General features: G+C 39.8%; 3 protein-coding genes across 5 annotated transcripts; 1 reads left to right on the forward strand and 2 right to left on the reverse strand.

Moving 5' to 3' along the window:
• The first annotated feature begins 393 nt into the window (after positions 1-393).
• On the forward strand, positions 394-18,419 carry THOC1 (THO complex subunit 1). 2 transcript variants are annotated; one of them, XM_083622424.1, is made up of 21 exons: positions 394-554; positions 2,520-2,593; positions 2,692-2,752; positions 4,283-4,349; positions 4,877-4,995; positions 6,170-6,218; positions 7,144-7,239; positions 7,575-7,657; positions 8,042-8,115; positions 8,964-9,072; positions 9,390-9,521; positions 9,825-9,925; positions 10,250-10,316; positions 10,547-10,597; positions 11,176-11,246; positions 11,890-11,988; positions 13,175-13,240; positions 14,209-14,292; positions 14,458-14,605; positions 15,246-15,324; positions 16,754-18,419. In XM_083622424.1, the coding sequence occupies exons 1-21, from the start codon at positions 450-452 to the stop codon at positions 17,047-17,049; spliced, it is 2,031 nt and encodes a 676-aa protein (XP_083478550.1). In that variant the 5' UTR covers positions 394-449; the 3' UTR covers positions 17,050-18,419. The 2 variants fall into 2 exon arrangements, with proteins under 2 accessions (XP_083478550.1, XP_083478551.1); XM_083622425.1 differs by lacking the exon at positions 15,246-15,324.
• A 1,390-nt stretch (positions 18,420-19,809) lies between these two features.
• USP14 (ubiquitin specific peptidase 14) lies at positions 19,810-35,602 on the reverse strand. The gene is made up of 16 exons (XM_083622426.1): positions 35,362-35,602; positions 34,075-34,220; positions 31,857-31,889; positions 31,119-31,223; positions 30,410-30,513; positions 28,810-28,868; positions 27,546-27,676; positions 27,141-27,221; positions 25,779-25,867; positions 24,951-25,065; positions 24,085-24,150; positions 23,246-23,338; positions 22,628-22,756; positions 22,018-22,078; positions 20,689-20,796; positions 19,810-20,548 (listed from the first exon to the last, which is right to left on the reverse strand). The coding sequence occupies exons 1-16, from the start codon at positions 35,375-35,377 to the stop codon at positions 20,385-20,387; spliced, it is 1,500 nt and encodes a 499-aa protein (XP_083478552.1). The 5' UTR covers positions 35,378-35,602; the 3' UTR covers positions 19,810-20,384.
• Positions 35,603-37,937: 2,335 nt separating this feature from the next.
• Positions 37,938-97,401, reverse strand: ROCK1 (Rho associated coiled-coil containing protein kinase 1). 2 transcript variants are annotated; one of them, XM_083622416.1, is made up of 34 exons: positions 96,069-97,401; positions 83,839-83,920; positions 81,199-81,299; positions 80,330-80,467; positions 78,572-78,747; positions 77,495-77,579; positions 76,947-77,091; positions 75,685-75,823; positions 74,774-74,865; positions 73,891-74,050; positions 72,605-72,671; positions 71,513-71,601; positions 70,551-70,599; positions 69,550-69,685; positions 69,210-69,301; positions 68,827-69,073; positions 67,963-68,069; positions 66,635-66,785; positions 64,931-65,091; positions 64,044-64,228; positions 63,241-63,310; positions 61,825-61,919; positions 60,952-61,117; positions 59,365-59,458; positions 57,947-58,035; positions 56,972-57,160; positions 56,387-56,552; positions 52,925-52,995; positions 52,281-52,369; positions 51,707-51,785; positions 51,335-51,596; positions 50,165-50,369; positions 43,948-44,004; positions 37,938-41,008 (listed from the first exon to the last, which is right to left on the reverse strand). In XM_083622416.1, exons 1-34 carry the CDS (start codon positions 96,159-96,161, stop codon positions 41,005-41,007), a joined length of 4,131 nt encoding a protein of 1,376 aa, XP_083478542.1. In that variant the 5' UTR covers positions 96,162-97,401; the 3' UTR covers positions 37,938-41,004. The 2 variants fall into 2 exon arrangements, with proteins under 2 accessions (XP_083478542.1, XP_083478543.1); XM_083622417.1 differs by lacking the exon at positions 43,948-44,004.
• Between the last annotated feature and the right edge of the window lie 19,330 nt (positions 97,402-116,731).

Genomic DNA, 116,731 nt, shown 5'->3' on the forward strand with positions numbered 1-116,731 from the left:
CATTTGGGGCCTGATATTGTACACCTGTGTGTGATATTGCACACATAAAAACATGCTTTTAAACCTAAATAAAAGGTCCGACTTCAGCAGAAGCTGAACTGAATATAGAATCCCTGTTGGAGGAGCACACTTCACCCCTGGGTACAATCATGCTGGGACTCTGGGTTTAGGAAAGTAAGACAGCTAATGCTTCTTAGAAGGAACTAATAGGAAAGATCAAACTAAGGTGGAGAGGCAGCGAGCCACACTTCCATCACCACAAAACGAACTGAGAATAAAACGAGGCGGGACGACGCGAGAGTTTTAAGGGCAGAGAGCAGTCACGTGGTTCAGAATCCTCGAAGCTCCTCCTCCTCTTCCGAGTCGCCCTTTTCTCGGCGCTAAAAAGACTCCTCCCGGGCAGGAGGGGGCGCTGGCGGCTGCCTTCGGACTTCCGCAGTCGCAAAGGGATGGCGTCACCAGAGCGGGCCGCCGGTTGTTCGCCGACTCTTCCAGGAGGTGCTATGTCGCCGCCGCCGCTCTTCAGCTTGCCTGAGGCGCGGCTGCGTTTCACGGTGAGGAGGGGAGGCGGCTGGGACGCGAATGCCGCCGCTGGGGACTCCGGAGAGCTGGGGCTTCCCGAGCGCCTGTCCTTTTCGCTTGAGCTCCCTTTTCATCCTCGCTTGTATCCGGAATGGATGGGGACGAACTGGGTTGGCGGCGGGGGGAGAGAAGCCCACGCTACTTTCTGCATGCCCCCCCCCCGAAAAAAACGACGCACTCGCACCCGGTCCTATTCCGTGGCGTTTACTGCACAATAAATGTGTTTAGAAATGTAGCATTTTCGGTGGACGTGGCTTCCCTCGGGGAGGGCGGGGTATAAATAAAATGTATTATTATTATTATTATTACGGAGCTCCCTCTCTACCTGACCGTTTCCCACCCCCAAAGCCATAGGCTTCGGACCTGTTTGTTCTAAGAGGTCGTTGAGTATTAATAAGAGGGACATCACTTGCATTTGTATTGACCACATTTCAACGCTGATATCTTCTGCACTTTGGAATTGTGTTTTAAAGCTTCATTTTCAATGCCCGTACCTTTATTGTGGAAATGAATGGTGGGATATAAGCAATAACAGCTGTTTGGTGATAACCCACCACAGGGCGACATTGTCCTCCTTGAGAAGATGTCGAAATTTTGCTTCCAGTAGGGTGGCCAGATGCCCAAAGGGAAAGGGTTTCTGCACCTTTAATTGGCGTGTGGAGAAAGGAGTGTAAATAGAAGTAGCTTGCTGGACCTGTGGTGATGTTCATTCATACAAATCACTGTTTTGTGCTACAGACAACTAGTGAGGGACGTGTATAACAGTTGAATGTAATATATGTTTAACAAGTTTAACATTCGGTTTAATCACTGTAATTCATTATCTCATCTCTAATTCTAAAATGGAACTCGGCCCTGCTTTCAGGTGGTTTGCTTAGATTGAGTTATACACTGGTAAAGTGTAGTCACATGAGTATTTCATTGCAGCCTGATTTTGTTTGGACTTATTCAGTCTGTATTCCAAACATTCCAGTTTAATCATGTGAATTGGCCCTAATTCAACCAAGAACACATTTGTTTGTTATTTGCAGAGGTGAATGGATGCCCTCCTAAGTCTACTTAGTTGAGAGTAAATAATACTTAAATATGTAGTGCTTTCTTCTGAGAAACTATGGTTTGGATTGTGCTTATGGGAGTACCGCATCCCATAGTCGCCTTTGACTGGACTTAACTGTCCAGGGGTCTTTTATCTTTACCTTTACGCATCATGTTACATTTCCATATCTGTTTTCAAAACTGCATGGCTGAGGGCATGCATTTTTGCAGTGTTTAAAAGCCTTAAGTACATAATACACAAACCTTGAGGCACATTTTATGCTTACATTTATTATTTCTGATTGTCTCAAAAACAGGATAGGATAAACAGTTTAAATTTAAGATGTAAATATAGTTTTGATTGTTCAACAAGTGTACAAAATGTTAAGAAAATGACACGAGGTAAAAAACCCCAAACTATTGAAAGTTTGATCACTTGATTTGGAATGACCCAAGAAGATTTTATGGTCTGAGTGTACATAAGTCATGAATCCTTTCCTTGTACTGAAGATATTCAATTATAATTTGAACTTGTATTCTAATCATATAAAGTCAGTCTGGTTAGACAAGTCTAGTTTTGGTTTAGGCTGTGCTATGAGGTATAGCGTGTTTTCATATGACTAAAGTCTTGGACTTAAAGTACTAGAGCAATTAAATTATAAGTAATTATGGAACTTTAAAATCCCTATTATCCATGGTTGTGGTGAGAAGGCCCCAATGCATAAACTTTGCTAAAGTGAAGCAGTTCTGATTTGTGCCTGGGAACCATATGTTACCCATCTTAAATACCATCATGCAAGAAAGGTGGGTTATAAATTAATTTTGATATAGATTTACAAATAGTATTGAATAGAAATACTACTTTAAAAATCTAATCTTTCCCACTTGCCTTTTCTTCTCAGAACTCAACTCGAGATGCACTTAAGAACAAAACTATTAAACCTTTATTGAGTGCCTTCAGCCAGATACCTGGAAGGTAACCTTTAGTTTGCTTTTTGTTTCCTAACATGTATTTAATTATGTTGATATGGAAGGCTTGGGCAAAATAGTCTTAACGCTTTTCTCCTCTGGTAGTGAAAATGAAAAAAAGTTTACCCTGGATCAAGCTTTCAGAGTTGCCTTGGAAGAAGAAATTGTGAGTACTAGTTGTTGTAACTCTACATATTGCTGTCAGTAGAAAGTGTATGGTTCCTTTCAAAGTAAAAAATGTATAATACCTATTACTTCTGATACGTCAGGAAAAATATGACCACCAAGGGAAGTCACCAAATCAGTTGAACCTTCAATGCTTTGATTCATCTTTTTGAAGAACAAAAACTATAATTTCTTGGTGTTGTGTTGGAGGAAACCTGGACTGCGGTCCTGGACAACTGCAGCATCCATGTTGAGGTTGCTTCAGGGCTAACTCAAGATCACATGATTTCCATGGCAACCACAGAACTGTCCCAGATAGTCACCAACCCAACACACAGAGCAGGGCATACCCTTGATTTGGTCCTTGTCCCTAGTGGGGAGAGGGGTGGTCATAACCCCATTTTGAGGGTTGGAACACTTCCTGGTGAAGTTTGAAGTTCTGGTAGCAGCCCCACTCTGAGGGAGTGAGGAAACCATTCATTTGGTCTGCACCAAGAGACAATGGAACCAGATAGGTTCCTGACTGCTCTGGGGGATTTCACATGGGATGGAGCTGGGGACCCTGTTGAGGCCCTGGTCTTGTTGTGGGATGGGCAGATGAAGACAGCTATTGATACAGTCATTCCTGGGGGCCCTCTTCAATGTTGCAGGGCCCACAAGACTTGATTATTGCAATGCAGCCTATATGCAGCTGCTCTTGTGTCTAGTCTAGAAGCTTCAGCTGGTGCAATGTGCTGCAGCTATACTAGTGACAGGGAAAGACTACTGCCAGTACATAACAGTGGTGCTTAAAAGCTTGCTCAGGTTACTCATATGTTACCAGGAAGGGTTCAAGGTTCTTGAATTCATTTACAAGGCCCTTTACAATATGGGTCCGGGATATCTTAAGGAATGCTTGATTCCCTCTATCCTGGCCCAGTCATTGAGATTTGGGGAGGGGGTCTCTGTTGGTGGTTCCTCATGGGTCAGATGCATGGCTTGTAACTACTAGAAGTTGTACATTCAGTGTAATGGACCAAGCCTGTGGAATTTTCTCCTTGCTGAACATCAGGCACAAGACTAAGGAGGCATTTTAAAGTAGTGTTCGGTTTTATGATTTTTTAAATTGTTTTATGTATGCCACTTAGAAATGAAAATAATTAAGCAGACCATAAATGTCTTAGAGAAACCTGCATTGTTACTAGTTAGCTTTAAGTCCTGCTTCACTTGCTTTTGTCTAAATCAGCCTTCCCAAATGTGTTACCGTTCAGATCTTCTGGACATCAGCTTGCATCATCCTTTACCATTGGCCATGCTGGCTGGGACCAATGGCAGTTGTGCTCCAAAGCATCTAGAGGGTAACACGTTTGGAAAGACTGCTCTAAGCCATTGTAGCAGTTTAATCTTGTTTCTTGACAATGTGCTGGTGTGGCTGTTGGTGAACCTCAAACAAAGTATAGTGTACAAGTTGTATTTTTTAGTGGATTTTCACCTGTAAAGTAATGTTTCAATGGTGTACACTTAATAATAACCTTGTACTATATTTGTTCAGATAAACCAAGCTTCCTGTGAAAATGTCCTGGCTATCATATCGCTTGTTATTAATGGGGTCACAGAAGGTGAGTGTGGAAGAGTTTTTCTGCTTGTTTATAAAATTTACAGGTGGCTTACAATAAATAAAATAATTAAAACCCCTGCTTTAAATACTCCTTAAATAATATTTTGTAATGTTCTGGCATCGTGCAGCCAATTGGGTTTTTTTTCTGTGAGGAGGGGACACTGAGTGGCTTGATATCAAGTTTTTCTATTAGTAATTACTACTAGCTTTTCATTCTTATTTGACAACAACTGAACTGAAATTCCTTTTAAAAGTCTACTGTTTTCTAAGGCTGCAGTGCTAAATATGCAAGGAAGTAAGCATTACTGAAGACAGTGGGACTTACTTTTGGGTAAATATATATATAGAGAGAGAGAGAGAGATAGAATTGGGCTGTAAGACTAGATTTAAAGAATTGCACCTGTAAATCGAGTAAAACATATTTTGATTAGATTGTACATTGAATTGAAAAGTCTTTCAACATAAACAAATTGCAAGTATCTTAAAAATTCTTGAAGCTAATGTATACATGTATTCTGACCCATGAAGGTATCTGCACTGCATCAACCCCTTTTGTCCTTTTGGGAGATGTTTTGGATTGCCTTCCTTTGGATCAATGTGATAAAATTTTCACCTTTGTGGAAAAGAATGTAACTACATGGAAATCTGTAAGTATTATTGTTCCAGGATAGATTTGAGGTCCAGCACCGAGGGCCTTCTGGCGGTTCCCTCACTGCGAGAGGCCAAGTTACAGGGAACCAGGCAGAGGGCCTTCTTGGTAGTGGCGCCCTCCCTGTGGAATGCCCTCCCACCAGATGTCAAAGAGAACAACAATGGACCAAGGGAGGCTTGGTCCATTGTTTAGGGAGGCTTTTAATGTTTGATGTAGTACAGTATTTTAATATTATTTTTTTTGGAAGCCGTCCAGAGTGGCTGGGGAAGCCCAGCCAGATGGGCAGGGTATAAATAATAAATTATTATTATTATTGTTGTTGTTTATTAGAAGACTTTGCGGTTTCTGTATTGCTTTCCAATATATACCTGTGATATATAGCTTTGTTAAGCCATTAGTTGCAAGAAAGAAAAGAAAGAAGCAATAACTCTTCCTTTCTGGAAGGATGATCCTAGAAGGTGGTGCTGGGCACTACTGTTGCACCCCGTGTGGGATTTGACCCAGTGGCGTAGCGTGGGTTGTCAGCACCCGGGGCAAGGCAAGTAATTTGCGCCCCCTAACCCGTGGATTTGCCCTAACCCCCAGATGTTGCGCCCGGTGCGGCTGGCCCCCCCTGCACCCCCCATGCTACGCCACTGATTTGACCTGCGAGGTGCTGTTTAAAGTCTGCTGTTTTGAAATTGTATGTTTGGTATAATTTTGGGTTAAAACACTTTAAATTAATTTTGTTTTGCTGCATTGTGTTTTTTCTTGAAGAACGTTTCTGACTGCTTGGAAATAATTGATATATTAATTAATATATAATATGAATTCACAGGGCTTCTCCTCTCCTCTCCTCTCCCCATATACCACCAAAATCTGGTCTGGAGAGTTGAGGAACCCTCTGTAGCAGACTCTGGGAGCACACAAAGAGCTGGAGACGTGTTTAAGAGAAACAGGATATCCTGTGACCCAAGTGGATTTTTTGTTGCGCAAGTGGATGTACATAATTGATTGTCACCCATAATCTTGCTGTGGGCAAGTTGTCCACAAGCATTCCCTGGGCTAGACCTGATATAAAGTGATTGTTGTTCTTCTACGGTTAAGTGAATTTATTTACAGTATCAAGGTAACCTCCAACCTTACTTAAAATGTTAACTGATTACATCCTTTTGGTACTTTATTTTTAGAACACGTTTTATTCAGCAGGAAAGAATTACTTGCTGAGAATGTGCAACGGTGAGTAGTCTTGTTTCTCCACTTCATCCCCAGTTTGCACAACTTTCAGTGCAGTTCATCGAAACTTCACTCGTCTCCAAGCCAACTACATTTGAACAGTCCAGATACTGAGGTCCACCTCCGAGGGCCTTCTGGCAGGTCCCTCACTGCAAGAAGCGAGGTTACAGGGAACTAGGCAGAGGGCCTTCCTGTTAGTGGCACCTGCCCTGTGGAATGCCCTGCTATCAGATGTCAAGGAAATAAACAACTATCTGACTTTTAGAAGACATCTGAAGGCAGCCCTGTATCGGGAAATTTTTAATGTCTGATGTACTACAATTTTTTAGATATGCTGCAATCTGCCCAGAGTGGCTGGGGAAATCCTGGCCAGATGGGTGGGATATAAATATTATTATTATTATTATTATTATTATTATTATTATTATTATTATTATTATTATTATTATTTTATTATTTTATTACACAATTAAAGATAAAAAGCTATTACATGTTGCAGCCAGACATGTGATTCAGTTTGAACTCTTTGAAACAGGGTATTAGTATTGTGTGTGTATTCGAAGTTCAGAGAATTCCTGCATGATTACTCAGAAGTAGTTCCTAGTGAGTTTGTTTGGGCCTGCTTCTCACTGCAGTTAGGACTGCAGTCTCGGCCAGTGGCGTAGTGGGGCCCCTCCCCTGCTGCATCCTCCTCACATTGCGCTCCCAAGCCCTGCCCCTGGACATGGCTGGATGCTCCTGCCCTGGCTGGGAAGCTACGCTCCACTGTTAGTCTTAGTTAGCCATGCGAGGGAAGTGAAGAAGTTGGTTGCCTGTAGGAAGTTTATCAGCTCCTTAACATACCACAGTCCGCCAGTGACAAATTATCAAAATTCTGGAGCCATAATAAGATAAAAAATATATTCTCCTTATTTATGTCTTTGTTTAGACCTCCTGAGACGATTGTCTAAATCCCAAAATACAGTATTCTGTGGAAGAATCCAGCTATTCCTGGCTAGATTATTCCCACTTTCAGAAAAATCAGGTGAGATTTGTTAGTGTATAATGACATAAGCATACTCAAATGGAAAAATGGAAGTCTGCTGCATATCTTAAGTTCTTTTCTAATTTTATTGTGCTTGTAATCTTTTTAGTTATGTAGCCTGCCTTAGCCAGGGAACTCTCTGAAGGTGGTAACGGTAGACATTTCCTGTCTTGTTTAATTGTAGCTAAAGTACAATGATTGTTTTTTATACTGTTGATGAGAAACATCATATCTTATATTCTGTAAATTGACATATGCAAGTTACAAATGTCTTATTGGGTTTTGGGTATAATTCTGCTGTTCTTGGCTTTTAATGTGCATCCTTTTTTCTACAGGGCTGAATTTGCAAAGTCAATTTAATTTGGAAAATATCACAGTTTATAATACCAGTGAGCAAGATAGCACACTTGGACAGAAGGTGGGTCATCTTTTTGTTTTCTATTGTATTATATTATCCATTCTGTGGGAAACCTGTAGAACAAGGCATAAAATAGCACTCTACTTTCTATGTACTGAACACATGCAACTCTCAAAAGAGGGCAAACGATTAAAAAAATTCTTCAGTTACTTACTAATATACATGTGAAGTTAATTTATTTTAGTGCTTTTCTAAACTGGAGTCTTAAGGAGAGATGGCACAAGGTGGAGGAAATTGCTGTATCCTATCTGAGTTCTTTGCGTAGTTTACTAATTACTTCGATTTCCAGTGATAAAGAATATTTTAATCTTTAATCGGCATCTAATTTTCTGGTGCAAAGCTTTTTTCAGCATTATTAATTCTAAATGCCTTCTTTCTCTTCAGCATGTTGAGGAGAGAGATGAAGGGATGGATGTAGAGGAAGGTGAAATGGGAGATGATGAAGCTCCTACAAGCTGGTAAGCTCTTAGACCAATTTAAGCCATTGGTTTGTTCTAAAATGGGGCAGGGGGGAAATGCATGAAATATCTTCTGTGACTAGAGCAGGGGTGGGGAGCCCCTAGTCCTCCAGTTATTGAGGAACTATAGCTCCCATAAGTCCCAGTTGTAGTCCGGAAACATCTGGAGGGCCACAGATTCCGTGTCCTCATATCCATGATGAGATATTCAGGATAATGTTTATAAACAATTTCATCCAATTAACTTGTATTGGAGTGGAAAATATTTCTGGGTGGCTAGTGATACACATAATGCAGTTAATTTGATTAGCTAGCTTTGACTTAAATGGTTGCAAGAGTGTCCTCTGCCACTGTTTTGTGACAATTGAAAATTGGAGCTGTATTGGTGGATTATCAGGTCTTTGCTGGCATGTCTAAGGAACCAAATGAGAAGTGTGGATAGAACTAGTAAGCATAGCAGAGGCAAATAATGCTTTCCTTCAGGTGTGCAAGATTTTTTAAAAATAGAGAATTCATAACATTGTAGCATCTTAATTAAAAATGCCATCGTTCACTAGAGACATTCCACAGCCTTTATTTATTTCTTTATTATTTAGTTATATACAGCATTTTCTAAAAGGGGATGCTTGACAGAGGGGCATTTACCATTTACCATTAACGGCTTTCACACTAATTCTATTGAGTTGAAGAGGGAAATTGGGCACGAACTTGGGCAAGTATCCTGCCTGCATTCATGTGTTCATTTTAATTGAGCACCTCATGTGAGGTATAAATTTAAATGATAAATGAATGTATCTTCAGGAATAAGCAGAAGTGTGTGAGAGTTTATATGTTAAATATTTTGTTAGTTCCATTCCAATAGATTACAACCTGTATAGAAAGTTCTGGTCACTTCAAGATTACTTTCGGAATCCAGTGCAGTGTTACGAAAAGGTTTCGTGGAAAACGTTTCTGAAGGTAATGCTTTGTGACTCTATTTCTTCTCTAAGGTCTGTTTTGTGCGCACTTTTTTTGCTGTGTAATTGCCCTGTTTGACCTGTGTAAACAATGGTATTGACAGATGGTGGCATATATCGTTGGAGGACGTGTAGGTCCTTGATAAATGAACTGACGCCAGGCTATGTAATAGTGTTTGACAGAGTAGATAAATGTTAAAGTTGGACTCTGCAAAGGAGCATCAGTAGATCAGCATTTTGCATATCAAATTTCAGGTCTGCTTTGTGGCTGTGATTGTCCTTAAATATTCCTTTTTATTTTTTTTCAATTTTAACAAGTACTCTGAAGAAGTATTGGCTGTCTTTAAGAGCTACAAGTTAGATGACACCCAAGCATCAAGAAAGAAATTGGAAGAGCTGAAAGCTGGCGGGGAGCATGTTTACTTTGCTAAATTCCTCACAAGTGAGAAGGTATTGTCTTTGTTGTTCTTAACTTACATGAAAACACTCCTTTGCCCATAAAAGCTAGTTATCTTACCAATGGGAAATAATTAGATGGAATATTGGGTGGTCTTTGACTAAGATCTGTTCATGGTAGACCTGTTGAAATTATCATTAATTTCAGTGGGCCTGCTTTGAGTAGAACTGATACAGGATACAACCCATCCTGCATTGTTGGGTCTATGGTTAACTTTTCCTGCTCTGTATTTCTGCTCTACGTTGTAAAATACATTGCAGGAGGCTTTCTATCCATCTGTGCATCTTTTCTTTCAGTTAATGGATTTACAGCTGAGTGACAGCAACTTCCGCCGACACATCCTATTACAGTATTTAATATTATTTCAGTATCTAAAGGGACAGGTGAAATTTAAAAGGTAGGTTAGTATTATTAAATTTGAACTAATTTGATTTTTAAATGCTTTATTTTTACCCGTATAAAATCCCTGAAGAAACTTTTTTTATTGTTCCCCATTATGGAAGAGGGAACTGTGATCTAGGAGGTGGGCATTTTCACCGATACTTCCTTTCCCTTGCAGCCGCCAGCAGTCCCTCACATCCATTTCTGGTGGGTCCATGAACCTTCCAGAACCTTCCAGCTCTTCAGGACCATGGGGGGTGGGAATCATTAATACTCAAATTATTAACTTAAATATGCAGAACTTCAGTCTTCTTGATATATGTGATGGCTTGCTTTCTAGTTCAAACTACATTTTGACAGATGAGCAGTCTCTGTGGATTGAAGATACTACAAAATTAGTTTACCAGGTCAGTGATATAGACTGCGGGCAATATATGTACAAGTTGGTCTGTTTTTGGTTTGGTTTTGTTTTGTTACAGTTGAAAAATCAAGTTTGGTTAAGCTATCTAGATTGTGAAGCACATTTTTGATAATTAGAAACCAAAATCAATTACTTTGTATTTATGATATTTCTGAAGCTGCAGTCCTAACTTTGGATGCTGCAACCTTTGGCTAACTCTTTGACATCTGGTAACAGCTTCTTTCAGAAAATCCTCCCGATGGAGAGAGATTCTCAAAAATGGTAGAGGTGAGTGACCTCTTCATAAATAGAACTGAATAAAATTTTAGATGAGTACCATCCACTTAAATGGATGGTCACCTGATGCTTGCTTACTGATAACGTCTGCTGGCACTTTCCCCTCTAACTACAAGATATTCTCCATGGAACTGTGACAAAGTTGCACGAATATGTGTGGGGTTGGATACAGAGATGCCCTTCTATGAATGGAAGGGTCTTTCCATTTATGAAATGCAGTGTGATCAAGTGAAGGCTGGCAGTCCCTGTGCCACCAGCAACACTCTTCCAGCAGGTCCCTTAACTAGAGCAGATTTTTGCTGAACTAAGGAGCCCAAAGGGGGAATTGGCAAGTTTTTTCTTCCCCCACTCTTCCTCTAGCAAGAGTGTCCTGTGAATAGAACAGAATTCTGAATCCAACCCATATTAAAGATTACCTTTTCCCACTGTCAGAAGTAAACACGGAGATGGTATTTCTCCTCTGACCTCTACCCTGGATACCTGATACATTCATAGTGCAGATTTCTTTAAAAAATGCTAAATCTGAAGGTGACAGTAACTGACACATTCATATGTTTTTGCTTTCATAGCACATATTAAACACTGAAGAGAACTGGAATGCATGGAAAAATGAAGGTTGCCCAAGTTTTGTGAAGGAAAGGTAAGTTCAAAGACATTGTTTAGTGATTGTATTATATCGGATCAACATTCAGGTTCAAGGCTTCATCTTCTTGTTATACCTGTGTTTATATATAACATTTTCAAGCTAATAAGCAGGTTGTGCTGTATTATATTAAACTATTTAGAAACAAATTCATATCAGGGAGCTTCCCACCCCCCTTGGATACATAACAGGAGCCAGCAAACATTTTCAGCAGGAGGCCGGTCCACTGATCCTTAGACCTTGTGGGGGGCCGGGCTATATTTTTTTAAAAAATAATGAATGAATTCCTATGCCCCACAAATAACCCAGAGATGCATTTTAAATAAAAGGACACATTCTACTCATGTAAAAACATGCTGATTCCCGGACCGTCCGTGGGCCAGATTTAGAAGGCGACTGGACCGGATCCGGCCCCGGGCCTTAGTTTGCCTACCCATGATACATAACCTTGGTAGGTTCTTGTCATTTTATGGACCTCTACTTTGAGATTTTCAGGAACAGCTAAGGAAAATGTCTAAGGAGTTTGGGATGGCATTTTAACATAAAAAAGAAACACACTTATTTCCCCAAGGTAGAACAGGTAATAGCTGTACATCTTTGCACCATTCTGCTTGTTAACCTTAGCATATCTGTTCTGTAGACCAAGTGATCCCAAGCCAATAAGACTCTTTGTGCGAAAGAGACCCGTTCCTGAAGATTTCCTGGGGAAAGGACCTAACAGAAAAATTCTGATGGGGAAGTATGTTAAACCTTTATAGTTCATCATCTATATATCTGCAATCTTTTATAGATAACTTAATGATATGAAAACAGTTATTTTGAGGTTTGGTTAAATTATGAATGTCAATAAATAAATTCATTTCTGACATTTTTAGGCTGCCGTTCATCACATTAAAAAGATCCCAGCAAAACAGAAAACACAATGATTAAACAAACCAAGTAATTCAACTGTTAATGAGTGCAGCAGTATGAGAATGCCCGGGGTGGGGGCCAGTCTTACTCATTTAATTTGAATGCTTGTAGAAATGAAATCATAGAATCATGGAATTGTAGAGTTGGGTTGAGTCTAACCCCTGCAATGCAGGAATCCTGCTCACAGCTGCACCTGGGCGGGCTCGAACTACTAACCTTCTGGTTAACAGCCATTGACCCATTGCACCACACATTTTTACATGCTAGTGGAACCCCATCAAAATCTCTGCCATCTGTATTTCCAGGGAAGGGCATTCCACAGCTATAGCCCGAAATAATAAAGAAGACTCTCTAGTGCAGGCATAGGCAAACTTGGCCTCCTGAAATTTTGGGACTACAACTCCCATCATCCCTGACCACTGGTCCTGTTAGCTAGGGATGATGGGAGTTGTAGTCCCAAAACATCTGGAGGGCCCAGTTTTCCTATGCCTGCTCTAGTGTCACCGTATAGTGCTGGTGTGGGAAACCTTTGGCCTTCCAGATGTTGCTGAACTGCAACTCTCATCGTCCTCAGCCATTGGCCGTTCTTGCTGGGGTTGATGGGAGATGTAGTTGAGCAATATCTGGAGGGCCAAAGGGCCACAGCTTTTATAGCAGACCAAGACTAGTGACAGAACAAGGCCCAGCTGCAAGGCCCATGCATAATTGTTGGCAGTATCTCCTGTTCATTTTATCTCTATTTTAGTTTTTCTTAAGACTTGGGCCTCTTTCTTGCTGAGCCTGTGTTCATTTCAGAAACAGCAGAACAGTGTGTATTGAAGTTCCCTACATAGGAATTTAAAGGTGTTAGATCTGATCTTTTACATGAGAAGTTTGGTACAGTAGTGTGTGTGTGTTTTAGACAATTAATGCAATTTTTTTTACTTTGAAGAAGCCCCTCTTTGCAAAATATCTGGCTCATCAAAACACACTTCATAACAATGCAGTGACCTGCTTTTTCATTCTCATTTTAGTGAAGAGTTGACTCGACTCTGGAATTTATGCCCTGATAATATGGAAGCTTGTAAATCTGAGACCCGGTAAGTCATACGAAAAGAATATGGCAGGGTGGTCTATAATAAAACAAGTTGGAACTCTTGTGGCCAGTGGTACATCCTAAAGTAATATGAGTTTTTATAATAGTGTTTATTATTTTATTACATTTATATCCTGTTTTGTTCACCATGGAACCCAAGGTAGTTTCTACGTCACCCATCCAGGCACTGATCAGACCTGACCCAGACCTGCTTAGCTTCAGTCAGATGGTGGCCTTATGTGCCTTCAGATTATAACCTGGGACTGTTAATGTATATATATTGTAAAAGGGGTATTGCTTCTTTAAAATTTTTTTTTTTTGTCAAGTCCTAGTCATGTCATTGACTTTATTTACTGAATTTATTTACTTTCAGTTTTTCAAGGTGGCTTGCCCATATGGGAGCTGCTTCTTGGAGAAAGCTGTATTATTTCTTTGTTTCATATTTTATTTCATAGAATGTATATACCACTTAATTGTAAAACAAACGAAAACTCAAAACAGTTTTAAAAAGCTGAAAGCCAGAAGACCCATGAAGTGATTTGAATGAATTAATGTAGAGAGGGTGAGCAGATAATCAAGAGACTTGCAGTAAGTTTCTTACCGGTATTAGGGCATGAGGTATCACAAAGGACATCTGCTAGATATTTCACCTATAATGTTTGTTCCTATATTGCTAACATGGATTTAATCCACTTAGTAGTATTTCTTGATGCTTTGATATGGATGGAATACTTTTTGCATGTTACACAGATTCTGATATGCTATATCACAGTAAAAGGAACAGTCTTCAATTCACTGAGCTGTTCAACCACAATAGAACCTACATCAAAAATGCAGATGACAGTAGAAAAAATAGTATTTTTTTCTCATTTCATTGTTGGCCACTCTTATATTGAAGGAATTGCAACTAAGACGTGGAAACATGAAGGCAGTCTAGAAAGTTAAACACTAAATCTGACTTTTATTTTCTAGAGAATATATGCCAACCTTGGAAGAGTTCTTTGAAGAGGCTATTGAACAGGCAGATCCCGAAAACATGGTTGATAAAGAGTTTAAGTATGTACTGCAGATCATTTTTCATTGCCGTTTACATTTCTCATCCATGTTGCACTGATTTGTTCATCTGCTTCAAACATAGTTTGGCTTGCACAACAAAGCTGAGAAAACAAGCTCCTTTTTCCTAGATGCCAAATGGCAGACTAATTCTGACTTTGATGGCAGGGTTGTGAATAATTCTAACTACGGCTGGAGAGCACTACGGCTATTGGCACGTAGAAGCCCCCACTTCTTCCAGCCAACCAATCAGCAATTCAAGAGTTTACCAGAATACCTCGAAAACATGGTCATCAAATTAGCTAAAGAACTACCTGTAAGTAGTAAAATACCTTTGATTATTTATTTAAATGCCTATAACACTCTGCCCTTAAACTGCAAGCAGATGATTTTGTTTGTGTGTTTTGTCTTTGTAACATTTAGCATTTGTGAAAAGAACTCTCATCAGGAGGGAGACATGAATTTTGGGTTTAAAGGATCCTTTTTGCTTTGTACATCTACTTTTATTTTGGCTCATGATCTTCCTTGGAAGGATTCAGCCTTGTGGGCTGGACATTCCCTTGGCCTTTTAATATACAGGAAAAAATAAGAGAACAGGAATTTGTCTTGACAATGAAGCTTTTAGTTAGTTCTGGGAAGTCAATTTGAGCGAGTGATTATTTTTTGGAACCAGTTACTAAGAATTCATTTTCATTGCAATGGGATGTAATTTCTGTCTTCTTAGCAGTTTTGCATGGGAATTCATAGAAACATTGATTTACAGTATCTTAAAAGAATATTAAGATTAGTAGTAGTTTTAGAATAGACGTCTGTATAAAAGCAAGGTATGGTTTCTTTATAAATTCCAAATGTCTCTTTCTAAACTCTGTTCTGCTACATGTAGGTCAGGAATCACCATGTAGCAAGTTCTTTTTACATACAAATCCATTCGGTGATATTCAGTTCTCTCATTATAGCCTCCTTCCGAAGAAATTAAAACAGGCGAGGATGAAGATGAGGAAGATAATGATGCTTTGTTAAAGGAAAACAATGAAAGTAAGACTGTGTTCTTGGGGTTTTCCCATTTTCCTCAACACGTGTTGTAAAAGGAGTATGTGAGCAGACCCACATTCCCCCCAAGTTCATCCTGTCTACTGCTTCTGAGTAGCAGTAATAATGCTTAAGTCCCATGTTCAGAAAGAGGAGCCACACAAAGGCACAAAACCAGGGCCTCCTAATCCTCCATACTTTATTGCACCCTGGCCTTCTTGATGGATAGTCTGTGCTTGTTAAATGAGTAGACCTTGAGAGTACTGTCTCTTGAGGTTTTTTCCTGCATCTATCATAGCTCCTTTGTGCAAACTCTGTTCTTCCAAAACAGCATCACCTTGTCAACAGTTGCACTCGCTCATCGGCTATGTTCTATGAAAACTATTGGTATATATTTCCACCTGAAGCAAGTCAGTTTGAGAATTTGTCCTCTTCTTCTAAAGCTAGTTTTCAAAGACCATCCTTCCAGTTCCATCTCCTGCCTCACAATTTGTGAATCAGTGTCTGTCCCTAAACTTGGCATGTCCTTGATCGTTCCTTTCCATACCTTTTGGTCTGCTTATTTTTTGTGTTTCTTATTAAATTCATTTGCATGATGTCTTCCTTCCTCATGTGATCACTTCATATCCAGTTTGCTCTCTGATTCATGCTATAATTTCATGCAAGTCTTCTATGCTTATTCATCAGTGCATCCCCACCCTCCACAATAGTACTGAAAAGTCAGCCTTGCTTTAGTTCCCTCAATGGAATCCTGCTTATGCTACTTACCTGCTCTATTGCATTCTCTCATTTTAGTAGCTTTTGTTCTTTTGTTTACTAATTTTACTTCCCATCCTCTGTACTTCAGCAGAAATCTGCCTTTCCCTTTGCTGTATCTCACTCCTACTTGTTTTTAAAAGTTCAAATACCCCCTTCCTGACAATGTCTCTTTACCAGCTACATGTGAACCTTTTCCCGCTCCTTGGCCATCCAGTTTTCATTTCATTGAGGGCTGTTTCTGAAATATATTGTAAATGAACGTGACCAGTAAACAATAGTCATTAACACTGGGGAACAGGCAGCTTTCTTTTGGAGCAGTTAGGGATTCCTTTCGAACTTGCAAAACAAATGCAAATCAGCTGGGCAATTTCAATGTTTAGTAAATGAAGATAACTGTCTAAAATCACGGATTGACTTAAAAGTAATGGTTGAGGTTTGCACTTTCAGGGAGTATAAAAGTAGCCTAACAAGTGATCTGTCTATAGTCACAAATGCATCTTCTGTAATATGATTTTAAGATAGTAGAATTTAAATAAAACTTGGATGAATGTAAAAGGATAATTCTTTACTGAAACTGGACAATCCTAACAAGCTGTTAGTTTTCAGAAAAAGGTTTGTTGAGTGCTGCATTATACAATGCTATTCTCTAAATATTCTTTTTTATGTTTGATTTTAGGTCCAGATGCTCAACGGGATAAACTTGTAACAGGAGAACAAATAGAGTTGCTTGCTAACAAGCTTGGGGAATACTGGAATGTTCTGGCCCCATATTTGGAAATGAAAGACTCTGATATAAGGCAAATTGAATCAGATAGTGAAGATGTGAAGATGAGAGCTAAGCAGCTGCTTGTTACTTGGCAAGACCAAGAAGGGATCCACGCTACAATGGAAAATCTGATTACTGCATTGAACAAAGCTGGATTAAATGACCTTGCAGAAAGCCTAACAAACGATAGCGAAAACAATAGCTAAAATAGGTGTTAAACAAGGAAAAATAAGCTGTTGTTGCTAAGTAACAACCCAACATTTGATAGATCAGTTTAATTTGGTAAACAATAAAACATTTTAAAGTAACCTTCTGTCTAGAAATTCCAGGAATAAATGAATTGTTAGAGCTGTTCAAAAGCAGATAGGAAGGTTACTGACTTTTTCCATGGAATGTGGTGAAGGGACATAGTACACAAATAGTCCTTACATAATTTGAGATGCCTTAAGTGCTCAAATTCTATGAAGATTGGAGAACTATTGCTCTTGGTTAGGGATTCCTCCCCAATTTACATGTGGCTAAAAATGTTGTAAAGTCCTTTAGTGAAAATTAGGTGCCTGTTCAGTAAACTTGTGTTAGTATTATAGCAAATGGGAAACCACTGAACAGAACTGTACTGCTGTTACAAAGTGGTCCCAATATAATACTGATAGAATGGTATCTTCCTTGCCCTTGCCCCTAGTTCTGTATGGAAATGATGCACAAGAGAAAGCTGCCTCTAGATCATTCTTTGCAAACCTGGTGCCCTTCAGATGTGTAGACTAAAATTCTCACTACCTCTTGAGAACTTTGTTGGCTGGGCTTGATAAGTGTAAGCCAAAACAGTAGGAGAGCAGCATGCTGAATTACTCTGGTTACTTATTAAGGGCATGGAAAGACCTTTTTAATAATCTTAATGAATGATCATTCTATGCTTGTAGTGTTTTATGCATGAAATTATGACCGTTTGAAGACCTATTTTATGTACAGCAAGTGTCTAAGGTACTTCATTGTAGTGGAAGTCTCTCCTGTTGATAGCAGTGTTATAACTAGATGTTCAGTTTTGGCTTGGGCTTTTGTAGTGCTGTTTTAGAGTGCTAGGTCCTACAAAGTCTCTGTGGGATATAGGATACAGTATAGATGTACAGTGAAGGGCAATACATATATTTATGGGTCTGGCTCATTAAGGTTTGTCAATTCCTGGTAACTGGCATTTTGTTAGTTTCTGTTCCAGCTGTAGATATTCTGACTTCAGAGCTACTAGGCCTTGTCACTGCAACAAAAATTAAAATATGCCCAGAAAGGATCACAATATGAAGAGGCTGATTAGGATTCCCCTTTAAGCTTACCAAATTAGTGCTTTAGCAGATCATTTTGTCCTGCCTTTTGTGATGCAGTGTGAAAAGATGAGCTGAGCTATGGAAGAACCCCTGGGATTTAAGCATGAAATGTTCTTATGGGTAGTCGATGCACTTTCCCAGAAAATGCTTGCTCTTGCCCTGCTGAAGTTGTGAAATACCACACTTAATATGTTCATATTACTCTAAGTATCATAGCGCCTATCTGTGCATAAATTATAAAGTGTGCTTTCTTATAAGGAATGTATTTGCTTTCACATCATTCCCTAGGTATGCTTATACAGTGGTGCCTCGCAAGACGAAATTAATTCGTTCCGTAAGTTTTTTCTTCTTGCGAGTTTTTCGTCTTGCGAAGCACGGTTCCCCATAGGAATGCATTGAAAATCAATTAATGCGTTCCTATGGAGACCGCTTTCCAGGCTGGCGGTGCGGAGAAGGGCTTTTCTCCCCACCGCAAGCCTTCAGGACAGGTACGGGAACAGAGGGGAAGGCGCGCAGCGCTTCTCCTCTGTTCCCGGGGCTTGCGGTGGGAGGAGGGTTTTTCCTCCCCACCGCCAACATTCAGAACAGCATTCTGAATGTTGGCGGTGGGAAGGAAAACCCTCCTCCCACCGCAAGTCTTCAGGACAGCCATCCGAAGGCTGGCGCGGAGAGAAGGTCTCTCCGCCCCACCGCCAGCCTTTGGAGGAGGTCCGATGACAGTGGGGAAGACGCGCTGCGCTTCCCCGCTGTCCTGGAGATTTCCCTATGGGCTTTCGTCTTGCGAAGGAAGCCCATAGGGAAATTTGTCTTGCGAAGCGCATCGAAAAACGGAAAACCCTTTCGTCTAGCGGGTTTTTCGTCTTGCGAGGCGTTCATCTTGCGGGGCACCACTGTATACCTGACCAATACGGTGCCATTGCTGTAGCTAATCAAGTTTGGGCCTGACCATGATCAAACAAGAAGCCAGCTACACACAGACCAATACTGCCTACTTTAAATTGGTGGCTTCTTGTAGATCCCTTACTGTTCACCAAACACATTGAATCGATTCAAATCCTAGAAAGTTGTCAGACCTAGGTTTGCTGGGCACCGTTGGTTTCTGTTGCCAGAAACTCCACTACACCATTTTTCATGCTTATAATGTACTGCTATTACTAGGTACTTAACTAATTACTACTGAAGACTTTGTAGCAGGAAAACTGGCCTTCTGTGGCAGGTCCAACAAAATATACGTTCCATGGAGATAAGAGTGGACTAGGGAAGTGTACCAACTATTAAGCCTGTAAGATTTCTAGGAGGAACAGGATGAAAGAATATGGTGGAAGAGAAGTGACTGTTTACACATTGACTTCTATACGGAGCACCAACTTACAGAAACCCATCATAGTATTTAAACCCATTTAAAAGCATATAACATCAACATGCAGTATAAGAAGGTAGATTGCTCCTCTTCAAGTAAGTTTTTAATAAGAACTATTTCCCAAAACTGTCCCCTTTACCTCAATTTAAACCACTCTATCACAGTTCTGCTAAACTGTATTCTTTGGTTTCCTGTCGAAGCTGGATGGGATACTTACTTAGCCCGGCACTGGATACAAGCCAAGAGGTATACGATTAAGCTCTAGCAAGAAGACAAAACACCAAACATTTATGTAAGAAGCACCATCATTACTGATCACCATTTATTCAAAGTCATGGAATGCCAGCAACAAAACAGACCAGGTTGGCACATCAGGCTGGACAAATACGTGATTGTAGCCATATTTCCATAGGCTATGGGCAGCAGCACTGTGTTACATGTTGAGGCAACAATTGATATTCCACTTGACAAAGCTGTCAAGACACAATAGAAAGGATCGACAGCTACTGAACTGGTAGAAACCATGCAAGAATTAACAACAAAATGATCCATGAATAGGTGTGTAATAAATATCTTGCTGATAACATTAGAGGAAAGGGCAGGAGGCCTGCTTAATTTTGTTAAAATTTAGTTGTTTTAAAATGGTCTTTTTTGCAACCCGAAAACTAAAATCAATTTCAAATATAACAACTATTGAGTGACTGTAGTAGTGACTTTAGTGCAGAGGTCAGTTTCAAAACCTGATTTGCTTCCTTGCCGCTCCAAATGACAGTAGACTGAAGGAACCAATTTTGCAGCCTCTGTGAAGCTCTGGAGTTAAGAAATTTATTTCACACCTAGGCAGAAATGGTAAAAATGAAGTCTATTGATCAGCTTCCGCTTCCGCTTCCGCTTCCACTACTTCGATTCTGCGTGGCCCATAAAGTAGAACGTAAGCTATATGCCAGTCTCCACCCCCTGATAGCCTCAAAATATCTTCAGGTGTAACAATGCTGACTTTGTCGTCATCAAATTTAATCCACTCATCTGTGAAGAAAAAGAAATAGTAAATTAATACCACATATTACATGAACTATTCAGAGCTAGGATTTCCAATTTATCATTCAATAAAAGCAGCCAGCCCTCATGTACTATTATTTTGCTAGTGTCTAAAATTGCCTCAGTACCTTGTTTTCTTTTAACCCAAGATACGTAATGTCCAGAAGAACTAGATCTTCCCTGATGTGTTAGCACTGCCTGTAGGTCATAATATCCACAGTTGTTGGAGCCAATATCTGGGGGAGAAAGATCATAATGTAACACTACAGTAAACAATCCGCACACTTACCCATGTCTCTTTGTGATTGCCACAGGAATCTTTACAGCAGGCATGGGGAACTTCCATCCCACAAATTTGGCCCACAAGCCTACTTTCCCCAAACCTTGTCCATGTGGTGTCAAGTGCCAGGCAGATACTGAAGCAGCTAAATCAGCTGTGCAGCTCGAGTTTCTCATGGGTACTTGATTGCACAGTGGATTCCTGCAGAAAGCAGCTTTACCACCCAGTGCTGCAAAAATACTTGACACCCAGCACGGACAAGAGGTCTAGACCCGCCAAAGTTGACCCATGAGAATTGGAACTGATAAGTGGCTTGCCCACTGGGTCGAAAAGGCTCCCAACCCCTGCTTTAGAGCTTTAGGGTGGGGATGGGGAACATATAGCCCTCCAGATGCTGCTAGATTACAATTCCTATGATCCTTAATCCATTTGAAGAACCACGGATTCCCCATCCCTGCTATGGGGAAATGCAACTAAGCCATTTAATACAAAATATATTTTAAACCATTTGGATTAAAGTTGGGTTCAGGTAAGTTTTATTCATGAATGCATTCTCTCCACATAAGCACACACCCAAGGACACCACATTAAGCATGTGAAGGAAGAGACTGCCTGCAAAATTAAGCAGTGTCTGGGGTTAAGGAGATTTGTAGACACATAGAGCGAATAGCAGAACTACATGTAACAGGCTTGGGAAGAAATCAGCTTTGCAACCTGTGTTATTTTTGTCCAGACTTGTTACCTGCGGCAGACTGCAAACAACAAGCGTAGAAAAACCACGCAGTTCCATTTTAACAAGTGCAAGCCAAAATAAAATTTAAAAATCATCTACTTTAACAACAAAAAAGAGCGTAGAAGATCAAATGCTTGTCTGGTGCAAAGACATGATCTCACCTGATTTCTTGTTATATTTCTGTAGCAGTTGTGAGCTTTAGTTTTTGTACCATAGATACTGCAATCAAGTGCCATTCAAATATTAAGCTGTGCAATTTATCAGACACCTCTTACACCCTTCACTCGCTTGGTTAAATATATCTTCAGATATTCAGACAAGGAAATAATAAAAATGCTTATGTGTTTTGTCCATTTTCAATACCTAAATGCCTTATGGTAATCTAAGATGAAAAAAATCAGTAGAGTTTTAAATGTATCCAAAGTCCTTTCAATTTCCACTTACCATCAGCAAAGGAAAATGGCTCGTATTTAACTTCCTTCTGTGCACCATCACCTTTACTAGACTTAAAAAATAAACATGTTTATGGTTTACATGAGTTATGTTCATATAAGGCAAAAGAGAAATACATTTAAAAAATAAAATAACTTATATCATCTTAATAAATGATCACTGATTACCTTTATCAATGAGAAACGATTTCTAAATAAAAGTTAAAAGTTTTGGAGCAAATTCCATGGTGTGTCAAAGCGTTACAGAAGCTCCAAAAGTATCACAGCCAGAGTAAGAAGCACAACCAGTGAAGAACTGGCCAGTCTGCTTTCCCCATTAATAAAATTAAAGGAAAGTCTTTATCAGCAAGAGGGAAATGGCAGCTGCATACTTATTTTAAAAAATTGTGGCTAATACAATTACTAGGTCTAGAAATTAATGAAATTCAACAGCAAATGTTGATACTCAAACCTTAAATTTTTGAAAATACAGCATTATTATAAAGCATCTAAATGATGTTTGGGTCATAATGGTTCACTTGCCCAATGCTGGCTCTTATTTAAGGCCTGCGCATAAAATAAAATTAGGTACACTGCTAAACCAATCTTAATAGGTCACCTACGTTCTTTGGCTGCTGATTCGCTTTTTTGTCTTCTAGTTCCTTGAATTTTGATCGATACGGGGTCATCTTTTCTTGCAGTTCTGATGTACATAGCTCAAATACATCCAACATAAGAGGGAATTTAACATCCTAGGAGCAGTTAGAAGAGAGGCTTGCTTAACATCTCTGTAGAGCATCATATGAAGCTAACTGACCACCACAGACACCATTTCCCAGGACTGCTTTAAATGCAGTTAATTTAACACATTTAAAGTTGCCTTTTCACTTAAAACTCAGGATTTACTTAAAAAACAAAAAACACTTACGAACATAGCAAGCTGCCATCTAGCTCAGAACTGTCTCCTGACTGGCAGCAACTCCCAAGTTTCTACCTGGAGATTCTAGTTACTGAATCTGGAACTTTTTGCACAGAAAGTATATGCTGGAGCTAATAGCCCTTTCTATAGCCTAGCCTTAACATTTGACATGGAAGCACCCAAATTCACTTAGCAGCTTGTTGACCACCAGGTGGATCAAAAAGCAGAACTGTAGTGGTGTTTTGAACCGCCCTGGGATCTTCTGGATGAAGAACTATATGCAAATTTAAATAATTATAATAATAATGTATGAAACACCTACCTTGAGAACTTTGGCATTCACAGATTCTTTCTCTTTGTAAAAGAAACGAACCATCTGAATAGTCAGGTAGGCAGGCAAGCGACTTATCTTGGACTAAAACAAGCAAAATATTCACAGCAGTAACTACTTAGCTGCAAGTGGAAGCAAATGAAGTATGCATTCATTTTAAACTTTATATCCTGTACGACCCTGGATTACAAGAAGAAATTTCACTGAAAATAAGAACACTGAATTCCATATACAGTGGTACCTTGGGTTAAGAACTTAATTCGTTCTGGAGGTCCATTCTTAACCTGAAACTGTTCTTAACCTGAAGCACCACTTTAGCTAATGGGGCCTCCCGCTGCTACTGCGCTGCAATTTCTGTTCTCATCCTGAAGCAAAGTTCATAACCCGAGGTACTATTTCTGGGTTAGCGGAGTCTGTAACCTGAAGCGTCTGTAACCTGAAGCGTCTGTAACCTGAAGTGTCTGTAACCTGAGGTACCACTGTAACTGGATTATGTGCAAAATCCACAAACAAAATACACACCTTTTGGTACAAGTAGTATCAGGTTCCCATATTTGGCTTGCACTATTTACCCAGCCCCACACTACCCCCACTCCCAGCAAGGTACATGCACATTGTGCAGGTGATACAAATTACTCCCATAAACTACTTGTTACAGTATTGGAATGGGGTATCAGATTACAATACTTAGACTTATACTGCGTACTTCTCCAATTTATGCAGCACACCAAAATCCAATCTATTGATATTGTAGGGTCTTTGAACTTTATTACTCTCTACACCTCTAAAATGTCAACATAAACGGTTTTATGGCTACAAATTTTACTCACAGATTTTATGTAGAGTGCATTTCTTTGCAATGTTGGAGACAGCTTGGTAATTTCTTCTTGAAGACGCTGAAACAGAAACATAATACTACATCACATCATACAAAATCATTCCAAAACCCCTGCTTTGGTGTCTTAACTTGCCCTCTCCCTGCTTTTATTTTGGTTTCTGCCAAAATAAGATATAGCCTATACCAATGGATGGGTCTTAAATGCAGTAATCTCTGGAGCACTTTCAAGCAATCACCAAGAATAGGGAGATATGGAACAGTCGGAGATGTCTTTGAAATGCCTATCAGCTGGTGACATTTTGAGTTTGCATTTTAAAGTCTGAACTAAAAAGCAAAGGGTGACATTCCACACTGTACAATCAGACATCTGCTCATACAACCCAATCTAGTCTGGACAGTCTCCCCATCTGTTCTGCGTTCTTAATCCTGTGGTCACACTTAGGATACTAGTCTACATTTCATGCTCAGCCTTCTACCTTAACACCATATCAGTTTTGAAGGAGACCAAGAAGGAGGAGAGTCCTCTTGAATTCTCTGCTTTATTAGCATAGAAAAAATTAAGCTACTAAAGAAATGGTATATACATAGCAATCGGACGGGATAGAGAAGGCAAAATGCAAAACATAACTTGCAATGCAATTCTGCTTTACAGATTAAGACACCTAAAAGTTGGGAGTGCATGTTCAGGACACAAATCTGCATTTTGTGTCCAAACAACCCACACAACAATTTTTTCTCCCTATCCCCACCATCTTTTTGTGGCTTGTTTTCAAGCCAGCCAAAAGTAAGCAAGGTCTTTCAAGCACTGTGCTACAGAAAGAAAGCAACTTCCAGAGACAATGAAGTGAAGTTGCTCACCAGTTTAAGACCCGTGAAAAGATATTTTACTTCTTGATTGATAAAACAACTAAGCTGGAGTTGATTCTCTCTTCCTTTTGTGACATCCTCCTCTTCTGCTTCTGTGCATTTCATGCTTTGCGTAATGTTAAGGACAAATATATATTTATGCAAAGACTTGAAGTGCTGCTCTATTTCAACACTGCTGAGCTTAATGAAACAGTTAAAACGAGTGCCAGTCAATACTTACTCTTCATTTCAGCATGTTTTAATTTGCTGTGAAACAATGGTGCTTATTTCAAGGAAAGCTGTTTTGATAGCAGTGACCAATTCTTTTGCTAACAAACAGTACAGGACACATTTGCACATCCTGGCATGAACTTCACCTGCCACTTGCCCCTTGCAACTTTGGAACTGTTTAACAAAAACAGCTGGCTGTGTTTTTATTTGATTTGAAACCTTGCTACATCACATCAAGGATGAGGAACCTGTGAGCATTCAGAGACTGCTGGACTATAACTCCCATTGCCTGTGACCACTGGCCATGCTGCCTGGGGTGGATGAGTCTTGAAGTCCAACATCTGGAAGGCCCCAGATTCCTCACCCCTGCCCCAGATTCACTAACAAACAAACAAAGTTTGTGTAGCTCCCACTTTGGGAGATTTCCCAAACTTAGATTTTCATTTCCCTCTATCCACTTGCCATTCCTTATTTCTATTCTATATTAATAAAAATCACCCATCCAATAAAAAAAATGTTTCCTCTTGTGTCAGTAAAATCCCAACCCTGCCCGTGTTGCTATTACCATGAACATCATCCCCCATGTATTGCCAGTAACGTTTAGGATACATAGTTTCAAACTCAATACTGAAAAACTGGTCAATTAAGCTCTTCTTTTTAGGAGGTGCTGCTGCTGCTCCTGAAGCTCCAGAGTCAGTCTGTAAAAACAAAGAAGTAATATAATAATACAATTTATTATTTATATGTCGCCCATTTGCTTCTGGCAAAATGTAAAACCACAGTAACACATCACACATTAAAAACTTCCCTATACAGGGCTGTCTTCAGATGTCTTCTAAAAGTCATACAGTTGTTCATTTCATTGACATCTGATGGGAGGGCATTCCACAGGGCGGGTGCCACTACCGAGAAGGCCCTCTGCCTGGTTCCCTATAACTTCACTTCTCGCAGTGAGAGAACCGTCAGAAGACCCTCGGAGCTGGATCTGTGTCCAAGCTGAACAATGGAAGTGGAGACGCTCCTGCAGGTATACAGGGCCGAAGCTATTTAGGGCTTTAAAGGTCAATACCAACAACTTTGAACTGTGCTCTGAAACAGACTTCTCATTCTGAGCTTCTTTAAGCCACATTACATCTTCCCAGTTCCTTTACTCTTACAATGTTATGCCTGACCTTCAGTATTACTGCGCTTATTAAGACTGGGTACAGACCTGAGCTTTGACAGCTGTTGAAAAGTGGAACACTTCCTCTCCCTATGTGAAATTGCTTAAAGCAGCTGCAGGACACGGAAGGAGGAAGGCAGGGAGTGGAAGTGAGACCAGGTTGAGTGGGTACTCCACATGTGGAAGCCACTGACTGACAGCTTCCAGCACATTCAGAATCTACATTAGCTCGGTCAGGAGCTCTTAGTGAACAGGAGAGCTCTAATGATCCCCCATCCTCTTCAATATGAAGGAGAGCTCTGCATGGACAAACCCATTGTGTGAGCTTAAAGCTGTTCCTTAACACTGGATAAATGAGGACAGTTGCCCTCTCTGAAATCTCTAGGTATATGTACCTCAGATATACTCCATCAAAGCAATTTTTTATTGATGGTGGCGTATTCAACAGCTTGAGTCTCTTATTTCTGTAGTTGCTACTCAAGGTTTTTTCTACACAGTGCTAATATTTGAGACTTCAATTCTAAGTTAAAAATGTGGACAGGTTTCTGTTGCCACTACAGTCAGTTGTTCAAGTATTGGGGGGAAAAGACACATTTGGCAAGCCTCTGGAAACGAAGCTATGCAGTAGTATAATAAACATATTAAAATATTATGTACTGAAGGTGACAGTCCTTTAGGTTTACCCCAAAACTTGCACACAGTCAGCACATGGTTTTTTGTGTGTGTCAAAATCAAAAGTTGCTGCTGTTTTTGGCTGAGCATAGAGTTAATGCCATTTTCTCCAGGACTGTAAGACTAAGACCACTTACTTCCATAACTGTGTCATCTTCGATTCCTTCTAACTTCTGCTGCAGGACCCGCATCATTTGAACCCAGCATTCATTGGCATCCTATGAAAGAAGCAGAGAAAAGCAAATGTTTGGCGCAGTGATAACTCGAGTTTGACGAAAGAAGTTGCAATGAATATACTAATTTGAGTTTACTGCAAACATCATAAATCTGAAGTATTAACATTACTTCAAAAGTGCTTTTCTTCATAGTTGCTACAGAATCATATAAATACAATTATTAAATTCAAGTTTACACAAACTGTATGTAGGTTTGTACTTAATTATTGCCTCACAACTGAAACATATGAGATTCATTGGACAATAAATGTAATTTGGGGAGACTTATGCTGCCTGAATATTAGAAGGTAAAATAAAAGCATTTACCTGTTGAAGATATTGGCCTTGATCCCCTTTCTCCGCAAACTGGGGAAAGGCCATATGTAAAAACTGGAGGAGAATGATGGGAGGGATACTAGAGGAGGTTTTATCCATGGAATCAAATAAATCTCTAAGAGCTTAAAAATAAAACAGAGTTGTTTTTAAAAGTGAATAAACATTAAACTGTTAAGTACTAAAGGACAGATACAATAAACACAATATAGTTCAAATAAATATTTCCCTTTTTATTGTATACCGTAGTATTGCTTTTAGTGCAGGGCTACTTAATTCTTTACATCATATGCCCCAACAATCTTCCTGCAAAACAGGACTAAACACATCACACCCTTGTAACAGACTAAACTGCTGCATGTGGAGATTCAGTGTATGAGAATCCTGAATGGCACATGTCAGGGGACTGCCATCGGAACAGGGGAGGGAGGCAGAGGGGCCATTGGGATACAGAGAGCCTACAAAAATCCTGAGGAGCAGTTCCTCTTCCAGTGGTGGAGGAAGCCACACCTTCAGTGGAGTAGAGAGGGAAGGGGCCAGCCAAGCGAGGAAAGGGCTTGAGGATGCTGCAGAGAGCTCCAGCGCCTCACCTAGCCAGGAGGGAAGCACGCCACTTCCGTCGCCCACCTTGCGCAGAGGGGTGAAAAGCAAGGAGGGGAGGCGGAGCCTTGGGGTGCCGAAGTTCTTATGTTGGGGGAGAAGCCGGAAGGGGCCACTCCCGGATTCTGCAAGTGACTAAGTCGGACATGAACTTTATGGCTCTGCGCTGTAAATAGTTTGCACAAGAAAACCTGTAAAAGACAGGTCGGAGTCCTGCCTGGTTACTCACAAGCAACCACCACACCATCTGACAGCACCCAAAGCCAATTGTTACTACGAAATTTATCAGAAGCTCCTCAAGAGCACCTCTGAATAAGGATATTTTTGCTCTTTAAACACAATTATAAAACTTCACACTTGGAAATCATGAGTTACATTTCAGATTCTTTGAAAACTCAAGAAACATTATTAACTGTTGATAGAATTATAGAACTGGAGATTTGTAAGGGTCTTCAACAAAACGACAGTAGTTGATTTGGGGTGCGGACAACCCTAGACATTTCAGAAGTACAAAAAATAAGACAGTGAGATGTGTTTCTTTGCCTGTTGGTTTCCACTCAGTTATAATCTAGTGAATAGAATCCTTAAAATTCTGTTACAAAGAGAAGAGGGTTTTTTTAAGCAGCAGAAAGCTCTACATTGATGATCAAATACAAACCTGCTGTGATGTACTGAGCAGAGGCCATTTCTCCTGAAGCTCTTAAGGCACCAGCATATCTAAAGAGATGTTTAAAACATGTTATTTAATTTGGCCTTGGAATCAATGCAGCCCCCACAAAAATAATGCTGAGGTGGACTTTTATCAGGACTGTGTTACTTGGAGCAAAACTTATCTAATGAAAGTGTAGAAATTGAGAGTCAGCTTCCATTTAAAATAATAATGAAAACGTGTCCTCTAGTGTCTGCAGAACAGTGAGCACACATGTGCAGAGGAAAGCACAAGGTTTCCAGGATCCTTCTGTCCTCAAGTCTGGATTACTCATTATTTGTTCCTCCATCCCACCCCAGAAATTCTACTCCCACTGACATTGGGACAGCGTTAGGCTCCTTGTCTTGCTCCTTTCACTGTACACAGAAATGAACTGAGGCCACAAATTTACTCCAAAGCAGAATCTCCCCAACAACACAAGATAAAACCAGTTCTCTATTCTGCAGAGTTCCAGATTCTGCCTTCCAATAACCGCATTTCTATACACATTGAGTTCACTGAGTTATGGCACAACCATCACCTACCATGGCTTCCATATTTATCATTACCATCTCAGGATATACTAAAAATGAAGTTACTGTTTAAAAGCCAATCGCTTGGGCCCAAACAAGAGCAATCAGAACTTCACTTGTGCAATATGGCTTTCCGATCCCTTCCTCTCCCTACCAGTCTCCTATGCCCACTGACAAGCTACACCCAAGGGTTAAGGAACCCTCTGGGAGAACATGGGAGTGTGGCACAGGGGACTGCAGCGAAAGAGCAGAAAAGAAAGAAAGTACAGAAAGCCACCTTGCATAAGCAAAGCTGCCTTTCAATTGCACAAGAGCACCTCTAGATCCAAATCAAGGCCTTAAAAGGGCAACGAGTCCATAAAGAGTTGCTTAGCCGAACTGTTCACCCATCTGGAATGCTTCAGAATGTTATGACTTCTATTAATCTCTGTTTTATATGCAAGTTATACAAGTCATTCATTTGATTCCTACCTCCCAAAGTGCTAACAAGACTAACCTTTGCCTATTCTGCTTCTTGATGAATTCACAAAGAGTGGGAGCAAAGTGGCAGTAAAGAACACACAGAAGTAACATTAAGCATGAAAACACTATTTTAAAGGCATGGTAAATTAATTTTGCACCAACTACTTAATATGAAAGCATTAATATATCAGTCTTAATCGCATCTCAAATTACAGTACTCTAGGATTTGGCAACCTGAGAAGTATTCTTAAAAGCCAACATAGAAGCTATTATACTGAATATGCTACACTAGGCAAACAAGGCACAGAAAAAATTCTGGAATAAATTGGATAGGAATAGAAATCAAATTTTAAAATAATTCATAATAGCGTTTAAGTCTACTTGCAGAAAAGCAGATCACTAACTGGATCTGAATTCTACCACCAAATTGTAAGCATCAATATATTTAGTACCCATTAAGAAGAGAAGTTGAATGTTAAAAACAATAAGGTGCTCATACTGAAGCCCATCCCCCAAAGCCACAATCTCTATTTAATAATGATTTTGAACATCATTGAATAAAATATGAAACCTACCTCTTAAGGGCCTCTTTCAGTTCTGGCACAGAGCGAATACACTGAACTGTAGCATTCATATAACACGTATTCCCAAGATTTGTTAAGCCGCATGGTAACTCCATCTACCACAAAAATATAAGAGTGCTTGAATATTTTACAGCAGTTTTTCCTGAGTGATTTCCAGGAAAGCACTATCAACATTTAGTTCTATAGCACTTTTGCACAGCTAAGGCTAGTACATGAACAGCTATTACTTTTCTGTGGACAAAATTAAGTGGTTTCTTCAAAAAAACAAAAAAAGAAAAGCTTTTACACTTTTAACTAAGGCACCACTATGGATCCAAAGTGCAATTCTATACAAGTCTACTCAACAGTTCCATTGAGTTCAATGGAGCTGACTTCTAGCAAGTATAGTATTGCAACCTTAAGACTCATGCAAAGGCTTGCTGTAGTCCAATGAATCCAATTTCTTTTCTTTAAACAGCTACCCCACCACCATGCCACAAACTGCTTTTGAAATTTTCCTAGCTTAATAGGCAACAAGCAGTTGACTGTTAGACTTTCTCAAACACCCTTCTCAGGCATACAAAACTAGGTTTGCAGCTCTTATACATCCAGACTTCTCTCTGAGAACGAAGCAAGTTCACAACACACTATTAAGTTAAACTTGTGGCAATATGAGGAAGTACATTCAGACTTCTGCAAAGGGATGAAAAAATATGCTTACAGCTGAGGCTAACTGTTCTTCTGTCATATCTTCCACAAAGACAGGCCGAGCAATTGGTTCTTCAGGAAGCGCCTCAGCAGAACCCATCATTAATAAGGTCATGCCCTGTTCAAAAAAGGAACAATGACTATAATTAGACAATTAAGAAATAAAATGCATGGTGGTTTAGACCCTTTAACACTTTGGTTACCTGTGCACGTTAGGGAATATCTTTCAAAAATAATATTTGAGCACTATCAGTATATTCCAGTTCATTTTTTTAAAATGTAGGCTCTGTCATATTCTTAATTAACCTTGCCTCTCTTCTTTCCAGTGATGCTCTTATTTACTAAGCATTCAGGAAATTTTTTACCAAGATTGCTAAGTAATGGTATCAGCCATTAAGTCTGACTTTCCATTACTACCTTTATGCTTGCTTCTTCTTTAAAAAATAAGCAAACAAAACCCCGACTACCACATTCACAGCTGAATAATTGTAGCAAATACAGAACAAGGTTTTAACAATTCACATAAAAGGGAGGATTTCTGCCCAATCCCCCTCCACCTGCAGCTTCCACACCATATCCCACACCATTACCAAGGGTCTCCAACCCCAAAGAAGCACAGAAGACAGGGGCACAAAAGTGTAGAGAGAAGGGGGAGGCAGAAAAGTCTCATTCTGTGAACTCTGCCCCATTCACTGAAGAAAAATTAGGATCCAAGACATCCAGCCCAATATAGTCACTGAGCAATACTTACATTTTTTATTTTGATGTTGCCCCAATCATCATCCTATTGAACAGAACAAAACATATTTAAGTGCCTGCAATAATATTAAAATGAGTCAGCAGATCTAGTAGCTGCAAAACCCAAGGCACAATCCTCAGAAAGACGTAGTTAAGTGCTATTCATTCCAACAGAACAAAAACATGAATAACTTTATGCAGATTGCACCAATGTGAACTGCAGTGCAGTAGCTTCAAGAACACACATAGAGCCCCACCTATGTAAAAGCTCTCACTCTCAACCATTAGAAAGACTTAATACATGAAACAGGGAAAGCCTATGTGCACACAGAGCATTCCTTTATCACAGAACAGACTGAAAATGTGCAGTATAATGGATGGGGAGTACACTTGCAGCCACTCTGAACTGCCAACATGGGCTTGTTCCCCAAAGTGTTGTATCAGCACTTCCACTCTCACAAGGTGGACCCCCTAATTTTCAGCAATTCCTTCTTACTGCTGCAGTCCTCCTGACATTCAATTCCCGAAGGTCCCCTAACCTTCAAAACTATGTGAAGGCAGAGGGCCACTAAGGAAGAGGTGGGAAGTCTAATCCCACAAATGGAGCACCTTTCCATTCAAAGGATGGAAGCTAGAGTCCAAGCCACAGACTCAGAAGATTGTGAATACAGTGGTACCTCGGTCTAAGAACGGAATCCGAACTATGAAAGGGCACTGGCGGTGAGAGGCCTCATTAGGGAAAGCGTGCCTCCGTTTAAGAACAGTTTCGGTTTAAGAACAGACTTCCGGAACGGATTAAGTTTGTAAACCGAGGTACCACTGTATTTGTTAATGCCATTCTTTGTGCAAGCCATTAACTATATAATAAGCAGTGTAGTATCTAAGACTGCTTCATGTTTTATAGGTTTTCCAGTTATATATGAAAATATTCCCAACTATATACAAGCATACGTTGCCATAAAATAGCAGGTGCTTCATGTTATTTACCTGCAAAAATAAGCAAGTTCTCAAGCTAGTCAGGAAGGAATTATTTACTGACAGCTACTTGCTAAGGCAACTAGAAAAGTGTTTACATATTAGAGACAAGTATGTGCATGTTGCTTCCTCAAGGTTTATTCTTGCTCAATCCTTGACAGATCCCTCTTCTGTTTAAATACCTCTAGCAAAGAAGACATGGGCACCTCCTACAAGAACTGCTGAACAGTTCACGCATTAGGAAGTAGAGAGGAACCTCGGGTTATGTACTGTCCTCCTTACGAACACTTTGGGTAACGAGCTCCGCTAACCCGGAAGTAGATGCTCCTTGTTGCAAACTTTGCCCCGGGATGCGAGTGGAAGTCGCGTAGGAGCAGCGGGAAGCCCCATTAGCGAAAGCGCACCTCATGTTAAGAATGGTTTTGGATTAAGAACGGACCTCCGGAACAAATTAAGTTCATAACCGGAGGTACCACTGTATTCACATAATTTTAGCCAAAATCTGTTTCTTTGCAATTCCAAGCATCACTTTCAGTCTTGCACTCTGAAGCAACAGACAATAAGTCTGCTCCATCTTCAACATGTAACATGTCTCAGCTCTCACATCTTGCTTTAATCTTCTCCAGGCAAAACATACCCAGGCTTTTCAACTATTCCTCAATGGCTGCTCTGTTTAGGACACATTATAGTGTTTCAATATCCTAGACACTAGGACTGAATTTTCCTGCAGTACTCATGGCGTCAAATTGCTGAAGCTTAAAGTTTGAGTGATTTGATAGTTTTTACCATATCAGCTCACTGCATCAAACTAAAAGGAAAGCAACAAGTGTCTATGTGTATCTATGTATTTGCATGCATAGACCACTTGCAACCTACCAAGCACTACTGAGTTCTAGTTCATTTAAACAGGGCACATCTGGAAGCAATGCTTGGTGGGTTGCACACACATTCTCTAAAACATCACAAAAGCAGACCAGCTCTCTTTGGTTTGCATCAATATGCTAGTTTTAGTTATCACATTACACACAGGAAGTAGTCTTCCTTTCAGCCATGTAGCTTACCATACCCAAAACATAAGTACCTAAAGGGAAGCACCACTTTATGGTTACCTGCTTTGTTTAATTTTTTGGTGCTTCTCTACCTGTATCCAACAAGCCAAACTCAATATGTTTTCTCCTGCTAAGAACTGCAACAATCCACTAAATTTATAAAACACACAATGACAAAAGTATGGCAAAATTATTCTCAAACTATACCTTTAAAGTTCCACCTTTCACCATCACTTTTTGTCTGTCAGGCTGAACTCCAGTCAAAGCAAAAAGCTGCGCTTTGAATACCATTGGAGGTTCATCTGTATTCAGCTCCACTCCATCAAATTTCTCCTTGCCCCACTTTACGTTAACTGCAAGGGGGAAGAAAGAAAAATAGGACCGTCAAGTTATGGTACAGTGCTGTGCATTCTTACATGCTGTGTACACTGAAAAGGTTTATGGAGGTTTATATTTCATTTTACAATGTAATATTGTAAAGCACAAATTTAAAGGAAAGATTCGCTATTCAAGCACAAAGGATTCTGCAGTCAAGAACTTTGCAGAATAATGAATCTTATATGGTTAGCCATGGGTTGGCTTAGCATTACTTGCAAACTAGGTCATTATTTGAACTTCCACCAAAGCTTTCACATGTGCAAGCTGAGACATTCACCACAGTGTTATTCATCATGTAAACCACTGGTCTTCAGAAGACCCAAAAGTCTTCAGTACCTCCCAATGCATCACGTCCTGATCTTTATGGATCACACCAATGGCATCAACACCAACCATCATTTTGTTGTTCACTTTAAAAGACAAAAAAGAAGGCTAGACAGAAAGCTACTAGATGAAAAGGAGAAAAAGGACTCCGTCTTAACAGCTGTATGCAAAGGTGATTTCTAGAGGGAAACCTTCCGTCACTACTGCATGACCAGCAGCATTCAACAAAATTCTCCCACTCCCACACAGGAGCCCACTATATTCTCCTTTGCGACACATATCACCACTGGGGAAAAGGAAGGAAGGTGTGTGTGTGTGTGTGTGTGTGTGTGTGCATAAAATAACTTATGAATAAGGTCCCGTATTCCATGTTGTGATCAAAAGGGGCCCAGATTCTGACAAGGTTGAAGATTGCCACTCGAAATCATCCAGGATGGGTGGCTTACGCAGTGCATGAGAAAACAAGAGGAAAGCTTACTGTGCAGCAACCCCATTTTCCTGGAGAGGAAGGGGACCCTTGCAAGCAATAAGCGACCCCTAGTTCTTCCTCCCTCACCAGGCCAGGTGTCTCCATAATGCCAAGCCAACTTCGCACCTGATACAAACCGCCTTCCCTCCTTCCCCCTGTCTCTGGTGGGCAGGAAGGCCCTTCGGAGAAGGCAGCCCACGCAGTCCCGTGCAAGCGAGCCCCGGCCCGGGCCGGGGAGCGGGAGGACCCCAGCAAGGCCTACGAAGGAGAAGCCGCACTAGGCCCCTGCGCGGCGCTGGTGGCGGGAGGCGGAGCAGGCTCACCTGTGAACAGCGGCATGGCGGCGAGCGAGAGCAGCCTGCAGGAAGAAGGCGGGAGGAGCGGCGGCAGCGGCAGCTCAGGGCGCGCAGAGGAAGCGAGAAGGAGCTCTGGCGGCGCGGCGCTTCCTTTCCTCGGGGTCTCATTCAAACCGGCCCCTCAGGATGACGCTGCAAGCGCGGACGGGTGCGCGCGCAACTCCGGAAAGGCCGCCTCGCTGCTGCCCCCAGTGGCCGCGGCGGCGGCTTCGGAAGGGAGCCGCGTGAGGTAGCTTCGCCGTCAGTCGCGCTGCTTCCGCCTGCTTAGCCTCGTGATCGGACCCGGTATGTCCCGTTAGTTACTCAGATGTAAACCCCGCTGGATGTAATAGGATTTGCCCGGCAAGTGCTCGTGCAAAAGGATCCTGGCCGGTGGAGGGAGGGGCATGTTCCCAGTGTGTCCTGCTTACTGCGTTTGATATCGCACTCTGCATGCATTCTTTTCCCCCCGTTATCACTGAATTATCCCCGTCTAGTATCGGAATGAAATAGTCAGGGCCTTCAGTAGGTCAATTCATTCTTTAGTTCCTTTCGTTTCTTTTCCCCCACCTCTCCTTTATCTCAAACGATACTTTAATTGATGTTCTCTGTCGCAACTGCTCAGCCATAGATTTGACAACACAACTTCGTTGGGCGGTTTTTGAGGTGGTTGTTTTTAAAAGACGTGTTTCTAATTTATACCTGCATACCTTATTATATATTCCTGCATACCTAAGGAATCCCCCAAGTATATAGAAATTACTGCTTTATATTTGGCTGGCCCCATTTTGCTTGCAAACTATTAAAGGAAATTATGATTGTGACAAGAAGTGTTAGTCTTTTATCCAACAAATTATTAGCCCTGATAATTAAAGATACATATCTGGTTTCTTTGATAAATTGCTTAGAGGTGCTGCATTCTAGGGTTGTTTTGAAAAGTTTCACACTTCACTTGAGTTGTGTGAAAGTGCATCTCCCAGCTCATCTGCAAATTTCCATACCTATATGACTTCCACCTGCAATCTGCAGCCAGAAGTGGAAATATTTTTACACTAAGCTCCCTCATTACCAAGGCTCCTGAATTCTAGGTTGATTTAAGGGCATCCTTATTAAATAAGAGCTGTATATATTCACAGTTTTGATGAAAAAGCATTGTCTTTGAGGCAATGTGATGGTTCTCTCTATAGTGCTTGATCTGTGATTTAATATTCCTCCAATTTGTAGACTACTCATTAGGTCCATCTGATTCCAGTGTAATTTCCAATAACTGTTCTTCTTTTTAAGCCCAATTAATAGAGCAGCATGAGAACAATTACACCAAAGAACAATCATTAATGTACTGCTAGTGCCTAATGGAAACGTTTTGTCAGCAGAAACTCGTTGTCTAAACTTTCACAGTTGAGGAGCCACATCAAAGAAAGAACAACCCAAATGTGCCATTCAAAATTGCCAATGTTGAATGAAGAGTCTGGTCCAATTTATCAGCCCTATGAGAACATAAGGCCATGTAACCCAACCACTCCTTCAGTGGTTACTAGGTTTAGAGCAGGCTTTGGGCTGCAGCCTCCTCCTTATTGCTGCTCTAGGGCTTGGGCCCCTTTTGCCTTTGTGTGGCTTGACAGAGAGCAACTTACACTTGGGACAACTCAGGCACCACTCTCTTGACTTCCCTTGCCAGTAGGGACTTGGACCACGCCAATAACTGGCTGGGCTTGAATTTCCATCAGATCTGAATGTAAGGGAACGCTTCCTAGAGACCTGCCTCATCATAAACTTCAATACAGTCAATGTCCAGATTTGCCTCCCACAGAGAAGAATCCAGATCCTTTACAGCAGGGGAAAGTCAACATGGTATCCTCCTAGATATTGTTAGAATGCAACTTCCAACCCCAACCAGCATAGCCAATGGTCAGTGAAGATCAGAACTGTAGTCCAACATCTAGAGGGCATCACATTGGCCTGCTCTACAGTGTCAAATTATTTGCATGCCACATATTGGAAGAGGGATTCTAGTCTATTGGCAGTAACCCCAGCACTTTTTTTTTATTAAAAAAAAAAAGTTTAGGGGTATTCTCATTTGAAAATCACCATTTTATAGTTCATATCGGGGGAAATAAATACAGTAAATGGACAAAAGTACAAAGATTCACAAAATGTTTAGGGGTATGCATACCCCTGCGTACCCCCCAGAAAAAAGTACTGAGTAATCCTGTGACCACCTCATGCACCTGGCTGTGAGTAGGTAGAACAGTAAGTCTTGGAATCACTGAACTGCCAGCTTTAAATCTTCCAACAGCCTTCTCTCAATGTAAGAATTTCCTCTAGTCCATCTCCTCCTTCTGTCTCCAGAGGGTTGAGAAAAGTCTACACTCTCTTAGGCCCAATTAATATTTATCAATAGGTGATTTTTCCAATTGTTCTCTTCATTCCATACTTTCTTTTCCCCTACAAAATTTATAGTCTAAGAATTACCATATATGTAGCAGATGTTTATTATTCTGATTATTGAGAACACACTTCATTCAGAATAGTAACCATAGCATTCTAAAGAAACGATAATGAACTTGTGTGACATTTTACAGACTCATTGGTTTATTGCAGCATAATGTTTTACAGGCAACAGCTACTCCAAATGATTCATGAAGTGGACTGATAAGGTAGAAGATATATACATATGGGTTGAGGAACACCAGAGAACAAAACAGCACAGTGAAAACAAACAATACTGAGAAAATATATCAGATCTTGATACAATACATAACTTAAATGGGAACATTAACTCACAATATAATGACATTGCGTGGCGGAGAGGCCTGATACCAAATTCAGAACTGGGCAGGAATCAGTATTTTAACAGGTTCATCTACCCACCATAGGAATTGATTCCTGAATATAGCAATATGCCCTGGAGATGAAACCAATTGGGCACCCTAAATTTGGGGCTTAGGCATAATTCTCCAGAATGTAACAGGTGAACACACATGAAATGTCACCACATAGCTTTCAGCAAGGATCAGTATTGTTCTGCATCAATACCCTTCTCCCTCTCCTATCAAATTCTATGTTAGTTCTGTTGCTATTAAGCTACCATATGTATATATGGTTGTGAGTACTCTCTTATCCTCACTCCTAGGCACCCCTCATCCCCTCTACCAAAAATTTTAATCTGGCAAAAAGGCTGTAAATTGCACATTTACAGGTAATGCTTATACCCATCTGTAAATAAACATTTATTTTCTATCCATCTTCATGGAAACAGTGTACAATTATACAACTTTAATCAAGAAAACAGAATAAAAAACCCGCACCTTTTGAACCAGGGGAAGCAAGCACCAAAATCACTATCTGCCCAAATCACTTGCTGGCCTTTCTCCATTTTCCTCTCCTTAAGGTGGGTTCATCCTTTCTTCACTTTGGCCATATCAGCCCCCACTTATTTCCAGTGTTGCTTCCCTGTTCAGTTTTAAGAACTTACAGTGGTCAACCTCTCTGCTCCACCTCTTCTTGCCTGTTCCCTCTCACACCAATTCTTACTCCGTGGCTGTCACAAGCTCATCTATTGCCTTCTCTCCTTTGTCTCTCCCTCCCAGTTGCTGCTTTTGGCAGCTTATGCCATGCTGCCCTCCATTCCGTCTTTCCTTTTCCTTCCTCAAACCATTTTTCTCTCCTTCCTCAAGGCCCGATTTAAGAAAATCTGTTCCTGAACAATTCTGACCTTCCTCATGGTCACCCTGCTACAACCCAACTCTTAATTTGTTGTCAGTCTTCTCTGGTCATCCCCATCTCATCATCTAATTAAGAGTCCATGCTACTTCTGTTTAGGGATAGCACAGTATCACTGACTTCCAAAGAGTGCAGAATAAGCTTGACAGGTTTTTACTACTAATCATGACTTAATTATAAATTAAAATATATGTAAATATTCTCTTTTAAGAGCTGTGTACCTGGTATAATTTCCTTTTGATGAAAGTCATTATGTGCTTACTAAATGGGATTTAACAATTCACATATCAAAATAAATTCTTCAAAGTCCTATGAATTTTTTTCTACTTTACCCTGTATTAAAATGTAGTATGACATTATAAAAATGTAATTTAAAAAATTTATCAAGTTTGTATCAGATTTAAATATGTTGACAGTTATCTGTTTGTAAAGCATCATAATTTCCCAAACTTCCTAAGAAGTGTATTCTGGAGAAAAATACCACAGTCATTTTCAAAATAGTTCTTCCATAAATTAGTTTTATTTTGTATTAAATGAGCACGAGTCATTACCATAGTAATAACAGATATGCTTATTACATATCTATTAGTGTGGCTTTCAATACCACTTTAAACATGCAAATCGTCATGTAGACGAATCAGTTTTCCAGTGCTTCTTATTTAATACACAACTGCAAAGCTGTTATAAGTTACTGAAGAGGTATTTGGTTAAAAAATAAAATAAGCCATACTGTTCATACCACAATAATATTCCTGCTACAAAGCAAGAGCTTAAAATGTACTCAATTCCTGTATTATCTGGAATTTTAAAGTGTTCTAGGTGTTTCAAATTCGTGGTACAAGCATTTGTTACTTTTTGTATTTATGATTAAAATCTCTCTTGGTAACAGGCAATTTCATTTAAAATTGTACACATGAAAATGGAACTAGCTTCTACAATACTTTGATCAATAAAACCACTGACCCATAATAGGTATTTGAGATTTCTACACTTATTTGACATGGCAGTAAAACAGATTAAGGCACTAAAAGGGCAACATCCATTAAAAGTGTTCTAACAATAATTTACATTTCAAACAGTGCATACATTTTGTGGGGTGTGTGTATTTGCTATAATTAGCACTTCAAATTGTTAATGCAATATGTTATACAAATTATAGAAAAAAATATGTACCAAAATATGCTTCCAAACTTGGTTGTTTTAACTTAGTTTCTAATGCCTCTAGAAGTAAAATTCTGTATGGCTTGGCAACAATGCATAGATTACATGCAATTACTCATTTTCTCCCCCTTTACAAATATGCAGAATCAGTATTTTGTAAAGCAAAATATTTAACACCTTGAGCTGTCGTGATGAATTATTAGCATTAACAACAATGCAGAAAAGGCACAAGTGATTATATTTGTTTTCAAGCAAATTTTGCTGTTTTCTGCACAACTTCGAGTCTTCAAAGAAAATTCAGTCCTTCTCAGTTTGAGATACCTTCTTTCTATACTCATATTTGTGTGCTTATCTTGATATAAATATCCTTCCCACAGGGTAAATAGTCCTCTTATTCTCATTGATACAAGAAAAGCTCACTGCATTCCATCATGATTAGCTGGCGGTTTTATTGTTTAGAAATCCAAAAAGGCAGCAGTTTAAACTTATTTCTAGCTAAGCTTTATTTGCTTTTACTTGCATTACATAGTAATAATTAATCTAATCTACCTTAAGGCAAACCCGCAATAAGACACCCTCAGCGTGCTTTTTGTGCCAAAGCAAGGAGGAGAGAGTAATAGCAGTCTTAGCCCTGAAGCCTGTGATAATTGCATTGTAACAAACAACCAGTCTGCACTGCCCTGTATGGTGGAAAAAAGCACAGCTTTCTCAGACTCAGCCAGATTCCATGGAGTGCGGCATATATTGTTAACTGGAAAGAAAAAAAGGAAAAGACACCATTAGAATTGCCTCATTTTTCATTATGTCGTTTTTAGTTTAACAGGTCAACAATATTTAAAATATTGTTCAGGAGTTAATGAACCAGAGGCATGTTAGAGCAGTGTTACATTCGATATTCTGTATACAATGGAACATTAGTGGAGACTATCCTATGTACATACTGAACATTTTGGGGGTTTTTATGTTTTTGTTTTTTTTACTGTGTGCATTTGTATTGAGAAGCTGCAACTGGCAGCAGATTCTCACGGTATGATGGTAAAAATGTAAACTTTGCTATCAATTGCAAACCACACACAGGTCCCACTACCCACCCACTTGCTATGTGAAAATTCACTTATCTGGATGTAAAGAATTATGCCCAAACCTCACTATACATTCCGTAGATTCAGATATTCAAATATAATTAGTATTTCTGGTAATATCACAACATAAATGAAATAATACAGAATCCTGAATATGTTTATATATGCTTTATTCATTAGTGCAACTCACAGAGCTGTGCCTAATCTAGGATCAAAGTTTGTTTTGGGGTGTGTTTTTAATAGCATTTCTATACTGCTTCAAAATGAAAAGCTACCAAAATGGTGTACAGTAAGATAAAATAGAACATATGGTATTGGTAAACTAAAAGCAATTTAAACCAGTTCTACCATTATACAATCAATATTCCATAAACTGACTGGGTCACACTTCAAGGAAAGCCTTGTTAAATCAAAATATATGAATAGATATCAAGGTGGTAGGTGCTTGTCTAATTTCTGTTTGTAACACATTAGAGGGCTAGAGCTGCAACACCAAAAGCCCAGTTCTTAGTACACACTACGCACATTTCTGGGGCATGCAGTATTCTCAGGAGTGCTCCATTTCAGGAACCCAGTTACCAGGCAGGGATATATAGGGCAAGGCAGTCCCTTAAGTAACCTGGTCCCATGCTGTTTAGGGCTTTAAATACTAAAAGCAAAACCTTGGAACTTCAGTTTGTAGGATACTGGCAGCCAGTACATCTCTCTCAGCAAATATGTTCTATTGTGTTGGTGGTGTGCCCCAGTCAACAACCTAGTCGCTGCATTCACTAGTTGCAGCTTCCAGACTAAGCCCAAGAGAAACCTCATAGAGCACATTCCAATAATCTGAGATTACCAATGTCAAGATCACAGCTGCCAAGCTATCTAGGTCTGGAAACAGGTGCATCTGTCTTACCATTGAAGCCACCTGTGCCTCAAGTAACACAGAAAGATCCAGGAGTACCCCCAAACTACATACCTGTTCCTTCAGAAGTGTAATCCCATCCAGAAAAGGAAACCCAAACACAGAAACCACTCTCACACATTATTATTGGCCCTCATCCAGTCCCCCACTGCACCCAAACAGCGGTCCAGAGCCTCTACAGTCACTCCTGATTCAGATGTTACATAAAAAGAGACACTTTGCTCCAAATCCCCTGATGACCACAGCAGCTTCATAGATGTTAAGCCACCAGAAACAAAGCTGATGGGAGAGAGGGAAAGATCTTGGAAAACAGAGGCTGGTGGGAAAGGGCAATAAGAAGGGGGAAAACACAGACACTAGCCTGAGAAGGATAAGCTGGAGCAACAATAAACCGTACTGAACTCGAGGAAGGCAGGAAACAAACTGGAGTATAGAATCATGGCAGCAAAAGCCTATTTCCAAAGCTTTTGTTCCTGCCTTGACCAGAAGCCATAACCCAGCTAGCAGAAGGCAAGTAACAATACTTATAATTTTGCTGGTTGTTGGTATTTGTCTTATCAGGAGACAATAGAGGATTGCGCCTTTGGGGTTGAAGCCAAACCGTTGGAAGAGTTACAGCGCCTGCTTACTTATCATTTCTAATCCTTACAACAGCCCTGCAATAAGACGCAAGAGTATCTTGCTTCAGGCCACCTAGTGAATTCATGGAAGATCCATAGAACCATAGAATTGTAGAGTTGGAAGGGACCACAAGGGCCATTTAGTCCAAACCCTGCAATGCAGGAATCTTTTGCCCAATGTGAGGCTCTGAGATTAAGAGTCTCATCCTCTACCAACTGAATTACCTCTGTTGCTACTGGGATAAGATCTGAATTGGGGATGGCCTGATTTGTAGAGCAGCAGTTATAATGCAAACTTACTTAACGTCAAGAATGTGAAATAAATGTCAAGGACATCTATGGTTATAAAATATTGGATCCAACAAGTGACATGAGGATGCAAAATTGATAAAGATGCACAAGTCTAGTACTTGGATGGGAGAATGCTTAGGAACTCCACGTAAGTTGCTCTGGCCTTCCTTAAGAAAAGCAGGCTAAATAAGACTAACAAATAATAAATAAAGATGTAGCAGAATATACTTTTTACTTGTTCTCTCGAGGAAATATATTAGGGCAGTAAAATTAAAAGAAATCTTGTGAAACTGCCATCAAATGAGAATATTTTCACCAATCCCTTGTTTTGAAGATTTTTTGTTACCTAGGAAATGAATATATTTAGCACTGTCCAAAGTTAACACAGACTTTTCTCAAATTAGGCTGTTGTGGATAATAAAGTGTACCCCTTCACCATCAGAATAGAGAAGTGTTAGAGAGCACATGAGGGAAATGTACTTATTCCAAGAATGGATTCCACCACCATGGCATATTCTACACAACATAATTGTGTTATGAGGATATGCATACTGTTTTGTTACCAACAGTATCAAGACCAGAAAGCATAGAGCTGACAAAGAATCCGAGCAAATGTTATCCAAGGTCTAAGAAAGAAAGCCACAGACATGTCCAAAATGACACTCTGAGAAATAATATAGTTTTCTCATTCTAAGAAAGCTCCTTCTTCATTACTAGAAGAAAGCAATTCTGCTTTCTTACTACTGTCACATGACAAGTAGCAGTGGGTTCAAAAGCAAAGGCTACTCACCAGTAACTTGAGTTTTCTGAATGGGTAATGTCCCCCACAGATCCATACTCCTTTGACCTATTGAAATTTAGAAATGAACATTTCACGACTATTTCGATGCGCTGAGGGCTCACTGTGCACTCTATACGAAAAATGGAGCTCTAGGAGAAGTGATCTGAATGCTAATAGCAAATAAAAGGGAAGACCTAGACCAAAGTTTCTAATAAAACAGTGGAAAGAAAGAGGGGGGAAATGAATTGCTTTAACAAGAAGAAAATTCCCCTTTTTCTACTTAAATGGAAATTTTATGCCTCTCAATTAAGGATTAAAGAGACTCTAATTTCTAAATGTTCAGGACCCAAGCAATGAAATTCACAGATGAAGGCTCAAAAAGTATAGCCAAGTTACTTTGCAATAAAAGAAAATCTTTAAAAGAACTGGCATTTCTAAAACTATAGATCATGGTTGTTTTTGAAGAAAGAGATATTATTTTCTGTCTGAGTCAACTGTTCACTGCATAACTTCTATTTAAATATATGCATTTCTGATAAATGATATACAGTGTATCTTTTCTTACTGTTCACATATTTAGTATTTATAATCAAATTATAACATCATGCTAAATAAATGAAATAAGGAATGAAATATCCATCAGAAAATAAAAATCACTGACAAGGAAATAAACAGATATTAAAATAGCTCCAGGAGGAATGAAATTAATTTTACAAAACTAAAATGTATTAACTAGCTCTAAACATGTATTTATTTCTTCCCCTGCTCTCAAAATGCTCAAGATAGCCTAAACTTCAGGCAGCCATAACAAAATTGTACAACCAGAAGCATCATAACACAATGCTAATAAAATAAACCCCACCCCCAGCCTAGTACAGTGGTGCCCCGCAAGACGAATGCCTCGCAAGACGAAAAACCCGCTAGACGAAAGGGTTTTCCGTTTTTCGATGCGCTTCGCAAGACGAATTTCCCTATGGGCTTGCTTCGCAAGACGAAAACGTCTTGCGAGTCTTGCAATTTTTTTCGCTTCCCCCCCTTTTTCTAAGCCGCTAAGCCGCTAATAGCCTTTTAGCCGCTAAGCTGCTAAGCCTTTAATAGCCGCTAAGCCGCTAATAGCGCTAAGCCGCTAATAGGGTTGCTTCGCAAGACGAAAAAACCGCTAGACGAAGAGACTTTATTTTCGTCTTGTGAGGCACCACTGTATATTCTGGGATGTTCAATAGGAGCAACCATCAAGAAAAACGTTTTAGAGGTCTTATTTTTAAAATTAACATACAGCCTCATATTTCCATCCAGTATTTGTGTATCTTAGTCCCTAGTTCCAAACAAATATGCATTTAAATCTATCTTGCTGACTTGAGCAATACTGAAGTGCTGATGGAGCAAGATCAGAGCATTTCTGTTCAATTTATTCTACTAGTGATTTTCTGAATGTTTCAAGTTGTCTGAATGGATGTTGATAAACACCAACCTAACCGAATGTGAAAATATGAAAATGGTCTCTAAACTTCAAATATATTTCTGCCCTTTCTGATAATTTCTACTACAGTTAAAGCTAGTTTAATAGCAATCAGAGTTAAGAGATGAAACAAGCAAGCTAAGCTTATCACTAGGGTCAGTGCCAGATGATTTCATGCTTGAAGACCCTTGTCCAAGACTAGAAAGACTGTGAATCCCAGTGAAATAGGACAAGAAATACTTATAAAGAAATGGTGAGGACAACACAAAGTTCTCTAATTAAAATGAATCAACATTCTGAATTTCCTCCGAAGACAATGGTGATAAGGGAGAAACAGCTATGAATATGAATTGACAAAGTGAAGCTACGTAGCTCTTTATCTGGCTAAATGATGTATATAAGACATATATGTACTCACAGGTATATATAGAAAGATGAAGATAAGTATTCAGGATACATAATGAAGAAAAGATGTAAAACTAGAACGAATGTGCAAAAATTATACAGAATGCCAGCATTGATCCTGGCACAACTTAGCATCTATGTTTATATTACTCCAGTGGTTGACTCAGCGGTATATTTAGCTGATATATTTTTGCTTCCAAATCACATCTTTATTGTTTTTTTCTCTCCCAGAAATCAGAAAACGTATCTTCTATGATATATTTTATATTGAAATAGAGCTATATTTTTCAGCATTAATGTAATCATATATAAATCATACATGCTCCCAGGCATGCCATCCACATATGGGAGCTTAGCTAAAGAATAAAAAACCTCTAGTACAATGTAAAAGGTAAAGGTACCCCTGCCCGTACGGGCCAGTCGTATCCGACTCTAGGGTTGTGCGCCCATCTCACTTAAGAGGCCGGGGGCCAGCGCTGTCCGGAGACACTTCCGGGTCACGTGGCCAGCATGACGAAGCTGCTCTGGCGAGCCAGCACCAGCGCAGCACACGGAAACGCCGTTTACCTTCCCGCTATAAAGCGGTACCTATTTATCTACTTGCACTTAGGGGTGCTTTCGAACTGCTAGGTGGGCAGGAGCTGGGACCGAAAGACAGGAGCTCACCCCGCCGCGGGGATTCGAACCACCGACCATGCGATCGGCAAGCCCTAGGCGCTGAGGTTTTACCCACAGTGCCACCCTTTAGTACAATGTAGGGAAGCGCAAATGAAGATGTATATAAGAAAGTGTCAGAAATGAGGGAGACAAATGAGTAGGGCGAACATATTTGGTCCTAGAAGAAAGATGGCTTGAAACTTAAATGAAAAAGTTAACATTGAAACTCATAATTAAACTTAACTGAAATCATATGATTTCTAATGTTTAGGCGGCAAAATGAGCAGATGAGTTACGACAATCACAACTTAATGCCTGCATGAGGCACTCATGAAGCAAAGCTGCTGTAACACAAAGATAAAAGAGATGGAATGAGAGAGAGAATTCTTGGTTCCTACCTGAATGGCAGGTCTGAGAGTTTAGTGCCACCTTGTGGTCAAAGGGCATGAACAGCAACATCCTACTTGAAGACCTTAAATACCCAAGGGAGAAGGAACAATTGTTCTCACCTGAAAGGTATTTGTCCTTGGATGATCTAAAGTTTTCAAGGTGCCATTCCCTTTTAAAAATGTTTTTTTCAGCTGCCATACTAGGTTTCCTTGTTCCTAAGGTTGGTCTTATGCTCTGCTGTGTACTCAGTGAGCTTTTTCTGGTGCAGTGGTTTGTTGTTGTATAATTTGTGTGTGTGTGTGTTTTTTTAAGCTTGCACATGAAGCAAACTGAAGCCTAAGGAGAAAACCATCTACTTCCTCTAAAGTTCAATGTTCCCTGCCTTTGAGCAGTAGGGGGAGCCAAACCCACTTGAACACTTTCAGTCACTCAAAAGATGAGAAAAGCAGTTCCTTTTAAGTCACAGTAATTTTATTTAAGTATCACTCAACCTCTCTGTCTCTGTCTCTGTCTCTCTCTCTCTCTCTGTCTCTCTCTCTCCCTCCTCCTCCCCCCCATATGTGCCCATCTTCAAGTGATTTTCCCTGTTTTTCCATATTTGTTAATGGTTGCTTCCTGTCCTTTTGAGCCTGTTTTCATCATACGTACTAGTGATTTCCGGAAGTACACACTGTATCACCACAAGCCATATCCAACCAATTCATTCAAATAAATGGATTTACATCATTCATGTCCATTTATTTCAATGGATTTAATGTTAGTTGGATTCAATTCACTCTGTGCTTTGCATTTTTATGTGCTTCTTTTCTACATACATACTGTTGTGTGTTACTGGGCTAAAGGTTATAGGTAGCAAAGAAGCAGAACAATAGACACATTTAACATAGCCACACCCTTACATGTCTGATCAGCAGGCCCGTACTTGGTACTGGCAGAAAACCACATGGTGATTCCCACTGGGGTAGAGGAAGAGGTAGAGGCAGTGCTGCCTAGAAAACTTATTCTCCCACGAAGCTGAAACTTTTGCAGGCAGGAGCAGTGACAACATACACAGCAGATGCAAATTCTCCCCCACCCTCTCCAAGGCTGGCAGAACCATAAGAAGGAGAAAGTAGCAGAGCATAATCTGGGATAAGTTTGAGATGACAGTGGATCCCAGCTAGGCCATCTGCCTGTACTGCAAAAAAAAAAAAAAGCTGAGTGGGGGCAAGTTTCAAGGGCATTACAGCAGACAGCTCCCGTTCCTCTTGCTGGAAGAAGATACACAATAGCAGCTTAGGAGGCAACAATGGAGGGCTTGGGGTGGGGAAAGTACAATATCCCAGCATACTGGGCAGGCACACAATGAAACAAAGCATTTTGATTACAGCTCTGTGTGCAGTATCTTAAGCAGAGCGCCCCTCGTGTGGGGCAGCAGGCTGCTATCCGCAGCTTGGAGAGCCCTGCGGGGAACTCCTGCAGGGCTCCCCAAGCTGCGAATGTCTGCCCCGCGCGAGGGGCGCTCTTAAGCAGAGCGCCCCTCGCGCAGGGCAGCAGGCTGCTATCCGCAGCCTAGGCAGCCCTGGGGGAACTCTTCTGAAGGCTGGCGGTGGGAGAAGGGCTTTTCTTCCCACCGCCAGCCTTCAGAAGGCTGTTCTGAAGGCTGGCGGTGGGGAGAAAAGTCCTTCTCCCCCCGCCAGCCTTCAGAAGAGGTCCGGGGACAGACTGTCCCCGGACCTGGTCTGAAGGTGGTCTCCATAGGAACGCATTAATTGATTTTCAATGCATTCCTATGGGAAACCGTGCTTCGCAAGACGAAAAACTCGCAAGAAGAAGAAACTTGCGGAACGAATTAATTTCGTCTTGCGAGGCACCACTTTAGTCCCTACCCCCACTCCAAAATCAACTCTAAAGGATTGATAAATACATCCCTGGGTGTCCACCACAGTAGGGAAGACTAATGTGATTGCTTTCTTACACCACCTCAAAAATGTAATGATTCCTCCTGTAGGAAAACCACTGCAGTTATCCTCACAAGATTTTGCAGGATTGTTTCTGCCAAAGGATTTTAGGAATGCACACCTAAAACCTTTATTAAATTCTGCCCAGTTTAGAACTCTTTTCTGAGTTCTCAATAGCAAATGGGAGAGCTGATGAAGCCTTTTTTTCTGGCGCAGACTTGGAACTGACACAAATTGGGCACCCTCCAAAGTACTTTGGACTTAGGTGGACGTTTTCTGAAGTGCTGAATCACGGGCTGAACAAATCCTCTGGTCAGTGCACATCCCCAATATTATCCCCATTTAAATGTGTTGCCTTCTTCAGTGTAATACCATTTTAAGAATGTACCTATGGTTTTAAAAATCTACATAAAATATTTTTTGCCATAAAAAAGAGCAAAGTATTAAAGATTGGAAAGCACTTTCACACAAAGGGCTAAATAAATGGCTTGTGCATGCTAGAAATAAAACACAGTGTATTAAGGATTACATGGAGGAATATTTACCAACATCAATGATATGACTTATTATCAGGATACTTTGCTGAGAACTTTGATCAGAATGTGGAATAATGCAGCAAAGAGGAGCACAGAGTTATATAACACTGAAGATCAAACTTCCATTAGTAACCCAATACAAGGCAAAATATAAGGCAACAATAAAGCAAAAACCTGGTGAAACAAGTAGCAATGCATTTTAAGGGTACTACTAACATGTGCATTCCTCTTTTTAAGAGAAGTTTGTGTAAAAATGAACATCACCATAGGTACATGAAGAATTCCAGTTGATTATACTGAAAAATAGATGTTTATATAAGACTCTGAACCTCCCCAACCTCCACCAGTTCCTTTGTTGATATGACAGCAAGTTACAATCAGCTAGAAAGGCATAGATGGAAAGGTAAGGTAGATTTGTTATGTCTATTTTAAAGACTTAAAATTGTTTTAGTGCGTTGAAATTTTTATATTAATAATATTTACAAATATAAAAATTATAAGTATGTTATGTTCACAAACTGAATGTTTATTTTAAAAATTAAATCCCATCGTAGAACAATTTGCTCAAAATGCATTAGGATTTTCAAATGACTTCAATAAATCATTCTACATCGATATGAATTCCTGCTGCTTGTTAAACGAAAATAAAGTAAGATTTGCTGCATTTAAAAAGACAGTATCTCCAGTTAGTAAATGCCCTTAACTAGGAACCAGATTTAATCAGATTTGTAAGCGGTGAATCTAGTCAACACAGTAATCTTTGGGTAGGTGAGTTATTTCATATGCAGACCCTCCTTCTTAAAAAAGAAAGATTTAAACTTAGTCCATTCACATCTCACCTAGCTTTTCCAGACGCATTCTTAACTTTTCTGAATGACTGATTTGCTGAGGACCTTGTGGAAAGAGTTCTGGGGGAAGCACGAACAAAACTGGATGGTGGTGTCTTGGGGATCTTCTTTACTAAATGAGAAACCCATTTCTTTTGATCTTCTTGACAGGGAGCTAACAACAACATATCTCTTGCTGAAGTTACATCATAACTCACTATTAATGAGAAAAAAGAATACTGTTAAATAAAACCAAGATATAATAACATAAACATCACCACTGATTGGCTAATGAAAGTATTGAACAAACAACTCTCATTCATTGGAGGTTTTTAATAAGAGATTGGGTGGTTATTTGTCATAGATACTTTAGTTGAGATTCCTGCATTGCAGGGGGTTGGACTAGATGACCCTCAGGGTTTGTTCCAACTCTACAATTATATGATTTTAATAATGTATTATGGTTGGTAGCACTTAGATACATACTTTACAGCAAAGAAATTCATATCTTTCAAAATTAAAACTGCACTACTTAGTTGCTTAGGGACGTGGGTGGCGCTGTGGTCTAAACCACAGAGCCTAGGGCTTGCCGATCAGAAGATCGGCGGTTCGAATCCCCGCAACAGGGTGAGCTCCCGTTGCTCGGTCCCTGCTCCTGCCAACCTAGCAGTTCGAAAGCACGTCAAAGTACAAGTGGATAAATAGGTACCACTCCGGCGGGTAGGTAAACGGTGTTTCCGTGTGTTGCTCTGGTTTGCCAGAAGCGGCTTAGTCATGCTGGCCACATGACCCCAGAGTCACCCGCAACTGGACTTAACAGTCAGGGGTCCCTTTATCTTTACTTAGTTGCTTAATTGGTTAATCAATTTAAAACAGATTACTGATTTAAAAGTTACACAGTCACTCAGCATATTTCAATATATTTTCAAGTTACTTTTATTAAAACTTCATATAAACACAAGCACTTGGATGTCCTCAAAATCAGCTGTGGGGGTTTGGGGGACCCTCCAGAACAGATTTGAGGGTGGGGGCACAAGATGAGGAGAAAAAATGGAAGTCCCATTCAGCCAGTGGAATTACACATGAAGAGCACCAGAGACAACCCTTAATCTAATCAACCTAGTTTGCATTGCCCCTGTGATAGAACTGCACTGAATTCGAATATAAATATAGTCACCTTACCTTTACATGGTGCAATTAATTCTTCCTTTTTATCCAAGTGATCTCTATGGCACTTAACATGGCATCGCCTACATTCTACTGCAGGTGGTGGCTTAAATACATGCCAGAGGGGCTTGGCACAAGCCTCACAGTTGGCTGGAAAGTGGTATAATGTTGGGATGAATTCATGACCTTTATGATTCAGAAAGGTTGTCTTCTCTGGTGGCTGAACTGGTTCTGCTTCCAAATCTTTTCGGCACTCGCCCTCATTGGCATATAGAATCTGAGCAGAACAAGAAAGGCATATAGTAGTATTTCATACATTTTTCTTCAAAGTTGACAAAGTTTTTTAAAGAAACTATGTTCAAATCAATATATGACAGTTGCTGTTACCTGGAATATTTTAGGAATTTCCTCAGTTTCCGCTCTATAGACATCTCCCTGTGTTACTGGTCGCACATGGAACAATTTTCTGAAATCAAATAAACATTGCACTGTTTTAATAATTATATCACAACTAAGCAGATATTAGATTATAATTAATTTCCCTACTGTTTAACATCAGTATCCATTTTGCTACAAGTACATAACATTACTGCATTTCCTACAAAATAAAGAATTATTGAGAAGTGTGCGTATATGTAACAGAGTATAGGTAACAGGAAGATGCAGCTGAATCAGGGATCACAGAAGTGTATCCAGTGTTCATCTGATGTTCACACATACATCTTTGGTGCAGAAAAATCTGGTGTGACATGTGAACATATAAAAGTTGTAGAAATGATGGAGCCACTCTATTCACTAAAGGATTCAACATGCTCAAGTGAACCATTCTTCTGAATAGTTGAGCCTATCCAGTCTGACAAAAACTAAAATGTATCTCTGTATCTAAAGACCCATAAAAATTAAACCTTTTAAATTAGAAAATTCCCTTCTGTTATCTCAAACTGATAATAGAAGTACGTACTCTATATCTAATACCATGGATGGATTAGAATGTTCTCTGTCCTGTTCGTCGTTATAGAACAAAATCTTTCTGCTGCTGACCACAACATACTGAAAAAGAGGGAAAGGAAAAAGACTGTTAATACATAAAAGGCAATTCTCTCCACCTCGTCATTTCTCTGGATAAAAAGAGAGGCTGTTCAGGTGTAATGCAAAATCATAGCTTGACTTCTGATCCTAGTTGGTGCAAAGGATAAGTTGCCATATCTCACTCAAACTCAGATAACTATGAACACAAGGGAGGGAAGGATGGAAGATAGGGAGCATGGAGTACACAAGCCTGAAATTGGGGGGTGACATGTGAACAACCCCAGAGACAACATTAATCACTAATAAATTAGGATAAAACCAATGATGCATATATACTGATTTTTACTCAGTTTAAATTGTTTTCAAAAATATGCAGATAGAATAAATGATAACTAGATGGCCTGGGTTGTTGTTTTTTTGTACAGCATAAATGGTTTTACATAACCAATTATTTTTCAACATGTGTGTGTGTCTTAGTAAGCATCAAACATTTTCTACCCATGCATTGGATGTAAGCTGTATAATTTAATATCTGATTTGGCTTATGCTTCAAAAGAAAATAGAATTCTTATATACCTGCTTCTTCCATCCATGACGTTTTATATTTCCTTTGTTTGGTATTGAAAGCCAGCCCTCCATTCTTGACTCTGTTGGGGGACATATTAGGCAACAATTTAATAACAGAGAACTGTAAGAAAATAAATTTCATGCAGCCATTAGCAATTACCATATAGACTGCTGAAGCAGGAATAAAAGCCACAGCTAAATAAAAAACAGGATTGAAGCATTTTTCATGCTTAGTCACAAATTCATTTTCCATGGCAATAAACCTATTGCAGGATAAGCAGCAAAAGGGTTTACAAGGGTAACATCAAATACTGTTTCAATGGCAAAGTTTTGAAACAGCCAGACCAGACTTTGGTCTGAAAATGGTGGTATAGCATGAATCATAGTATTATTAAAATTTTTAACATAAATATAATGTAACACTAGGAAAGGGAAGATGAAATACTAAGCATAAACGTATAGTAACTGAAAGCCACAGTTCACAATAAACAAAAAAAGCAGGAGAGCAAACACAAAGTACCCACTTGTCCCATTACTCACAGAAGGTAAGAATAGAAGAGAAATAAATAAGGAATGCAGGAAGAATCAGCTAGATATAAAGAATAAGAGAGAAGCAGTTTATTTAGTTTTCATATAACAGTTTTTAGTCTGTGGTAAGATTCCTACATAATCATATAAAAGGCTAAAGGTTCTCTAAATGCTTATAAAAAGGACTGATGTTTGTAACGCCAAATTTCATTACAAGTAACTGCCAGCTGGTGATATTCTAACCTGGGGCAGGGAGAGAGAACCCTGCCACATGTATCCTAAATTCAGGGTACTGTTTCAGAACCAAGTGTTGACTGAAAAATATTATTACTATTAAATTTATATTCCGCCCTTCATCCACAGATTATAGGGGGGGTGGTTGACAACATAAAAACACAAAATACTAATCATCATCATCTTCACACAGGCAAACACATTTAAAAGTCCATAGATTTTTTAACAGCCAAAGGCCTGGTTAAAGAAGAATGTTTTCACCTGGCTCCTAGCAGTAAAAAAATCATTTTTTACTGGATACAATTTTAATGAAAGGGTACTGGGGCTGAGAGCTAGTGACCTCTGATTACACAGTGAGTCTAGGCTAAAGTGGGACTTTTAAGCCCAGGCTGAGGTTCTTTACTTTCAGCTGTACTCCCCACTGAAACTCTCAACACATTATAAACAAAAGAAATGAACACCGATTCCAATCTGAATTAATTCTTAGTATGCAGAACCACTATCTGGAAAGATGCTTATATATCACGATAGGAAGACAGGAAGAGATAGCAAGCCGCAGTTAGGAATGAAAGCTGCTGCTTTTCAATATGAAGTCCATTAAAGAACACAATACATAACACTATTCATAAATTCTGCTCACACATGAACCCAGCGCATGAGCAGGGCTGTGCCAAGTAGCTGTGCCCCCCAACATCATGTGCGCCAACTAGCCCTGCCCTCTGGCATTTGCACATACAGCACAAATATCTGTGTGGATGGAGCCTTTGTGCACACAACTGACTTCCATGTGATCTGGAACCCCTCATAACTGAGGTTCAAGATTGTGCTGAATTCTTTGCACATACAACTGTACACACAAAGACTTTGTCTCAACATATATTTACACTGTATGCTCAGACACCAGGAGGCAGGAATACTCAGCATACACCAAGTCGGTGCATGAGCTTTTCAGATATTCAGCACGACCTTGCTTCCCATTCACATGTCAAGGTTGGTTTTTTTAGGCAGTATGCGGCAGTACATTGTACCGCCACCTCTTTTTCGCCTCCTCCTCCACCTCTTCCCCACAGCCATTTTGGACCAAAGTGGGTCTACCACAAAGTGGCGTGGCAAGAGCGGCTGAATTTCTGACCCCTCCATTCCTTGACTAGTGGGCCGCTCCAGGCACGCCACTTTGTGGTAGAGGAGGACTGCTGTGCTCTACCACAAAGTGGCATGGCTAGAACAACCTACACCTCTTTTTCCTCCTTTCCTTGCTGTGTGGGCCACTCTAGCCGCACCATTTTGTGGTAGACCTGCTTTGGTAGGTCACGCCAAAATGCCTCTGGGGGTGGCAGTGGGTGGGAAGCAGTGGCGGAGAAGGAGGAGGCAGGCAAAGGGGTGAGGGGTGGGTGTACCGGCAATTCATTTTTTTCAAATAAAGCACTGCACATGTCTAACTTCTGAATAGGGCTAAAGAAGATAAACAATCTGGTGGAGGAGTCAGAAAAGATAGCTGTGTGTTCAGTCTCTAGGAATCCAATCCTAAATGCACTTCACTGGAGACTAGAGATATAGAATCTGGCCAGATGCGGTGAATCACATGTAAATGAGCAGAATAACTGTTACATTTTAAAACTTGAACTGTTCACATTACAGATTTTGATGTGAAATTATAATCTATATATTGTTTTTCCTATCTTTCCTTACCTCCGGGTTCCTGTTATATAGGTTTTCCTATCTAATACTTTTTAAATAGAACTGTCAACCAAGTAAGAAATGGTAATTAATCCCTCGGCCATTCTGTCTATTAATTAAGATGTTTCATTTTTAGTATTCTTATTTTTTGTCTGTGAGTGAGCAGAAAGGACTTGCAATGTGACTTCACCTTCCTGTTCTCCACCCTGCAGCCCTCTGTACCCCCTCAAAGTCTGCTCCAGAGAGTTGGGAGATCCTCCAGAGCAGATTTTGGGGGCATGCAGCGCAAGAAGAGAAATGAAAATGAGTGGAAGTCTGCTATTGTGATGCAGACTTAATTTAATTAATTAATTTAAACAATCAGTTAAAAGACATCTTAAAAGCATAAAATAATATAAACTGACCCCAATTAATGATCCCAGGTAATTTTGTTATCAAGAATCAGAAAACAATTCAATCTTGATGTGTCAGTTATTTTGATATACAGTAATTGTAAAAGGGGAGCTAAGAAATAGGTGCTTTACAATTGTCAGGGGCTTTATACTTTGCAGTAGTTAGATCATACATATAAATATAATTAAGATTTTGTTAAAATCCATATCACAAAACATAGTATTAAAAGACCTGTACCTACTTTTTTTTCTACTGCAACAGTACATGTAGGGAAGTGAACTTGTTAATTATTTGTGCAATGAAATATAATCCACAGTAAATCTACTCTAACTAAACAATGATGGTAAATGCAGATATCACATCTACAACCACTGTATAAAAAAATGACAACTTGCAAGCTGCATACTAAAGAATTATCTAAATGGGAATTCAAGCTTTTAAATTTTCTCTATAGAGAAGTATGCAGAGAATTCTGCATCCTGCCTTTAAACCATATTATCCTCTATCTACAAAAGAAATGTAAAATAATAAAGCCAAAGGTTTTTTTCAAGAAAAAAAAGGTGATAGCTTATCTGTATAGAGAAGAAAGCCTGGTGAACAAGATGCATAAATAGTAAGCGAAACATCTATGCCTCTTACCTATAACATTCCCATCAGTGTCATCTGGCGGAAGGCTGGCAACACTAGTTGAGTCCATGCCTAGTTGTAAGTCATTAATTTTACTGCGCAGTTGTTCTATATCACTTTCCTTGCTATCCAACTGCATCTGAAGTTCATTCTTATGTGCAGACTCTTCCGCAATTTGCTGTATTCAGTAGAAAATGTGGGGAATATTATTTGTATGAACTAATTTGTTAAGAACATGAGATATTAAAATTCAAACTGAGCCAAACAAAATGTTCATTACTTGCAGATCTATCATCACAACCTTGCAGAAACAAAATTATTTACTAGTATACAATATCATCACTGGCCAGTTTCAGTCTCTTAAATGAGAGATTTTCCAGTTTTTGGTCAGGTTTAACACCAGTTTCTCGTGCATGACAGTAATCATTTGAAAACTCTTTAGTTGAACAATGTACTCCACAGAAGAGTTTAGACAGACAAGCGGAGTCCTGAACACCATTTTATTCTCATATATGTTAGCTTTAAAGCAGAAAACCATCAGTGAATGTATTTGACAGGACTATATAAACCCAAATGAAAAAAGGGAAAAGGTCTTACCGCTTGAATTTCATTAAGCTCCTTCTGGTATTTTATTACCATCTGATTAAATTTCTCTTTTTCTTGGTTAAGTTCCAACTGTAACTTCCGATTTTCCTTCTCTTTTTTCTTGTAGTCTTGCATGTTTACTTTCTTTCTATCTAGCTTAAAATCTTTGCGATTCATAATTTCAGCCAGTTTGTTGACAGCCTGTTATGTATCAAACAAATATGCAGAAATTTGAATAGACATAAAAAAAGAAGCACATATATGGTCCCCAACCTCTTGGAATTATTCTAACCAATGATAACATTTGAGTCTTCCTCACAAATTAAACATTTTATAAAGCATTATCAATTAGTGAAATAAATATATGGATCTCATATATTTCTATGGGTCTAAGCCATTTAACCCATTATTCTTCTCGAACTATGTAGGGAAATCCTACCATAGCATGACCCTATAAACATAAGCGGTTGCCTTATGCTGAACTAGCCCATTGGTCCATTTAATCCAACACTGTCTACAGCATTTCCCAGCTTTACTACCAGAGACCCTTTAACCAGTTCAGTTCTGCAGGAACAGAGAACTAAAGTCTATGCTTTACAATGCCACAAAGCAGCCAGCCTTGTGGTTTATTTTGATGCCCAGAGAGATTTGCCTAAGCTCCATTTTACAGATACAGAAAAGGAACTGAGGAACTCTGGTTCCGATTGTTACTTTTCATACTGGTTGTTAAAATGTTCATTTATTTGATATTTTATGTAATTGTCTTATTGTGATGATTGCTTATGATTTTTATATTTTGGACAAAGTTTAACCTTGATAACACATTTTGTAGGACCACAGCTAAGACGAATGGGGAAATGCTGTGGGTGTATAATCATAACTGAAACCTTTCATCCTTGTTTGTAGTGAAAACAGCAAAACATATGAAGGGCTAATAAAATCTATCAGAATGTAGTTTAACTCAGCATCAAAAGAAAAGACAAATACCTGTGTTTTAAGGGTTCTTTCAGTGTTCAAGTTCTTTTCATACTGCATTTTTATGGTATTTATTTCTTCTTCTTTCTTCAATATATAATCTGTTGACAATATTCAGAATTAAGGTTAAGCAAGGCCTTTTATGACATCGAAATAACTGCACCTTACTTGGTTCACTCCCCCATCAATCATTATTTAATTTTTATTAATGTAACCAAATGGTTATGCCAGTGCATATTCATTCTGGAATGATTCAATATTTGTACTCTTAGGATGATTTAGTCAGACACCACCCTATTTATTGTTTTATGAGAAGCTTTATATCCCACCTTTCCACTAAGATGAGTCACATAAAAACAAAACAATCAATTAAAAAAAAAAACAAATTTCAATTACAAAAAGGCAGAACACAATCAAATTATCGATTGGTATGGTGCCTAAATGAAATTAGAAGAAACTATTCTAGATATTATATAAAAACTAAGACCTCAGAAAATTACCATCTAGGATGGTAATTGAGAAATTTAAGTACACTTTTTTCATAACTCAAAATCTTTTTAATAGAAACAATTTAGATCAGGGGTGGGTAACCTGTAACCTCCTGAATGTTACCCATGCTGACAGGGGCTCCTGGGAGTTTTAGTCCAGCCATATTTGGAGGGCAAAAGGTTAGCCACCCCTGATTTAAATGATACTGCCAATAATTCTTCTTAAACATCTTCATTTATAATAAAGAGCATGGCTCCTCCATACCTCAAACTCTAACAGATTTCCAACTTTTAGCTCATGTTCTAGCAGAACAGAGATTGTTAAACTGTACACTTTACTGCAGAGGACATACCAGGCCAGTTCTAGACTTGCCTACAGAAGAAGTCCACTAGCAAAAAGGGACACAAACAACAGAATACAGCCATCTCACAAAGGTCAAGAGCAACAGCTAACACCAGGGGTCTGCAACCTAAGGCCCATGGGCCACAAGCGGCCCAAGGGGGTCGTTTAACTGGCCCACAAGCTGCCCCTGAACCGAGCCGCAAGGACTCACTTCCACAGCGCCGGAATCACATCTGCACAGACACAGGCACCGAAAATCACGGGCACGCTCTCATGCGTGTGCGCGATCCAGCCCACAGAGATATCTCCACTGGAGTGAACTGGCCCAGGTGAGGTAAACCTTGCCAACCCCTGGCTAACACCAAAGACCACCTCGGACAAAGGCAGGAAATAGACTGGAGTTGAGGACTTCAAGTCACTTACAGTACTTCCTCAACTTGGTGCATTTCCTGCCTTCAGACACTAGGAGCCCTTCTGTTTGTGGAAAGAGATGTTTGGACCTAACCCACTGAAAAAAGAACTGCTCTCCATGTATAAAAGACTTTGATATATTTCAAAATTAATCTTTTATGGCCATTGATATGGAAATTATCACATACCTTCCTCCAGTTTCTTAATCTTCTCATTTAGTTCAGAATTTTCTTTTGTTAGAAATGCCACATCCTTGGTTAATGTATTATTTGTTTCTTCAAGCTAAGCAAGAGAGGGGGAAGGCTTTGTTAAACCACTGACATCAATATTACAAACACTTGACCAGTAACCATTTGTCATCTCATAATTTATCCTTTTAAAAATCTGGACTAGTTTCTGCAGATCTTTTCTCTACTAGACATATTTTCTGATGTGCGAAAAGATCACATACAGTGCTTTGCTATGTAAAGAAACTTTAGAAAACTTAACACTGATTCAAATACAGTGGTACCTTGGTTTTCGAACCTAATCCGTTCTGGAAGACCATACGAGTTCTCAAAACTCAAAATGGAAGCCTCAAAACAGAAAACTCAAGACGGAAGCTGCATTTCCCGTTCGACTTCCAAGGTGTGTTCAAAAACAGAAGCCTTTACTTCTGGGTTTACGGCGTTCGAGTTCCAAAATGTTAGTCAACGGAGACAGTCAAAAACCGAGGTATTACTGTATGTCAAGGCAAGAGAACTGCCAGGAACTAGCAGGATGGTGACAAGTGTGCACTGGGTGGGGGAGGGGGGGAGTGGATGGAGTCTGACTAGGGCAAAGGGGAAAGTTATTTGTGGGGACCTGTACCAACCAGGAAGAAAGAGTCAAAGGCAGAGGAAGCTTCAGAGCTAGAGGGAGAGGAAGAAAAGACAGGTCAGGCAAGTGAAGGGCTGGGTGCTTTCCACCCTCTTCTGCACCAATGTCTCCCAAAACCAGGAGAGAATTGAAGCAGGAAGAGCAGAGGCAGCTCACACACAGGTATAGTATCCAGTAGTGTGTGCATAGCCTGTTGGGGAAGATAAATAAGCTGGTGGAAGAGGCATGGTCCCTCTTGCTGCAACTGCTCCACAAGGCACAGACCTGGAATAGCTGCCTAGACACTAAACAGGTGTGTCATGTACCATATTTTTCCATGTATAAGACTAGGTTTTCCCCCCTTAAAAATAATGTCAAAAATGTGGGGGCATCTTATACACGGAGGCCATCTCCCCCCATTTTCTTAAATCGAAGTTCCCCAAAATAGGGGGAGTCTTATACATGGGGGGGGGCTTATAGATGGAAAAATACGGTACTTTTATGGCTGAGGAGCACCCCTGACAGCTCGGACACATATGTAAAGCATGGAATGGCTTTTCCTATAATTTCAATGAAGGAACCAGTTTGCATATGTAGCCCTTTGTATGTATGCCTCAGCTCCCTTTACTGAAATCAGAAAGTTAGCCTTACCATGAAGTGCCCTTCTGTTCAGTGGGAAATGGAAGCACACATGAAGGGGTTAACTCTCTCTGAGGCAGGGTCAAGACTTGAAAAGCACTACTGGCTGGCTGGAAGGGAGTTAACCCTGTTATGTGTTCTCCATTCTCCACTACGGAAAACAGAACTTCCAGTGCACATCAGAGCAATACATACCTCTGGAATAATATTTTAAAGCAGTATAAAATAGAGGATTCAAATATGTTTTTGATACAAGATAGCAAGATATTTTGTAATGTGTTTATTGCACAGTAACTTACCCGGCTTACAATATTATCCTTGTCGGCAATTTCTTGTCTGTTTCGTGATGCGGCTTTCTTGCTCTCCTGAGTCAATTCAAAATACTGCTCCTCAAGGAGAGCTCGGGCCAACTGCTCAGATTCAGCTTTTGTTTCAGCCAGATCTAACTGTGCAGCAAGAGTTTCTCTACAACAAAAAGTTAATATTTTTTCCAAAGTAGTAATGTGTAGTGTTTAAAGACCAAGACTACAGAGAACCAGTCACTATCTCCCAGGTTAACCTATCTCATAGAGTTGTTGTGAAAACAAAATGGGGTGGAATTATATTTGCTACCTTGAGCTCCTTGATGGAAAGGTATGAAATAAATGTAGCATATAAATTATACATACTTTTTCCAAACAAAATATGAGCCATGTTGTCTTTTTAATAAAACACAATAAAACAAAAAGTCTGTTCCAGACAACGTAGGTCCTATTGCAGGGGGAAAGAGCAAGGTCTTTTTCTCATGTCCCTCTGTATGTTACAATCATTAGATACTTGTATTTTTTATTTGCTTGCAGAACTAAAATTTGTGTCAACATATACTGTGTCCACTATTCTAGAATATGCTGTTCTGCTCTACTAACTTGGGAGTAAAAACAAATAAAAATGTACAGTTTTTACTCAAGTACAATCTTGTATATCTACACTTCTAGCATATGTAATGTCCTACTATTTTATGAAGATAACATTTTATTTCTAGGCAAAATTAAAAACACACTGTATGCATTCTCGTGAGAAACATGAAGCAGAAATGTCTCCACAATTAGAGGGGCTGAGTACATGCTTCACTTTCTAATTAAAATAAGCAGGTGCTTAATAATGGAGAGATTGTGCTTCTATCATTTACTTACTTTTCATTTTGTAATTCCTGTATTTTTTTCTGGGTTTCTTTATTCTTCTCCTCAATTTCTTCTTTAAGTTCTTTAACCTGAGTTTTGTATAGAGTCTGCAAATTAAAAAATCAAACCCAAATCTATCATATTGTGCTCAATAATATGTCTAACCATTCAGACATTCTTTATTACAGGACACAATGTTGCATGTGTAATAGAAAATACTGGAACATTATTTTCTACTTACTGCATATTTTTCTATCATTCTGAACATTTATTAAATACTTTTCAGGTATTGTCAGGGATTTGGGCAGAGGAGGAGTAGTGGTGGAAACCGCCTCCCCATCCAGAGGCTGGGTTCTATAGCCTCCCTCTGTAAAGTTTGAAATAAAAAAGGGCTTTTAAAAACTTCTCCTTGTCTTCATCCTTCTCTAAGTAATCAGCTGGGAGTCGCTGACAGCACCCTGACAGGTATAGGCAATATCTCAGAGAGGTTTAAAATATGATTAAACAAAGCAATAAAGCAAGCAACACAGAACAAGTCTATAAATTCCTATAAAATCATAACCTTCACCAGAAACTACAATGATATGCTCCAATGTGAGTTAAGTCAGATGCATCACTGCCCAGTCTAGTGCATGGAAGGCTTCCAGGTGAAGGGGCAACAATCTGGTTCCTTCCTACCTGTAATGTGGACTTCCATGGTTGTGTTGTCTATCCATATTTGAACATCAGAGATGAGCAATGTGTGGGTGAGGTGTTTCAGCATCAGGTGGGCAACTCACAGCTCCAGTCACTTGACAAGAATGCTGGGCTTCTGGCCTGGTCCTCCTGCTCTGGATATGCTGGCCCCCTAGTGGGTTTTCCAGTTCCTGGGGCTAGCATCCATTGTGATAGGGGCAGTAGGTTCTTTAGGGGAACCCCTGCTATCAGGTGCACTGGAGTTGCCCCACCACCAAAAGGGCCATTTGATGTAGGCCACCAGGAGGATCTGACAATGTCTCCAATTGGCTATGATGTCTTTGTATAGTAGGAGGGTCAGGAGTGGTGTCTGGCCCATGGTGTGATCCCTATAACTAATGCCATCAAACTCAACAGCTGAGCTAACATCATTACATATGATATCCTTAGCAGAAGTCAGCAAATGACTGATTTTGATGGCTCCCAAGTGCTACATCCCAAGGGATGTAGTTGCTTTTTGTTGCATTGGCTACAAAACCGTGGCCCTTGAGGGTTGCTAGCACTATCTGCACATTGTCTTCCACTTCTGTCTGTTTTTCCTGTCCTTATCATTACCTCTTTACCCATTTTCCCTCCCCAGGCACAAACATTATATGAAGCTAATATAGAAAGTCACTACTATTGGGATTATACAATGTTACCATATCATCACTCAGAAAAATTGCTTGTGTAATGTAGAAGTGGACAGCTTACAGAAAAGTACTGTTCGGCTTCTAGTTGATCTTGCAGTTCACGCATCTGGCCTTCATTCCCTCTGTACTGCCTTTGAGGAGAAAAATAATTAAGAGCATTGTACATATTAACCAAAGACCTGCTGGCAACATATTAGCTGGTAAATTTTAACCCACACAACCCTCTCTATCCCATCCCCATATTAGCTAGTCAATCAGCAGACTTCTGCTCACCACCACCAAATTAAAAAAATCTCTCATTTTTGACATTACATTCAAATCCCTAATACACATTCAAATAAAATACTTCTCAACTGAAGGAGTTTATACAATAAACTATCAGTCATCAAGTGCTGGTTAATCAAGTAACTAAACATCCAAGTTGTGCATGAAGTAGGAAATAAGCCTTTAGACAGCTTAAACTTCTGAAGGGGTTCGTCTTACTCGAAGGTTTTAATTTAAGGTTATATGTTCCCTCAAATCAATTTCAGCTGAAACTTCAAACTGGAACAAGTGCTTCGTTTTGATTAGTTCATTTGTAAGACAACTAGAAAATAAGCAGTGCACTTCTGCCTAAAAGACAAACAATCCCTGTGGCATCTACTTTTATAGCATTAACCTGTACAGAATGTACTTTAATCAGACCCTATCACACAGAAAGAGCTCTGCATATGAGCATGATGCTCCTGTGATCATATAAACAGATATTACTAAACAAAGATATTCATGTACTGAAATGAATGCATATTTGAATACAGAAAAGCACTCAGTAAGATTTGTAACATTATGGGGTGAAGCAGCTGATTCTAAATTGAGTTTACTTACTTTGCCAGTTGAGCCAACTCAAATTCTGCTAATCTCTTCGCTTCCAACAATGTGTTGATCTCCTGTTTTAGCTGCTTCTCAGAACTTTTTAAGTTATCTGCCTCTACAGCATGAATCTTCAGGTCATTCTGTGCCATCACTCTCTTATTAATCTCATGCTCCAGCTGAAGTGTGATATTCTTAACCTAACCGCACAATAAAATATTTTAGCCAATAGAAAAGGCTTTCTAGTTTCTTTAAAAGTAGTAATATTTCATAAATAAGTTAATGTCAGCATTTAAACATTTTTTTCTTTATACAGCAGCATTCAATGCAGTATCAAAAGCTGCTTTTCAAAGTGTGTTCAGGTTTGAAAGCAGTTTGCCATCACACACACAAGACTTGAACACTACACAAGCCTCTGCACGCACACACAAACTGCCTTGAGCATGCAAAACAAGTTGTGTGGTTGCCTAAGCTGCCTTTATGTCCATGTACAACAGAATGTACAGCAACATACAGAATTTCTTTACAAAGCAGGCCATTTTCCTCAATTCTAAATTTTGGGAAACCCCCCCCCCCAATGATTTTCCCCACAATACAGCAAAAAAAAGGTCCTACTAATTTTATAATAATCATTTCTCTATGTATTTCCAATTTCATTAGCATATTTTGTAGCAAAGCTTTGTAGTGCAAAATACATGGCACGCAGAATCCAAATTGTATGAACTGAGAAAACATTTCAAATTACAACACTAATTTGGGGGGAAATGAATTCAGAAATTGGATTTGCATCCACATGCAAAAGCGGAGGTTTGAGGAGTTTCCTGCTTAAAGGGATATGAAGAAAGTTAAGTTTTCTTAAGTACTTCAAACTTATAGCAACTAACTTAAGCACTTTTTATTACCTCATCTTCTAGTCTCTCTTTCTGTTCACTAAGGTGCTCCAGCTTCTGTTGAGATTGCTTCAAGTCAAAGTCTAGCATGGAACATTGCTTTTCAATCTGGACTATTCGATTTTCTGCCTTCTCTCTTGCTGATCGCTCTTCTTTCACCTTTTTTTCAATTTCTAAAGGACCAAAAATAGTACATCATTAAAAAAATTCCAATAAAAGAATTTTACGCAGGCTGCTCTGCATACTAAATGGGCAGAGCTTCCACATTTGCAGTGGTACCTGACCAGACACCCTACACTGTCTACAGACACTGGCCAATTAGTTACAATAATCTGATGTGGGCGGTGGTGGGGAGGCGAGACTTAGGTGGTATAAGCAGATACTAAAACTGTCCAGAATTATTATATGTACTGGCAGTTTCTTCCTTGACTATTAGCCCCATCACCGCTTCTGTACTACCATGGGCAGTAAGACTTAGCACTCAAAACTATCTGCAAGTAGTGAGGAATAATAAACTATTTCAACACTCATGAGGACAGTGAAGATACCCGACTGACAAGACATCTTAGTAATCTACAAAAAATTGCCAAATGTTTGAATGTGAGCGGAGGTGTGCTGAATTAGACCAGAAGTTCATCTAGCCTAGCATCCTGTTTCCCACACTAGCCAATCAGAAGCACCATGAGAGCAAGAGCCCTCTCCCCGTGTTGTTCCCTGGCAACTGGCATTTAAAGACATGCTGCCTCCAATCCTGGACTTAGCATGCAATGACTAAATGACTAGTAGCCACTTACAGATTTATCTTCCATGAATTTGTCTATTCCCCTTAATAACATAAGAATGGCCACCAGTAGAGGCTCATCCACTCCAGCATCCTGTTCTTACAATGGCCAACCAAATATCTATGGGAACTCCACAAGCAGGATCTGAGTGCAACAGCACTATCCCCATTTGTGAGTCCCTTATGATCCAGCTGCATTGCTGGCTATACCACATATTGTAATTGTGAATTATGTAATTTAACTTAAGACAGTATATGGAGAATCACTGTATGTCTCATTCATAGCGTTCTTTATCTATTCAAAGGTGCCCTAAGTAGATATTTTATTTTTATTATTTTATTAATTTATTTATTATGTTTGTGTAATAAAATTTGTTTGTCTCTCTCTCTCTCTATATATATATATACATGTGTGTGTGTGTGTGTGTAATTTGTATAATGATAAAACTAGTGATGACTGTGAGGAAAAAACAAGTAATACTTGTGTGCTAATACTGTTAGAAACATACTTTCCATTTCAGCACTGTTTTATTGAGCATTTCACTAGGACTGCTTCCACAGGCAGCATTTTGTTTAATGATTGGATAGGAAAGAGACATTGGAAGGCACACAAGTCCAATTTGTGCCTTTCTCCTACTGACTTACAAGTAACATTGCAGCTGTTGTTTCTTTATTATATACGTAACTGGCATGTTTATCCTGTAATTATCCAAAGGAAAAATATACAAACAATTAACAGTAATTTAACCTTGGACATGATCTTCCCTGTGAGAAGGAAGAAAAGAGTGAAGGAGGCAGGTTAAGTCAACATCATGGCCTGCTCCAGTTGGACTCTAGTTACTTATTTGTTTTAGTATTTTAAAACTGTAAACATGCCTTGGGAGGAAGACAGTATATACATGCTATATAAACAAACAAATGCTATAAAAACTTACCACACATTGCAACTGACTTGGCCTCTTCTATTGACTGGTGCTTGTCAGTTAAACGAGCTTTATTTATATTATGCTCATTTACTTCTTGCTCTAAACGCTGCTGTAATATTTTGAGTTTGTAGTTTAGATCAATTTCTAAATTATTCTTTTCCTGTAAGATATTTTTATAAGCTGAAGTTAGGTTAAGAACACCATACCATCCTTAATCTAAAAAAAAATTCAGATTTCATGACACTCAATAGCTTTTTGTCATCCCATCTGCCTCAGCTTTCTTTCTTTTTTTACTGAAAATATGATAATGAACTGCTACATTGAAAGCGAGCGACAAAGTGATGCACACACATACTTTTAGCACACACAATCCACAAATATTTATGACTGAGGACAGTTAGAATTTCACAAATGATTAACAGCTCTGCCCTGCGCTGGTGTCTCTTTATCTGTGGTTAAGTCACAAGTTATTTGTAAATGTATTTTTGAATGCCATGCTTGAGTTTCTCTGTATTATCCTCCCCCAAAGTGTAGCCATGGGCTTCCCACAATCCATCTGGGGACCACAGCTCATGAAAGGATGTTTTACCCTTTCCCCATGCACCGTTTCCCCACTAAACCTACTTTGTCCCTAGAAGCTTTGGTGGGGTGATTTTTCAGTGCAATGATGGCAATGGAGGAAGGGTTAAACCACCTATATTACAAGTTCTGATAGGAATTGGGATCACTGCATCTGCATTTGGTTAAAATATATATATTGACAACCACAAGCACTGATTCAAGATGCATCCCAAGTAATTTTACTCCTAGGACTTTGCCTCTTCAATTCTGCTATGCTTAGCCACCCAAAAACTCTTGCTGTAACATCTCTCATCTTACTCCACTTTTTGCAGAAAGCTTTTGGTTTAATCCTTTAATCCTCACCCATAAATGAATCAAACATTCGCTTTTCCCTACCTCTAACTATCAAGATACAGACTTAAAGTCCTTTAGGGTCACAGTCTGTCCTTTTTCCCTATAATACTTGGTGAAAATATATATACATTGATGGTATCATAGCAATAAAAACAACAATAGATGCATTGGTATCAATGCCACATTTCTATCACCCTTAAAAGCTTGATCCACAACTATATAAAAAATATTACATGAGCCAACATATTCCCACTCACATCAACTGAATTAAACAAACAAATTCAAACACAGCGGCTTAATATAGATCTTATAAAATCATCCTATCAATCACATTCGCATGCTGCTTTTTATAGATTTTTAGAAATATGCATCTGTATTCCAAGAAACAAGAAATTTATGCCTCATTGTTTTAATGATCTTACCTTTTCAGAATGATTAAGCATGTCCTGGGCCTGCTTTCTTTCTTCTTCCACTCTTTCAAGATTGTTCTTTAAACCTTTGATTTCTTCTTGTAAAGATGTAACCCGAGCTACATAAACAATTAAATAGTATAATCTGCCACAGTACTTGCACACAAAACCGAAAGTATGATTTATCCACATAAAGCTCCTAACATACATCAGAGGTCGTTGGTTAATTAAAAAAGAGACAGTGTTTCTAATGTTAGTGTTACGCTCTCAACGTGGATTAAAATTCAGTACAGTGCTACCTCGGTTTAAGAACAGTCCTGTTTACGAACTATTCGGTATACAAACTCCGCAAAACAGGAAGTAGTGTTCCAGTTAGGGAAATCTACCTTCACCTCAGTCTACGAACGGAAGCCGAACAGTGGAAGGGAACCGGCGGCGGGAGGCCTCATTAGGGAAAGCGCACCTCGGTTTAAGAACGGCTTTGGTTAAAGAACAGACTTCCGGAACAGATTAAGTTCGTAAACCGAGGTACCACTGTATTGAAAGCACACTGAATTCATACATATATTTGATCAAAACAAAAATGAAGGCACTACAGTGGTACCTTGGTTTAAGAACAGCTTAGTTTATGAACAACTTGGATTAAGAACGCTGCAAACCTGGAAGTAGGTGTTTGGCTTTGTGAACTTTGCCTTGGAATAAGAACATGTTTTGCTTCCTGTTGAGTGTCTTCCATTTGTAAATTGAGTCCCTTGCTGCTATGGGAAAGCACGCCTTGGTTTAAGAATCTTTGGTTTAAGAATGGACTTCCAGAACGGATTAAGTTCTTAAACCAAGGTACCACCATATTAGATTTACTTTGGCTTAAATTATTACCTTGTAGCTCTCCAATAATTTCTGATCCATGACTCCTATCCCTTCTTTCTACTTCCAATGCAGCTTGAAGTTGGTAATAGTCTTTTTCCACTTGTAATTTTGTGCTTTCCAGGATTCTGCATCTCTCTTGCAGTTCTCTGTTTAGGGCTTCAAACTGACTTACTGACTTGCTCATTTCTGTGTGACTCTTTCTCAACCTTGCTGCGGTATCTGACTCCGTCCTCAGTAAATCATTGGCCTCTTCAAGCTGTTGGGAGGGGAAGGGGGAGTTAAGAAAAGGTAGCAGTGGGTATCATACAACAAATACTTCCAGCTCTGTTGCATTTACCCTAAATTGATACATTTTGGAGGAAAAGCAGATATAGGCATAGAAAATTGCTTACTTGCTTTTGCAACTGCGTTATTTTTTCATTTGTAATATGTGAATGCTGACTGATTTTTTTTAAGTCTTCCAACTGATCTTTTAGCGTTGACACTAGATGCAAAGGGGAAATGTTAAATGTAAATAAACATGCATGTCTCTTGGAGGTATTTTTTCTAATATTTCTATACAGCAAGAAAAAAAACAAGCCACCACTGCTCTGAGGCATATTCAAACACAAATATGCCCCAGTTATAATACTGAAAAGAATACTAAGATATTCATGCTGTTCAAAAAATATCCTACAAAAGAGACCATCAGTCTTACCTGAAAGGTGCTTCCTGAAAGGAAATATAGCTTACCTTCATTTTCCACATTTCGACGTTTCTCATTCTCCTGCTCAATTTTTCTTTGATATTCATTTATTCTATGTTGCAGAAGCATATTTTCCTTTTCAACCTGAGTAACTGTTGATTCCAAATTTTTTCTCTGACTGCCCTGCAAGTTATATACTGCCATTTAATTTTTCACCATTTAAATTTAGTAGAAAATTTAAGTTCTAATCATCCCGATGAAGCTGTCAGTGGAATTCAACGTTGTGCTAATATGATCAGCATAAGCATTTCTGCTTGGCAGACAGAACAATATATCTCTCGCTGCCCACTGTTCTGGGAGCCGATCTGAGTGGGTCATAGGGAGAGGAGGGGAAACCCTGTTGCGCTAGAAGGACTCACTGCACTGGCTCCCACTCAGACAACTATTTAGCTGAAACTGGTCCAAATTATTTTATTTAGGAAATTCATAATCCATCTTTGAAAGAAAATATTCTCATGTTTTAGAATAAGAGCAATAAATATCATAATTGTGTTAGATTTTTTAAAAATACTGTATTAAACTGATATGAGTTATCTGTATATTGGCTTTTTTAGAGTCACTAGGCACACGCCCATCAACTTGACAGGCTACAGCAGGCATGGCCAAACTTGGCCCTCCAGATGTTTTGGGACTACAGTTCCCATCATCCCTGACCACTGGTCCTGTTAGCTAGAGATGATGGGAGTTGTAGTCCCAAAACATCTGGAGGGCCAAGTTTGGCCATGCTTGGGCTAGAGAGACGGCGTTCCAAGAGTAGAGATAAATGAATCAAGACCTTGGCAAAAGTCTCTCTGTACAAGCAATCCATGGTGCAAGTCTTGACTTTCCTCATTCTCCCAAAAGGAAAGAAATCCTTCAGAGAGAGATTTGTTTTATTTGTAATAAATGATTGAAGAAAGAAATCACATGTATGCAAGTAAAATTCTAACACCATTCTTTTTAGAAATGGGGGAAAACTAATTCCAACCACACACAAAAAATCACTTACCTCTTCATCTAATTCCTTCATTATCTTGTCTAATTTAATGTTTGACGTTCTAGAAAAAATAAAATTATGTTAGTAACACTTTTTTGTTTTTGGACACTGCTCTACAACTGCTCTGCAAACAACCCAATTTAACTCAATTACACTGTAATAACTCACATCATCATGGCTGTGTAATCTACATCCAAGTGACCAAAAAGCTGACAGTGGTGTACAGAATAGGCTACCACCAACCTGTTAATGGGTATAGCCCAATGTCATACAGAGTGGGAAGTATTCAACTAAATAGCACTAGGGAAACAGGACTTTTCACCCTCTCCTTCACTGTGAGTGCTCCATGCCATCTCCAATCTGCTCCAGAGGGGGAAACAATCCATAAGGAAAAATGCCTGTGCTGACGAAACCCGCAAATTAGTGCTATGTTGAATACGCATTATGTCTAACACTGATATCCTAGTAACCTAAGAATTTTACTTAACTATTTCTGTGTAGAACTAGCACCTTAGATCTTAAAGCTCCAAATATCTGAAGCTGCCACTAAGGAATATGAAATATTTTATAGCAGCCAGAACATAATCTGAGAAGAACCATGGTGAGCTCTAAGAGGGAAGGAAACTAAACCAAAAAGCTAGTAAATGGGAGATTCAAAGTGACTATATCCCTACCTTTCAAATTCTTCACTCCCAAGGTAACTGATGCACATTCACCTAAGAGTGCTTAGTCTTGCTCTTAGTAATGCCAGCAAGCAAAAGCATCCTTTTTGCTACCAGCAACTCTTAAAAAATATCACTTTCAGAATTGGTGCCATTAATTGGCTCCTAAGACCCTGATACTCAGTTTTGGAGGTGGGCTACAAATCTCTTGGTCTACACATATAAAATGTTAATACCATCATAATTCCCCAATATAAAATTCATAAAACAGGTGTTTCTGAAGTTCTGATAACAAAGAATGAAATGAGTCACCTGAATTTTTGTTCCATTTCATCTTTCAGTTCCATTTCATTATGTAGCTGTTCTTCAAGTTGATAGATAGTTTTCTGCAGAGATTCCAGCTTTAAATATAAAATACAGAATGAAAATAAAAGTCATACTTGACAGGATCTTATGGGACTATCTAAACTATAATGAATTTTACAACAACTATCTAAAATTGCTTTGAATGGTTCTCAGTATCTTATTTTTAAAAACTGGAACAGCAAGTTTCAGCTAGGAGATTACTGCTTTAACAGATTAATAAACATAGGCACATTCTTATAAATGGGACCAGAAATTAAGACACATTTGTAAACCGCTTTGAGGTCTTATTATAATCAAGTAGTATATAAACATTGTAAATTAAAAATCGATTTAATTTTTGGTGACATTTTAGCTCTGCTGTGCTGCAATAATGAGAAAGAAAAAGAACTGTAGACTCATTTTCATTCTTACATGAGTGCAAATATTGGTTATTAATCTTTACGTTACACTTCCTTCAATATCTTGAAAACAAATCTTCTGATAGGTCCCACTATCGGAATGCTTGTTACATGAAATCTCAGTTATCCAAATACAAAGAATTATACCCAACCCTCACTACACAAAGGGCTGATTCACATATCGGAACAGCTGGAGCTCACCCACTTCCCTACTTGTGCTTTGCTGGTTGGTGTTGCCATTTTGGGCAGAAAGCATGGAGAGAGGGTGGGAGGGATGGAGGGAAGCAGGGAGGGAAGAAAGGAGATTGGACAAATCAGCTTTTCCTTTGTCTTGCTTTTGTTGATTGGTTGCATCAGACTCAGGCAGAAAGCATGGAAAGAGAGCCAGAAAAATGTTCCCATAGGAACTAATAGCAATCATCAGCTCTTTATGCAAATGATTGCCTAACAAACAATTTCCAGGGAATATACTGTGTTCGGAAAGAGGGACCTGTGTATATATGGATGTCTTGGTAATTTACATTTATTCAAATCAAGCTATCAATACAAAGGATTAATCAACAAAATATTTAATTAGCTAATAGCACTTATTTGAGGTCCTAACAAAGGGGGGGAAATTAAAAAAGAAAAAAAGACATACCAAACTTTTATCTACGTTGGTGCTTGCTCTGTTGTCATTAGAGTTTGCTGTACAGCTAGATAAATACCTGTAAGCACACAATAAGTTATAGTAATATGATGAGAGAACAACTTTTTTCTCCCCACTTTCTACATACTAGAAATTCTCTCATTTCTATCCTTAGTTACCCTTTTTAAAACTCACCCCCCCCCGACATTTTAGCTTTTCCTCATAGTGAAAGTACTCCAGCCCCCTGATCACTTTGCTTGCACATTTCTGCAACCCATATACCTGAAACTTAAATGCCCACATTATATAGTAGGCTGGGTGCATGCAATTTTAAAGGTGTATTTTGACATTTTTGAGTCTCTGCCGTTAACTAAAATTTGAACGTGAGAATACACATCTTCTGAAAAGACACAACATGAACACCCTATTTATACATCTTTCCTTCAAATATCACATACTGTTTTGCTTTATAACATTTTCTTTTCTGCAGAGTTTTGCAGCTGATGAAAAATCTTAACTTGAAGATTGGACAACCTCTGTCTGCGTTAGTAAAAAGTTTTACTACTCCAAACGCTGGACAGTTCCTCAAAAATCATGAAATTAGCTGTGTAATTGTGAAATACATATCTGACTATGTATTTCTAACCTGTAGGATGTATTACTATCATATTTTGAATGGTCTTTAAGAGTTAAAATTTCTCTAGATGAAATCTGACGTTTTTCGCAATCCTAGTAAGAATTCATGAGCTCTTTGCAAATTATATTAGCAAATAATTAAATGGATCAACCTCTTGCATGATTTCTCCTTGTTTGCTCACTAGACATTGTTGCTATTCTCCATAGCTAGTAAGCAAACAAATTCAAAGGCACATTAATGAGCAGACTACATAGAATAATTTGACCCTTAACAGTGGAATTCTATGAACGTCTACTCAGAAATAAACCACACTGAGTTCAATGAGACTTTATCCCAGGTAACATGCACTGGAAGTAATAATCACTTAAAAGCCTGGCCTTCTGACATTGCTTGAGAAAAACACAAAAATCAGAGATATGGTATGATGTCACATCAAGAGGAACCAAAATTAGATGTACAAAATTGCTGCCCGTACCATAAGTTCAAAACTGCTATAGTAAGTGTTGTACATTTCAGGATGATATGGCAAGACAGATTTTTTAAAGTGTCATTTAAACCCAGAATTAAGTTGCTTTTGTGACATTGCTCTCAAATATTATAGGATTTGTTCTCACAACTTAAGCTCACATCCCTGCATTTTCAGTAGCACATGTATACTTACTGATGGTTACTGTAGTAAGTAAATCCTACAAAAGGCAGCTGGTTGCCAACAAATGCTTTTGGTATAGGAAACGTTTCTTCTTCTCCTTTATCTTCCTCCAAATCGTCAAAGTTACTAGTATCAATATCACTACTTAAATCAGGCACAACAGGTGCTACAGCTATCAATATAAACAAAAAAAAAAGGATTACTAAAATCTTTATTGAAACTAATATATTAAAAATGTTACAATTGGAATGGAGAAGAGGCATGAAAGAATCACAAGGAGACATGGCAAGATTTAACTCTTTATTCTACATTGAGCAGCTAAACAGAACAGATTGCTCCTGAGGTCCCCAGACAGCTGCCAATTTAAAAACCTCACACCCATTGGTCACTCAAGAGACCTCACATTAGCAATGAAATAGGGATCTCTTGAGCAATATATTTTCACAAATACTAAAAATTGATCGCTATTTAATTTCTGCAGTGTCCTAAGTGGTGAATTCTATGCCTGGAGTAGGCTCCCAATCTATATATACATACGCAACTTTGTGCACTGTATTTTTCGCTCTATAAGACGCACCAGACCACAAGACGCACCTAGTTTTTGGAGGAGAAAAACAAGGGAAAAAATTCTGAATCTCAGAAGCCAGAACAGCAAGAGGGATTGCTGCGCAGTGAAAGCAGCAATCCCTCTTGCTGTTCTGGCTTCTGGGATAGCTGTGCAGCCTGCTCCATAAGACGCACACACATTTCCCCTTACTTTTTAGGAGGGAAAAAGTGAGTCTTATACAGTATATACAAGTCCAGACACCAAACCAATTTATACTACTGATTTTTAAAAGATGTGATATGGGCCTCAATGCAGATAGCTTCATGCGTGGTAAAAAGAGATACTTACTGTCTCTAAGGTTTTCCCAAGACCACTGGTCATTTTTGAAGAAAGGGTGTCGCTTGATTTCTTCCACACCATTTCGGCCTAATCTGACTTCCCTGTTGAAGGGATATTTTGAAACAATTAAATATGAAAGCTCTGAAGATCAAAATACATAAAGCATGCAAACATCTGCAACAGTAGCCCAATAAGTCACTTTTTAAATGGAAAATTAGAAAGGGGTGATTAGGAGCTGAGAAGAGCTCAGAAGAAAATCACCAACTGCTTATCCACTCTGAATCTGAGGTGAGGGAGCAGTTTCACACTTCCTGTGGTTCAAACTCGTGCTACCTCATAACATTGTCTTGAAACTATGGGGTAGATTGAAATAATGTGTATAAAAAATATTAACCACTCCTCCCATCCACTTTACCCCCACCCAAAGTGGGGGTTTTCCTCAACAAAACACACTGCAGCATTCCCCCCACCTTTTGATATATGTTCCTGGACTGCTACAGACTATGAACTGAATTGTCACTGTTTCTGTAAGCTGCAGTATAAGTGCTAGAGAAAGTTTTCACACAACAATGTATCTAGAGTTATGTCAAAGTACACAAAATGATCAGGCGCATTCACATGCAAGTCCCTGTTGCAATGCAAGCCCAAAACATTTAACATAAGATTATTATTCAACAAATAAAAATACTAGGAAACTGATTTCAAGCTCTTGAACTGTCAGACTGACTTAAAAGCTCTCATTTACAGAGTGGTTTTACAGCAGCAACACTATATTTTATTATCAGGACAAGACCTAATAGGATTAAAAAGTTTATTAAAACGTATGTAAAATTCATAAACACTAGTTTATCACCAGGTGATGAAGTTTACTACAGAAAAACCTCTAAACCAAAAACTTTCATTTTGATGTAAAATATTACCTGTCAGTTAAGAAGCCACAAATAAGATTTTTTGCATCTTTTGAAATATCATTATCATCAGGAAAGCTAAGAGAATTCTTATGGTTCATAATTTTACTGTATGTTCCAACCAAAGAGTCTGCATAAAAAGGTGTATCCCCTAAAATTAAAAAGAACGAAAGTGAAAAAATGTCACACAATAGCTGAAGACAATAAAATTCCAAGGAAACATTGTGTCAGAACTAGGCTAATTACTTGATGTAGAAAGCAAATGATTGCTACTTCTCATGCCATGATTTTAAGGAGTCAGGATTCACCTTGTCACTTAATATAAAAATCAAATTAGAAAGCAATACTCCAGTTGTACTGAAGATCTAAGAAGCTCATGTTCTGACAAGTATGTGGTAGAAGCATTTTCACATCACATGATTCTACGTTTAGTGGCTAGGAGTGCTTTGTACTAGTTTTAGCTGGTAAGACAACTATGGCCATTTTTGGATTCGGATAGCCTGACCATTGTCATCTATGCGCCAAAAACCTCTACAATGCGTTCTACATACAAAACCAATCACTGTGCAGTGTTCTGAATGGCAGATGGGTGGGGTAGAAATAAATTATTATTACTATTATTATTATTGTTATCATCATCACCATCAACATCATCAAAATCAGACATTTAAGTGTAGCAGCACCTATCCTTTCCATTGGTATATGTCTTGGATTTGAATAGTTTTTATGTATGTGTTGTTTTAAAACGTTTTTTGTTATAGATAAGATAGTTTTTACATATGCAACTGTTTTGACAGGTGTAACAATTAATGTTATAATACTGTCAATTCATAAAATAAAGAAAGTGACATCCAGAGACAATAAAGAGAGCACCAGGTGGGAGCCTTAAATAAAGGAGGCTGAAATCCTAAACTCTACATCGAAAGGCAACATGGAATCCCTCAGTAAGAGTTGGATAAGATTAAGTCTTCCCATTATCTAGCTAGGTCTCTACTGAACACAAGGGTCAGCCTGCTCATCTGAGATCAAACCCTGCATAGCTGAAGTCTTTCTGCTCCCTGACTTGATGTTTAGCAACAGCATAAGATCTGGAAGGATGTAGCATTGAAGTATAGAAGACTACAATCTTATGACCTTTGTAAAAGGCAGCCATTGAACTCCATGGGGCCTGCTTCCATGTAAACCTTAAGCAACAGTTAAAATAAAAGGCATTTTTATTCAACAGTAAATGCAGTTAATTTCATTTGCAGAACACTGATTATTTTGATGCTCACCCACAAGCATTTCATACAAAAAGACACCAACTGACCACCAGTCACATTCTCGTCCATAGTAACCATCACCACCTTGAGATTTTAATACTTCTGGGGATATATAGTCTGGTGTTCCAACAGCTGTATCACATCGTACCATGCCTTCCTATAAAGAAAAGAGAGGGGCTATTTAAAACAGGCACTCTGTAGAATTCACCTAGGATCTTTAAAGTGTCTTGAAGCAAAACATTTTCCTAGATTTCCTTGGGAAAATGTGTCAAAGATATAAGCTAAACTTCATTTAACTCTTAAGAATTTTATTTCTTTCATAAAATTTATTTAGTTTACAAAAATAATAAAACAATACAATTACTGGTAGAAACAATTTAAGCAACACTTTAAAACATGCCAAAAAAAATTAAACGAGCAAGAAACTAAAAAAAACCACATCAGTATTCCAAGTATCTAAAATTTAGGCAAAATTGATATTCAAGTAACATTCTTCCAGAAAAATATTACTTCCAAAAGCGTGGAAGTTAATTCAGATTTTTTAAAAAAAGCATACCAACCTTATTCATCTTCATACAGGTACCAAAATCTGCTAGTTTTAAATGACCAGATTTATCTAGCAGCATATTATCAGGCTTTACATCTCTGAAAAGAAAGCAAATCAATCTAGGTTTTATTTATTTTTTAAAAAACCATTTATGCTACATACCCGTCTTGCCAGATAAGATGGTTAACAACTAACACCTAACAAACTTAGAGCCAACCTTTGGCCATTACTGTTGTCATAGTTTATCCTCTTCCTTGAGCAAATTCCTCCTCTAGCTGTGATTTAAACACACAAACCAATGAAACTGCTTTACACAACTGGGAGTGGCTCTCCTGGGTCTCAGGCAGAGGTCTTTCCAATCACCAGCTGCCTGACCCCTTTAAAAGTCCACTGGCAGCATAATTTACCATTAGCATATCATCATTAAAAATGAGACAGAGGACAGAAATTTTCTTTAGGAAGAGGATAAGGTTCCAGTGCCACCTTAGTATTTCTTAAACTTGACTTACGTTCAATGTGATGAAACTGCCTCTGTATCTCTTAACACAAAGCACATTGCAGAAGTACACATTTTAATTTCCCCACTACTCACTCACTCACTCTCTCTCTCTCTCCCTCCCTCAGCATATGGTAGAGCCTCAACTTACCTTATTTACAGTAGTGGCAACATAATCAGAAGCCTACATGTGTAATCCAAATCCAAGATCCATTGGCGGGAGGAGAGTTTGGATTTGGCAGAATTTGGAATTTCTAATCTATACTGGCATAAATCTCTCCCTCCCTGGTTTCCACCACAAACTTCTGCAGCCAACCAGCAAAAGACAAACAAAGGAAAAAGCTTCTGCCTGTCCAGTCTTTCCTGCTTCTTGATTTGTTCAATTTCTCTCCCTGCCTCCGTTCCTCCTTCCTTTCATGGTTTCTGCCCAAAATGGCTGCGATTGGCCAGCCCAAACATGTAAGGAAGTGGGCAAATTCTGGCTATTTAGAATAAATATTCAAAAAAACATTTAAACATGCAACTGATTATACTGTAATGCACTCCAGATAGAATACTGAGTTATTCAGATATTAAGAAAAATAGCATATACACCTGTGAATAAAGCCCATTGAGTGAATTGCATCTAATGCAAGAACAACTTCTGCAGTATAAAATCTTGCCCATTTCTCAGGAACATCATAGTTGCTCATTAAATTCACTAGGTCCCCACCAGGCATGTATTCCATCACCATGTAAAGGTAGCGGTCATCTTGGAATGCATAAAATAACTATAAAAGGAAATAAAACTAAGATTACTGTGTGTTCAGTTCATCATTATTGCCTTCCTCTCACTCAGTTAGAATTATTTGTTAACATTTAAATTATTAGCAATTCACTGCTGTTCAGTATGTATATCAACCAAAAGGAAGAACCAGTTTACCATCTAAATACAATGCCTTATTTATCTGAAAATACACTTGCAGCAAGCTGCAATTAAACCAAGAAGGATTTACTTAAGCATAGTGTCCTTGTTTCATCTGAACAAGGAAATGATGGTTACCAGCCTCTGAATAAACAGGACAGGATATTAATCCATTTTCAAACTGGATTTCAAACTACATTTCTTGGTTCAGTAAGCCAAGCAATGGTCTACAGAACCAGGCCATTCATAGTCAAATGTTGTTATTTTTAGTAAAAGTGTTAAAAAAAAGGCATGATTAGCATTCAAGAAAAAACAATAGATAAGGAAATCTTCTTTATTAAGATTACTTAATTGTTATATTGGGGAAAACTAGCCATTAAGTCATCACTTTCTTGCATTGAAGTTAATAGTGACTTCAATTATTTCATTGCGTCAATTATATACACAATTGTTTGAGTTTAAAATGCTCAGATGTCCAAAGCAACAAAACTTGCTAAACCAATGACACATAGTGTTTAGACAAATATGAGTTTCAGCAAGACAAGTGAAAAAATCAGCCACAAATAAAATATTCACATGTGCAAGAGTGGGCTAACCAGGACACTTTGTACATTCAATCAAATATTTGCTGCTGCCAGCTCAACACTACTAGCTAATTGTTCAGAGGAAGGTATGTTCAATCCATCTGAACAAGTGATGTCCAAGGCAAAGTAATGCATATTCTAACTGGGGCAAGTGTCCCTCCAGATTCAGACACAGGAACTATGTGCACAGCCTCTTATTGACTACTTGTGCACATAGTTCCTAATAAAGTTAGAAGCCTACTGTGTGAAAGAACGTTGTCCCTACCTGAACTGTAGAGTTAGTAAAACTGCTTAATTGGGCTTCAGTCCCCACCTCAAAACTGAAGCCCAATCCAACAGGTTCACTCCCACCACTCCAGATTTGAATTTCCTTGATCTGAGTAGCCATAGACTTCCAACGGTAAACAAAGATGCTAGGTGAGTAAATACATTACTACTGAATTGATAGAAAAGGGTTTGTATCTTCCCTGTCCACAGGCAAGTGGAACAGACTTCACTACCTCTCCTCTGCAACCCTCCACACACCCTCAAAATCTGCTGTAAAGAATTGGGAAGTCTCTGGAACAGATTTTGGGGACGCACAGGAAGCTGCAGGGCAAGGAGATGAGAATGAAGCATTATGAGCACAAGTCCACTCCTGCATCTTTGGATTCTGCCCAAGATACTTAAAAATTATTCACCCAGGTTTTCTATTTTTAGTAATCATCACATTTATATGCAATGCAAAACTTGGAACAGCAAATGCAAACATACTTAAGACTTAAAGTTGTTAAAATCTGTAAATTAGCACTTTTATTGAAAAATGAACTTTTCCTTATTCAGCAAAACTAATGGTATAAACACATCAAAAATTAGTCAATATACCTGCACAACCCAAGGGCTATTCGCAAATGCCATGATATCTCTTTCTTCCCAAAAGAATGCAGAATCTGATCTTTTTATCATTTCAAACTTGCTCAAAAGCTTCATGGCATAAACCTTTCGTGATGACTTGTGTCTTACCTTTAAAAACAAATTTTAAGATGAAGAAAATGTTACCGTAAATTAAAATTTAAGGCAAAGCTTAGTCTATATGAATATGATACACATGCCTTGCATCAATCAATATGCAATACCCAAGTATTGCATGACAGGTCCTTCTGCATTTCACATAAAGACGGACAGCATCCCTGCTCTTCTCAAGCTCTCCAGAGCAGTCAATAATAATAATAATAATAATAATAATAATAATAATAATAATAATAGTCAATGCATTTGTAAACCTGAAAAATCTTAGCATTCTGACCCTGGAAAAAGGAGCAAGGTCATGGCGTGGCTTGACATCTCTCTATGGGAAATGCTGAATGATTTTATGATTGAAAGGTACTGTAATGTGCTTGGTCTGGTGCACCTGGTTGAAGACAACCCAGTAGATGTCACTAACCCAGCACTAGCAGGCACCATTGCACCCGCAAAAGCCTGATACTCCCAGGGCAAGCAATTAGTGATTAATAGGTGCCTTTAAAATAAGGACCATTTTTTACTGTTTTGGTCCTGTTATGCTTGTTCATCAAAACAGCTTTGCGATTGCTTACAAGTAACTCTCTTAAAAAACGCATGAAGTGTCATGGGGACAGGTGGGGAATCACCACAAATATATGGTGCACATGTAAGCGTTGTTTTTTTTTTTGTTACAATTGCAGCTTCCTCTTTTATAAATGCTAGCCTTATTCATACACAAAAAGTAAACCTACCAACTGAACTTCCCCAAATGCACCTCTGCCAATCACTTTCACCACTTCATAATCTTCAGCCTTCATACGCAGATCTCTGATTTTGTTTATTGTGTCTTTATCTGTGATGAAAATATAAATTAAAAAAACTACACCATGAGACATAAGCACACACACAATCTTAAAAATAAACTTTCATATAAGAAAAATGTACTGGGTAAACATCTCATTCTATTCATACTTCATTTGCTGGTAATTTCTTGCAACATCTGTTGCCTGTTAAATACACAAATTGTTTAAAGACTAGAGTTTGCTCTTTTTAAGATCTTTTTTCTTTACTGCAAGTATCTCCTTTCGAAGTTACTTTCATTCCTATGGCAACATATAAATGCCAAACGCACAATAAAACAACTCACTGTAGGAACAGGTCAGGAGAGAATTTTAATTCAACTTATACGCAAATATATGAAACTAGTAATTAGACCAGACAAATCTGCATTCATCACAACATATCAGCTATTTAGGTTACAAATTAGATACTAAAATAAGATTCCAGTGTTTGGCCTTTTTATTATTTTTTCATGTTAAAAAACAACTTTACCATGAAAATATAAGCAGGAAGTCTGCATTTTTAAAAATCATCATCCAATAAACTGCAATAATTTAAATTCCCAGTGGTCAAATAGTCTAACTCCAAATTTGGTAACATGCTATTTTAATCTACATGGGTCAACACTGGCATGAGATTATATAAAAAGTATTTCAGTTCTGTGGTTGCAGAACACAGCAACTGAAACAAACTTTTCTAATGAAAGATTCAAAGGAACAATATTTACATACTAGAATACTGACCAATTACAACCCTTATTAAGATATACATATAGAGTGTGCTCCCCAAGCCACAGATTGTAAATTTTCAGTGCTGGGAAGGTAAAAGGGTCGTAGATCAGTGGCAGAGCACCTGCTTTGCATGGAAAAAGTTCCAGGTACAATCACAATCGTGTACAGGTGGGGCTAGAATGTACCTTGTCTGAAACCCTGGAGAGCTGTTGCCTATCAGTGTAGAAGATACTGAGGTAGATGGACCAATGGTCCAACACAGTACAGTATAAGGCAACTTCCTATGTTCCAAAGGAATGAACTTAGCAAGTATGAAACCTCTGATCTCACGCTATTCATACACATACGGTAACACTTTGACTACTTAATGCATCAAAAACATCATCTTTACAATTATCCATTAAACTGATTGTATGCTATCATTCTCCCATTCTCCCAGATAGGACATTTAAATTGGGGGGGGGGAATAGTGGCTAGACCACAAAATGATAAATATTTTGGCATATATGAAGAGGAAATCCAAAATTATAATGTTTAAAAAGTTGAGCAATTAGACTACCAAGTTTCTTACCAGGAAGGTAAGCAAATGTGAAAATATGAAAGAGTCCTCTGGTTTATTGCCATAATAAGTCATCATTTTCATTAAGAAGCATTGTGGGAAAGTGTTTTTATTTATTTCTCTTTTATTAATTTATAGACTGATTAATATAAAAAAACCTCTCAGCCATTCACATAGTAGGCATTTCAGCATTTCTGTAGCGCAATAATTTTAGAAATATTTCAAATCAAAGCCCTATGCAATTTTTCAAGTCCTACAAATCCCCACACTGAGCATATGTGCACTGGATTTTATTTTTCCACAATGCCTCTATACTGAGAACCCAACACATCCAACACATAGCCAATTCAATCCATCAGTACATCCTAAATAAACATACAACTAACATGCAATATTGCTGCAATATTAATAGCCACAGAACAAAAACTTAGTTACGAAAAACAGCAATAAAGATAACAACGTATTTAAAGTTTGTTTGTTTAAAAACATTTTCTATTTCTATAGAAATAGGCAACACAGAAGAAGCCAGGTGGATTTCCACAGAGAGGGCCTTCCAAAGCCTTGGAACTGGCACAGATAAGCAACTAGCCTCCCCGCAGCCACGAGCCACGGCTCACCCTGAAACCACAGCTACTGGGAGCCACTCTCTGGAGTGCTACGTGAGTCACGGGAGGTGGCTCCATTCTGCTCAGTGATCAGCACAAGAAGGAAGGGAGGGAGGAGACAGCCTGCTGGCACTCACACAGCCAGAGAAACAAATTAAGGTGCAGGCTGGCAAGCCCCACTCTTGTCTCAGGCTCCAGGGGCCGGCAGCTGGGCTGCGGAGGAAGGGAGGGAGGAAGTGGGTGAGCACCAGGCAGCCTGGCTGGGCTCTCTGGATTGAAGAGCAGGATGCTGACTGCAGCTGGAAGTGAGTGGGGATTCACAATACATTGTCTCTTCCAAAAGTCTGAAATTGCTCTTGCAATTTTAACTTTAAACTTTAAACCATTTTCAGGCAGTGAATTGATACATTGCCTATTCATTACATGCACAGCATCTGCCTCTCTTTTCCCAGCTTTGCTTTAATTTTTAGCCCGTGCTTCCTCCAACAAGTTCATGGCAGTAACAACTGTGATAATGCATATATAGGTGAGAAAAAGATATTTCCATGCAAACTGCTAACCACATAAAATTCCTTTTTTAAAAATAAAAAAGCTGTATATTGGAACATTATCAACACCAGAAATCCTGTAAACATATATACAAAGACATATACTTACATTTGTTTAAAAAGGTGTCTATGTTTTTATTTTTTCTTAAGGCAGGAAAGTCCAAATCGTACACCAATGCATCTAATCCATCCTGAAGAACAAAAGTGATGTTTTCTTTAGAACACAATTTGTATGTATTAGCTATACTGTATACAACTTCTCAGGCTTTAAAATGTTTAAAGAATACATGAAGTGTAAATAATTCATCACATTACTGTCTACAAAATGAGATATATAAAAAAGTAAAAAGTTGGTCACAAATGGGGCAGAGGAGCTTGACTCTGAATCCAGGAGAGAAAAAGCACCTGTAGGGCAAGAGCTAAAGTTTGAGGGAGCACAAGTATATTGAACTTTGCCAAATGGACCTACAGTACTTGGTGCCCCATCGAAATAATGTCTAGTTTAAGTTTCATATTTAAGAAACAATGTGTGTAGAAGGGACCACAAATACAAACTCTCTTCTTAGCATTCCACTTAGTAAAGTTCCAAGGGCATATAGGGCTTGAATCCAGTGAAGATTCCATCACCACCCCGTCAACCAATGCCTACCTCAAAGGTTCCCCCAAACACATATCATCCAAATAATATTGGAAAAACATTTGGTAAAAACTATTTTGATCTAAGACTAGGTCCCCATGTGAGATTTAGGTGAAGGAAGGTCAGAGATGTGCTATTTCTCTTCCAATGCCGGGGCTGGATAATTACCCCAATACATAGACTCTCACATGCAGCATGTCTTACTCCTATTAGTAAGGAATTATGACAAACTGCTTTGATTGAGCAGTCATAAGAACATAAGAGTCCTGCTCGACCAACCAAATGCCCATGGGAAGCCCGCAAGCAGAAACTGAGCACAGAAATACTCTTCTCACTTGCACTTCCCAGCAACTTGAATTCAGAGGCATACTTTGAACAGTGGAAGCAAAACAGAGCCATCATGGCCAGTAGAAGTTGAAAGTCTTATCCTCTAATCGTCTGAATCCGTCTAGCTAATAATAATAATATTTATATTTATTTGCCGCCTATCTAACTGGGTTGCCCCAGCCAATTAGGAGCCACTGTTTTAAAGGCTTTCAGATTGGTAGCTGTCACTACCTCTTGTAAGAGCAAATTGTTTTTTAAGATGTACTTTCTTTTATCTGCCCTGAATCTTCCAACATTCAGCTTCATTGGATTCAGTGAGTTGTAGTGTTATGAGAGGGAAAGAAAGACTTTTCCCTATCCAATTTCTCTGCACCATGCATAATTTCACAAACCTTTATAATGTGCCCTCTCACTTGCCTCTTCTTTAAACCATGGATGGCAGCAAATCTTGGCCCCTCAGTGGGTCCACCTTGGCTCACAGAGCCATTTCCCCAAAACGGCACATCCCTGTCAACCAACTGATGTCACTCTCTGCCAGAGAGGTGGGGTTCAATCCTGCAGAGAACTGGAACACTCAATAATATAGCAGGATTTAACCCCCATACATCAACTGATGAGCAGCAGTTGAATCCTACCAGCTTGGCAGGACTAAATGTAAATGGAGGAAAACACCTTTGTTTTAGCAGCACTTTGCTACCTGCAATGCACTTTGAAGTCCCAACTTCAGGACTTTCAAGTGCCAAATCACTCACCATCACTGTGATATCAAGCAACTGACAGATGGGTGACCCCATCCGTAAGGCTGATCCTGATAAAGAATCTGGCCCAAGAAGCCAAAAAGACTTCCCACCCCTGCTTTAAACTAAGGCCCAAAATATGTTCTTTCCTCACAGAGGAGTTGCTCCAGTTCCTTGATAATTTTGATTGCCCATAAGCCTAATTTTCATTAATTATTTTATTTCTCAGCTTGTGAAATTTGGTTTTGAAAGTCTAATTGCTTTAGTGTCCTTTGTCCCAGATATTTTGTCTATTAAATCAAGACATGACTAAACTATGCAAATATATAGCTCAGATATTGGAAGGAGCCAGATATCTGAGAACAAATGGGAATGTGATAATAACACAAGGAAAGCCCTGTTAGATCAATCCAAAAGTTAATCAAGTACACCATTTTGTTTTCAGTAGTGGAAAGCTAAATGCCTCCAGAAAGCTTACACAACAGACAAGAAAGGCAAAGCAACAGCCTTTTTTAGTATTCTTAATGTAGACATCTGGTCAGCAACTAGGAGAACAGGATGCTGGGTTAGATGGGTCTTTATTCTGCTCTTGTTCTTAAATACATGGCCTTCTCCTGTTTTGGTATGCAGAAACATACTGCCTCTTAATGTGAATGGTTCTTTTAGCTAATAAGCTAAAGGTCTGGAAACAGCAGTGGGCAAGAGGGGAGAGAACGGCAGGTAAATTCTCCCCATAGTTTATAAGACTGCTGGAGCTCAGTGGAGTAATTTCCCTCTTACCTAATCCTGAACCTCAGGAGTCTAGCACTACTACACAATTGACATTATGTATCACTATTGAGATTGAGAACTGCTCATCAAGTCCTGAACCTGAGTGATGAAGAGGAAGGCAAGAGGGTTTATTTATGGTACTTCTCCCCCTCCCACAATGTATGGAACTGCTTGGGTGGGTCATTTGTACCACAAATCAGGCTTCCCTAAAAACACTTACTAAGGAGCAAGCTTTAAGGAACACGATGGGGTTCCTCTGAGTAAAAATGCATAGTTGGCTCTTCCCCAGATGTACACATGCACATGCATGTCATGAGAGGGTGGTCAAACGAGGAGGAGTGGGAGGACATCAGGGAGTTAGGGAAGTCAGACCCAGAGAAGGTCCTAGCGGGCTTGGGGGGGGAGTTAATTAGCAGTAAAGAAAATAATACTGACAATCGGCTACATGCAGGGTGAATAAAAATCCATCTTTTAAAGCTTTGGATTTTTTAACATTTAATTTGGATTTTTAAAACTAAGTATTTTCTCTTGGGTTAATAATAATCCAGATATAAACTTGCTACTAATTGATCTCTAAACTGCATCAGTGCCTTTACCAGATACAGTACAATGAGATAAATGTGGTATTTCTATGTAAGTGAAGAACCAAGTTGATCTTTTCTCAAATAATACAATTTATACTCTCCCTAACAAACATAGGCTTCTCATCTTCACTTTACAAATATAAACTCTATATAAGACTCTAGTCTGCTGAGTAACTAACAGATCTTGTTTGCTATCAGCCATAAGCATTTTGTTTTTGTTTCCTATCTTTTTTATGAGGATGGAACAGAACGAAGCAGAAGATTGCAACATTAGAAAGAAGACAAGAAAAAAATGTCTAATGCATGGCTTCCTATATTACCATATTTATGATGTAGTTGCAATGTTATGCCAACTTATCTGGGAGAAAGCCCCACTGAGTCAATGGGACATATTTCTCAGTATAAAACTACAGCATAAATGGACAATCTACAGCTTGGGAACCAAAACCTCACTTTATGCATTCCTAGATACTTCCTGAAACTATCCCACTTCTCTAACCCATTGTAATTCCTTAACTGTTGTTTGTTATGACACTACATAGAAGGAAAGCAAACTTCAAAAAGCTAGGAAAAATACAGTGCCTTAAATAACAGAAGCGCAATATTTTGTTTCAAAAATTGACATGATTAACTTTTTCTACAGTTGTATAGCACCAGCTGTGCAGCAACAAACTGGTAGTTTCTGCCACATGTGTTTTGAGTGTGCAGAGAGCATTAATCAGAAAAGAATTGTTTTTCGCTTTCTTTCAAGAACAGTGACTGCATTGGTCTGATGTAACAACAAAAACAAAATCCTTTGTATACCTATTTGAGCACTACTTTTGAGTAAACCTGCATAGAATTGGGAATCTGAGGTAGCTATGATGAAATCTGAAACAAGGTGGTGTTAATGAATTAATCTAGAACGCTCTGATTCTCCCAATTCTTCTCTGATTCTCCCACATCAGCTCTGGGTCAACCCACTGCTGGCATTCTGCCCCCTGAAGAGATTACTCCCCAAGAAATGCAGTCCTGAAAAGAAAACGAAAAGTTGCCCACCTTGTTTTATAGGGTTGCACTGCTGACATTATAAACAGTCAGAAGCTGGTAGTAAGGCAGACCCTATATGGAAATACTTTAAAGACAAAGTGCAACAAAGAAATGCAAGACCTGGTTGGTAGAATGAAATTTCAAGTAATACCCCATCTAGTTGTAAATTAACATGGTTTAGTAGTCATGTTAGGAAACAAATGAACAATTTTCATTAGAAAACTTCATTTAACTTATTTAAATTGCCCTTTCTTCTAAATCAATTCACTGTATTGACATACCATTTTCTTCCCTCACTATTATGGGGTGTAAAGAAATAGTATTCCTCTCCCTTTCTGAAGCCTGCCAAGAAGTAAACCAAACACACATCAGCTGTCTCTAAAGTGTACACTCAAGATCACTTAACACAGATTATTTTTCCCCTAAACACACTTTAACTATAAACTTTTGTGGACACAATTAGACTGGAGTGGAAGAATATTTTCCCCCAGGCTTTAAATACATGATCAGACACACTATTTTAAATGGGATTAAGTGATTGTACATAATAGGAAAAAATAGTAGTTTTATTCTGATGGTCTGCAAAAGCAATGTCTGATGTCGCCATACTTTCATCTTAACTAACATTTCATTCCAACATTTACAAGGGAGATAACATAAAAAAATTGGCATCCGTGTTAATAGGTTTCTTACTCTCTTTGAGTATTACAGGTTGGGAGCACTCTTTCCTTAAGGACACTGTTTGCAAGAATATATATCCACACAAATAAGTTTGCTTCAAATTAACAGTATTCATTTTTAATAAAAGATTAAATGTAAGACCAAAATTGATATTAGAGACTGGGAACTGTTTCACCTGAACGTTTTAAGATCAGGTATGGTAAATCATTGCAGCTATCTTTTTAAAAACATGATGAAAGAAATGTCAGCGCACATTAAGAATGATCCAGCAATCCTAGTTTAAACACATATAGAATCATAATAATAAAACTGTAGAGTTGGAAGGGACTGTGAGGGTCATCTCGTCCAACCCCCTGCAGTGCATGAAAAGAATACTTCTAAAGCAAAAAAGGGAAGAGACTGGCCTAGATGGACCCTTGATCTCTGAACCAGCAGGGGGCAAAGTCCATATGTCCAAAATTCAAATTGGAAAGTGGTGTAAGATTTTCAACCCATTGAGCAATGGATGGTAGGTGTTTATCCTTTTATATCCATTTGAAACTAATGACTTGCAGGGTCCATTAACTGTCTGCCTGTGGACAATGCAAGTCTTTATAGTTCAACCCCACAATACAACATTTGCAAATATCAAGGATTTTTTCCAAAACAAAGTACTACAATTTCTGATGACAAATATACCACCACAGGACACACCCACATCATATGCCTCAAAAGGAATTATCATCTTTACACTGACAGCATCTGTCTGAGAGATAAATGTGGAATCCCATATACCTGAAAGATCCATTATTGTTGAATCAATCTCAATTTTAAATCTTAAACATTATTCTCTCTCTCTCTCTCTCAAAAGGAACTTGTCATTGATTAGGCTGTACAGAACACTAATTCCCTTTTCAATTCATCATTAAGATTCTGAACAGTTTACAACACTGCAATAAACACTGATAATCTATTATGAGTTTAACTTTCTGTAAAATCCAATTCTTCCTTCCAGCACACAAAGCTGTTCATAAACAGACACCAAAAGCTGCAGTAACTGAATATTTTTTTCCTTAGTTGTTTACCTAGGTGTTCTGCAATTTTGTTATAAATAAGAACATAAAAGCCTACTGAATCAGACTAAGGGCCTATCTAATCTAACATCTCTGTTCCCACAGTGACTAACCAGATGCCTATAGGAAGGCCACAGGTAGGATATGAACACAATAGCCCTCTCCTGCTATTGTTCCCCACTGACTGGGATTCAAAGGTATCCTACCACTTATTTTCTTATTACTGCTTAGAGATTTTTAAAATATTAAGCTGTGTATAAATGGTTTAAATAAATAAAATATTGCAGTCATGGCTAGCAGCCATAGCCTTTTCCTCTGTGAATTTGTCTAACCTCTTTTCAAGCTGTCCCAAGTTAGTGGCTGTAACTGTATCTTATGTTAATGAAATTCATAGTTTTGTTTTGAGGTGCAGTGATCAGAACTGTACAAAATATTCCAAATGTGGTCATACATTTGTTTTTTAAAAAGACATCATGATATTGACAGTTTTATTATCAATCTCTTTATTAATTATCCCCAACATGGAATTCCCATTATTCACAGTTGCAGCATACTGATTCAACCTTTTCACTGAACTACTACTGTATATCACAACCTCAAGATTTCTTTCCTGGTCAGTCACTGCCACTTCAGCCATGTGTAAGTGGTTAGGATTTGTTGTGCATCATGTTACATTTACTTACACTGTATCACATTTGCTTATATAGAGTCATTTGTTCCTACACTTTAGAGATCCTCTTGGAGCTCCTTGCAAACTCTTATAGCCTTTACTAGCCTGAACAATTGGATGTCATCAGAAAACTTGGCAGCCTCACTGCTCACCTCTAACTCAAAGTCATTTACAAGAACAAGTTTTAAAGCATGGGTCCCCTTGAAGGTGCCCATTTCTTACACCTCTTCATTGTGAGAACTGTCCACTTATTTCTATTCTCCACTTCCTGTTCTTTAACAAATAACTGATGCATAAGAGGACCTGTTCTCTTATTCCATGACTGCTATGTTTACTCAGGAATCATTGGTAAGTGGTTTTATCTAAATATTTTTGGAAGTTTAAGTACACAGTGCAGAAATTAAATTGCACTATCACAAAAGTGCCGTCTGTGTGAGCATAGCAGCTTGCCAGACAAAATAATCCCCCTTCCCCCCTGCATGGTGTTCTGGGAGGTTCTCTTGAGCCCCAAAATCAATCTCAGGGGTACATGTGAGGCAAAGAGGAGGAAAGCCCCATCGCACAAGCAGGAGCCAGTGATAAAAACTGAGATTGCAATGCTAGGAGCCATGTGGCTCCTCGGACCTAGGTTGTGGGCACCAAAACAAACTGTCTAGGCACCTTTCCCCTCCCCGCCCCCCTACCAGACCAGGCAGCCCCACAGCAACAGCATCATCATCACACACACACACACACACACACACACACACACACGTGTAGGTGTGTATGAGAGAGAGAGAGAGAGAGAGAGAGAGAGAGAATGCTGCCTGGCAAATCAGGACCTTCTTGTTGCCATTTGCTTACTCCAATTTGACTGAGGGTTTGAGGATCTAGGCCCAATCAGCAGAGAACTGGGGGTAAAAACTTATAATTATGTACCCAAGATACATGGTCAGCTAATGTCAAGGTACACACAACTATTTTAGAGCCTTTTGATAGACACAGATAGATGATGCATTCTGCCAGAGGACCACAAATTTTGGCTGGCTTTCGCTGCACATGATAAGCTGTCGTTATGGAAGTGAAGAGGTCTGCTTCTGCATCACTTCAAGCTTTGGACAAAGTAAGAAGCAAATTGTGGTTGGCATTAACCACAGAAGGAAACAAGTTATCTTTGTACCCATGGCATAAAGTTGGCATGTTTCAAACAAACCATAGCTAATGTTAACATTAACCAGTTTGTAGGTTGGACAGCATGACAAGGGAATTGAACACTTCTGAATTCCTTGTGTCTGGGATTTGGTGGGGGGAAGCAAGGCTAAGGTTCATTCTTGTCATGCTATGTTATAGTTTGCTGTGACAACCAAATCAGATGAATTAATAAAACACCACCGTACAGGATAAAATGTTCAACCAATAGTATTAAGGAGTAACTGAGCACCAAATGTACTGCTATAACTTTATTACATTCTAGAGATGTTTTATGAGCTTTTTCGGAATAAATTAAATTTCTCCCATTTCTGAATAACAATTCTACATAAGAATTATCTACATATTTGCTCAGTTTGCATGTTAATAGTTTATCAAGTATGCATAGATGGCTTCTGCGTTGCTCCTCCCTGTGGGAACACTGAAACCACAATCCCTGGCTTAATTATACCAAAACCAAAGATAGTACCTTGTTTGGCTCCAAGCAAACCATGATTTGAAACAAAGATTTGTTCATGGCTTCCCGATGATGCCTTTTTTCTTCCTGATTTGGATATAATGCTAAGCCACTGGTAAGGATCAAGTGGAAATTATCTCTATGTCCATAGTAAACCATTAACTGTGTTTACCACAGGGGCAGGGAATATGCGGCCCACCAAATGTTATTAGATGCTAATTCCCAGCTGCCCCAGCAAACATGGCCAATGGTCAAGGGAAACGGAGCTGTATTCCAACTATAACACGAAATATGGACAATGCATATATCCCAAATACTGAATCCTTAATTTTGTTTACTACACTGTTTCTTTCCAAACAACGCCTCTATTTTCTCCAACTGGCAAAAATAATATACTTGGGTACCTAACAGGTCAGCAGCTTGCACATCCATCCCTAACACTGGATAAACTTATAAATATTTTAATAAAATTAAGGAATTTTTATTTTAAATTTTCATGAATTAGGTTTTTATCATTATATTTTCTACAATCTTAAGCTCCACAACATTTGATGATAAAAATAAATATAGGAATTCAATACAACACCATTCACTTCACAAGGTAGCTGAGGGCTACATGAAGCCCATAGGTTTCTTCATTTAGTATCTCAGACCTGTAGTAATGTACTAGATTATATAAATTCATGGACAAATATATCTGCATTCCTGAACAAATGAACAAGTCTATAACACATTGTTTGTTCAGCAAAATTCTTTCAGACCTGATCTTAAAGGGAAACTGTCAAAGGGAATGGTATCTAAAGGTAAATGCTGAAGATTTCCTACTTGGACTAATGTTAAATCCAGCTCTGTCCACAGAAGCATTACATACTTGCTGAGGAATAAATGTAGATGCTTACCTAACCAGGCTTAGATACAATAATGGGTGAGATCACTATTCTTGCCACCTCACATCTGGCATTTGGCTAAGTAGGAAATCAACATCACAGTACACACACTCACACACACCTAGAGAAGCATCAATTATTTTCTGTGAACTAAGGATAGGTTGCAGAGCTGAAGCGTAATTAAAACATTTTTGAAAAATATAGAACTACCTATGTATATTAGACTAATGCACTGGGGTTTCCTACAGGAAAGGGAAGATGATGCAGGAGTCAAAAAGGGAAGGCAAACAAGGGAACAAAAGGTGGCACGAATAAGAAAGAGTACTGTGGTGTCCAAACTTTTTTCAAAGAGGGCCAGATTTGATGAAGTGAAGGGCCGTGAGGGCCAATCAAAGGGCCAACCAAAGTTGTTGACCGTTTTTTAGGGTTGAATTTGTTTTGTTGAGCTGAGGGTTTTTTTAGGATTTAACCCCCGAAACAGACTTTGGACATACCTGTACCACTCAGGACTGTAATGGAGGGGTAGAACACATGTTTTGCATATAGAAGCTCCCAGATTCAATCCCTTGTTATCTCTCAGTACGGCTGAAGAAGACTGCTGTGTGAAACCCTAGAGAATGGCTGTCAAGTCAGTGTAGACAATACTAAATAAGATGGACTAATAGTTTGACTCAACTTCCTATATTCAGTATGTCCCATACACATTTCCTGCCATTGCCCAAAAATTAAATACTGAGGCCTAGTTTACATATTACCGATCTGTGGTTAATGCTAGAAAATGTTTTTCCATGAAGGCTATCTACTTGATTCAGAATAATGTTTTAAATCAGGCTTCCTCAACCTCGGCCCTCCAGATGTTTTGAGACTACAATTCCCATAATCCCTGACCACTGGTCCTGCTAGCTAGGGATCATGGGAGTTGTAGGCCAAAAACATCTGGAGGGCCGAGGTTGAGGAAGCCTGTTTTAAATGTTTTTATCACAAACATGAAAACATTCATTGCCTTTATCCACAAGCATGCAATAGGGGCATTTAGTTGCCACGTACTGCCACATGAATTGCCCATACAACACCCATGGACGAGGTATGTACAAGTGCCCTGCCTTATAAGAAAAGAAAAAATATATGAAGATATGTAGGACTGTTGCTTAGCAACAACAGTCAGCCGTGTAGCTGCTTCAAAGTTAACCAGAAAAAGTAGTACAGCAAAGGCCAATATTATGCAACGGATTCCAAATCTCTCCCACCCATTTACCATTTACCATGTCTGGAGGTTAATCCACAGCTATCAGAGGCCTTATTTAAGAAGGAAGGAAGAGGGGGCCACTGTAGGGAGGGGCTCTACTTAAATATTTGATCTACTATTTCTTACAGAATTCCCTTAATGTTTTTTCAAAGATTATGGATCCCACTTTGTCTATTATAATTAAATTATAGGTCTATAATCACTACACAAATGTTATAAGATGACTACAAAATATAGATAAGGTTCAGTGTGAATTACACCATTTCTATCAGTTCTAGCTTTATCTCAAACAAACATTGAAAATGCTCTCCTACACCTTAATATCACATACCTCACCATGCCTTGAGAGTCCCATGCCTACATATTCTAGAACTATAACAGAAACTGTTCACACAAACTAAGTTGAAAAGCTGCAGTTATGATTAAGTACCCAAACTGATCTATCCCAAGCTCAATACATCACACTATTGTCATGTCTGCATGGTTTTTTTTTTCCTTTTGGCAAAAACAGGAAGAGTGAAGCTGGCACAATTTGCTTATGCATGGTAAACCATGGCTTATGGCTTATAGAGATGTACAAACATAGCCACTGATGTTTATTATACAATTGGGCTCAGCTCATGTAGCTAAGTATCAATCTGAACCAATACAAAAGTGCAGCTTCCCTAGGCTGAAAGGATCATGTCAATAGGCCCTAACAGGAAGTTAACCACTGGATTCTAGAGTCTATACAGAAGTTTCTTAGGCCAACCTCAGTATGTGTTTAGTCCACATAGTGTAACTTCTACTTGGAGAACCATGTTTCAATACCAGCTGACATACCTGCCTACCTCTGTTCCAGTTTATTATATTATATACATTATAAAATGTATGTCATGCATATAATGGACAAAAAAAATTGATCTCTTAAATTTTTACATATTACAACCCTCTGACTGGCATAGGTTGCCAATTTTTTTCATTTAAGAAAACTCGCTAGTGGAATCCTGTCTTTATTTAGGACCCAAGTCAGTCACAATATTGAAATCCCCTGAGTCCTTTATATAGCTATACCATACACCCAACAACCACTGCTGTGCATATAAGCTTCCCACACTAGTTGGCTCTGGGAAGCTATGATAAAGTTGTATTCTAGCTTAATGAAGCCCTTAAATGACACGAATGAAATACTGAGCAATTCTTAACAAAAAAATCACTAGAAAATTTATATGCACTAAGGAGAAGTCCTACTGCTTCTTCTTCAGTAGAGTATTAAAGTTTTGTCAAAATGCTTTAAAAACAGTCTGCTTCAGAGAAGAAATTTTACAATGAACTGCCTACTAAATCAAAGATACTCACTTTCATTCAAAAGCAAAGCCTTTGCTTGCATGGGAAGTAAGCTCTTCACTGGAGCTTACTTTTGAGTAGGCATGCATAGAACCATGCTGAAAGACTCTTAAATGTACTCTGAACAAGCCAAATAAAAATTGTGTGTACAACTCTGTGCTTACTTTTGATGCCACCATTCCTGCCACTTTTCTACCATGTCTTGAATTAAGGTATTTGTTTACTTTCACATGTATGAATGAAATAATATTTTGATTTACTTTCAGATTTAGAAACCCACAGTTTAACTGTGCACTATTCAGCAGAGGTAATACATTAGATGAGTGATTAATTAGCCACATTTTCAAGAATATGGTGGGTGGGAACAAAAACAAGTCACTCTTAACATATCCCTTAGAAGTACAAATCTTCACACAACAGGATTTCCTGGGTTACAGCTGCAGCATAAAAGCAGATCTCCACCTAACAACATTTTTTATTGCAGCATATTAACTTAAATCTTTGAATACTACTGCAGCCTATCAAATAGAGAAAGCAAAGCAGCAGCTTAAAGAAAGACATAAGATGAGCAGCAGCCTCTTGGAAAAACAGATCTCACATAGCACACAGAATACATTTATTCCTCTTCATTAGAAGGCAAACGTCAGTAAGCTTTAAAAAAGCAAAACCTTTAGGAGGAAGCTCTCTTCTCTAAGGAGGAGTCTGAGTAATGTTCGTTTATCAAAAACAGTAGTACATACAACTCACCAATAAGCAGTCCGAGTTCACTTCAGATTTGGGATCCTTTATCATCATCCCGATTTTCTCAAACCGAGAGTCAAAGCTTTCTCCCGTCGACATGGTGCTGAAGAGGTGATCGCTTTATTAATCCACAGAAAAAAAAGAAAAGAAAAAAACGAAATAGGAGTGCTCCCTGAGCTTGCTCTCCTAGTCCTCCTTTCTCAAAGGAGGTCTGGGGATGCGCTGGGGTTGTCCCTCATGCTCTCCCTGCCACACATCCTCGCGCCAAAGAGAGCTAAAGCCGAAAACGGGAGCGACGGCGCTACCCCCTCCCGTAGGGGGACTGGGGGGTGCGGAGCAGTCCTTCCCCGCTGCCCCTTCTTCTTCAGCGCCTAGGCTGCAGCCACAGCCCTGCCAGTCTCCTCTCGCCTCCAGCCTGGGCCCCCGTGCCTCTGCAGCCACATTTTCCCAGCCGCCCTGGCAGCCAGCGTAGCGGTTCCTCCTCCTCCTCCTCTCCGATGCCAGCTACCCAGCAGCAACTTCTTTGAAACAAGGGGAGGAAAGAGGAAAAAAGAGAGAGGAGAGGCCTAGCATGAAAACAGGAAACTTTCTCAGCAGAGCGTCACCGGCGGCGGCGGCGGGGCAGCTCCCTCCGTGGAGACGTGGGCCTGAGGGAGAAGGAGGGCACGGCTTGGCCTCCCTTGCCCGAGCTGCAGCAGCGGGGGGAGGCTGCCAGCTGCAGAATAGGCCGCGACACGGCGGTGGGGGTGGGGAGAGAGAAAGAGAAGGGCGGCCGCCTCCGCCTTGCCCTCTGGACACGCGCGGCTCCAGCAACGGCCGCGTAACGGCTAAGGCATCTTCCCTTCCCGCGCCTCCTTTCCCCCCTCCTCGGGTCCTCCGCTCGTCGCCTCTGCGCCGCTCTCGCTCTCTCTCCGCCTCCTCCCCGCTCTTTCTTTCCCGACAGCAGCCGCGCTCCTCACACTCCGCCGGGCTTCACGTCTCTCTCTCGCGGGGCGGGCGGGCGATGGGGGTGGGGTGGGGGGGAGAGAAGCTGGTGGGGCCGCTGGACTCCCGACGCCGCTCGACTCTGCTGCTGCTGCTGCTGCTGCTGCCCCCGTTCCGCAGCTGCGACCGGCGGAGGAGGAGCCGCTGCTCCCAAGTCGTGAGGGAAGCCGGACCGAAGGAGGCGAGGAGAAGAACGGCGAGGCCCCGCCGCTGCCTCAGCAGCTAGTCAAGGAGGGCAGACTCTCACAAATATGTCCGCCTTCCTGTTCAAACAGACTGAGGGGAACGAAGCGGGAGCGCATGCGCCGGAGGACGGGGGCGGAAAGCCAGCGCGCGGCGACTTTACTTGGCATCTGAGCGCGTGCGCGCGCGCGCCTCCTTTTTTTCTCTTCTCTTCTCTTCCCCCCCTCTCGCCCCGGGTTCTCCTGTCTAGATTCTTCTCTGCTTGTGCCGCCGCCTGTGAGCGCGAGCGTGGCGGCCGGTCTGTGCTCGTGAAGTGCTGAGGTAATAACGCCAGGCAGCCGCGAGCTGCTTGCTTGCTGCAGCTGCGGCAGCTTTGAGTTGCTGGCGCAGCCTTTGCTGTCGCAACAAGCCACAATCTCCTGAAGCCGGAGTGCCGTGCGCTGCCTGCAGACCGCACGAAAGGATGGGTGTGTAAGACATCCCAGCAGCAAGTCCGTTCCGGTCCTGGGCTGCACCAGGCAGAGGTGGTTTGCGGACTGGGGATTAGAAGCTGAGGTTGCTCTTTTCGGTGCCTTGCGGGGGACCCGTGGCGACATCAAGTAACCAAGGACTCCCTGGCTTAAGTTCCTTGATTGCATGGCGTTGTCATATTTCATGCTGCTCCTAGGAGTGAAATACGGAAGCTCAGCACATCCTGTGGGTGGTTCTGTCTCCCATCTCTCCCTGAATACTGTTTTCGCGCAGTTACCAGGGAGTAAACCCCATTTACTTCAGTGGGACTTATGAGTAGGCATGGTTCGCATTGCAGCCTTGCTGCCAGCTGCTGCTGTGCTGTACAGTTCAGGGGAGACTCTCTTCAGAGGGCATATAAGTACATGGATGGACAAGACCAGAATTGGGTTGTCAAATACAGTGGTACCTCGAGTTACATATGCTTCAGGTTACAGACTCCGCTAACCCAGAAATAGTGCTTCAGGTTAAGAACTTTGCTTCAGGATAAGAACAGAAATCAGGCTCCGGCGGCACGACGGCAGCAGGAGGCCCCATTAGCTAAAGTGGTGCTTCAGGTTAAGAACAGTTTCAGGTTAAGAACAGACCTCCAGAACGAATTAAGTACTTAATCCGAGGTACCACTGTAAATGTTTGGAATAATCGAGTAAGCGAATGTAAACTGTTATCTACTCACTGGGCAGGCCAATAGTTGAAGAGACTCTATTTAGTTAATACATATTACAGCTATAGCTCTTTTCTAATGTGTTTGTAGCCTTATTTCAGTTTGAGTTGCCCAGTCTCTCATCACCTCTTCCCTTCTAGAAAAATATTACTTTATTAAAGTTTTTTGTGGAGCCACTGACTACTAAGATCCAAATCAGAAATCTTTATAAAAACATCCCTCACATAGGCTTTAATGACTTTCCCCCACCATCAGCCTGAACAATTGATTTATTTATAGCCCACCTTTTTAAAAACCAGGCAGCCAGGTTTGGGACAGAATATAATAATTTCATACCAATACATAAGGAGCTTCAGTGACTTCCAATTTATTTCTAGACACAATTAAGAGTCCTAACATGTTTCCCTCCCAGTATCGGATCCCTATTGCCATTAGGACCTGCCAGCATGGTCAATGGTCACAGATTATAGAGGCTGCCTGAAAACATTTGGAGGGTGTTAAGTATCCCTGTCCTAAATAGTTTAGCCCCTGTTTAACCAAAGGACCACTTACCCCACTATGAGCCTGCCCAAGTACCTTGGATGACCGGTGTCCCCACCTGTGGAAGGTAGGCAGGTATCAAACAAGGAGGGCCTTTTCTCTGGCTATACCTCATTTATGAAACTCTGGGCTAGGCAATCTGTCCAGCACCTTCACTCTTATTTTTTTAGCAACAAGCAAAGTCTCTTCTTCTACCGGGCTTGAAAAAGATAGCTATGTTCATTTGCTGTGCATTGGTATTTTAAATTACACTTCTTTGCTGTCTTTTTAAAATATAACACCTGCCTATATTAAGGTTTGTGATTTTTAATTACTGTTATCATTATCTTTCATTAATATTTCATTCATCATCATGGATGCCAAAATGAGAGAAAGGTGATACATCAGTTTTATAAATAAGTAAATAAAGTTCTCTGTCTCAGCACCCTGCATGTTTCTTCCTCATAGAAATCGCTGATGCCGCAAAGGAAAGTGGTGCTGATGTTTTTGAGTATGCGCTTTCATACTGTCTCTCTAACTCATGCTCTGCATTATAGACTGTTAAATTCTTAAGAAACAAAGCAGTCAGTGTGTCACTGTCAACAGGTTCAAGATTACAACCCATAGCTCCTGTTCTCTCTCCGTCTCTCGGTCTCTCTCTCTCTTTATGTAGGAGTAGGAGTGGAGTGGGGTTTGCTGATAGGTATTTGCGTCTGGAGTCCTGAGTCTGCAACGAAGAGAAGTACTACCAATATGCTCAATTCCTGATCTGTGCCCTGAGGCCAGGCTATTTTTTTGCAAAGTACCATTGTAGTTTATCATCTCCAGAGTGTTTTTCCTAGGAGTGTGTGACCTTTTGCATCTCTGCCACATTATTTGGGGTTGCCCTGTGTGGAGTTTCTATACCAGGCATAGGCAAACTTGGCCTTCCAGATGTTTTGGGACTACAACTCCCATCATCCCTAGCTAACAGGAACCGTGGTCAGGGATTATGGGAGCTGTAGTTCCAAAATGTCTGGAGGGCCGAGTTTGCCTATGCCTATTCTATACTGATGGTGGTATGCTGTGATTGTGTGTTGATTACACCACATCCTACACTCTGTCATGGTGAGATGGGCAGTGTGCTCATTTTCAAAGAGGCACCTTTTAAAATATATTCTCCCTTCCCCCTGAAGCCAATGAGAGGGAAATTCTTCTCGGTTGGAGTGTATACATGAATACAACCAGTGCTTTTTTTAGGGGGTGCTCAAGGGTATACAGTATTGGCACCTTACCCCCCCCCAATGGTAAAAGTGTGACACTTACTGTAACAGCTTCATGGTGAGTACCAGCACCTTTTTTCCCTTCTTTTTTTTTAAGCGCTGCACACGCCCACAATACAGCTTAGGCTATGGCTTAAGTCTGCTCCTTCCTTGTGCTGTCTGTGTACCACCCATGACTGTTTTAGCTATTCTGCTGCCCTATCTCCAGCTGTAGTACAGCTCTGTCTACAGAGTGTTCTACCAGCATATCTTAGGTGTATGTGTTGCGATGGTAGATCTTCTGTTCCACCACCATAGCAGAGTTTCCATGAGACCCTATAGCTCCTCAGTAAACAGATCTCCAGTCTATGGACAAATGTTGCCATGCAGTATTGAATGGCTGTCTGGACAAACTGCACATAATTTTTGTGATGCTGGACAAAAATTGAAAACTATTCCATTGTAGCTGTTCATATAGAGAAGTATATCCATAACAATAAAATTACGTTTTCCAGAGTTAAACTGCTTAGAAAATATATTTACTCAATAATTTAGTCTCAGTTTTCCTCTCATAATCCTATTAGTTCTGTGGCCATGCTCCTGGTCCCAGAAATATAGAAACACACTGTATTGCCATGAGCAGTTATTGAATCCAACATTAGCACCTGTTAGTCTGATACACTTCAATGAAGGTTGTCTTGATAACAAATGAAATATAAGAATGATATCAGGTAAGACCATCTTAGAATCCCCTCCACACTTATGCTAGATTGCACTTCATACATATCTGTGTTAGACAGTAAATCTGACTCAACATTAATTCCAATTATCATCTTCCCAGCAACTCAGTTATCTACTGTGCTAATGTCTTTAGTCTTGTAAGAGCCTTTCTCTTGAACCATCGTTAAGGGCTCTGATATTTTAAATTCAATTGCCTGACCCTTGTGCTTAGCCTTTAAAACATCAAATGGTGGCCTTTGTTGCAAAGCAAATAGGTGCACATTGCACAAACATTTTGATTCTCAGTTCAGAAACATGAGAAAGTTTCTAGCCTTTAGGCTCCAATCCTAAAGAGGCTTTACTAAGTAGTAAAAAGTAAAGGTAAACGGTTAAGTCCAACCAAAGGTGACTATGGGATGCGGCACTCATCTTGCTTCAGGCTGAGAGAGCCAGCATTTGTCCTCGGAAAGCTTTCCGAGTCATGTGGCCAGCATGACTATACCGCTACTGGCGCGTGGAGGTCTGTGACTAGTGCCAGAGTGCACAGAAACGCCGTTTACCTTCCCGGCGCAGGAAGGGAAGCATCACTGGGCCTGGTGCAGTTTTCTTAATGATAAAAATATATAAGATTGTACGTAGGCGCCCCCTCATGAGGCAAGGAGAGGCAACCACCTCAGGTGGCAGGATCCACAGGGTCAGCAGATTCCAATGCAGGTCTTAATTCCCCCCCTCCTTGTTCCCTGGCAAGGAGGTGAGGCACCATTTTGTGATTTGCCTCAGGTGCCAAAATGTCTTGGGCCGGCTCTCATTGTAGTGAGATTTGCCTCAGGTGCCAAAATGTCTTGGGCCGGCTCTCATTGCAGAGTACAACTGAAAAGATACTGCATGCCTATTTGCTAAAGACTTGGCAGCTTGCAACTCTGTCAGCAAACAAAGGAGAGCTTTCACGGTCAGAGGATTGGATTGCATGTGCAATACTTCTCCTAGGTCTTCCCTCTTCCACTCCCTCTTCTATTGCTGTATACACTGTATAGCATGACCCTAAGCATATTTACTAGAGGCAAGTCCCAGTATATTGAGTGGGGCTTCCTCTCAGATAAGGATTGCAGCATTAATGTTTGTTGCATGTTACCATTAGGTAGGGTGAAGCAGCTGCCCGAAGCAGCAGATCTGGGATCTAATAAAAGGGCAGGAAGTTGTTGGCTATTGAATATAAAAAATTTATATATTTACTGCCTCAGAGTGGGAGGGGTGCTTGTAAGATTTTCTGCCTCAGGTCCAGCCTTGAGTACTACTACTACTAATAATAATAATTTATTATTTATACCCCGCCCATCTGGCTGGGCTTCCCCAGCCACTCTGGGCGGCTTCCCAAAAAATATTAAAATACTGTAATACATCAAACATTAAAAGCTTCCCTAAACAGGGCTGCCTTCAGATGCCTTCTAAAAGTCTGTCTACTTTGAATGAGGGGTCTGCAGGAAGAGCCATTGACTGTTTTGCCTCAGGCATCAAGATGTCTTGATGCACACAAAAATATCGGGACAATCTATGCAAAAGTCTTCATTTGCATAATTTCACATAAATTGCACGTTCTTATAATTTGGACTCCCTGCTTATCAATGTTTTTCACAGGGACAAGCACAAAGTAAGAGAAAGGATTTTATTTTACTTTTTATTAAGCAGACTGAAAATAAGAGTCTCACTCTCTCCCCCCGATCTCTTGTAGTGGGATCTAAGAAGGTTCACAATATTTTTATGTTAACAAATATATAATCAGAGAAGCACAGCACAGTGTGTAGACATAGGAAGGTTTTAGACTGCTGAAAGGAAATGGAGAGGAACTTTCTTAATATGCAAAATGGTTGACTCATACGTGGCTCATAGCCATATAAGTGCTTGCAAAATTGTTTCCTGGCTCAGCCCATGGAGTGACCACAGAGAAGTCAAAGGATAGAGAAAACAGGGTGGCAAAGGAGGCTCTTACTAAATAACTAGCTACAGTTTTCTTTTCTTTTCTTAAAAAGACCTGGCAGCAAGCACAGGATGTGATGTTTGAAGTAAAATGTCTAAAAGCAATTATGTGTGAGTGTAGCTTTTGTTCTGATACATTTGCTCTTGTCATTAGTTGTTTTTCCTTCATCCTTTGAACCAGTAATATAAAAGAATATTAGAATTAAAAATATTGACGGGGGCCACTAGGTGGCGCATCGGAAGATGGCTGACAATAACATCTCTCCGACCCACACGAGGTAATTTGGAGGCTATGATGGGGGTAATTAGCCTCCTTAACCCCCCCCCCCAGGATTGTGGGGGGATGGCCCTTGCCTGCTGTGCCCTATACCACCCCCGAATTTGTGGGGGCGGGGGCACTAGGCACAAAGCCCTCCTGTGGGATTCCGGCACTCCTGGACGCCGTCCCTGATTCGCGCCACTAGTTGCAAGCATCTTCAAAAGAAACAATTTGGACGAGATAAATTGCACATGCTTCAAGGAAAAAGGGGAGTAAAGACTGCTGACAGAAGAGATCTCTGATAACAAGACAAGAATAAAATATGAGAAGATACGTCAAGATACGGTACGACAAATGACTGAGGGGGGAAAAAACCTGCCTTCCTTTTTCTTATGTGATTTAACAAGAATCCCCTCCCTTAATGAGTCAGAAATTAAGGACTTAAGCTGTGGATTTAAGGCTGTGTGGAGATAAACTTTTGAACCAAAGCAATGTTTCAAGATGAAGCTGGAAAGCTAAGAGTTTTGGAATGACGCAGTTAAAAATGCCGTCGCCATTTTGGGAGGCATTGTTGGAGCTCTTGGGTCTGGGAGGAGAAAGAGAGAAATAGAGTTGTTTACATATCGTGGATCAACTCCTCGGTGGGACTTAAGAGCGACAAATGCCAAATTCATGATGGAAAGAGTGATGCTATCTACGAAGGAGATATATGGAAACCATCTGGACTTAGTGGAGGAACGGGAAATCCACACAGGATTATTATTTTGCTTATCGGCTTAAGGAAACTAACAGAAGAGATCGTAAAGGAAAAATAGAAATTATATGAACAAGATATGATGTGGAAACACCAAGATAAGACTGGATAGAATTATGAACTTTGTCTGGACTGATTGGGACTGATTTGGACATTAACACAGTAATAAGAAGATGATTTGAATCCCCCTTTGGATCTTGAAGTATGGGTTCCCCCAACAAAATTTAAAAATTTGGCTTTGTAATTTGGAATTATGTGATGTGATTTAATTTGATGTGATTGGCCAGTTAATAAAAATTATTTTTAAAAAAGACCAAAAAAAAACCAAAAATAGAATTAAAAATATTTTCTGTTGAGGGATTGAGCATATTTTCAAATCTCACATTGGGTAAAAGATTCCTGCATTGCAGGGAGTTGGACTAAATTATCCATGTGGTCCCTCCCAACTCTATGGTTCGATGAAAACAACATAAGTCGTACCTAAGACCATGAAAGGGATGTGGGTGGTGCTGTGGGTTAAACCACAGAGCCTAGCGCTTGCCGATCAGAAGGTCGGCGGTTCGAATACTTGTGATGGGGTGAGCTCCCATTGCTTGGTCCCTGCTCCTGCCAACCCAGCAGTTCGAAAGCACTGCTCTGCGCTGCTCTGGTTCTCCAGAAGCAGCTTAGTCATGCTGGCCACATGACCCAGAAGCAGTACGCCGGCTCCCTTGGCCAATAAAGTGATATGAGCGCCGCAACCCCAGAGTCATCCGCGACTGGACCTAATGGTCAGGGGTACCTTTACCTTTAAGACCATGAAACCAAAGCTGAAACATATTTTGCAACAAGACTTTATGAAAATTGAAATTTATATTCTCAAATCTATTTTAATTAAAGTGGTCATATGTGTGTGTGTACACACACACACACACACACACACACTCATGGGTGTTATCAGCGTCTTCTTGTGTACAGCCTGATCCACCGCATGTTTCCTCAGTGTGTTAAATGGGCCTTCCTCTCCACAAGGCACCCTAAGTACTTTCGTGTCACTTCTATTAGGCTCGTTTCATCATTTTCATTATGAAACCAGACAAATACCACAGGGCCAAAGTGATGCCCCATCATTTTCATTACGAAACCAACTCATTGCCAGAAGCCACAGCCTAGTGAAAGTTAAGGACTTGTAATTCCCACTTTCAGCTGGACACTTAAGCTTGTGGTGAAATCTCTCTATTTAAATTTAATTGGTCTTTTAATAGTGTGAGCTTATAGGTGCCTACTGGAGCATGCCTGTTGTCTTTGTCCATTGAGTTTTCTTGGCAGGGGTACTGGAGTGGCTTGCTGGTTCCTGCTCCAGGTGGATCACGTTTCGTCAAAACTCTCCACTATGACCTGTCCATCTTGGGTGGCCCTACACGGCATAGCTCATAGCTTCTCTGAGTTATTCAAGCCCCTTCGCCACAGCAAGGCAGTGATCCATGAAGGGGTAGACCCTGATGTTGGGAAAGATTGAGGGTACAAGGAGAAGGGGACGACAGAGGACGAGATGGTTGGACAGTGTTCTCGAAGCTACCAGCATGAGTTTGACCAAACTGCGGGAGGCAGTGGAAGACAGGAGTGCCTGGCGTGCTCCGGTCCATGGGGTCACGAAGATTCAGACATGACTAAACAACAACTGGAGCATACTTCCAGTTAAGTCTGCATTGGGTTGCAGTCTCAGGATTACTTGGGAGTAGACATATATAGGATTGTGATATAAAATGCTCAATTGAAGCTGAATGCAGCTTTCAGTCAGCAGCTTCATACTTTCTGTAAAAAAAAAAAACTTAATAAGTTAGAGTCTGAATTCCTGATCCCTTTGACATATCAAAAATAACTTCTGCTTTCCTGGAAACTATACTGGCATCTCTCTCTCTCTCTCTCTCTCTCTCTCTCTCTCTCTCTCTCTCTCTCCCTCTCCCTCTCCCTCTCCCTCTCCCTCTCCCTCTCCCTCTCCCTCTCCCTCTCCCTCCCTCTCCCTCTCTCTCTCTTCTTTTTCTTAAAAAGTGTGGCACTTACTGTAACAACTTCATGGTGAGTACCAGCACCTATTTTTCTAGAAAAAAGCACTGGGGTGTGTATGTGTGTGTGTGTGCGCGCGCGCATGCATGCATGCACGCACGCACACACACAAACACCCCGCCTGATTGTTACAAAACAACAACCTCAAAGCAGTTAACTTGTACTGTACTTCCAAACCATCTTTATTTTGAACATGACACTACACTGTTATCTTTTTTAAAAAAAGGGAGGGAGACTGTCCCGGTGTGAATAACAATTTCTAAATAAAAAACAATGCATTGCTGTGTTAATTGTGTCAAAGCTAAATTAATTCCCACCTTACTTTAAGCTTGAAAAGATAAAATCCTACTGTACTGTACAAAATCATGTAGACACGATATGGTGTATTCTGTGTTTGTTCAGTGTTTACTTTCATGGGACAAGGTAAAAATGTCTCCTACAATGACAGATACAAAGATTGAGATTTGGAGGCTGTATCTCATATATCAGCTTTTTCTGTTTCATTCTGCTAAGTCCATAGGATTTGCTTAAATCTCTCTCAGAAAATAGAATTTGCCAGAATGGATCATTAATTCACAGAGACAAAAGGACACTAGAATGAATGACAGTGCAAAAACACAAAAATACACAAAATCCTGGTGTGGGTTTGCAGATATTTGCACTTATTTAGGAAAGACCCCCTCATCGTGTGAGAACTGTGGTGGGGTATATAATCTCAGGATGTATTTTGTGGTGATAACTGAGTGATTAATTGCACTTATCCACTGAGTATTATATCAGAGCCTGTAGTCAGAGCTACATTCCCACAGAGATCACTTGTTGCATTCCAGACTTCTACACAGTTTCTAAACAGCTGCTACATGACCATTTTTATGTGTCTAAAAATATACTTTGCTTCCTAGAAATAAAGATTCTATCTCAAGATTGTTACCAGGATGAGATGCAACCCTTGATCAGTAACAAGTTTAAGACTTGCATACTTACCTGTGAGTAAGCCTCATCTAACATAGTGGGATTTACTTCCAAACAGATGCATGTTGCACTGCCAATCATTGCAATAACTAGAACTGAGCTACATACAGGTCTAGGTCATATCAAATTTTAATGAGATTATTGCAACCCCCTTTCTTCCTCTAGTAAAAAAAATAAAAAATCAGGAACTGTAATTCAATACAGTGGTACCTCAGGTTAAGAACTTAATTCGTTCTGGAGGCCTGAAACTGTTCTTAACCTGAAGCACCACTTTAGCTAATGGGGCCTCCTGCTACTGCTGTGCCGCCGGAGCACGATTTCTGTTCTCATCCTGAAGCAAAGTTCTTAACCTGAGGTAATATTTCTGGGTTAGCAGAGTCTGTAACCTGAAGCGTATGTAACCCGAGATACCACTGTATCATGACCTCAGATGCAGCAGCCACTTCAAATCCCATCAATATAACTAAAGTCAAGATTATTTACCCCAGTGTGTATCATATTATTTAGCTAATTTGTGTCTATTTTGTCATCCATTAACCAAGTTTTAAAAACTCCTATTGAAGCTCTCCATAGTCTGGTTTCATCTTCACCATTCAGAATAATCTGGTGCCCAGAAACCATGGCAGGATTTATGAGATGACCTCTTTTACTGGGCCAGTCACTATTTCAAAGATGTTGTTGCAAGCTCTCAAGTTAAACAAAACTCTTATAGCATTTCTAACTACTTCTTCACTGGTCAGATACATATTTAATCACCTGCCCTTACCTGCTCATACTGCTGTTCATATTCAAAGCATCTGTTTCAATGATATTGTGAAACAAATTCAGATTTCTATTCAATATGCCTTTTTGCCATTCAAATTTATTACAAACCTTGTTTTGATATGAAAGAACATGGCACCCAAAAAGCACACAGTAATTTAACTTCCTTGCTCCCATGGCTGCACGATTCCACGGGTAACACCCACCATGTTAGAGCACTGATATGAATTTAAGAAGCTGAGTTCAAACCCCTAGTGAGACAGAAGGCTGCTAGTTGGTTTTTGGGACATCACTATATCAGCAGTAACTCTGCATCTGTAAACCATAAATAAACATGTTTTGTTAGGGTAAAGGTTGTGAAGGTAAAATTCTTCTTCTTCTTCTTCTTCAATTATTGTTATTTCAAATAATGGGCTGTGAGGACTTGATTATATTTACTAAAACATAGATTGCCCACAGCTCAGTGATGGAGTCTCTGTTTGACATGCATAAGGTTTTAGATTCCATTTCTAGCATCTCAGATAAAGAACTGAGAGAGCGATTCCAGAAAAATCCATTTGCAGGCAATGCATACAATACTGGGTAAATGATCCAATGCTTTCACTCAGATGTGCTCAGATGGAGTATTCGTCAAAGCAAAGTTAAATATAGTTCTGAACAAAACCAAAAGTATTTTCAAAAATAGGAATGTGAAGAGAGATATAATTCCAGAACATGGACCATAAAGGGCCTCCCCCTTCCCTCCGCTTTATTTTTTTTAATCACTGATGGTGGATTTGGCTGACCTGACTGAAATGTGACCTAAGGCATTTCTTATTGCTTTGGAAACTGCATCAACATACTTGAACTGATGTCGTACTTACAGAGAAACTGGTGCTTCTATTTTTAAAACAAGAACTTTAGCTTTTAAAAAATATAACCTTGAAGCACAAGCTTTTCTATGATTGGGGGGGTTTTTTGTTTGTTTCCAGGCTGAACAGAGTGCAGCAATTTCAAAAGTAGCAGAAAGAACAAGAGGTCAGATTGGGTCAGCCAGCAAAAATTAACCGCGTAGGGCTTTTCTTGGTTAGAACACATTAGTATTAAAAGCAGTTTTAAACTGTGTAACTTAAGAGACAAATGTAACCTATTTGCTTTTTTAAAACTTCTATGGCATAGGAAGTTAATAATTCTGGCAGTATAGAGAATTTCTATTGGCATTTCTAAGATCTATTGATTTTATTATTTTTTTAAAGAGAGATGATCCAGTCAGGTTGACGCTTCCATTGAAACCGTGGGACTTATTAGGGCTCTTCCACACTTCTGTTTGTCCCATTATTTCTAGGCACAGGCCCTAGAGTGGTTTTTCTTTTGTCCCACCACTTTCCCCAGGGAAACCCACTGTTTACTGCTGAATCGGAATAAACGTCAACTGGGTTTTCTGCAGATTTATGTTTGTTCAGATTCAGATTCAGCAGTAAACAGTGGGTTTTCTCAGGGAAAGCAGAGGTACAAAAGAAAAACCTCTAGGATCCATGCCTAGAAATCACAGGCAAGCAGATGTGTGTTTGAGCCCTTACACAGTCTTTACTAGGGTGGCGCTGTGGGTTAAACCACAGAGCCTAGGACTTGCCGATCAGAAGGTCGGCGGTTCGAATCCCCGCAACGGGGTGAGCTCCCGTTGCTCGGTCCCTGCTCCTGCCAACCTAGCAGTTCGAAAGCACGTCAAAGTGCAAGTAGATAAATAGGTACCGCTCCGGTGGGAAGGTAAACGGCATTTCCATGCGCAGTCCAATTACTTGGGCTTACCAAGGGAACAAGGGGCATCTCAAACTATTGACCCCATCAGGGTATTGCTAATGTGACTCTGACAGTGCAGTCCTACGCATGCTTATTCAGAATAAAGTCCCACTGAGGCCATGGAGTTTACTCCCATGTAAATGTGTACAGGAGGCCAGCCTGAGAAATTATATTTTGAAACGTAGGTGATGAAATCAACAAGGCCAGACAGGGGACCTATCCCCTCAATAATCCAAAGGGGAGAGGTATATGAATCACATTCTGAGTAGCAGTGGTGAAAAGGTGAAGACACACTACAGCATATTTGAGGGTTTCACAACTAGCAACTTTGAGGAAGTTAAAATGTTATGAAAACCTGGTGGCATCCTGTTTTCCCTCTGCATAAACTATAGATCAAGTGAAAGGATGCATCGCCTACAGGTCCACACACGCTGCTCTCAGGAACACACATTGAGAAAGGGAGAGATCCAAAAACATAGGAAGCTGCTTAATACTGAATCAGGCCATTGGTCCATCTAGTTCAGTACTAGCTAGACTGACTGGCAGCAGTTCTGGAGAGTATGGGACAGGAAAGTCCCCCACTTCTCCCTGGGACCTTCTGCATGCATATAATCTGCTCCACCACTGACCTGATCTTCTGGATGGAATAAATCAATTCAAGCCTCAAATCAATTGTAAGCCAGTCATCTCATAGCCCCAAACCCTGGGTCTGCTCAACTGGGCCCTGGATGTTCTGCCCCTCCCTTGGTTAACCTTTTAAAAAAGAGCAGAAACACTTTCCTTACAGGGTGGCTGGGCATGCTGCAAAGCGCGGTGCTTGTGAAACCCCAGCTACCACCCACCTTATTTCATCCAGAGAAAATTTTATGTCATAGGCCTCTGCCGCAAGTAAGTAGCAAGACCCCTGCTTGCTTCCCTAATGTAATGAGTACCATGGACAGCGGTAGCATGAATACCATATTTTTCCATGTATAAGATGACCCCTATTTTTTTGAACCCAACAATATTTTAAACATCAAACAGGGTGTACGCACGCCACCAACACCCGAGATGGCCCAAAGTTGTTGAGCATTTTTTTTAGCAGATCACCAATGCTGGGCACCTGGGAGGCAAAGTGGTTCCGACGCTCCAGCTAATTCTCTTCTTTGCATTCACCAACCATATTGAAAATGACCCCCAATCTTTTTTTAAAGCAAAAAAACATTGTCTTATACTGTACACAGAAAAATATGGTACTACGCGTATAGCCTTTGATAAGTAAAACAATACATATCACTGATAGCAACCATTGACTCAGGCTGCAATACTGGTGTCACCAACATTGTGCTCATGTTCTTGATGACTTCTTCTGGCATTTAGAAAGCTATATTTTCCCTGTCTGTAGTGATTGGTTTCCAATCTTCTCAGTGGTCTTAAATTGTCTATTACTGCAGAAGTCTCTGTGTCAAATACTTCCCACTTCTCCTCATTTGTGCACTTCAGGGGATGATATAGAAAGAATCAGTCTTGTTGTTCTTATTTTAAAGTGACCACAGTTCCCCATGACATCTAAACCAGGGGTAGTCAACATGGTGCCTTCAAGATGTTATTGGACTACAGCTTCCCGTTAGCCTTGGGTAGCCAATGGTCAGGAATGATGGGATTTATAGTCCCACAATGCCTGGCAGGTACCACATTTGCTATCAATGCTTTAAATTATGGTTATTGATTAAAGGTAGGCTCTAACCAACATTTCAGTTCTGAAGCCAGAGTTTAAACAAAGCATAATTTGCTGTGTTCAGATGTCACAGGGTTTGTTTAAAACCAAGCAGAAGATTTTTGTATTGTCCTCTGACATGCAAAACACATGAAGAGGAAGGTAGAAGCCTGAGGGTCACAATGACTCATGTATACAAGAAGCCATCATTTCCTATTATGTCTGAAATAAGATTATATCTCCAGTAATTTTACATTTGAATCTGTTGTATACAGAATGTATGATATTCACATCTTTTTAAAAGTAATTATTACAAAATAATCTATTCAAATCTATTATAAATATTTAATAAAAACTGCTTTAGCCAAGAAGCATTTCATATACAAAATACAAAAAAATTGCATGTATCTTTAATGTGTTTCCAAAATGAAAAAATATGGTAATGTCTTCTTCTTAAAAGCTAGGAGAGCTTGTATGTATGTGTGCTTTAATTATGAGGATTTAAAAAGAGGGCGGAAATAGTGCATCTTTAATATTTTTAAACTAATTTGTTTTGGAGCTAATAGCAGGCCCTTAATGGGTATCCCTTCTTGTCAACTGCTGGCATTGCAAAATCAGAAATAAAGCAAAACAAACTATAACAACAACACTTATTCATCCCTTCCAAGTAGGGTTTTGTTTTGTTTTTTTAAATCTTCAGGAAAGTTCCAGGTTTAAATAATGGAGACAGTTGCTTAACATATAAAGTTCGCTCTTAGGTCAACTAATAAAAGATCTCTCCTAAGAAAACTGGCAGAACAGTTAGGAATAGGCATATGGAATCCTTGGGATTGTACCAAGGAATGCTAGTTCCACAAAGGACATGTGCAACTTTCAGTGCAAAGAAAATGTGTCTGAGGCAACTTTTTTCACTACATACTCCTTATACTCTTTTTAACAATGCCCCTGGGAATAGATGAGACTGTTTCAGCACTGCTGTGGATCCTTTCATGATAGCCCTAGGTACTGTTATTCCAGTTAATACAGCTGCATCATAATTTCCAAAGCTCTCCACTGAGGTTTGAACTTTTATCCCCATTTTGAGGTATGGTTGGAGGCCTCTCCTCCCTTTCCTTCTCGCTGGCTCTTGGCCAAATTTCCACATTCTCAAGTTTTATCCTGCCACTCCCTCCAAAATTCAGTAGATGGCACTAGCATGCCATATACTACATTGCTGAGGGCGGAGACAACCTGAACCATTGTCCCTTTGTAGGTTTTAGTGATATCTTTTCAGCTTTGCAGACCAAACTCCCTGTAAACTGCCTATTTGTCTGTGCAAACTAAACTACCTAAACACATAGGTTTGGCCACTGATTTAGCAGACTGCTTTATATACATGAAGTTGTCATCTTATGTTATTTTTACATAACAACTGCAAAGCCATTTATAGCTTTCTCCCTGTTCTGTGCATCCCTGTCTCCATTTTAAACATTAATTACTTGACTCCGCCTATTGTCCTTAGGTTTACAACTTTGGGGGAACATTCCGTTATCTTGAATCATTGCCATAATCAGGGCTTAATCTGAGTTGGGCATAACTGAGCCAACCTTCAGCCCTGGAGTCTATTTAAATTCTAGATAATTGGATATGTAATACTAAGGAAAAGACTACACTTCCCTCTCCACTGATTAACCACAGCAAGCTCCCACAAATATTGAGCTGTGAGGATCTGGTGGTGAAGCTTAGTGGCAGACCCTGGCACCTCAAATTTCAGTGGCACCCTGTGTGATGCCAAAATGTGGTGCCCCAGCTGCCTCTCACCTTCCGTTGGGTGACATAGTTGCGGCGCCCCCTGTGGCGCCCCAGAAGCTCTGTGCCTGGTGCAATGGCACCGGTTGTGCTTCCCTACATCTGCTTTTGCAACTTACTGCAGGCTCAGCTAGTAGCGTATCCCAAAATTCAGCTTATTTTTGAAGCTGCACCTTGCCAGGACAAGAAGGACATTGGCTCTGAGGAGGGCATCAATGAGGAAGTAAAAAATAAATAAGGAACATAAGAAAAATGCTGCCGGATAAGACTAGAGGCCCATTCAGTTCCCACAGTGGCTAACCAGATGCCTAAGAGATGCTCACAAGCAGGACATTTTATCCCCAGGGCCTCACAAATCCTTACTGTATCAACACAGGTCAAACAGATCTATGTCACTTGCTTCCACTGTAAATATTGAAGTATGGTAATGTTATTGTCATCCTGCTGAAGTGGAGTTCATCTGGCTACAGCACATAGAATCATAGAATCATAGAGTTGGAAGAGACCACAAGGGCCCTCGAGTCCAACCCCCTGCCAAGCAGGAAACACCATCAGAGCACTCCTGACATATGGTTGTCAAGCCTCTGCTTAAAGACCTCCAAAGAAGGAGACTCCACCACACTCCTTGGCAGCAAATTCCACTGTCGAACAGCTCTTACTGTCAGGAAGTTCTTCCTAATGTTTAGGTGGAATCTTCTTTCTTGTAGTTTGGATCCATTGCTCCGTGTCCGCTTCTCTGGAGCAGCAGAAAACAACCTTTCTCCCTCCTCTATGTGACATCCTTTTATGAATGAATCGCCATGATCAATATGCAAACAATTAAGGGCTGGCTGCAGGCATTTTGCTGCCTGAGGCACAGTAGCAAATGGCTCCTCCCAAGTCAAAGGGTTATATTCAGCTAAATCCTACTCAGAGTACACCCACTGAAATTAATGAACCAAAGTTAGTCATATTAATTACCTTCAATGGGTCTACGCACTGAGTACGGCTAGCATTGAATACCTGCCAATGTCTGCCATTTTCTCCTCAGTGTCTCTCCTTTCTTGCTCCAGTGCCATGACCATTACTGTTATGCAACCTGCCTTCGCCTTTGCTCCCCCACCCTGACCAAGATTGTGAAGAGGCACTACAAATCCCCCAAAGGGGGCTTTCTATATATGAAGAAAGAAGACCCAAATTATTGTTGTCGAAAGACCTAGTAGGCTCAGATCCACGGTATCCGAGAACTGCAGCTAATATCTCTTGTTCGTCATTACTCTTCAAATTATGAGATCACCACAGCTCTATACTTGTAAACACTAACCATTTCAAAGGAGAGCATTTATTCTGGCTCGCTTTGACATGCTGCCTTCAGCACGGTTAAGTAGATGATTCAATAAATCCTCAGTTAATGAACAGCTGTGTCTCTGTGGAGCGGGAACATTGCAATCTTTTGAACATGTCCCTCTGTATTTAACCTGTATGGTGAGTCAAGAAAGAGGCTGAATCCCCCTCTGCTAAAAATTGATCTGAGAATATCTTCTGAAAACTTGGCATTCTATTTACAGCATGTGTCATCCTATATCACTGAGAGGGTTGCCCACGTTTTTCTGATCTCAGTGCAGATTAGGAGAAATTATTTTGCTGGCTTCTTCAGAAGAAAAACGTATATTTATATGTGTTTTTATTGTTCGAATGTATCTTTTATTTTTGTACTAAAATTTATTGGTCTGTGACCATAATATACTATACTTCTCTATACCTTACCTGGTAGTAAGTCCCACTAAACCCAATGGGACTTACGTTCCTTTTTTTAATATAATATTTTTATTGGGGTTTCTGCAAGTGTAACAAACATCACAAATAAACAAAAGAGAATAAATACTATAACAACAAACTAAAAAATAAGGAGAAAAATAAAATAAAAAAGGTTTGCATCAAAACAGTAACATATCCATAAAATGGGATTATTCTAATCCCATTACTTCCCTCCTCCCCCCTCCTCTGGTTCCTTACATTTCTTTTTTAACTACATATCATTTCTACTCCAAATTTCTATTTTAACCTCAAGTTTACTGTACCATCTCTAAAATTACAAGTGTTTTTTAAAATCCTGCCAATGTATTAAGATGTTTACAGTATATATCATATACTGTAACATAATATACTGTAATATAGTATAAATATATAATAAACATTTCCCATTCTTTTTTAAATTTCTCGTCATCTTGGTTTCTGAGCTTTCCAGTTAATTTCACTATTTCAGCATAGTCCATTAACTTGGTTTGCCAATCTTCTTTGGTTGGGACTGCTTCCTCTTTCCTTCTTTGGGCTAGCAATATCCGGGCGGCCATCGTACCATATGGGGACTTAATGTCCCTCATCATCCTGGAAAAAGGTGACAAGTGGGGTACCACAGGGTTATTTTCCCGGGCCCCTTGTTGTTCAACAGCTTTATAAATGACATGAATAAAGGTAATGAGAAGATGCTCATCAAATTTGCAGATGACACCAAACTGGGAGGGGTAGACAAAATCAGGATTTAAGATGACCTCAATAGACTGGAGAACAGGGACCAAACCAACAAAATGAATTTCAATAGAGACAAACATAAGGCTCTGCACTTAGGCAGGAAGAACCAGCTGCACAAATATATGATGAGGGACACCTAGATTGCCAGCAGTACATATGAAAAGAATCTAGGGTCTTAGTAGACTACAAGCTTAAGAAGAGTCAACAGTGTGATGCAGCAGCAAAACAACAACAGCAACACTAATACTATTCTGGGCTGCATCAACAGAAGTCTAGCGTCCTGATCGAGGGAGGTAATAGTACCACTCTATTCTGCCTTGGTCAGACCACACCTGGAGCACACCATTCTGGGCACCACAATTTAAGAAGGATAGTAACAAGCGAGAACATGTACAGAGGAGCATGACCAAGATTATCAAGAGTCTAGAATCCAAGCCTTATAAGGAACGCTTGAGGAAATTGGGTATGTTTAGCCTGGAAAAAAGGAGACTGAGAGGAGATATGATAGCCATCTTCAAATATCTATAAAGTTGGCACATGGAGGATGGAGCAAGCTTGCTTTCTCCTGCTCTGGAAGCTAAGACCTGAACCAATGGCATCAAATTACAAGAAATTAGATTCCAGCTAAACATCAGGAAGATCTTTCTGACAGTAAGAGCTGTTAGGCAGTGGAACAGATTCCCTCGGAAGGTGGTGGGACCCTTCTTGCTTGGAGGTTATTAAGCAGAGCTTGGATAGCCACCTGCCATGTATCATTTAGTTGAGATTCCTGTGTTTCAGGGGGTTGGACTAGATGACCCTCAGAGTCCCTTCCAGCTCTACAATTCTATGATTCTGAGTAGACGTGTATAGGATTGTGGCACCATTGTATTATCCATGGTGGGAGCCTAACAGGGAATGTGGTACCACTATTGTCAATTGCTGTAAGGTAAACTGAGCACTCATGCGGGCAATCATTCTGCAGTTCTTCAGGATAAGTCTATCTGAAATAAAATCCAGACAGATGTCATACTGCCCAGCAGACAGGGTAACCCAGCATGAGGATTCTCTGAGGTTAAGTTAGAGCCAGTGGGGTGTAGTGGTTAAGAGCGGTAGACTCGTAATCTGGTGAACCGGGTTCGATTTCCCGCTCCTCCACATGCAGCTGCTGGGTGACCTTGGGCTGGTCACACTTCTCTGAAGTATCTCAGCCCCACTCACCTCACAGAGTGTTTGTTGTGGGGGAGGAAGGGAAAGGAGAATGTTAGCCGCTTTGAGACTCCTTCGGGTAGTGATAAAGCGGGATATAAAATCCAAACTCTTCTTCT

Source organism: Podarcis filfolensis (assembly GCF_964270895.1).
Source record: "Podarcis filfolensis genome assembly, chromosome: 7".
NCBI lineage: Eukaryota > Metazoa > Chordata > Lepidosauria > Squamata > Lacertidae > Podarcis > Podarcis filfolensis.

Excerpts from the sequence above, each read along its gene's own strand:
- THOC1 (XM_083622424.1), top strand. The coding sequence starts at position 450 with ATGGCGTCACCAGAGCGGGCCGCCGGTTGTTCGCCGACTCTTCCAGGA. Across the intron at positions 9,522-9,824 it reads AATTCCTCACAAGTGAGAAG|TTAATGGATTTACAGCTGAG; the intron begins GTATTGTCTTTG and ends CTTTTCTTTCAG. Across the intron at positions 10,598-11,175 it reads GATTCTCAAAAATGGTAGAG|CACATATTAAACACTGAAGA; the intron begins GTGAGTGACCTC and ends TTGCTTTCATAG.
- USP14 (XM_083622426.1), bottom strand. Across the intron at positions 31,224-31,856 it reads GCAACATCAAAATAAAAAAT|GGCATGACCTTATTAATGAT; the intron begins GTAAGTATTGCT and ends TTTTTTGAACAG. Across the intron at positions 20,797-22,017 it reads GCCATTTTCCTTTGCTGATG|ATATTGGCTCCAACAACTGT; the intron begins GTAAGTGGAAAT and ends TTTCTCCCCCAG.
- ROCK1 (XM_083622416.1), bottom strand. The coding sequence starts at position 96,161 with ATGTCGACGGGAGAAAGCTTTGACTCTCGGTTTGAGAAAATCGGGATG. Across the intron at positions 83,921-96,068 it reads TGAACTCGGACTGCTTATTG|GATGGATTAGATGCATTGGT; the intron begins GTGAGTTGTATG and ends TTTGTTCTTCAG. Across the intron at positions 80,468-81,198 it reads CATTTGGGGAAGTTCAGTTG|GTAAGACACAAGTCATCACG; the intron begins GTAGGTTTACTT and ends TTGTTTTTAAAG.